We start from the raw sequence: 144,179 nt of genomic DNA, 5'->3' as shown, positions 1-144,179 counted from the left end.
ACTCTCGTTTACGAAACAGTTACTGTCGTTAATTAGCATGCAGTTTATTAATAGGCATCATTGCAGATATTTAAAAGGCGTGTTAGCATTAGGTCTTTCTCCTTTCGTAAAATTCAAATAAAAATAATTACAACATAAAAATATTTAATTGTATTTTTCAATTTAATAAAGAAATATCATTACAAAAGAATTTAATGAAAGTCGAGATAAAAGTATACTTATAACGAGATAATAATTAATTTTTTTGAATCGGTATAAAATGTCAGATAAACTGTACGTGAGATTATTATCAATAACTATAAAATAATTAATATAAATTATAATTGTTGATTATTTGGAAATGAGTATTTTATATCATATATGTTTTAACAGAGAAAAAAACTTCTAGCATAAATTTTAAAAATAGTTAAGTGATACAAAGTTTTATAAACAATTTCGTTTTTCATACATCAATTATAAAATACACAGATTCGATATCCATTTTAAACATTTCGTTGCGACTAGAAGTGTTATACTTAAACAATATAGCTGAGTTATATCTCTCTATCTTTATTAGACCAAAAAATATTATAAAAAGGTTGCAAAAATAAAAATATGAACATATTAATTTAATTTTTGTATTATATTTAAAATATTTAATGTTTCTCTTTACTAAGTATTAAATAGTCTAGTATTTATGAGAGTATATTAACGAACATTAATTCATTATTTATTTTCTAGTTTCTTACATATATTCTCGTTTGAAAGCAACCTTGTTGGAGGTATATTTAACACTAAATGGACTTTAACTCATATATGCATCATGCAATTTACTTTATTGTAGCCATAAATAATTTTTAATGAAGAGGGACCTAATAAAGTAAAGCAAATGGTGTGCTACAACTAGGATCACAGAAAATTGTTGAGCACCGGGGGTTACCACACACACATGTTTTCATATTAGTAAAATATTATCTGCTTTGGGCGCAAGTTCTCACGGTTTTGCTTTTGGATACCACTTAAAAGGCCTCTCTTTTGGCTTGAACTCAAAGAGGACAATATCTTACCAATGTGGAGACATGTGTGTGTGGTAACCCCTAGTACTCAACAAGTGGTATCAGAGTTGATAGTCTGATCAAGTGACCGGCTCAACGAGTATGATGGCTGGCAGGTAAATCCAAGTTTGGGATTCCTTGAATCGAAAGTCTTCCTAACGGTAGGTCCATGTGGAAGAGAGGCTTTCTGGTAATATGGAGGGTTAGGAAATGTGTCCCGCTGTCATGAGGTCATGATGGAGCAGCGATACAAGCACTCAGAGCGTGAGTGAGCTTTGTGGGCCACCATCGAATAATACTCGTAGTTTTCGCTGCAGGGGAGAGGTAAACCATAGCCCTTTGTTTGAGGGAAGGATTGTTGGGATGCAAGCAAAGTCCTACATCATTCAAATAAGAGGATAGACATGGGTTTATATACACACAATTGTCTCCATTGGTAGAGAGGCCTTTTGGGTGCTATCCAAAAGCAAAACCGTGAGGGTTTGGGTCCAAAGTAGACAATATCTTATCAATGTGGAAACATGTGTGTGTAGTAACCCCGGTGCTCAACAAAAATATATACAAGAAAACAAAAACAATCCACCATCATAAACATAAACAAGCATGACTAAATTAATTAAAACAAAGAAAATTTTCAAAGAACAAAGAAAAAGTTTATGATATAGAGAGGTTAATTCTTATCCGAAAGCAAAATCATCCACAAACACAAATGATCCTTTCCGGGAATTTGCACCAAATACAACTCGGTCAGTCAACTGGCCTATAAGAGTTTATTGTTTTATGGTACAAATTAAGGAAAAGAAAAGACCTAAACAAGTCTTTCCCAGTCAAATTTCATAGGTCTTTCTCATTATTATTATGAACAGTAGTTAATTTCCCTTTTTTACGTATTGAACTATAATTGGTAACATTGAAAATCATTTGTGTGAATTCAAAATTATACTTTCTAATAGTTTTACTTAATTACTATTTGTAATGTATTACTTGCAAATGATTTTTAATTTAAATAATGTAAGTGTAGTTTTATTTCACAATTCGTTATTAACATGTTTATACTTCCAAGTAATATCTCGTGAAGAATTACTTTTAAACAATATTGATTATGTAACCAACTAAATACATTATTAATTAAGTTTAAATCGAGGATTTTGTATAGATAGATAGATAGATAGATAGATAGATAGATAGATAGATAGATAGATAGATAGATAGATAGATAGATAGATAGATAGATAGATAGATAGATAGATAGATAGATAGATAGATAGATAGATAGATAGATAGATAGATAGATAGATAGATAGATAGATAGATAGATAGATAGATAGATAGATAGATAGATAGATAGATAGATAGATAGATAGATAGATAGATAGATAGATAGATAGATAGATAGATAGATAGATAGATAGATAGATAGATAGATAGATAGATAGATAGATAGATAGATAGATAGATAGATAGATAGATAGATAGATAGATAGATAGATAGATAGATAGATAGATAGATAGATAGATAGATAGATAGATAGATAGATAGATAGATAGATAGATAGATAGATAGATAGATAGATAGATAGATAGATAGATAGATAGATAGATAGATAGATAGATAGATAGATAGATAGATAGATAGATAGATAGATAGATAGATAGATAGATAGATAGATAGATAGATAGATAGATAGATAGATAGATAGATAGATAGATAGATAGATAGATAGATAGATAGATAGATAGATAGATAGATAGATAGATAGATAGATAGATAGATAGATAGATAGATAGATAGATAGATAGATAGATAGATAGATAGATAGATAGATAGATAGATAGATAGATAGATAGATAGATAGATAGATAGATAGATAGATAGATAGATAGATAGATAGATAGATAGATAGATAGATAGATAGATAGATAGATAGATAGATAGATAGATAGATAGATAGATAGATAGATAGATAGATAGATAGATAGATAGATAGATAGATAGATAGATAGATAGATAGATAGATAGATAGATAGATAGATAGATAGATAGATAGATAGATAGATAGATAGATAGATAGATAGATAGATAGATAGATAGATAGATAGATAGATAGATAGATAGATAGATAGATAGATAGATAGATAGATAGATAGATAGATAGATAGATAGATAGATAGATAGATAGATAGATAGATAGATAGATAGATAGATAGATAGATAGATAGATAGATAGATAGATAGATAGATAGATAGATAGATAGATAGATAGATAGATAGATAGATAGATAGATAGATAGATAGATAGATAGATAGATAGATAGATAGATAGATAGATAGATAGATAGATAGATAGATAGATAGATAGATAGATAGATAGATAGATAGATAGATAGATAGATAGATAGATAGATAGATAGATAGATAGATAGATAGATAGATAGATAGATAGATAGATAGATAGATAGATAGATAGATAGATAGATAGATAGATAGATAGATAGATAGATAGATAGATAGATAGATAGATAGATAGATAGATAGATAGATAGATAGATAGATAGATAGATAGATAGATAGATAGATAGATAGATAGATAGATAGATAGATAGATAGATAGATAGATAGATAGATAGATAGATAGATAGATAGATAGATAGATAGATAGATAGATAGATAGATAGATAGATAGATAGATAGATAGATAGATAGATAGATAGATAGATAGATAGATAGATAGATAGATAGATAGATAGATAGATAGATAGATAGATAGATAGATAGATAGATAGATAGATAGATAGATAGATAGATAGATAGATAGATAGATAGATAGATAGATAGATAGATAGATAGATAGATAGATAGATAGATAGACAGATAGATAGATAGACAAATAGAGAGAGAGAGAGAGAGATAGATAGACAGATAGATAGATAGACAAATAGAGAGAGAGAGAGAGAGAGAGAGAGAGGATGAATTCGTTTACTCTAGGAGTAAGTCTATCTAACCTTACTCCGTTTAATAACTCATAGATAGAGAGAGAGAGAGAGAGAGAGAGAGAGAGGATGAATCCGTTTACTCTAGGAGTAAGTCTATCTAACCTTACTCCGTTTAATAACTCATGTTTTACATCAAATTTCACCGATTCAACTGTTGAATTTAAATAGATAGATAGATAGATAGATAGATAGATAGAGAGAGAGAGAGAGAGAGAGGATGAATCCGTTTACTCTAGGAGTAAGTCTATCTAACCTTACTCCGTTTAATAACTCATGTTTTACATCAAATTTCACCGATTCAACTGTTGAATTTAAAGTTTTTAATGCATAGATCAAATATGCAAATTTTTAAAAAATTTGAAAATCATTTGATATTTCGTTTCATTAATTCAAATCAATGTATAAAATGATTTTATAATTATCTGTCAATTTGAATTAATGAAATGAAGTATCAAATAATTTTCAAATTTTCTAAAAATTTGCAGATTTGATCTATGCATTAAGAACTTTAAATTCAACGGTTGGATCGTTGAAATTTAATGTAAAACATGAATAATTGAACGGAATAAGTCTAGATAAACTTATTATTGGAGTAAATGGATCCTTTCTCATATATATATATATATATATATATACAGAAGTCCCGAAGTGGATCTAGGAGAAAAGGGGAAAAAAGGGGGAAAGAAGGAATATGCAGAACATGCAACAATGAACCAGATTTACTCGGCGGTAGTCCGCACAATACTGGATATCAAGGGCACACCTGACGAATCAGGCTTACAAATCCCAGGTTTTCACAATAAATTTTATGAAGATGAAATGCAAAATAAGTTTAATACAAAATTGTTGTATTGATTGAAGAGAAATTACAAAGGCAAGAGAGAAGAGAGAAGGAGGAGTTTCTCACTCTAGGCTCTCTTACATGGAGATATCTCTCGATTACAAGTTCTGCCTTCTAATGTGGGCAGGATACAAATTTATAGGAAAACTAAAGTTACTATTACAACAGTAAAATGAAGTCTTCCGCTACAGTGAACAGTGCACTTCCGCTTCCGCTACAGTGAACAGTTCCTTTCCGCAAAAGGAGCAGTGATTGTTGACTTTTGATTGACTTCTTCAGATTGGGTGGATGACCATGGTCATAGTCTGGGAGTAATATCGATAAGTGACGATGATGATATGTGGAGCAGGGAACTCCCAAGTTGTAACATGGACATGTCCTCCTCTTAACAAAATCTGCTCACAGAGCAACACCAATCTACGGAGGAAGTACCTCCTAAAAACAATATCTTCGAAGAGGAAGTCTGCTTTGAAGATATCAATCAAGCAATCGATAATTGGGAAATCCCTAAAATCCCTCAGGATGATCTTTACATCCCTGATGAAAACAAACATGTCCGCGGTTCTGATTATATCATCAAGACTGCCGAAAACAACATCCATTTGGACCCCCAAACTGGTGAAGAATTCCACCTCCTCACAAAGCAATCAATTACTGAGCATTCTAGGAAGTATAAATACCTCCATATAGGATGTGTCCAAGTAGCTGTCAAACCTCTCATCAGAGAAGGGCTTAATGCCTCAATCCTTATGTGTCTTAGAGTTATTAGGCACAATGACTTCCACGATTCTCTTATAGGAACCGTAGAAACAAGCTTAGGACATGGTCCTGTCTATTTCAATTGTTTCCCTAACAAAAATGTGAGTCTTTTAGACAGAAATGTTTTAGATTCGCTGTTTTTAAACATCAGACTGCATGGGTTGGACATGAAAGAAGGATCTATCCCTGCAGCCCTTCTTTACAGAATCCAATACAAAGTCATGAACACTTGTAATTCAAGGTTCTGCTTAAAACAACTAATCGGGAAACCACTTTGTTTGTCACAGACATGACAAAAGCCAACGTGGCCGTTCCCAAACTCATAAAATGGGATGAGGTTGAATTACCTACATCCTGCCAAATTGATAGAGCAACCCCAACTTTACCTAGACAAGCCCCAGAATTCCAAGAAATTAGGCAGTGTGAGGCTGGTAAGGTAGAAATCATCTTTGACCGGAGAAATTCTTTCTCTTCAAGATCAGAAGCTACTAGATCGGAGTACAATAGTGCTAGAAGGTCTTTTTCTGTAGCCTCTCGATCTTTTAAGGACTCTGCTCCTAGAATCATTATTCCTGAAACCAACCTTCAAGGATTAGACAATTCTTCGTCTGTTCCTAGAACAATCTACAGTAGGGATGAGGAAGAAACCTCATATGAAATCCATTCCCCTACTCAATCTGAAATGCAATATGGTCACTTATGAATAAGTACACCATAGAAAAACCTTCCCTTCAAAAGGAATTCTACTCTGATGTTTGGACAACTCAGAGAAAATGGTTTCTTAATAGTTTTAAGGGTGACCGTAGGTCAGAAATCATAGATTTGTTCTATACTTTTCTTAACAATGTCCAAACCCATGTGTGTTTCTTCGATTGGTTAAATGTCTACCTTCGTAGAAACAATATCTATCCTCCTTGGACTATTACCATCACAGAAGACCTTTCTGTTAATACACTTACTGTGTGGCACCGAAAGGATGGTAAGTTGGTTAAATCTGACCTTCCGCCTAACAGTAGTTATCACATCCCGAACTTAGAGGATAAGTATTTAGCTTCACCTTTTAAGTATAAATCGGATGAAACCGTAGGAGCTCAGGATATTAGAGCCCTTATGGAACAAAACAACTACACCAACAAGTATCTCCAAGTTTTAGGAGAAAATCTTGAAAGAAAATCCTCATCCTCTGGTACTAAGGATGATGAATCAGTTACCAAACCCTTGTTTAAACCTTTTAGTCTTTCTAGTCAGACTAAAAATAAATTTAGGGCCATCCATCTTAATTGGACTAAAACTTTAGAAGATTCTAAAGGAGTCAAGGATAACTCTATTGTTATTCCAGATACCCCTGGTTCATCACAAGTCGGATCTGTCAAGATAGGACCTGTTACTAGGAGTACCTCTCAAAGAGAACAATCTCTTAGGATTAACAAATTAGGAACCTCCTCTATAGGTTCTGACTCTGAAGACACTGAACCCAGTAATAAGTCCGCTCTTCAGGTTAATCCTGTTATTACTAAGGCTGTCAACTGGAAGCAGCCTTCTAAGCTTTATTATAATCGGGCCACAGCCCCTGACCTCCTTCTTGAGGAAAAGAATGATCAAAGTTTTCGGTCATTCAGTGCTACCAACATCTATGAGTGGAACATAGATGGTTTAACCGAGTATAATATCCTTAATACTCTTCAACATATGACAATGGTTTCTACAGCATATCAAACTGCTCTCGATAGTGCTGATGAAGCTATTGTTGAGATTTTAACGTCCAGATTTTCTTGGCAACTCAAAGGTTGGTGGGATAATTATGTTTCTAGAGAAGAGAAACATGAGATCCTTACAGCAGTCAAAACTGATGCTGAAGGTAATCTCATCACCACAGCTAAGGGTGAGTCGAACCCTGATGCTGTCAATACTCTTATCATGGCCATCATCAAACATTTTATCGGAGATCCTAGCATCTGAAAAGACCGATCTGGTGAACTCCTATCCAATCTTAAGTGTAGAACTTTGGGAGATTTTAGGTGGTATAAGGACACCTTCCTTACTAGAGTTTATACACGGGATGATAGTAATCAACCTTTCTGGAAAGAAAAATTCCTAGCTGGTCTTCCAAAGTCTTTAGGAGATAAGGTTAGAGAAAAAATCCGATCCCAGTTTAATGGTGACATCCCTTACAACCAGTTAAGTTATGGTAATCTCATAGCTTATGTCCAAAGAGTAGCCCTCAAAATCTATCAAGATGACAAAATCCAAAACCAACTGGCCAAAGAAAAGGCCCAGAACCGCAAGGATTTAGGAAATTTTTGCCAGCAATTTGGTCTTCCCTGCTCTAAGGATTCTACTAAGACCCACAAGCGCAGAAAACCTTCTCAGCCCTTGCTGGGTAAAACCCAAAAAACTAGACCAAAGATCTCTAGGACTAAGGTTCGGCATTCTAATCCCAGAACCGGTAGGCCTCCTGCTGTCAAAACCACCCCTCAGGGCTCCAATTTCCCAAATAATTTTAGGGAAACCAGGACTTGTTTTAAATGTGGCCGCAAAGGTCACTTAGCAAAGTTCTGTAGAATCTCCTCTAAAGTTAGAGAACTCAATCTTGATCCTACTATCCAGGATCATTTAAACAATCTCTTGATCAACTCATCTGATAACAGTGATGAAGATGTTCATAATCAAATGTCCTCTTCCGAAGATGATCAAGCCGATGACGACCTTTCCTCCACCAGTGATGAAGGCTCCGACTCTCCTCTCATCAATGTCATTCACAATGATGAGCAAAATCTTCTCCTCGATGTTTTAAAATCTATTCAAGATCCACATGAAAGGGATGAGTATCTTGAAAAACTCAAGCAGATCTTGCGCAAGCCTAACAATTCTCAACTTGATAATAGGTTTGTCAACAACAGGTTTGATCTCACTCAAACCCTCAAGCGCCTAGAAAAATCTGCAGCTAAGCCGGTTACTATTCAGGATCTGCAGATCGAAATCAGTTCCCTAAAAACTGAGGTCCGAGATCTCAAAAAGAAGCAACAGTTACATGAGACCTTTATATCTCAGATAACTGAAGCTTTTTCTGATGACATGGTTCAGCCGGAACATAACAATCACGAGGAGGACCATGATTCTGATCATGATTCCGCAGATACTCTCTTCAATGCTTTGATTAATCAATGTAGCATCCAGAAATTTTATATTGATGTTACTATTCTTATCGAAGATTTTGTCTTAAAAACAATTGCTCTGTTTGATACTGGAGCTGATTCCAATTGTATTTTGGAAGGACTTATCCCAACCAAATACTTTTATAAAACCTCCGAAAAGCTTAGGATGGCTAGTGGATCACGGCTTGAAATCCAGTATAAGCTTCCTTCGGCAATTATCAAAAATGATAATCTCCAAGTTGAGACCCCTTTTCTCTTGGTAAAAAACATTAAGAATGATGTAATTTTAGGAACACCATTTATTAAATCAATCTTTCCAATCAACATTTCTAGTGAAGGAATCTCTACCCAACACTTAGGAAAAACAATTACATTCAAATTCCTCAATCAGATTGATCAGAAACTTAACCAGATCAATTTTCTTAAAGAAGAAATCTCTTTCAAACATATTGAAAGCCAACTTTCTCAACCCTTCATCAAACAAAAGATCATGAGTCTCCATGATCGTTTTCAAAACAACGTATGTTCTGATCTTCCTAATGCCTTTTGGGACAGGAAAAAACATATGGTAAGTCTCCCTTATGAAAAGGATTTTTCTGATAGACAAATCCCGACCAAAGCTCGGCCAATCCAAATGAGTCATGAGCTTGTCAAACACTGTCAACAAGAGATCAAAGATCTTATCTCCAAAGGTTTAATCAAGAAAAGCAAGAGCCCTTGGTCTTGTGCAGCCTTTTATGTTAACAAGGCTTCTGAAATCGAGCGTGGTGCTCCCAGATTGGTTATCAATTATAAACCTCTCAATCAAGCTCTTCAATGGATTAGATATCCGATTCCCAATAAGAAAGATCTTCTTGCCCGATTACATTCAGCAAAGATCTTTTCTAAATTTGACATGAAATCTGGATTTTGGCAAATCCAAATCAATCCCGGTGACCGCTATAAGACAGCTTTCACTGTTCCGTTTGGGCAATACGAATGGAACGTAATGCCTTTTGGTCTTAAGAATGCTCCTTCAGAGTTTCAAAATATCATGAATGATATTTTCAATCCTTATTCAAATTTTTGCATTGTCTATATTGATGATGTTCTTATTTTTTCTACATCCATTGATCAACATTTCAAGCATCTTGAGATATTCTTCAATGTTATCAAACGAAACGGCCTTGCTGTTTCCAAAACTAAAATCTGCCTCTTCCAGACAAAAATCAAGTTCCTTGGTCATGAAATCTTTCAGGGAACTATCCGACCAATTTGTCGAGTCATAGAGTTTACTGATAAATTTCCAAATCAGATTCTTGAGAAAACCCAACTCCAGAGGTTTTTAGGGTGTTTAAATTATGTTTCTGATTTTTTCCCACAACTCAGTAACATCACCAAACCCCTTCATGAAAGACTCAAGAAATCTCCTCCGCCATGGACCGATGTCCATACCAATATTGTAAAACAAATCAGACAACAGGTTAAAGTTTTACCCTGCCTATACCTACCCAATCCCGATCTTCCAAAGTTTGTTGAAACAGATGCCTCTGACATTGGTTATGGGGGTGTTCTCAAACAACGCATGCATCACATTGAAAATTGCATTGCTTTTACATCTAAACATTGGAACAAGGCCCAACAGAATTACTCTACTATTAAAAAGGAAGTGTTGGCCATTGTTCTATGCATTTCAAAATTCCAATCTGATTTGTTAAATCAAAGATTTTTAGTCCGGGTTGATTGTAAATCAGCCAAAGATATTTTACAGAAAGATGTAAAAAATTTAGCATCAAAACAAATTTTTGCTAGATGGCAAGCTATTTTAAGTGTTTTTGATTTTGATGTTGAATTTATCAAAGGCACCTCAAACACTTTACCTGACTATCTTACCCGTGAATTCCTACAGGGCAAGACAGAATGAAATGACGCCAAAATTAAGGCTTCGATCATCCTCTTCCAGGGGAAGGGGAAGGGGAAAAGGATTAATTTTGGGCAAGCCAAACTGCCCAGAAAAATCAACATCCTCTGCAGAGGATATCCAATCAATCAAGGTCTCCTCCGAGACCTCTAAGAAAGGGTCATCTACCCAAGCTGAGTCATCTACTCAGCAGGCCATTGTAAAATCTGGGTCATCTACCCAGCAGACCAAGCCATCTGACTATGCCATGGCTTTACCAGCCCTTCAAGCCCTTCAAGATTGTGGGCTTACCAATCTCCCTTCCAAATCATGGAAACAAATATTTTCAGAAGAACCTAATGAACTCTTCTGGGACCAAAACCTGAAATCAATTATTTCAGAAATAGCCAAATCCAAAATCACCTTGCAACCAAAAGAGTTGGTTGAGCAGCCTCGGCCAATTACCCAAAAACAACCGTCTTCCTATCAACTGAAAGAAGGAAGATTTTATCCAACAATCCAAATGGAGCCCGAATTCTGGGATCCAAATCCAAATAAAATTTGTGAAATCATCTTTTCGCCAAGTTTTCTATTTAAACCCCTGAGTCTTAATAAGACCAGGACATTTTATGAATTTATTTTGGTGGATACTAAATTTGTTTCTGTAAAACACCATTTTCAAAAGGGGGATAACCAGTTTATCACCCATTCAACATTTCAAATTCTTAAAGTTCTAACTTTCAAAGATTTTGAAAACAAACCAAATCAAGTCAGGAAGTTTTCCCAGCCTTTTGATCCGATAGGATATAACTACTGGGATTACATTAATGCCTGGACTTATGTTTTCTGGTTACAAAACGAAAATCATAAGCATTCTTGGCTTATCTATTTTAAACAAAAAATCCGATATTTCTTCCCTCAGTGGTTTTCTGAATGGTGGGAATATTTTGGACCGATTCAAAGCATCCTTCCCCAGGACATCAAAGAAGGATACAATCAATTTAAATCAAGGTTTGAAGAAGGAAATAGTGCAATTCATCCTTCTCTTCACTTCTTTTCAAAATTTTCCCTGTCCTGGATTTTTGCCTGGCAACATCAATATAAGAAGAATTCAAAGCTTCTTCCTATCCTGGGGAAACAAGCCTCAGTCAAATGGTGGGATCAATTTGACGCATCCCGGGCAAATACTCAAGGAGTGGCTCTATGGTTTCAAAAGAACCCAAAGAGTCTTAAAGCTGCCGATCCAGAAACCTGCCAGTTTCTCAACCGGAAAGCTAAAATCGCTGCCGCACTTGCAGCCGCAACCAGTGATGAAGCTTTAACCACAAATCTTCATCAAATTCTTGATCTCCTACAGACAGACTCAGAAACCAGTTCGTCAAAAGGAAAAACTAAAAAGGAAGTCTCTTCACCATCTTCCTCATCCAGATCATATTTCCAGAATGAAGATGACTGCTTTGGTATCAATCTTAATGAAGCATCTGAAGAAGACTAGGTTACTTCAATCTTCAAGATTATCCAGAATTATTATGATAATTTTGTTAAGAGGAGGACATGTCCATGTTACAACTTGGGAGTTCCCTGCTCCACATATCATCATCGTCACTTATCGATATTACTCCCAGACTATGACCATGGTCATCCACCCAATCTGAAGAAGTCAATCAAAAGTCAACAATCACTGCTCCTTTTGCGGAAAGGAACTGTTCACTGTAGCGGAAGCGGAAGTGCACTGTTCACTGTAGCGGAAGACTTCATTTTACTGTTGTAATAGTAACTTTAGTTTTCCTATAAATTTGTATCCTGCCCACATTAGAAGGCAGAACTTGTAATCGAGAGATATCTCCATGTAAGAGAGCCTAGAGTGAGAAACTCCTCCTTCTCTCTTCTCTCTTGCCTTTGTAATTTCTCTTCAATCAATACAACAATTTTGTATTAAACTTATTTTGCATTTCATCTTCATAAAATTTATTGTGAAAACCTGGGATTTGTAAGCCTGATTCGTCAGGTGTGCCCTTGATATCCAGTATTGTGCGGACTACCGCCGAGTAAATCTGGTTCATTGTTGCATGTTCTGCATATTCCTTCTTTCCCCCTTTTTTCCCCTTTTCTCCTAGATCTACTTCGGGACTTCTATATATATATATATATATATATATATATATATATATATATATATATATATATATATATATATATATATATATATATATATATATATATATGATGAGAGATCTGTTTACTCTAAGAGCCTATTTACAAAATAATAAAGTTGAGATATTGTACAAGGACCGATGGATTCTATGCTAGAAAGGTCTTGGAGTCAACATACTGTCGATTCGTTTTACAAAATAATAAAGTTGAATGTTGTCGACCCCATTTATAAAATAATAAGTTGAGAAATTATTGGTTACAGAAAAGCAATCCATGAGACTAAGAAGTATTCAACTTGACCAAACTCCTCATTGCAATTATTATAAAGAGGAACATTCAACCATTACAAGATAACCTAGACTTTTGAGTATTTTTAATGACTAAATTTTCAATGGTAACAATTCTTTTACCTATAGATATACCTTCATGAAGTAAGTAATATGATAGAATATATCCGAACACCACCTCAAAGACCTTCCAACTTTGATATTAGAGTCTCTTTTTTTTTAGTAAGGTAAAAAGTAAGAATAAAAATGTAAAATTATTGAATATAAGAGAAGGGTAATTATGACTTATGAGCCATTTAAAAGGCCGAGTCAACACTAGTAACCGCACAGACGACGTCGTATCATAAAACCGAAAGAAGTTCATATACCTGACTTGCGGTGCTCGTGTAACGGATCGTTACTTGCGAATATTGAAGAATCTCCATCATCGCAAGAGCACAGAGGCTTTTTCTTGTTCATCACTGCAGAAACTAAATGTAACACCCTATTATTTTAATATTATTATTAGGTATTTTCGTAAATTTATTAAGCTTTAGGGGTATTTTTGTAAATATAATGGCATTGTTGCAATTTTATTAAAGTTTGAGGGGTAAATGGGTAACTTGGAACGGGCTGTTCCAAAATTGGAACGGGCCGTTCTAAGCAATAAAAAGATACTGAAATTTTAGGTTGAGAACGGGCCAAGAACGGGCCGTTCCAACAAGGAAAACGGGCCGTTCTGATTTGGAATGGACCGTTCTACAGGGAGAACAGGCCTAGAACGGACCGTTCTGCTGGGCTTTGGAACGGGCTGTTCTAGTTTTGGAACGGGCCGTTCCAGTTGAAAAATTTGCCCATGTTTGAAGGATCCAAAACGGGTCATTCTGAATTCAGTACGGGCCGTTCCGGGTGCGCCAGTTTGCCTATAAATAGGGACAGGAGGGTGAAAATTTTATAACAGAAGAAGAAAGTGAAATTTTAGAGAGAGAAAGAGGAAGAGGGAGAGAGAGAGAGAGAGAGAGAGAGAGAGAGAAAAAAAAGAAGAGGAGAGAGAGAAAGAGGAATCCATAAGAGGAGGTTCTGCTCTAGTTTCAGTTCTGGTTATTGTTTAAGGAGAGAGGTGGAGGTTCTGCCCGAGTTCCGATTACCGTTTAAGGAGAGAGGTGGAGGTTCTGCCCGAGTTCCGATTACTGTTTAAGGAAAGAGAATAGGAGGTTCTGCCCGAGTTTTGGTTACCGTTTAAGGAGAGAGAGAGGGGAGGTTCTGCCCGAGTTTCGGTTACTGTTTAACGAAAAAGGAGAGGAGGTTCTGCCCAAGTTACTATCTATCCAGGTACGGGGGAAAAGGGGATTATTTATATGTAGAGTACATAAGGGAATTGGGTAGAGGAAGAATTCTTTAAAATCATGATTAATTTTATAATTATTTATTTGGAGAATTATTAGTTCCATTAAATTATCTGTGTTGAGGTTTATAAATATGCCAAAGTGTAGGAATGATGATCTGGGAGGAAGAATAAATGGTAAAATGTGGTGAGCTAGATTTGGAATAAGTAGGGGTTTTATTGTTGGTTATTCTATTGATTATCATATTAATTTTATGAATGTTATTGCTATATTACTTGTTAAGGATGGATAATATTGATGTGAATTGCTTGATGGGTATGTAAACCCTACTTTGTTGAGCTTATCTGTTATGTATGTGATATGGAATTGCGTACGTGATATGAATTTGAATAATGAGATGAGATGTTGTGTGGATGTGATTATGATTGTGATTGTGATGCCTCACATCGATGACTTGGGATGGCACGGCCCCTGGGTAAGTGGTGCTACAGGGAGGGCGTGACCCTAGCATGGTGTGGGATGAGTAAGACAGTTAACACCACCACTTATGTCGCTTATGGCAGCCTTGGCATAGGGTTAATTGCAAGAGATTGTATTGATTGTAATGTGATTGTGGTTCCTCACACCAAAATAACTAGGGAGGGCACGACTCCTAGGCAAGTGATGCTACAGGGAGGGCGTGGCCCCTGGTTTGGTGTGAGTTGAGTGAGGCAATTAACTCGTATCACTTGTGTCAGATGTGGCGAGGTCTTGGCATAGTGTTAATTGTGAGATTGACATGAATCATGGATGTGGAAATGATGTGTAAATCGTATGATTGGTGTGGATTATGATGGATTGAGATATGTATGTGAAATGAGATATGTGGAAATGATGAATGATTGATATTTATATATAAATATGCATGTATATACTTTATTAAATAATGAATTATGATGAATTATATTGTGATGTGTTTGTATGTACTTTGCATATAGATATTTTCTTTTCTCACTGTATAAACTGTGGATATTTTAGGTGAAGAAGAAGAAGATCGGCGGCGAGTGGCATCTAGAATGCCAACAGTTAAATTCTGGGAATACTCTGATAGTGTGACATCAGGGCAGGGGATTTCTAGGATAGAATATTTATATGAATTTGGTATTGTAATGAATGTAATTTCTTTGAAAATCTGTAAACTCTTAAATTTTACCTTTTAAGTTTTATTCTTCAGTCATTTGAGAAATAACAGTTATAAAGTTTTACGTGAACCCTTTTACCAACTTTGATTAAGATTATTCTTCTTAATTTTATTATATTATTTCGATATATGTGTTGGGGTAGTAAGGGTGTCACATTTAGTGGTATCAGAGCAGGTCGATTCAATCGGTCGTGAGTTATGAGTCTGCTATGCATGTTTGGTAGATTGTTGAACTTATTGATATGTTAATATGACGATTGATTAAGTTTGTTGTTTTAGAGCATAATTGTTAACTTTTCTGGGAGGACAGAAAACTATGGCAGGAGGTAGAAACGATCGTGCAATCGCTGATGCTCTGCAAGCGATGGCTCAAGCTATGGGTAATTTGAACCAACGGCCAGAGATAGATTGGCTAGAGAGATTTCAGCGAAATAATCCGCCAAGTTTCCGTGGAGGCTATAACCCTGATAGAGCTTTCAATTGGATTTTTGAAGTTGAAAAGATATTCCAAGCTATGGGATGTCCTTTGACACAGAAGGTAACTTTGGCTGTCTTTATGCTTTCTGGAGAGGCTGGCATCTGGTGGCAAGGTGATTTGCAAAGAATGATGGCTGCAGGAACTCAAGTATACTGGGATAATTCCAAGCGGCTGTTCTTGGAGAAATATTTTCCCCGAGATGTGAGACATAAGAAACAGGTGGAATTCCTTGAATTGAAACAAGGAGAGAATTCAGTGGCTGAATACGTGACTAAATTTGAAGACTTGGTTAGATTCTGTCCTATGTATGATGGTGTAGACAATGAGGAGGACAAATGCGTAAAGTTTGTGAGCGGTCTTCGCCCTGAGATCAAACAAGTATTCAATTATCAAGGGATCACACACTACCATGAATTGGTAAACAAGTGCAGAGTATATGATGAGGACAACTGAGCTAGGGTAACTCATTATAAAAGTGGAGGACCGATGAGAAATAATAAGTTTGGTTCATCCAATAAGAATAAACCTTATACCAAGTTTATAGGGGACTCAAGTTCTAAGGTGAATAATCAAGGTTCTACGCAACAAAGAAGCCAAGTTCCAATGGTTAGCCAAACTTCTGGAAGAAGAAGTGTGAGTTTTGTTCCACACAACAACTGTTTCAAATGTGGGAAACCAGGTCATAGGGCAGCTGAGTGTCAGATGCAAAAGGTAATGACATGCTTCAAATGTAAAGCAGAGGGACACAAAGCTAGTGAATGTCCCTAGAATAGGAAAGGAACAACAGAAGTTGGAGGGAGCAAACCTAGAGCCACAGGAAGAGTATTTTCTTTGAGTGGTGCTGAAGCTACTCAATCCGAAGACTTAATTCAGGGTATGTGTTTCATTAATGGAACTCCTCTAACTGTTCTATATGATTCTGGTGCGACTCACTCTTTCATATCACATGCATGTGTGTCTAAGCTAAAATTACCCGTCTTTTCCTTGTCTTTTGAGTTAATTGTCGAAACACCCACTAGTGGTTCAGTAATCACTACTGATGTCTGTTCAAAGTGTCCTCTGACTATTGAAGGTAGAGATTTCATGGTTGACTTAATTTGTTTACCTCTAAGTCAACTAGATGTTATTCTAGGTATGGACTGGTTATCTTCCAATCATGTCCTTTTGAACTGTGCTAGTAAATCTATTGTTTTCGGTGAGCCTGTTGAAAAAGTGAGTAAGGATTATTTGACTGCCAACCAAGTTAAGGTATCTTTGCAAGAGGATGCCCAAGTGTACATGTTGTTAGCTTCTCTGGATTCTGAGAAAAATGTTTTGGTAAATGAACTGCCTGTTGTGTGTGACTTTTTGGATGTCTTTTCTGATGTGTCTAGCTTACCACCCAGAAGAGAAGAAAAATTTTCCATAGATTTAGTTCCAGGAACAGGACCTATTTCTATTGCACCTTACAGGATGTCACCCATAGAGTTAGTGGATATAAAGAAACAAATAGAAGACTTGTTAGAGAAGGGGTTTGTAAGGCCTAGTGTATCACCTTGGGGAGCACCCGTACTCTTAGTCACGAAGAAAGATGGTAGCATGAGATTGTGTGTAGATTATCGCAAATTGAACAAGGTAACCATTAAGAACAAATATCCGTTGCCTAGGATAGATGATCTTATGGATCAGTTGGTAGGTGCTTGTGTGTTTAGTAAAATCGATCTTAGATCAGGATACCATCAAATTAGAGTTAAGAGTGAAGATGTACCTAAGACAGCATTTAGGACTCGTTATGGACACTATGAGTATCTAGTAATGCCTTTTGGTGTGACAAATGCTCCTGTAATTTTTATGGATTACATGAACCGGATTCTTCATCCGTATTTGGATAAATTTGTAGTTGTCTTCATAGATGACATACTAGTTTATTCCAAGACTAAAGAGGAACATGAGGAACACTTAAGGGTAGTACTACAAACTCTCAGGGAGAAACAACTTTATGCTAAGTTATCTAAGTGTGATTTTTGGCTTGAGGAGGTGAGTTTCTTAGGACATGTAATTTCGAGTAAGGGTATAGCAGTGGATCCATCTAAGGTTGAGGCTGTGCTTAATTGGGAGACACCTAAGTCAGTTAGTGAAATTAGGAGTTTCCTTGGATTGGCTGGATACTATAGAAGATTCATAAAGGGATTCTCTAAGTTAGCATTACCCTTGACAAGTTTGACTAGAAAAGGAGTTATGTTTGTTTGGGATAGTAAATGTGAGGATAGTTTCCGAGCCCTTAAGGAAAAATTGACTAGTGCACCTGTTTTAGTATTGCCTGACCTTAGTAAGACTTTTGTGGTTTATTGTGACGCTTCTAAGATGGGTTTGGGCGGAGTATTAATGCAGGAAGGAATGGTCGTATCTTATGCATCCAGGCAATTGAAAGTACATGAGAGGAATTACCCCACCCATGATCTTGAATTAGCAGCTGTGGTATTCACACTTAAGATTTGGAGACATTATTTGTATGGTTCAAAATTTGAGGTGTTTAGTGATCATAAGAGTCTTAGGTATTTATTTGACCAAAAGGAATTAAATATGAGGCAATGGAGATGGTTGGAGTTCCTTAAGGACTATGATTTTGATCTTAGTTATCATCCTGGAAAAGCTAATGTGGTGGTTGATGCTTTGAGTAGGAAATCTTTACATTTGTCTTCTCTTATGATTAGGGAGATGGACCTTTTGGCGTAATTTAGAGACTTAAGTCTGACTTGTGAGGTGACCCATAATAGTGTGAGACTAGGTATGACTCGGGTGACTAGTGAGTTGTTGAGGGAAATTGGAGAAGCACAGTTAGTGGACTCATTTCTATTGGCTAGACATGATGTTATAGGGCAAGGGATTGGAGGAGAATTTACCTTGGGTATAGATGGAGTGATAAGATTTAAAGACCGAGTATGTGTGCCTAGTGACCCTACACTTAGATGATTGATCCTAGAGGAAGGTCATAGGAGTAAGCTTAGTTTTCACCCAGGAGCAACTAAGATGTATCATGACCTTAGGAAGATGTTCTGGTGGCCTAGGATGAAGAAAGATATAGCTGAATTTGTGAGTGCATGTTTAGTGTGTCAGAAGGCTAAAATAGAACATCAAAAACCTTCAGGACTACTTCAGCCTTTGAGTATACCTGAGTGGAAGTGGGATAGCATTTCTATGGATTTTGTAGTTGCTTTGCCTAGGACTAGGAAAGGGCATGATTCCATTTGGGTTATAGTTGATAAGTTGACCAAGAGTGCACATTTCTTACCAGTTAACATTAGGTATTCTCTGGAGAAATTGGCTAGATTGTATATTGATGAGATTGTGAGATTACATGGGATACCATCTAGCATAGTTTCAGACAGAGATCCTAGATTCACCTCTAGGTTTTGGGAGAGCCTACAACAAGCTTTGGGAACCCAACTTAGACTTAGTTCAGCTTGCCACCCTCAAACTGATGGTCAGACTGAGAGGACTATTCAGTCTTTGGAAGATTTGCTTAGGGCCTGTGTTTTGGACCAAGGGGGAAGTTGGGATAGTCTTTTACCTTTGATAGAGTTTACCTATAATAATAGTTACCACTCTAGCATAGGTATGGCACCCTATGAAGCCTTGTATGGTAGAAGATGTAGGACTCCTTTGTGTTGGTATGAGCCTGGGGACAGTGTCATCTTAGGACCTGAGATTGTGCAATAAACCACTGAAAAGGTCAGATTAATACAAGAGAGGATGAGGACAGCTCAGAGTAGACAGAAAAGTTATGCTAACAGGAGGAGAAAAGACTTAGAGTTTGAAGAAGGTGATCATGTGTTCTTGAAAGTCACTCCGTGGACTGGGGTTGGCAGGGCATTAAAATCCAGAAAACTTACTCCTCGATTTATTGGTCCTTTTCAAATTCTAAAAAGAGTCGGTAATGTTGCCTACCAAATTGTTTTGCCTCCTAATCTGTCAAATCTTCATGATGTTTTTCACATTTCTCAACTTCGAAAATACATCCATGATCCTTCGCATGTGATTGAATCGGATCATATTGAGGTTAAGGAGAATCTAACGATGGAAGCAACCCCTGTGAGAGTCGAGGATCGAATGGTAAAGCAACTTAGGGGTAAAGAAATTCCTTTAGTGAAAGTTATTTGGGGAGGAGCTACACCAGAAAGTGCTACTTGGGAACTAGAGGAAAATATGAAAGCGACATATCCATTTTTATTCACTTCAGGTAATTTCGAGGACGAAATTTTTAAAAGGAAGGGAGAATTGTAACACCCTATTATTTTAATATTATTATTAGGTATTTTCGTAAATTTATTAAGCTTTAGGGGTATTTTTGTAAATATTAATGGCATTTTTGCAATTTTATTAAAGTTTGAGGGATAAATGGGTAACTTGGAACGGGTTGTTCCAAAATTGGAACGGGCCGTTCCAAGCAATAAAAGGATAGTGAAATTTTAGGTTGAGAACGGGCCCAGAACGGGCCGTTCCAACAAGGAGAACGGGCCGTTCTGATTTGGAATGGGCCGTTCTAGAGGGAGAACAGGCCCAGAACGGGCCGTTCTGCTGGGCTTTGGAACGGGCTGTTCTAGTTTTGGAACGGGCCGTTCCAGTTGAAAAATTTGCCCATGTTTGAAGGATCCAGAACGGGCCGTTCCGGGTGCGCCAGTTTGCCTATAAATAGGGACAGGAGGGTGAAAATTTTATAACAGAAGAAGAAAGTGAAATTTTAGAGAGAGAAAGAGGAAGAGAGAAAGAGAGAGAGAGGGAGAGAGAGAGAGAGAGAGAAAGAGAATAGGAGAGAGAGAAAGAGGAATCCATAAGAGGAGGTTCTGCTCTAGTTTCAGTTCTGGTTATTGTTTAAGGAGAGAGGTGGAGGTTCTGCCCTAGTTCCGATTACCGTTTAAGGAGAGAGGTGGAGGTTCTGCCCGAGTTTCGATTACTGTTTAAGGAAAGAGAAGAGGAGGTTCTGCCCGAGTTCCGGTTACCGTTTAAGGAGAGAGAGGGGGAGGTTCTGCCCGAGTTTCGGTTACTGTTTAACGAAAGAGGAGAGGAGGTTCTGCCCAAGTTACTATCTATCCAGGTACGGGGGAAAAGGGGATTATTTATATGTAGAGTACATGAGGGAATTGGGTAGAGGAAGAATTCTTTAAAATCATGATTAATTTTATAATTATTTATTTGGAGAATTATTAGTTCCATTAAATTATTTGTGTTGAGGTTTATAAATATGCCAAAGTGTAGGAATGATGATCTGGGAGGAAAAATAAATGGTAAAATGTGGTGAGCTAGATTTGGAATAAGTAGGGGTTTTATTGTTGATTATTCTATTGATTATCATATTAATTTTATGAATGTTATTGCTATATTACTTGTTAAGGATGGATAATATTGATGTGAATTGCTTGATGGGTTTGTAAACCCTACTTTGTTGAGCTTATCTGTTATGTATGTGATATGGAATTGGTACGTGATATGAATTTGAATAATGAGATGAGATGTTGTGTGGATGTGATTATGATTGTGATTGTGATGCCTCACATCGATGACTTGGGATGGCACGGCCCCTGGGTAAGTGGTGCTACAGGGAGGGCGTGACCCTAGCATGGTGTGGGATGAGTCAGACAGTTAACACCACCACTTATGTCGCTTATGGCAGCCCTGGCATAGGGTTAATTGCAAGAGATTGTATTGATTGTAATGTGATTGTGGTTCCTCACACCAAAATAACTAGGGAGGGCACGACTCCTAGCTAAGTGATGCTACAGGGAGGGTGTGGCCCCTGGTTTGGTGTGAGTTGAGTGAGGCAATTAACTCGTATCACTTGTGTCAGATGTGGCGAGGTCTTGGCATAGTGTTAATTGTGAGATTGACATGAATCATGGATGTGGAAATGATGTGTAAATCATATGATTGGTGTGGATTATGATGGATTGAGATATGTATGTGAAATGAGATATGTGGAAATGATGAATGATTGATATTTATATATAAATATGCATGTATATACTTTATTAAATAATGAATTATGATGAATTATATTGTGATGTGTTTGTATGTACTTTGCATATAGATATTTTCTTTTCTCACTGTATAAACTGTGGATATTTTAGGTGAAGAAGATCCGGCGGCGAGTGACATCTAGAATGCCAACAGTTAAATTCTGGGAATGCTCTGATAGTGTGACATCGGGGCAGGGGATTTCTAGGATAGAATATTTATATGAATTTGGTATTGTAATGAATGTAATTTCTTTGAAAATCTGTAAACTCTTAAATTTTACCTTTTAAGTTTTATTCTTCAGTCATTTGAGAAATAACAGTTATAAAGTTTTACGTGAACCCTTTTACCAACTTTGATTAAGATTATTCTTCTTAATTTTATTATATTATTTCGATATATGTGTTGGGGTAGTAAGGGTGTCACACTAAAGAGGTCAATTAACTTTGTATTTTAATTTCTGTGAACACCAATCCTTCACATTTCTTATGCTTTGAGTTTGGGGTTTTCGCATCATTCTTTTCGTATTCTGTTGCATCCTCGCCGATTAGCCATAGCTTTCTAATATAAATGAAATCAGAGAACGAAACTTGATGCTTGTGAGTGTTTCTTGTCTGTGATTCTTTTGTTCTTTTATGTCACGTTTTGCGAAATTACAGTCGGTTGATTATGCGTGATTTAGCAAGTGTGTTATTATTTTTTTTATTTTTTTTATTTTCTCAAGGATTGGAATGATTTAGATGATGTATTAGGTCATTGTGTGTTCAATTTCGTGTCAGAATGAATTACGTTCTTTTTTATTTTTTATTTATATAAATGTTGGAGGAATTATCGCATGTGTTAAATTGTGTGGTAATACGTGCATCTCTTGTGTAATGCAGCTGAGCGTAGCAGATATGGAATGTGTGGTTCAGGGAATTATAGAGACTTAGGTGAGGTTCTGATTTCTTTGAAATGTTAATTGCTCTTTCTTTGAACTATATAGGAGATGTTATGGAATTAAATTGATTTGGCTTAGCGTTCGTGTTCGTGTTGGTCTCTTGCTGTTTGAAGTTTTAGGTGCTGCTCTTATAGTTCATTGTGCTCCATGTTAATGGCGATGCCATAATCTCCATTTTCCCTTTTGTTTTAAGAATGCTGGCCATGATTTCTCATGTGTTGCTTGCGTTTAGTATTTGAGTTCTACCCGTGAAAGGTAGCTTAACGTTCTAGTAATCCAAATGGCGTGGCACTAAGGCAAAATATTGCGTAGGCACCTGAATGAACCCCTTCCTCAAAATAAATACAAAGAAGAAAACTTAAGTCCATAGAAGAAATGAATTTAGAGCCTTTTTGGTTACATGCTCAGAAGTGTTTTTGAGAGCTTTTCTACTTAAAATAAGGAGTTTTTTTTACAATAAAGAATCTCTCAAAAGCACTTCTGACTTGTATCCAAACATGTTTTCAATCAAAAGAATAAGTTTCATATAATTTAAGTCACATTATCTGCATGGTTTGAGTAGTCCCCCACACCTTGGTTGTGTTTCCTTGAATGTGATAATCATTGTTGAAATGCAGAGTGGAATCATATTGAAATATATATAAAAAATTGTTTATTTTAATCCTAAATCTGTCTGTAGTGCCATACCAAAGGAACTATCAAAGCAAGTTGCTGGGGTGATTTTTATAGTTCCTTTGGTTGGCACCTTCTGTTGATCTTTCTTGGTGAAGCAACAGTTCCCTGGTCCCTCCTTTATCTTTCCACTTTTATTAGTGAGTTGTCACCTGTCACTAGTGTACCCTTAACTCACTTCTGGATGCTTTAAACATGTGGTAAAGGCTTAACTGCAAAATTCTGCTTGTATCTTTACTGTTATGCATTTTTTACTAAATAAAGATGCATGGAACTTCTTGTTACCTTGCACAAGTAGTTATAGTATTTCTATCATGTTTATCTGATAAAGGGTTGATCATTTATTAGCAAAAACTTATTTGAAGCTAACATCCAAGCTTGAGAAGCTAACATATAGAACCAATTATTCAATTATCTGAACATGTCAATGTGGTACGCAAATAATGACCTGTTCTAAGCTCCATAGAATCAATTCTATTATCACAAGATGGTATTTATTTGAACATTTGCATGCCATGAGCCAAAATATTTTGTTATTTCATGGAAGTATTCAAATATCACACTAATAATTGAGTATAATAAGTTTAATATATGAGAATATAGGCTTAGCATACATAAATAGTCAATTTTTCTCACAGTTTTCAAATACTAGGATTTAAAAGAAAATCAAAGAAATCATCCATATAGCTATATATATGTTGCTTTTTCTTGTGTCACCCTTTTCTTTTTCATGCTTTCTTTGGTTAACGGACGCGTTATGAATGTGTCCAATTTTCTTCAGTTGAACGACTTGGGACGGTCTTAGGTTTGAACCCGTTGCGTGATGACTACAGAATTGAGTTGAAGTAAATGTTTTTGCTTAGCTTAATCCAAATGTTAATTAATATCACAGTTTTAATACATAGTAGTTTTAACATCTAATGTAATAATCAATTAGTTAATTTCAATAAATCAATTAAATAATGTTTTAACGTAATATTAAAACATTTGAGTTAATTAATAATATATTTTCTTTTACAAAAATTCACCTAAATTATTAGCGAATTAATTTCTTCTTATAAATTTTTATTGATTATAAACAGTAAAAATATAATTATATTAAATTTTACATTTTTTATACGGTCTTCAATTAAATATTTTTTTTATAACTTTAATCAATCAATCAAATTAGTTGTATTAATCTCTTTTTCGCCACAACATTTTATATAAATTATTCATAAACTATTAAAAAATTAACTGTATTTTCAATAACAAATAGTAATTAATTATTAATATTTTTAATGTAAATAACACTTTTTTTTGCAAACTTATTTGTTTATAATTGTTAAAAAAAAGACTAATCAATTAAAACAAATTAAGTAATTAATCAATTTAATTTAAAATAATTAAATAAAATACTTATATATATATATATATAGAAAGGGAATAATTTACTGATTCTTTATATAGTTACGTACATCACTTAAAAACTTATATCGTACATTGAATTTAAACGATAAAATTATTAAATTAAAAAATATTATTAAATAAATCAAATCTAGAAATTTTACAAACTTTGAAAATTAAATGATATTTCTTTACGTAGATTTAAATTAAGATATAATACAATTTTATAAATAAATAAATATATATATATATATATATATATTAATTTGAATTTGTGTAACAAAGAATAAAATAATTTCCAAAATTTATAAAAATTTGTAAACTTGATTTATTTAATAATTGAATGTTTAAATTCAATATATATTGACTCAACAAATATTTACTATTGAAGTAGCATAAAATAACATTTTAAAAACGTATATTTGATTTTGATATCCAATTATTCCTTGTTGGATAACAATAGATTTTCCATTTAACGTGAAAAATATAAAAGATATTTGCATGTTAAGAGAGTGAAGTTTACCTTTCTAAGAGAGTATTCAAATGAGAATGGATGTGAGAAAGAATAGGAGTGAAGCATTTACAAAGTAGAAAATTATTCTAATTTATATACAAAGAGTAATTATAAATTTTAGTTACATAAAAAAATTATATTACATCCATAACACAAGTTAAAATACTAGTACATTATTAAATACAAGTATTTTTGTTAATATTTCAAAATACTATTATACAAAATTAAATATAAATACTTCAAGTTACTTCAATAATAATATTAGAAATAAAGATGAAAAAAAATGATAAATTGAAAAATATAAGTGATAATTGAGAAAATTAAGTATATAATAAAATGGAAGTGATTCATGAAAGTTAAGAAAAAAATATTCTTAAATTCTTGGCTTATCAAAAAAAATATATATATTCTTTGAGCTAGTTATTAAATCAAATTAAACTTGAAATTAAAATTAAGAAGTATATTTAAAAAGAATAAAAAGTTAAATGTTCAATAACTTAAGATAGGACATATTGTGGTAACTTTAAAAATGTTTTTATATAAAAGAATCCTACAAATAATAATAATAATAATAATAATAATAATAATAAAATCAGTGTTGCAACTATAGTAACAGCGCGGGACAATAAAAATATTAAAGAAAACAAAAAAAAAACAAAAAACGGGGCTGTTACCAATACATTTTTTTAATGAATTTTTTTAAAAAAAAAACTTAAAAAAGAAAAAACAATCTTTCTTAAACCAAATTTGGATTTGAAAATCAATTACATAAGATAATGCATAACACCCTACAATATCCATTAAAATATTGTTATTTCTTATTTAATAAGTAAATTATCTATAATTTTTAAAATATTTGTTTCATTTTATAATAATAATTATAAATTAACTATGAAAAACATTTAATTTATTTATCGAATAGGGAGTAAGGGTTTATAACCCTCTCGTCACACATTTTCAAGTGGCCTAGAGAAATTTAGTGTAAAAAAAAAAAAGAAGCAAGAAAGTGAAAATTAACACTATTAAAGTCCTTGGGACCACTACAAGAAATGCTACATATAGTGACATACAAAAAGTATTACTATAGGTATAATATATGTAGGTATATGTCTATTTAACATATAGTTACATACAAATTTAGTGTTGATTTTGAATGAGATTTAACAACATATTTTGTGCGTCACTATAATCTATATCCACACTTTTTAATAATATACCAACATATATTGTAGTTATTGTGTGGGTAAAAGTAATTTTTAGTGACATGTATAATGTCACTATAAAGTGTGTTTTATTATATGTCAATTTTCTTGTACTGAACATACACTTCTAGGTGTATCTAGTCCCTTGCATGCTTCCGCTTCCTCATATTTGTATTTTTTTATGTAAGGACTTATGTTTTGTTTACTTAAGAATTTGTAAGGTAATTTGGAATTACCCGTATAAGAATTTAAGAAATTTATTATTATTTTTTTAATAATGGGATGCATGCTTGTAGTAAGATTTAGCGACTAACTATTTGCTAGTAACAAACATTCATTGACTAAGTTCGCCGCTAAGTTTAATATAGCATGTTTTAGTCGCTAAATTTGGTCACGAATGTAGACTCATATATTCCGTTGCTAGATTCGGTGGTGGTGATGTTACTGTTCGATTTTCAAAATAAAATTTAATAGTGAATGAACTTATAATGATATGAAATTGCAAAAGGAAAAAACCCATAATTTTAAATAATATTTATTTGTTGGATTGATTATTAAATAATAAATCAAATTTTATATATCATTTCTCACTTTTCTTTGAATTTTATGTAATTTAAATTATTTGATAAGTGTATACATAGATATTCATTAACTTATGTTAAATTTATAATTTCTAATATTTTATTTTAAATTAGTAAATATTCATATAGATATATATTTTAAAGGATTGAAAAAGTGTTTTGGGAACATAATGGGAAGTGCACTTCATGCATTCAAACCCAACTCACTTATTTAACATTCCTGATCATAATAGTAGAAGAAATATACCCTTTACGTAGGTTAAATAGTTGCAAATTTGATGAGTAAAATCATCATTGAAGGACAATCTATTTTGAGGCCACCATATTTTGATGACATAAATTACACTGAGTGGAAGGAGCATATGCGAGTATTCATACAATCCGTCGACTTTAAACTTTAGTTTGTTATAAAAAATGGACCGAAAATTCCAATAAAGATAGTGAACAATGAAGAAGTGGAGAAAAGTGAAGATGAATACGATGAAGAAGACATGAAAAACTTGGAACTAGAAGCAAAAGCAAGAAATATTTTATATTGTGCCATAAATCAAGATACTTTCGAAAAAAATTTCCAAATACACAACATCCAAGCAAATGTGGGACGAGCTTGACAGGTTAAGTATTTTTGTAGTTTCAAAGTTTTAAAATTATATAATTGTTGAATGCTCAATCATGAACCTTTTTTTTATATTTTTAGTGCATGCATTCTTGATTTCCAAACTTAATTAGGTAATGCACATTGTAAAATTATGCAATATGTTAGATGACAGAGAACCAACTAGTCCAGATATAAATAGGTATAAACGTATTATATCCAAACCATGTTGGATGAGAGACTATGTCTAGTAATAAGGGTTTTGGTTTTATTTTCTATTTCATTTAGCTTTCAATAATCTCTAGTCCTACACGTTTAGGGATAGATTATAATAATTATTTTATATATATTGTAGTCTCTATCATTGAAAAGGACATGAATAAATTTCTTGAGTTTATTTTCTTAGTAATACTAGTGTAGCTATAATTCTCTTTCACTCATCTATCATTGCACAATATTTTTTTTATTTACTTTTGTCGCTATCCATCTTGTTTCATATGCTTCTATCATTTTTTTTATTTCCTTCAAGTGTTGTCATTATCATCTCTTGAAATCTATCCATATATTTGGTCTCTCTTGTTCAAATGAATTATAGTACAAACTTGATTTTTATTGACTACGTAAAAAATTTTATATTTTCAACTAACTAATTATTTTATTAAAATTAAGAAATTTAACATCATAATAAAATTGGTATATATATGCATAAAAATTGCTTAATTGTGTTTTTCTTTTACAAATTTCATTATTTTTTTAAAAATAGACAAAATTTGTACAGCATTGGAATCTTTGTTTTTGACAGGGAAATGACAATCGTCAGCAATCCAACTCCGCACCCACGGGACCAAGTGGTCGTGGCGTCAGCTCATTATAATGCTCCTAACCTCGATTTTCTCGCTGAAACAAGTACGCTACTCTTACTCTCCTTTAACCAAGCTTCACCAACAAAAAATGTTTTGTTGAAATAATCATTTTTAAGTGTTTAATTTAATCTAGTAGATACGAAGAAATAAAAACTATATGATTTTATAAAAAGAAGAGAAATAAAAAAGTAAAGTATATAGAGAAGAAAAGATGTTATAAGTGATGCCAAAGAAATGAAAAGAAAAATAATCATAAAATAGAAAATAGAACTTTTTTTTTTTTACTTACCACCGATTTTTTTCGGTTCATTGAGTAAAAGACTAATTTTTTTTTTCATGAAACTTTAATTTTCGCTAGTCCAACATGTTTCACCACACCCAACTACATAGATTGTCCCCATAAATGTGAGTTTATAATGTCTAACGATTTTTGACAACCTATCACGTCATGAAAATGAAATATAAATTTGTTTTATATTTTTAGTAATATTTCAAAAAAATTAACATATTTAATTAAGGTTTAGAAATTATTATAAATTAATTAATTAATTTATTTTAAAAAATATATTTTAATTATATTTAATTTTGTTGACTTAGTCATTCAAACTAAGTTTTATCTTATCCATTTGACTTAATCTAAGAATTAGTATTGTTTTATATTCTTGATCAGTAGACTTGGTTTAAGATAATTTTGACAAACATATTTTCTTTTCTTATATATACAATATTTCAAAAGAGTTTCTTGAATTCTTCACTTAATATTTTTTATAACAAAAAATTTGAGTTATTCTCATAGGACCTGGTGCATTATGTAGAGAAATTCTTAAGAAGGATGTTATCACACATCTCAAATTATTTTAATTCGTAATTATATAAGTTTCACATAAAAAAAGAAGATGTTTGTTTGTGATATAGATAAATTCGTAAGAACAAAGTTATCATACATCTCAAATTATTTTAATTTGTAATTGTAAAAGTTTCGGACAAAGAAGAATTGGTCGTAAAGACAGACAATAACTTACAATAAAAATAAAATTAACACGATTATATATATATTTATAATGAATGATGATTGAGAAAAAAGATTTTATTAAAAATAATTAAATTGTCGGATACAAATTAATCATTAAAAAAAGTTGATAAATAGTTGGTATATATAGATATGAATGATAAAAAGAATTATATGTTTATAATTTATAGGGGAAGCCATGGAGAAATTTGTGGAGCTGTGTGTGCCACTTCACAAGCATGCCCTAGAAGGCAACTGGGCAGCAGCAAAACGCATCCTAGACGAAGGGTTGGCCCACAGTGCTGCATGTTGCTGCTGGTGCAAACCACGTTGACTTCGTTGACCAATTGCTCCAAGTACTCGACAAGGAACACATGGAATTGCAAGACATCAAGGGCAACACAGCATTCTGCTTCGCCGCTGCGTCTGGGAACATGGACATTGCTCGCTTGTTGCTGCACAAGAACTCATTCTTGCCTCTCATCAGAGGCGGAAATGGACGCACCCCTCTTCACTTCGCTGCCATGCAAGGAAGATGCCACATGACCCGCTTTTTGTATGATCTCACCAAACCTGTCTTTCAGGATCAGGACTGCCAACTCTTGTTCTTCACTTCTATCCACACTGCCAACTATGGTACGTCATCAATGTTCCCACATGAGTGTCTATTTCGAAAAAAGTCTTGATCATGAAAATTTTGACTTTTTAAGTATCAAAATATTCCTAACATTTTTCAAAGAGATAAGTAATAGATAAGTAATAGTTTATTAGTGCTCATCCTAGCTTGATATGGGAAGTGGACAACCAAAACCAAAGTATAATTCACACAGCGGTTTCGCATCGCCATGCTAGCATATTCAATTTAGTGCATGAAATAGGGTCACATAAGGATATCATAGTAACATATATAGTGGAAGGAAGTAACACATTATTGCATTTGGCTGCAAAATTAGCCCCACAAGGCCAACTTGAATTAGTTTCTGGAGCAGCATTCCAAATGAGCCTTGAGTTAATATGGTTTGAGGTAATAATAATTAGTACATGAATCAAGACTTTAACAATCACCGAGACTTCTAATTTATGCTTTGAACTTCTAAATTGTAGTTGTTGGGATACGAGGTTCATTCACTACATTCATCTATACTTACTCAACTCGATATATATGTGACAGGAGGTGAAGAAGATAATGCCACCATCATTCATAAAATTGAGAAATTCTGAAAGCTTAACTGCTCAAGAATTGTTCACTAGGGAGCACGAAGAACTAAGAAAAAAGGCAGAGGATTGGATGAAACGCACTGCTGAATTTTGCATGCTTATTTCGACCGTTATTGCAACAGGAGTGTTCTCTACTGCAATCAACATACCAGGTGGCATCGATGATCAAACGAAAAAACCAAATTACTTAGACAAAACCTCGTTCCTAGCATTTACAATATCAGATGCAACTGCATTCATCTCATCTGCAGCTGCAATATTAATATTCTTTTCTATTCTTATATCACGTTATGCAGAGTATGACTTTTACAAGTCATTGCCCTTGAAGTTAATTTTCGGATTGATAACGCTATTCATCTCCATAACATGCATGATGGTAGCATTTGGCACCCAACAAGTTGAACGAATGGAGTTGGGTCCAAGCCTATTCAGTGATGCATCACATAACTATTATGAAGTAAATTTTCTGGTTGAAGCAATTAATCAATGTTTTAATTCCACACTATACTATGGTTAACGACCCCTGTTATATATATAGAACAAAATTTAAATACAGTAATATCAAATTTATTTGTTGGTAATGTTTTCCAATCAAAACTAAAATTTTACCTTAATAATATGCATTTACACATATTAATAAAGTGGAACTACAATTCTAATTAAAGATAATATCAAAGTATTTGTAGTTTATATCTAAATTTTGTTTTTACATAAATTACCTTAAAAGTTATGAATCAATATGATTATCCACAATTTTTAATAAACATAGCATAGTGAGAACATGAACCCTACATTATTTTTGTTATTGATTTTAATTTATTAAAAATCATAAATTTAAATAAATTTTATTATTAAATCAAGAATTATTCATTAAATGAGACATAAGATCCACCAAAAATTGTAATTTTTAAGAAATTTTAGTTAATAACTGAAAAAAAAAAAAGTCGCCAACATTTTTCAATTAATTCAACTAGTAGTGTGATTGTAAAGACTTACTAGAGTTCATGATCTTGCTTTGAAGATACCATTGACCTGGAGAACTTAAATCACAAGGCTTTCGAGCCAAGATATGCAAGCCTGTCTGATTATACTCATCCCGGGCCAATGCTAGCATTGACTGTTCTCGTAACATTTGCAAAGCAAGATCTGCAAAATTTTTTAAATGTTACAAGAAATATTTCATGCACCAACATATTAAAAAGTGTTATTATAAAAATATAAAATATGTAAGTACATATTTATTTAATATATAATTATACATAATTTTAAATGAATTTTAATAACATATTTTATATATTACCATAATTAATATTTATTTCAATAAAACAGAAGATGATTTGAAGTCTCTTCAAAGTGTTGGGCAGATGCAGATCATTGGCGAAGTTCTCCGGCCTCTTGACAATGAGCGCTTGATTGTTAAAGCAAGCAGCGGTACCAGGTATGTGGTTGGTTGCCGCAGTAAAGTGGATAAGGAAAAATTGACTTCTGGGACAAGGGTGGTTCTTGATATGACAACACTCACCATAATTAATGCCAGCTCTTCCTCGGAAAGTTGATCCAGTAGTTTACAATATGCTGCACGAAGATCCTGGTAATATCAGCTACTCAGCTGTTGGTGGTTTATCTGATCAGATCAGGGAATTGAGGGAATCAATTGAACTACCTCTGATGAATCTTGAGCTATTTCTTCGAGTTGGAATTAAACCTCCAAAGGGTGTTCTCCTTTATGGGCCTCCTGGTACTGGTAAAACATTGTTAGCTAGGGCAATTGCCAGTAATATAGATGCTAACTTCCTAAAGGTTGTTTCAAGTGCCATAATAGATAAGTACATAGGAGAGAGATGTTTGGTTATGCTCGTGATCACCAGCCCTGCATCATTTTTATGGATGCCATTGGTGGTCGTCGTTTCAGTGAGGGAACAAGTGCTGATCGTGAGATTCAGAGAACACTAATGGAGCTGCTTAATCAACTTGATGGATTTGATCCACTTGGGAAGGTTAAAATGATAATGGCAACAATCAAGGATGAAAATTCTCAAGATTCATGCAGCTGGGATCGCTAAGCATGGTGAAATAGACTACGAAGCTGTTGTGAAGCTTGCAGAGGGATTTAATGGGGCTGATCTTCGAAATGCCTGCACAGAAGAAGTCCGTGCAGAGCGTGATTACGTGATCCATGAAGATTTTATGAAGGCTGTTAGGAAACTGAATGAGGCAAAGAAACTTGAATCCAGTGCACACTATACCCTCTAGGCAGTGCTAGTGCATCTGAGAGTTGGAAATACCCTCGGGCAAGTTAGCGTCATGTTCCCTTTTTGGGCTATACGAATTCTAGATTTGGAAGGATAACTTTGTCAAACGCTAAAGGGATGTTCGATTGAATTATATTATTGTAAACACGCGACTCACGTATTTTATAATTTGGGGTAAGATCTAACTAGCTCAGCCAAAACCTCAAAGTTTCCAACTTCTGCGGCTATGAATATTACTTGAGATGGTTCACTTATCACTCTTTTCATTTGTATCTCTTCGCAATCAAGTTCAAGAAGGGTTTCCCAGAGACACCTCACAAGTTGGAGTGCCAAAGTTGGATTCTTACCTGTCACAAATAGTTTCACAATCTGGTTATATATATATGATGAAATAAGGACCATGAAATCAGTAATCTCATAGTAGCTATATTTCTAGAGTATGAAGAAATATACTTTCTTCTCCCCTTCTATGTTCTAATGAATAAAATGTGGTGTCCTCATTTATGATCTTGATGTACATATATTAGACGAAATTGTAAAAGATGAAAAATATTCTTAGTTTAACGTCAAAATGAATAAATGTTATGAGAAAATCATTACATGGTCCGAAATTATCTTTGTTATTAAGTATTGACAGTTTTCTAGTAACACAATTGAATTTTATTGGTTCATTTTCCTAAACTTGTGTTATAGACATAATAATTAGAAAATAAATAGTTGTTAATGTGTGTTCAAAGATGAAATATGCATTATAAGACATTATTATGTATAACTATCAAATATGTGAAAGGTTAATGTTATTATGTCAATTTACTATGTTAATTAAATGTCATGTAATGGTTGTTATTTTACTATAAACAAAGTGTCAATTCATGTAGTTTGAGTGACAAGAGCAAGACAATTTCCTCTATTTTTATATTTTTTTCTTTATTTTTATTTTTCTTACAGAAAATTCGATTATTTATCATGTGAATATTACTTGAAATCATAAACACATGGTGGTGACCCTCGTTAAAAGTACAAATAGATAGCACGTGATGCTGCCGAAGTTTTGAATAAGACTAATTATGGAGACTTATGTGAGTTTATGAGCTGATTTGGTCCTCGACAACTAAATGCAGAAGGCTTTCGGGCCAAAACATGCAAGCCCGTTTCCTTTTTCTCATTCCGAGCCACGGCTAACATCTGATTCTCTTGTAACATCTTTAAAGCTAAATCTGCAAAATTTCCACGTACCCTGAATTGATAAGCACAATAGTAGCTCCCTCTCTCTGGTGATTACTTTATAGTACTATGAAACATGATTATTGTTCTTGTTGCGGTTGGTAAACACTATAATCTAATTGGATTCAGTTACTCTATGATAAAGATATACAAACGTCCAAAAGTAAAGACATATCTATTGTTGTTTGACTTTATTCAATAAGTATCTCATAAATTTCAAAGTTGATATAACATCTATTTAGATAAATTTTTCAAAAACATTTAAAAGATAAGAAAATAGGAAGAAAAAATAAGTTAGTTTTTTTAGAAGTTCAAATAAACTAATACATAAGATAATATGTAAAATGCTCTTTCATATTAATTTTTCTAAAAACTTTTTTTTATAACTTATTCATAAATTAAATTAGTTTATGGAGAAGTTTATTTTATTTTATTTTTCTTTTCTATTTTCTTCTTTTATAAGTACTTTCTAAAAAAATTGTGTAAACATGTATATATTTTTTACTTTTCTCACTTGATGCATTTGTTCAATAGGCAAGTATAAGTCTTAGATAGTGAATTTAGGTTTAGTTTAATTCTATAAACTAACTTGTAAGGTGAAAATTACTCTCTATTTATATACATTATTATAATTACCTTATTAGTTGATGTGAAATTTCAAATACATCATTTCATGTCAATGACTGGATCTCTTGAATATAAAATTTACAGGATTAAAAATCTATGATAAGGTCTCAACAACAATCAAATTGTTATAATAGACTATGATATTTTCTCAAAATAGTAAATTAGAGTTTAATTCAATTTTATAAAATCAACTTATAAAGGAGATTACGTCCAATAGTAAGGATCAATATACATACCATAAATGCCAGTGGTGATAGAAAAGAAGAACAATAAATTCCAATCTTCATCATCAAACTTGTGGTGGTGGTTTTGGACAGTGTGAGGGTAGAGGTAGCGTGCCATTTCACTTTTTCCTTGCAATGCAGCCATGTGAAGTGGGGTGAGTCCTTCCCCACCCCTCATAGTTGGCAACCTCTTATTTTTTCTTAACATAGTCTCTGCAATTCTTACATTACCAACTGCAGCAGCAAAACAGAAAACAGTGTTACCTTTGTGGTCTTGAAGTTCTCAAGTCAAGTTCCAAGTCTCTTTCGCTCAGTAGTTTCAGCAACTCCTCTATCCCACTAGTGATTGTACCGAGTTTGGTTCAATTATTTGTATTTGTAGTTTTCTGAAAAATATTAATATACTAATATTATAATTAATATTTTTTAAGAATGTTAAGTTAACTTTTCTAAATTATATATTAACTTCTCAATTCTCATTTATAAAATAGAACGATTATCTAGTATATGTGAGTATTTTTAGGAGGGCTTTTTTTTGGATAAATTGTTTTTTTAGAGATTTTTTTAACTTTATATTTAATTCAAAAAAAATTTATCATTATTATTTATAAATTTAATTTCAATTTTTTTAAAAAATATATTATTAATAAATAAAAATAATTTTATGCTATAATATAAATTATTTAATATCAATTTAAAAAATAATTTATATATTTAAAAATAATTACTTATTCAAAATTTAAATTTAGTTTATATATTCAAACATAATACTTATTTATATACATAATTTTATTTTAAACTTTTGTTATATATAATAAATATTTCGTTGGTACATTACACATGTTAAATTACTAATTTTAATATAATAGAAGAGTGGGCATACAATATTACTAATATATATCTCTAAGGGATAAAATGTAATTTTTTATAATGTAATAATTGCATCCTTCAAGGGAAAAAAATGTAATTTACTAAAAGGATTAAGTTGTACTACCTTTGTCTTTGACAAGACCCTTTCAACTAATTTACACCCTTCAAAAAAATTAATTATTTTAATTAAAAATATTAAATTTTCCAATAGTTTAAACAATGAGGGGTATATTAAATTAGAATTTCAATAAATTTTAAAATATTTTTTATAATAAAAAATTTGTAATATTCAATTAAGATTTTTTTATATAAAGAAGTAACGTGGTATTCAATCAAAACAATCATATCTTTTTAAGAGTGTATAAAAATCTAGTGGTATTTAATTAATATTTTTTTTTACTTGAAATAATTTATTGGTATTTAAAAACATAAAGATTTCAATGAATTATATTAAATAATAAATTTTGTGTGACTTTTTAGTATAATTTACATGTAATTTATTCATTCAATAATATTATCAAAATTAAAGATTTTGCTTGACTTTTTTTTCTTCCATTTTCTCTTTTGTTTCTTTTTTTTCTTTTTTTTTTCTTCCATTTAAATATTCTCTATGCCTTTTTTTTCTTCTCATCTCTCTCTCTCATTTTCTTTTCTTCTCTACCTCATCTTTCCCTCCTCTTTCTATTCATCTATCTCATTTTTCTTCTTTTTTCTTCTTTTTCTTCTTCTTTATATTTTTTCTACTATTTTTTATCTTTCAAAATTTATGTATAATTTATTAATATTTATTTTTAATATTAAATATTTAAAATGATTTTAAATTAATAAATATTATCTTTTGTTAACATTTTTAAATTATTAACATTTAACAATTTATTTTTAATAAAATTTGATATTAAAATATCAAAATTCTATACATATATTAAAAAGTATATATATTAAGTATTTAAAATTTAAGAAATTTAAAATAATTTATCCAATCAAAACAATTAAAACTTTGAGTGTCTCAACTTTTAAATTTTTTCATCCAAACACAACTTAAAAGAAGTTTTAGGTTATTTATAAAATTAATATATAAAATATACCTTCAAAAGAGATAACAATAAAATCTTGAATGTGTATGATATAAGACACCTAAACCCTAAACCATTTAAGTTATATGCAATACCAACTTAAATATAATTCAACTAATATGTTTTGTGTATACATATAACTTGAAAATAATTATTTATTTTTAATAATTTTACTTGTAAGAAAAAAATATTGAACTAAATAGTTGTAATACCTTTTTTTGGCTTAATTTTTAATGATCTAGCCTAACCTGAATAACTTAGAATTTTCGAACTTCATCGGCCTGATCTTATTGATGCCTAAAAATAAAGAATCTAACTTAGATTAACTTAGCAGACCAATGAGATAGTACGTCATGTCAATCAATTTTGATACATTTACCTATTATTGAACACCATAAATTTAAACATATTATTCAAATTCAAAAGCATGAATGAGAAAATATCAATTTATGGAGGACTATAGGCAGAGAAATGTTGCTTAGAAAGACATAAAACTATAATTAATTATTTATTAGAAGATTGAAAAGTTATATTGATTTTATTTTTATTTATTCAAACCTAATCATTTCAACACCAAAAAAAAAACCTAATCACTTATGTTAATTTTTATTATTTTTTAAAGTTCATATTGTACTTTGAAATCCCATAGAATATTTTAAAATCTTATAAATTCTTATGATATAAATTCATTAAAATTTACAAAATCTCAATTATAAAAGTCTCTTTAGAAAAAAAAAAACTTTAAAATTACATTCTTACAAAGTCTTTTAAAATTTCTAAATTTTTTCAATTCTAAAATAATTTTATGAAATTCCAATCTATTAGACCTTCTATTATTATTCTTCTAAGAAAGGATAAACAAAAAAAATAAAGAGCGTCTTATATATAAAATGAAAGTATTATTGTCACATGAGAGAAGATGATATTGTATAAATAAATTAATAAATTATTCATAACAAAAAAACTAACATAATTTATTCACATAAATAAGTTTGTTTCACCATATAAGTTATTTATTGAAAATCAAAATTAAAAGTTATATGTTTAAAATATTAATTTTACAATTTTTTTATATAATTTATTATAAATAATCAGAAATTATAATTATAATTAATTATTGAGATTTTGTAAAACCAACTTTTTTTATGAGGAGCTAGGCAACATACAAGGAATTTTTTACTAAAATAATATTTTAAAAAAAAATTTTACAAAAAAAGCATCTGTACCACTTTATTTACCCAAACAGAACCTTTTACTATTCATGTTCAGAATTCGGTTCCTGGGAAACCGAATTCTGAACTTTAATTTTTTTTTAGCTCAGAATTCGGTTCCCGGTGAACCGAATTATGAGAAGTGTTTAAAATTTTTTTTCTTTTCTGTTTGTAGTTCGGGTTGTGGGTAAATTTTGCAACCGGAGCGGCCCGTTCTCCAAGCAGAACGGACTGTTCTGCTTGCACGAATAATCTGTTATTTTTGAAACTGGAACGTTCAAGCAGAACGACCCGTTTTGATGCATTCATCATGTGTGTATTTTTGGAACCGGAACGACTGGTTCTGAACGGAGAATGGGCCGTTCTCCTTGCAGCACGGGCCGTTCTGCAAGGAGCACGACCCGTTCTCCATTCAGAACGGGCCTTTCCGATTCTAATTTTACACCATTCTCAGATCCAAAAACGAAAAATAAAATAATTAAAATTTAATAGCTCAGAATTCGATTTCTCGATAACCGAATTTTGAATATAAACAATAAAAAATTCTATTTAGGTAAATAAAGTGGTATAGATATTTTTTTGGTAAATTTTTTTAAAAAAATATTATTTTAGTAAAAAATTCACATACAGGAATGTAACGTTAGTTTGATTTAAAAAGAAAAGAAAAGAAAGGAATCGGTTGGCAGGTACCGCATCACGGATCATACGCCGGTCCTGTAGGTGTCAGCCACCTACCTCACTTTTTCTCACTTACCTTACCTGTCTTTGCGCTCTTCTTTAACTATTCTATTCTGCTTCTACTTCAATAAAACCCTATCTCCCTCACTCACTCACTCACTCGCTCATACCCACTCTTCCATTCTCAACGTTCTTCTCTTCCTACACCAACCACAATTCTCTCTTCACTCATGGGTAAGCACATACTCTTCTTCTTCTTCTTTTCATTTTCAACTCCACTCCCTTTCTCCATCTGATTTTTTTTTCCTTTGTTTTCCAACGATTTCCACGGATCAGGCAAGGTCAAGATCGGAATCAACGGTGAGCCATCTCCAACCTTCCATCTCCCTTCTGTGGTACCAGATCATTTTTTTTCTTCTACTTTTCCATTTTCGCTGTTTTTAATTTAAATTTAAATGGAACAGGATTCGGAAGAATTGGGCGTTTGGTTGCCAGGGTTGCTCTTCAGAGAGACGATGTCGAACTCGTTGCTGTTAACGATCCTTTCATTACCACCGATTACATGGTAAGTGGTTACCTCGTATCTCGTACTTCCATTTCCAACGTTGTTCGGTTTTGATCTATGTAATTCACCAAAACACACTTGCTATGCCATCTGTTTCGCTACGGTGTTGGTTATTATTATTTTTTAAATCTTAGATCTGATTGTGTTTGGTTGCACAGACATACATGTTTAAATACGACAGTGTTCACGGACACTGGAAGCATCACGAAGTTTCCGTCAAGGACTCTAAGACCCTTCTCTTTGGTGACAAGCCAGTCACTGTTTTTGGCCACAGGTTTCGTTATACTCTCTCCTTTTATGATATTTCTGCTATGCATGTAAATGTCGAGTGGTGTTTTCGTTGTGAACAAGCAATGTTCTTTGATCCTCAGGAACCCTGAAGAGATCCCATGGGCCGAGACTGGAGCTGAAATCATTGTTGAGTCCACCGGAGTTTTCACCGATAAGGACAAGGCTGCCGCACATTTGAAGGTTTCTATTTCTATCATTACCCGTTACCTATATTATCTGTTTACGTTACCTATATTATCTGTTTACGTGCGTTATTGTTTGGTATAATGTATGTTTCACGGATTGTATTGTACCTAATTGTTGCCCATTGTGATTTATCATTTTTTATTATGCCTCGTGGTTGTTCCTGTAATATTTAGTGTAGGGTAGAATGTTAATGATGTTAATTTGTCTGTCTTTTTGTTAATTCAGGGTGGTGCAAAGAAGGTTATCATTTCTGCCCCCAGCAAGGATGCTCCCATGTTTGTTGTTGGTGTTAACGAACATGAGTACAAGCCAGAGCTTGATATCATTTCCAATGCTAGCTGCACAACCAACTGCCTTGCTCCACTTGCCAAGGTTTGCAATTTGCCAGATTATTTTGCTCAATGGTTGTTTTTTTTTTTTTTGTGTTGTTTTGGAGTTTGGACTATTGTGTAATCCTAATTGTTTCTTATTAATCTTGTAGGTCATCAATGACAGGTTTGGCATTGTTGAGGGTTTGATGACCACTGTTCATTCCATCACTGGTGAGCCTTTTTGCTCCTTAGTTGGTTGCCTATTTTATCAAACATACTACTTGCTGCTAAGTTAGGTTTATGTTTTTGTTTTGCAAACCAGCTACCCAGAAGACTGTTGATGGGCCATCAGCCAAAGACTGGAGAGGTGGAAGGGCTGCTTCGTTTAACATCATTCCTAGCAGCACTGGAGCTGCCAAGGTGAATATTTGATACGATATGTCCAGTGTTTCTGGCTCATGAACTCAAAATTGATATTGTTTACAGGCAACACTTTTTTGGTTTTACTTTATTCTTACTTTTTTTGTTCTGTGTGAAGGCTGTTGGGAAAGTCCTCCCATCTTTGAATGGAAAATTGACTGGAATGGCATTCCGTGTTCCTACTGTCGATGTCTCTGTTGTTGACCTCACAGTGAGGTTGGAGAAGCCAGCTTCATATGAAGATATTAAAAATGCTATCAAGTAAGGGAAAAATATTTGTATTATTGGATCGTATGTGAATTAAAAGTATTTATTTGAAAGTGCCTCCATTTTGGAATTGGTCCTTCTGCATTAGAGTCTTATATAATGCTGTCTTTCTTAGGGAGGAGTCAGAGGGCAAGTTGAAGGGAATTCTTGGTTACACCGAAGATGATGTGGTCTCCACCGACTTTGTGGGTGATAGCAGGTATAAATTATGTTGACAGTTGAGAAGTTATTTAACACACATGGTAGATGGCAGTGATGATGCCCTTTTTCAGTTGTCAACATTTACTTGAATTGATTCTCGAATAATCTATTACATTTTTTTCTACATTATTCTTCCAGATCAAGCATTTTTGATGCAAAGGCTGGAATTGCATTGAGTAAGAATTTTGTGAAGCTTGTGTCGTGGTACGACAATGAGTGGGGATACAGGTAATCCACCTTAAACCGTTTCTTGTGTATATGATAGTGGTAGTGTGTCACTTAACAATTTGCAATAAGTTGTTAACTTGGCTAAATCTAATACCTGCTGTGTTCCGTGGTTCTGCAGCTCCCGCGTGATTGACCTGCTTGTTCACGTTGCCAAGAAGTCTGCATAAATAGTACCTTATTATGTTTAGTGTCTTGCTCGTGAAAAAAATGAGTCTGAATAAATCTGTTTTCCCGAACCAGTGCACTGTTAGGAGCATTAAGCTGCTCTTCTCTCTTTTCTAGCTTTTTGGCGTGGCATCTTTTGTGGAGGGGATGGAGTTTTTGTACTTTTATATACTTGCTGATGTTGTACTCGGCTTTATTGATTCTAATATTAGACACTTGCCCTCCTTTATTCAACCATGTGTCATAGTTCTCGAGTGTTTGAACCCCTCCTACTCCTTTAAATTATTAATTCTTGGTTTATATATTTTTCTCCTCTCCTTTAAATAATTAATTTTGGATTATATATTTTCTGATCATATTTTATAATATATCTGAACTTAGGTTTAAATTTAACTATTTTTGGTTTAGTACAGAATGTTTGGATTGGGGTAACTTTGTTTAAAATTTATCTTTTGGGTGAACTTGACCACTTTATATACCAAAACTTAATGAGAAATTAAATTACATTGGTGTTTTTTTTCTATGATTAACTTTTTGAAATATGAAAGAATTTTGTTGATTTAATTGATGAATTATGGTTTTTATATTATTATCTTGAAAGCTTACGTTATAAATTTTATCAATAAACAATATATATATATATATATATATATATATATATATATATTAGTATATTTTGAAAAATGTCAATTTTGTGATCCATATAAATAGAGTATTATAAAGAATAAAAGGAATTTTCAGTGCAATGATATTGACGAATATGTTTGAATCCATATGATTGATTAATGGAGAAGTTACTTTTGTTTCGGAAAGTGATGATTTGCTCTCTAAATTTGTTTCTAAACACAACACGAAGTCTTGCATAAGAGGCAAGAGCATCCAGAATAGGGCACAGAATGTGCTGAAAAGTTTGCTCACTCTGGATATCGCAGGGTCAGAGCAGTCAGATTCACAAATAATTTCTTTCAATCCCTGCTCTGCTGCTCCCAACGACTCATGAAGCCTTCCTCTATATTCCTTTATATTGTGTGATAATTAAGGTAAATTTTCGGTATAACTGTAAACCAAATTAACAAAAATTGTGTAGCCTTCCTCTATATTCCTTTATATTGTGTGATAATTAAGGTAAATTTTCGGTATAACTGTAAACCAAATTAACAAAAATTGTGTGATAATTAAATTAGTTAGTGTTTAGCAAAAAAAATATTTAGCTAACATCATTTGATATGTTAATTTTTATTGAAAAATATATATATATATTTTTTTATATCATCTTATAATACTAAGTATAAAATAAAGTCATTAAAATTAGAATGTTAATTAAAATAAAAATATTTTAAAGACTATAACATTAAATATAATAAAATTATTTATAATTCGTTTATAGTTGGGTCTATCATTTATTAGATTTTTATTTTAGTTTATATTTAAACAAGGAAAGAGTAATTGAAATTTATTAAATCATATAATAAATTATTTATACAAATAAATACTGTATTAGAATATATAAACTATATTTAAAATTTGTATAAAGATATATTTTTAATAATATAAATTGCATTTTAGATTTTTTAACTAATTCATTTTTAGATTTAAGATAAATAATTTATATTATGACAAAAAAATTTATTTTAAATTATTTATAATTTATTTAAAAATATTAATTTAATTTATAAATAAAAATGATAATAAAAAATTGAATTAATTAAGAAGTTAAAAGAACTTATACAAATAAGAATAACTCTTAAAAATGTTATTGCAAGTATCATTTAATTAAAAGTTTTTTTTTAATAGAAGTTTAATTAAAATTAATAAATGATACAATAATTATCAACATTGATTAACATAAATGATAACTTTTAATCAAAATGTTCAGGATGACCTAGGTATAAAATAAGTTATGTTAGAATAGGGATATTCACCTTGTGTACATAGTTCTCTGTAGAATTTAATCACTACTAGATATTTCCTATCAATACCATAATTGAAAAATAATAAATGATATAATAATTAGTAAATGTAACACAGTTTGATTTTTTTTTAAATGATATTCTCTCTCGAGCAGGATAAAAATTTCCTCATTTCCTCAGTTTTCTAAACATTTTTTCCCATTATCCATTTATAGTGCTTCAAATATACGTTGAGAAGTCCGTACATAAAATCATTGTACAACCATAAGCTCACAAAACATAAGATTTATTTATATTTGTTTTATATTAAGAATCAATTTCTTATACCATACACATATTTTAATAAAAAAAATAATTCTAGTCAATTTTAAACCAAACACGTAGTTAATACTTTACCAAAAAAACATAACATATAGCTAATAACAACTAGATTTATGAAGACTTTTTTAAGGAAGAAACTTTGAATCGAGTTTGAGATACGCAAATAATGAAACGACAGAAGTATATGGTCAAACATTCATGCCAGGCATGTCCTATTATCCTTTTTTTTCTTTTTTCTTTTTTCTATTTCGTTGTTTTATTCTATGAAATATAATGCTACCCTCCAACCAATGCCACATGTTTGGAACCCCAAAAAGAAAGTAAAAGGCAAGCTAGTGGTTTGAAAATTGAAAGCCACATGAATGCGAACGTTGGGCACCACTTCAAACTTCAAATACGTGATGAATGATGTGCCCACTGAATCTGAATCTGATCCTCTTCGCTCCTTTGTCCTTAGAAAGTATAAACGATGGGAAAGAGTTACATTTTCTAGTATTCACTCTATTTTTGACATCTAGTATTTTTAGATAAACTATGATAATGACATTTTAATATTTAGTAGAACTGGATTGGATTAATTTTAGAATACAATAATAGTAATTTTGAGATATAAAAAACCTATGACCACGTTTAGTTTTTAGTAAATTACACTCACAATTTTATTTTTTTAATTAAGTTCAATACTCCTTCATTATTTGATTTTTGATTTTGTCTCCTTTAATGAATTTTCATTAAATAACACTAAAAGTTTAAAGTTGAGGAACAAAAATATTCTTATGACTTAAAATCATGTAATGGTGATTCCAAAAATAGAGAAATATAAAAAGGTTGTGGCAAGTATAAAAACAAAATCAATGATAATTGCAAGGGAAAATTTGTGGGTTGGTTGTTGAAGTAGTTTGAGAAGTCTTGTCTTGTACCTTTTTTCTTGTAACAAGCTATTGTGTTTTAAGTATATTTTTTGAGGGTGCTTTACATTTTAACAATTTAGGAGAGATGCTTAAATTAATTTCTCAAATGAAAACATCCATTCATTATGAATAATCAAAGTTAATGGTTTGAGTGGAGAAGATGAAGACATTTTTTAGAAAAAAAAAATCATTAAAAGTCATGTGTATATCACATAATTCACATTTGTTAGTTAATTGGACCTTGCTTGGGAGTTAGGGAGGAAATTGTAACATTTGTTCAACTTTTAAAGAGTCTCATTGTAAATCCAAAAAATATAGGGGTATTAGACATAGTTTCAAGAAAAAAAAATATAGGAGTGCAACTGTAATTTACTCTTTAGTTTTTATTCTTCTCCATGCCCCTTCTCATGGGTAAACAATACTCATTACATTGTGGACCTCCCCTAGTTATTGTCGAGTCACCCTATCTTTGACACGACTACACAATTAGGAGTTCGCCTCTTTAGCAACAACTACAACGCCTAACTTTTAAATGAGTCGAGATCAATTTTTACAAGTTTAACATTAACAACTCGTTTAGATACAAGAAGTCAAGATCAATTAGGAGTTACCTTTCATTTGTCCCACATAATTGGACTAATTGAATCTTGACCATCTTTTATTTTAGAAAATTTGTATTATTTTTTGCCAATCACACGTAAGTTTCTGCAATGAAGATGTTTGGTGATTCATGTTTTGGCTTTTTTTTTAAAGCAAAAAGTATTTTGGTTTAGTTTTAGGTAGTACTAGGGAGGTTTATGAAGTTTCCCTTGAGAGTACATCAAACCTATTTATTAAAAAGAGATAGTTATCAAATGGTTCATGCCTAAAACTAGTTTGATCTTCATGGTGTTGTTCCAAGCATCATTGGTGAAGTTGACTAAGATGAATAAGCTTTTGATGAGTAATGGAAAGTCTTGTATACCAAAGCTAGCATCAACCAAGTTGGTAAGATCGATCTAAGGATAAATCTACTAAAGTTCAAACTTTATGCCTATGACAAAAAACTATTTCTCATTTGTTTGTATAAAACAAAAGGTCACATATGTTGCAAGCCAACATATGACTCTCTGATTCAAAGTAAAAATGTTTATCTCAAAGTTTGCTTTAAGACTCAGTCACTCTTAGGTTAATCTTGCAAGTTCGATTTGGACAAGAGTTATTACTTCAAGATGTGCATGAGTTGTTGTCATTTGAAAAAGATTGTGAATAAGTTCAAGTGCATGTTACTATTGATTGATCCATGAATTTGTGAAGAAGGACTATAATTACTAGAGGATCGAAGATGCGCATGGATTGAATTCTAAATCATTTGTAACTTGTAGTATTACTCGTTTGATTATATTAAGGTTGTTATATATATATATATATATATATATATATATATATATATATATATTAAAACACAAGCAAAGAAATTAAATAAAGTGGATGCACGAATCTTATACATGGTAAAAAAGACAATTTTAACTATAGATAATAAAAAGTGAAATACAAATCCTATACATAATAAAGAAGATGGTATGAACTTTTCCAAAATTTAAGTTTGTGATGAATTGTTTAAAGACATATAACAGTTTTTTTTCTTCAATGATCTAATTTTTATTTCGTTTCGAATTTGTTTTCATCACTTGAGATCATATGGTTATCTTTGTTTCCAATTTCTTTTCCCAGACATGCATATCCAAGCAACATTATTTCCAATTAAAAAAAAACAGTATTGTTTCCAAAGCAAAACTATAATTGGGTGGTTGCTAGGAAGAGTTTTATTGAGGTTCCACAATGGGCACAAAGCAACCTAGTTAACAAAAAAGAGAGTTTCATCATTGATTTTATTATACGAGTAACCTTAATTGTTTCGTCATTGGAGCATTTTATGAGTAACCTCACCTCTAAATGTGTAACTATATACATTTTATTATAATATTATCCTTTATCTTTTGTCATTGTCTTTCTCACAATTTAATATTTTAGGAATATATTTCTCTTGCTCGATTGATTAAATTTGTATTTTTATTAGATTTCAGAACATGAGATATATAGTTATTGCATTTAGTTCAATAACCAAAACTAATACACAACAACATACTTATAATTTTATTCCGTCACATTTGTTAACGGTTAACTTTCCTAAATTTCAATATATAAGATATATAGTTGTTATATCTAATAATCAAAATTAATACACAAAATAATTATAATTATTTTTATTGACTATATTCTATAAAAAACTTTACCAACCATACTTAAAGTCAAATAATCATTTATTAATTAAATACCTTAAAGGACATTCACTTTTAAATCGCTTGATTTGTTAAAAACATACTCTATTTGTTTTCTACTATAACTTACAAATAAAATAATAATAATTTTATGCATATTAAAGAAATTAATTATTTACATTAAATTTTATTAATTCTATAACATCATTCCTAAATTATCTTTAATATAAATGTCAAAAGAAGTAGTGTAATTGAAAAATTATACATTAAAGGATCGATATTTTAGGAAGGATATCATTAAATGAAACAAAAGTAATTAATTTTTTTTATTTTTTATTTTTCTATAATAGAAATAGAAGAGTATACAATAATGATACTAAGTAGAAAAGAAAATTAAAATGTTGGATTAAGATTTCAAGTAGATTAATTTCAAACCATATCAATCTAAATCCTCAATCAATATTTTAATTAATAATTTTTTTTTACAAAAATCAACTCTATATATAAAACACAAGCTCTTATATTATGTAAGAATATTTTTAAAAATTTTGTTTTTACAAAAGAGTTTTTAGAAATTCATTTAACTTGATATCTAATTCAATTTTTTTATCATAATTATTTATTAATTAAATTTAAATATTTTTAAAATAAACTATCATTAACCTCAAGCGTGTGGTTCAGCGGTAGGGGTTGATCCACGCTTAAGCAAGGTCATGGGTTCGAATTCTGCCTTGTGTATGCAGCCCCGTTAAATATTGGGGCCAGCTATCCCACCCTTTGAGGTGCCTGGATACTCTAGGGACGAACCAAAAAATAAAAAAAAAATAAACTATCATTAAATATTTTTTATAATATAAACTATTTATTATAAATCTAAAATATAATTTACATATTTAAAATATCTATTTATTCAAAATTTAAATGTAATTTATACATTCAAACATAACAATTTTATATTTTAATTATATATAATAAATATTTATAATTTACACTTATTAAAATATTAGTATTTAGTTAAATGGTAATGTAGGAAGAAAGACAAAAGTACACCACTTACAATTATTTTGTCAACTCTAGGGGATCCAAATCATAAATATTTCCACCTACTGACTTGTATGCATTTAAAAAATAAGGTGTTTGTAAAATGTAAAAAATATTAAAGATGACCTTACTTTCATTCAGAAAAAGGAAAAAAAACTAAAAAAGAAAAACGTAGAAAAAGAAATTAATAATTAAAAAAAAAAAAAAAGGAATATTCGCATATCTGTTGGCGTGAAGCAGAAACCACAAGAAATGGTATAGGTTGGGTCCATGGCACAGCATCACGAGTCATAAGGCGGTCCCTTAGGTGTCACGCACTTCACACATATATAATTATAATAATTGCTCTCTTTTATACCTCCATAAAACCCTATCTCACACTTCAATTCTCAACTTCTTCTACCCACTCTAACACCAACCGCTCTATTCTCCGCAGTCATGGGTATGCAAATTCACTCTCACAATTTCTCTTCTTCTTCTTTTCATTTTCAACTCTTCTCCGTTTCTCCCGATCTCACTTTTTTCTTCTTCTTTCCTTTTTGTTTGGGAACGGATTCCATGGATCAGGCAAGGTCAAGATCGGAATCAACGGTGAGTCATTTCCATCCCTCGATCTACCTTCTCTTGCTTCAGATCACTTCAACTCTTTTTCTACTTCGAATTTTAATTTCATTTCAATTTAAATGCAACAGGATTCGGAAGAATTGGCCGTTTGGTGGCCAGGGTTGCTCTTCAGAGAGACGATGTGGAACTCGTTGCCGTTAACGATCCCTTCATTACCACCGATTACATGGTACATGCTTATCTCCTACTTCCGCTTTCATCCTTGTGTTTCGATCTCTATAACTGACCAAAATAGACATGCTATGCTATGCTATCTGTTTCGTTACGCTTCAGAATTCGGATCGTTACGATTTGTTGTTGTTATTGTCTTCTTTTTTTTTTTTTTTTTTTGAGTTTTAAATCTTAGATCTGATTGTGTTTGGTTGCACAGACGTACATGTTTAAATACGACAGTGTTCACGGACACTGGAAGCATCACGAAGTTTCCGTCAAGGACTCCAAGACCCTTCTCTTTGGTGACAAGCCAGTCACTGTTTTTGGTCACAGGTATTGTTTTACTCTCTTTTTTTATGATATTTCTGCTATGCATGTAAATGTCCAGTGGTGTTTTCGTTGTGAACAAGCAATGTTCTTTGATCCTCAGGAACCCTGAAGAGATCCCGTGGGCCGAGACTGGAGCTGAAATCATTGTTGAGTCCACCGGAGTTTTCACCGATAAGGACAAGGCCGCTGCACATTTGAAGGTTTTTATTTGTAGCACTACCATTTACCTATATTAACCATTTCCATGTGTTATTATGTGCTATGATCTGTGTTTCATGCTGATTGCTGCCTATTTTTCAAATATTGTTTTTTATTATTATTTTTAGGTCGTGTGTGCGTGAGCTAGTAATATTCAGTGTAGGGTAGAATGCCAATGATGTTGTTTTGTCCGTCTTTGTATTAATCCAGGGTGGTGCGAAGAAGGTTATTATCTCTGCTCCCAGCAAGGATGCTCCCATGTTTGTTGTTGGTGTTAACGAACATGAGTACAAGCCAGAGCTTGATATTATTTCCAATGCTAGCTGCACAACTAACTGCCTTGCTCCACTCGCCAAGGTTTGGTCAATAGATTTTTTGTGTTGGTTTGGACTATTATATATATAATCCTAACTGTTTCTTGTTAATTTGGCAGGTTATTAATGACAGGTTTGGCATTGTTGAGGGTTTGATGACCACTGTTCATTCCATCACTGGTGAGCCTAATCAGTCTATTGATATTTGGTTACCTGTTATGAATCTTATCTTACATACTACTTGCTGCTAAGTTAGATTTATGTTTTTGTTTTGAACACCAGCTACTCAGAAGACTGTCGATGGGCCATCAGCCAAAGACTGGAGAGGTGGAAGGGCTGCTTCATTTAACATCATTCCTAGCAGCACCGGAGCTGCCAAGGTGAACATTTGATACTCTATATGTGGGGTGCATTTGGCTCTTTACCATAAATTGATATTATATTGTTTACAGATAACTTTTTGATTATACTTATTTTTTCTTTCCTGTGTGAAGGCTGTTGGGAAAGTCCTCCCATCTTTGAATGGAAAATTGACTGGAATGGCATTCCGTGTTCCTACTGTCGATGTCTCTGTTGTTGACCTCACAGTGAGGTTGGAGAAGCCAGCTTCATATGAAGATATTAAAAATGCTATCAAGTAAGGGAAAAATATTTGTATTATTGGATCGTATGTGAATTAAAAATATTTATTTGAAAGTGCCTCCATTTTGGAATTGGTCCTTCTGCATTAGAGTCTTATATAATGTTGTCTTTCTTAGGGAGGAGTCAGAGGGCAAGTTGAAGGGAATTCTTGGTTACACTGAAGATGATGTGGTCTCCACCGACTTTGTGGGTGATAGCAGGTATAAATTATGTTGGCAGTTGGAAAGTTATATTTATCACACATGATGGCCGGCAGTGGGGATGCCTTTTTTCATTTGACAATATTTGCCTTTTTCTGTAATGAACTATTGACCTTTTTCTTTATCATTGTGCCAGATCAAGCATTTTTGATGCAAAGGCTGGAATTGCATTGAGTAAGAATTTTGTGAAGCTTGTGTCGTGGTACGACAATGAGTGGGGATACAGGTAATCCACCTTAAACCTTTTCAAATACATATGATGATGGGTTAGTGCGTCGCTTAACAGATTTGGTATGTGTTTTTAATTTGGCCAAAAATCTAATACATGCTGTGTTCCGTGGTTCTGCAGCTCCCGCGTGATTGACCTGCTTGTTCACGTTGCCAAGAAGTCTGCATAAATTGTAACTTATGTTTATGTCTAGCTGCGATTTAGTGTCTTGCTCGTGCAAAAATGAGAATTCTGAATAAATCGGTTTCTGGTACCAGTGGTGTTACCCTGTTGGGAGCATTAGCTCTTTTTGGACTTTTGGTGTTTTCCTCTTTTGTGGAGGAGATGGAGTTTTTGGATTTTCATAAACTTATTGGATGTACGTGGCTTATATACTTTGATCGTTATAATAGTTATTTGGCCGTCCTCCATTTTCAATCGGTTGTTCTTGTTTGCTTTTGAATCATGCATCCGTAGTTAAAATTATCATTTTTGGCTTTTAGTTCATATTGGTTTTATTGGCGCACCGAACATTCATGCGGTCATTGTTATGTCAATTTTTCAAGTAACGAAGCAAGCGGTGGCTGATCGAAGCTTATGGGTACACGGTACGCCGACCCCAAACCCTTAATTTACTCTGAATCTGTTGCCTTTTTCTATCCGGATTCAGATCAAGTTTATCAATGTCCTGCCCCCTAATTCTGTCCTGCCAATCAAATTTTGACACGTCATTTAAATAGTCTAGATCATGTTTAATTAAGTTTGACTGTATGAAGTAATGACGTTTCTTTACCTTCTTCCCCTTTCACGTTCACGTTCGCGTCGACCGGTAACTTGCTTCTGAAATCTCCCTTCACCTCGAATGGCAGGGACGATATATATATATATATATATATATATATATATATATATATATATATATATATATATGAGGAGGATTCAAATGATATTAATATAACTTTAACTAAGTGTTACACCGATTAATAACTTTATATTAATTTTGAATTTTTGTAAATAAAGTTTATATTTCTTAGTTATATATATAAAATTTTATAATAATTTAAGATGATTTGATATTTTATTTTTATAAAATAAAATTAAAGTAATATATTTATTTTAAAATATATTAAAATATGAATATTTTAATTATTCTTGAGTTGCTTGATTTTAACAAAATTTGAAATATATAATCTAAAAGATATAAACTTTCAATTTAACTGTTAGATTTTCAAAATTTACATTTAATATAAAGTTATTAAGCGGTGTAATACTTAGTGAAAGTTATATCGGTGTCGTTTGAACTCTCTTATATATATATTATATGTGACTTATTTCACGAGTAAGTTTATTTAAACTTATTTTGTAAATTTAACATTTTTAATGCATAGATTAAATTGTAAATTTATAAAAAATTTGAAAATTATTTTTATTAATTTAAATTAATATTTTTAATTTTTTAAAAAATTTGCATATTTGATCTGTGCATTAAAAGTTTTAAATTCAATGGTTAGATAGTTAAGATTTGTTATAGAGTGTAAGTTATTGAACAAAGTAAAAACATGTTATTCGAAATAAAGTATCAAATAATTTTTAAATTTTTTATAAAACTTTGTAAATTTAATTTGTGCATTAAGAACTTTAAATTCAATGGTTAGATCGCTGAAATTTGATATATAGCAAGAGTTATTGAACGGAATAAGTCTAGATAAATTTACTTTAAAATAAATGAATCGTTCTTTTCTCTCTCTATATTAAAGAAATTTATTTATTCTAGAAATAAATTTATTTAGATTTAATTTAAGTTCTATATTAAATTTCAACAATCCAATCATTGAAATTAAAATTCTTAATGTATAGTTTAAATTTATAAATTTTTAAAATATTTGTAAACTTATTTATACATTAAGATAAATTGTTAAAATTTAATATAAAATATAAATAATAGATTTACTCTTAAAATAAATAAACCATTCTTATATATACTTTCATGTCTTCACATAATTAATGTATTCCTTTTCCCTCCTTAGCTCTTGCACCTTTAGCACCATCTTCCCCTCCTTTTCCATTGCCTTTCACACCACCTTCCCTCTTCCATTTGTCACTCAACGTATTCAAACTTACATACTAATTTGTCTCCCAATCCTACTTACCCTTCTTCGCATTTTGAATACCCCACCATGACCTTCTTTAATCTTTCCATTAAAACTCCTATACTACAACTTAACTCATTCTTCTTCAATCCTTCCATTAAAACTCCTAAACTACAACTTAACTCATTCCATGTTCTAATCCATTGGATTGGCTTGATCAATATTTTAGTCTTTACTGGCTTACCCAAAAAGAGAGGCCTTAAGTAAGGATGGAAAAATAGGCTCTGTCCATGGGCTGACCCATTGGCCCACAAAAATAAGTGGATTGGCTTGTACATCTTAGTTTATTTAGCTTGTCCTACCTAGCCTATTAGGCTATAATCGGTTGGTCCGCCTAATTTTTTATAATTACTTATTTTTAATGTTAAGTTAAATAAGTTACACAAAATTTATTATGTGAGTAATTTGTAATTTGTTATGAAACAAAAACTTTACGTATTTGATTTATTTTATATGTAATTTAAGATTTTTTGTGCAGTAAAGTTGTTGAAAAAATTATTATTCTTATTATTCTTATTATTATAAAAATTATTATTCTTATTATTATTATTATATATCTATTTTATTATGTTACGGATTTGAGATTTGTTGTGTAGCAAATCAAACTAAATTTGTTATAATTTGATATTTATTTTATTATTTAAGTACTAGATTATTGAGAAAAAAATATGTTGGAAGAAGTGCCCATAATAAATATACAATTTAAAAAAACAAATGTAGTGGGAAGGTCCACTAGTCCACCAACCTACCCTTAAGCAAGATGAGTCAAGATATCTAACTCATTTTTACTTGGTGGACCAATTCAATTCAGCCCATTTTTGGAGGCCAATAACGAGATTGATCAAAGCAAGCTAGGTTGACTCGTTTTGTCACCCCTAGCCTTAAGTTGGTTTACATAGATGTTCTACAATCATTAACTTTCTGATTGGTTCTCGTTCACTCAAGCTTTTGGAATTGCGTTTTGGATCTTCATTTTACGAAAATAACCAGGTTGAGTTGATTAAAATTAAAAAATTAGCTTTGTTGTTGATTACCAAATTGCTTTTGAACATCCATGTTATTGCACTTGTGGTTTACTAGTTGATGTTATTGCTAATTATTTTTTCTTAGGTTTAAAACAAGAAATACAAAATGAGTTAGTAGTTTTTCGACCATTCACTATTAGTCATGCTATTGGGTTGGGAAAACTGGAATCCAAGCTCAAGGACTCATGACCAAGATCCTATCATCCTCATTTTATTTTTGCACCAACACTTCCTCCATGTTCGTGCATACTAAAACTACACCTTATCCTCCAACTCTAGTTTGTCTATAAAGAAGCTTACCAAAGCTCAACTACAAAAATGTTATGCCCCCAGCTTGTGGTATAATTGTGATGAGAAATTTTATTGGGTTATCGTTGCTCCACTCCTAGATTTTTCCTTTTTTTTTATGAAAACATTCTTGATGCCCTCAATTGTTGCAACACGTTCTTTATACCCACCCAACCAAGAGGAAGCCATCCACATTCATTTATCTCCATAAGCACTCACTAAGTCTCCTTCAACTACTACCCACCCTTTATGACTCTTCTATTATGGTTTTGGTAGATACTGGCAGCTTATACAACATTATTCAGCTAAGGATTACTTCTCACCTTAAACTTCCCACCACTCCTACAACTCCATTTTCAACCATGGAGGGCAATGGTGAAAAATGTTTTTGCATGATAAAGTGCCCTTCAACTCCATTACAATACCAACATTATACTCTTATAGTACCCTTGTTTATAATTCTTATTGAAGGGATTGATTTGATTTTGAGAATTGTTTGGCTAAGCTCTCTAGGCCCACTTCAAGTCGATGTTGTTACTCTTAAAGTATCCTTTCAACACCACCATGATACTACTACCATTACAAGGTGATACAAAACAATCCCCATCTTTGACTTCTTTTTCCCAAATTTCTCAAATGTTACACAATGATACCATTGTTATTTTTCACCTCATTGAGTTTCATATGGATGACAAATCTTATCCTATTGACCACAACAATAATCCCTTTATTCCATAAATTTTAAATTCTTATCCATCCGTTTTTTTATCAACCTCATGGCTTACCACCACCACGCGACCATGACCACAATATTATTTTGCAACCTAACACACCCCAGTGAACATCAAACCTTACAAATACCCTCTACTTTCAAAAAGACACTATTAGTTGATCATTAAATAATTAAATAATTATTTAAAGTAATTAATTTGATTTAAAAATGTGTTACCTCTTTCAATAAATCCTTAATGTTTTCAATGATAATAATGAGCATGTACTTCATTACATAATAGCCACATTCACAAATATCCAATTGACATGGACACTATAATTTAGTGAATATAAAATATAAAAAAATCATAGTTAGATTATATTTTAATTCAACTATGAGTATTATTAGGTTGACAATTGACTTACTCTTTGGTCCTATATCGAAGCTTATTATGAGCTACTCGATGAAGCCCTGCAAGATCAAGCCAAAGACCTACGAAAATGAAATTGAAATAATCACTACATAAACTATCATGCACATGTGTGCATTTGAAAGAATCAAGCCCAACATCATAGATCATGTCCTCTAGTCAATCATCCATTTCTAAATTGACTTGTGGTTTTTTTTTTTTTGTGTTTTACGCACTTGTACGTGAGACATGTCTAACAATTCTTCATGTCATGTCCACATTGTATAACTTTTGACAAACCCATCATACAAAACATGTTCTCGTATAATGTTTACTCGTTGCCTTTACAAATTGAAACAATTCACATAAGGACAATAGAACCTTTCATTACTTCTATAACATTCCTTTGTGCAAACTGAAGAAACTCTTTCACTCCATTCTCATATTCAACAATTGTACGTAAATAATTCATCTAACTCCGATCTATTAGTGTGTTCGTCTGACATTTATCATATACAAGGTGTGACCCTACCCCAATTAGAAAGATAAATCTTTATAAATACACAAGATGAAAGTAGTTTTTAAGTTCACTACAACCAAGTATGCACACAGAGAACAACAAGAAATACAGTCAATCAAAATCTTATTAAATTTAAAATTATCAATAATTAAAGTATTTATTTAATTATTGCAAACTTTATTGAAATTAATTTTATAATTTAAATTTTTAACATTATTTAACAATTTAATTATTTTAAAATTGCCTAACAATTTGTGCATTTTAATTATTTTATTACATCTAGCATTCACTAAGTAATATTTTTCTATTTTTCTAATTTTTTTGAAAATAAATTTACTAAGTATAATAGAGCCTAAACAAGAGGTTGCTTTGGAACCCTTGGATCAATTAAACTAAATAAGCATCCAAACCTCAAACTTACATTAAACTAGCAAACTAAACTAACACCAAAGTACTGTAATATGCACCCAAGCCCGCCCACAAATAAGAAAATAAACTAGCACCCAAACCTCCTTATCAAACTTACAAACACTTGGCATACAACACAAAAAAAATCACACAGAAGAAAACTCAAACAAAGCAACATCACTAACAACACCAATTAGACCAACAATATCAAACAACCCCAAACATACATGAAATGCACGTAAAAGAGAATAGAACCAGAATGATGAACCTAGGAGTGTGAGAACAAATGAACAGTTGCGTGAACAAGAATGAAAAGGAGAAGTATGAGAACAAATGGAGAGTTTTACCAAAAATCAGCTCAATAGTGTATCAAAACTTGTCGTCAAAGTTGTCTCTGTCGCCTAAACGAAGAAGAAGATGAAATAGTGGAATGCAAATTGAATTTGCGCTCTTAGTATACATAATAAGAAATTTTATGGTAAGTGATGGTTTATCCGTCATAGAATATTTCTTTTTATGACGGGTAAGTCAATATCTCTCATAGAAAGGTTGACTAACACATTTTATGACAGACATTGACTTACCTGTTATAAAAAAAAATTTATGATGGATAAGTCAATACTCGTCATAAAATATTTTGACAAATTTATAAGTATGTCATTGCATCACTTTCTATATTGTGTAGATAACACTCGACATAAAAGTACGTTAAGAAATCATCTTTTTGTACTATTGTGTAAATCATTAAAAACAATTATATTTATATTTTTATACTATTAAATACATAAAATTTTAAATTATTTTATATATTATCGAATAATTTTAACTAAAAACAACTTGGTGGAATTTGATCCTTTTGTTCATCCATATTGATGCTCTTAGTAGGAAAATATCTACAATAACCAAAAAACTTTTAATTAAATGTATAATATACTTTAGAGTATTACAAATATTTATTGTAAAATATTATATATATATATATATATATATATATATCAAACAAAGTATTTATTTATACTAAAAATAAAATAGAATGATTATTTCTATGTAATTGAGAAGAGTAAGAGTTTACTTACTTTAGAAATATTATTTTTAAAAATTTATTTATTTATACCCAAAAACCATGATTATTTCTAATGTACAAGAGTAAGAGTAAGAATTTACTTACTATAGGAATAATTTTTGTAATATTTACCTTATTTAATATCCTTTAATAAATATTAAATTTTACCAATTCAATTGTCAAATTGTAAATTTCATTAAATATATTAAATTTAAAATTTTATTAAATAATTTCATTTTAATACATAATATATTTTTAAATTTAAATAAAATTAAATTTATTTATAAAATTTATTTTATTTTAGATTTATAATTAGTTAAACTAGTATTAAAAAAACTTCCAAAATAAATAAATCCTTTTTTTTATATGTAGAGAGAGAAGTATTTTGAGTTGCATAATTTTTATCTTCTAAATTATATTCTTAGCCTTTTAGAATATTCGATTTAAAATTTTGGTCTTAATTATTAAATATGTCATTTTAATTTATAATTTTATAAAATTTATAATTTATTAAATTGTTAAATACATCTACCAACTTTTTAAATTTTAATGTTAATCATAACTAGATATTAAATAAATAATATTATAAATATTTTTTTAATAATATTTAAGTTATATTATAAATCTTAATCCTTATTCTTAACTTAATAATAATGATAAAAATAGCTTAAAAATAACGATTAAAAGTACAATTATAATATTTATTTTTACTCAAGTAATATTTTACATTTATCATGTAAAATATTAAAGTAAGGTTTTATATTTGATTAAAAACATTAAAAAACTACTGCACTTAATTTTTATTTATTTATTTATTCAAAAGTGTAAATACATTATATATAAAATATCACTTTAATTATTACGTAAAGTAATAAACTTATTATAGATAATAATATAATATATGTTTAAACGATAATGTAACTTTTTTAGATATCAGTATATTGTAATTAGTTTTTTTTATAATATAGTAATAAATTATATCGACAATAATTTTTTTTAGACAGTAATCTAATCATGGATCGTTGTTAAGATTAATAAATAAATAAAAACACTACAGAAATACATAATTTTTGTAATGTATAGTGTAGAATAGAACCATGTGAATACCAATAATGCGCCAATACCAAATATAATTGAGCAGTTACGAACATTCAAAATCCGTGGCTTCTCTGACCTCTCCGCCAATCTTCTTCACTACACTGAGTGAGGTCACGTTTTCTTCACCACCAAACCAATGAATCAAATTCGAATCCAAATTTGAACCTCCAAACCCTAGAATTCGCCATTTCAATTTCTTCGATGGCCACTGCGGCATTCAAATCCACCACCAAGAGAACCCCCGTCGGAGCTTCCTCCGCCGAGGACTCCGCCGCCTCCCTCCACCACCGCCGCTCGCGGAGCCTCAGCCGTCCCTCCCGCCCCTCCTTCCCCTCTCGCGGCGACGACGACCACCACCGCACTCCGAGAGGCCGCTTCGTCAACACCGTCCGCGGCTCCGTCTTCCCTGAGATCAGCCTCGATGATCTCGCCATCGAGTTCTTCGAGTCCGCCAATCGTGGCCGCTTAGGCTTCGGAACCTCCGAGTCCGAGGCCAGCGCCGGCGCCGGTGCCGCCGCGTCGCAGCGGCGAGGGAGGTCCGTTTCGAGGAAGAGCTCCGGCGTCGGCGATGACAGAAGGAGCAGTGTTGGCGGCGGCGGGGGAAGGTCGGTCTCCGATGCGAATTCGAGAAGGAGGAGATCGGTTTCGGTGGTTCGGTACCAAGTCAGCGATTCTGAGGTATTCCGATTAACGTCTTAGTTTGCTCTAGTTTGAATTTGATTTCAATATTTCGTTAGAAACTGAAGGTAATTAATAATTATCCGTTGAATACCTCTCTCCTTAGTAAGCCATTTACGTAGAGGATTTTAAGCTCTTAAGTGATTCTGTGTTGGTAATGTTAAAGTTCGGTGTGCGTTTTGAATCGTTTAGTTAGTTAGTTGTCAGGATAATTTTTTTCATAATATATTTGTTTTTCGTGGCTTAAATTTTAAGTTATTTGGGAAGTAAAGAGGAGAAGAGAATGAAAGGACTGAAAAATTAGCAATTTTCAAGTACATTTATTATGTTAGGACTCACCTCATTCCTAGCGTAATTTCCCCTCTTATTTAATTCCCAAACAAGGCGCTGATGATTACTTCTTTGTGCTGATGAAGTTTATGCATTCGTTTTATAATTTGTCATTAAGCTTTTTGGAAAGTGCGAAAGCCTTTTTTTGTTTTTTTTCGACAGTTGAAAAATGGATCTAGCTTCTTTCTGTTGTTGAATAATGGGAGGGGATCCTTTTACAGGAGAAAGACAATTTACTTTGAATGTAACTAGTGGACCATATAACCGATTATGGTAGGCCCTAGCATGACAAAATAATGCACTTTTGCTTTCCATGTAATTGCCATGTTCTTTAATCACAAAATCTTTGTGGCTAAGCCTGACATCTTTTTTTATGTATCAAGGAGATATATAACTCTTTCCTACCGGGTTGGCCCTTATAATGATAAAGTGGTATCTCTAACTACGACTCTATGTCCAAATCAAGGATCAAATCCTAGTCCTTGATTAAGAAGCATAAATGCCGCACCACTTAAGCTAACAGCTTTCGGTACTGAGTCTGTCATCTAATCTAATGGATTTGTCAACTTATGTTTTTAAATGTTTTACTTAAATATTTTATTTGATAATATTATTGTTCTGCTTTTTTTTTTTTTCATTTAAGTTTAATCCTTTAATAAATTCTGCACAAACTATGAGACTCAAGTTGTACCAAGTTTCTTTCGGTAATACTTGATTTTGGAATCAAATACCAACCAGGCTGCTTTGCTTGCAATTTAAAATTAAATTACCATCCCCTCCTCAATAGGGTGGTTGATCTCCAACTAAATTTGTTATGGTTCTCTTAAACTTGTTCGTTCCATTAAAATATATTATGTATTTATGCATGTCTTGCATGATACAGAGTGACCTGGATCATTCTCAGAATTCTAGAAGTCGTTCAAATCTGAAAAATACTGGTGTTGGGAATAAGCTAATGCACAAGCCGGTTGCTTCAGATCAAAGGCCAGTGCTGAGAAAGTCCCTAAGCCAGAAGGATTTGAGGTCATATGATGGCTACTCTGTAAGTGTGATAATTATCTGGATTATACTCGTTTGTCTCTTTTTTTGTGAAAGTCTGTAGCAGTAATTTTCCATTGAAATTATCCATAAATTGAAACTGGCATGCCATGTTTATGAGAGTGGAAGGGTAGCGTTGTCTATTGGTTGGATGTTACAAATAAAGACAGAGGGAGTTGACAGGTCTTTTGTAAAGTCAAAGCATAACTCTCACAAAAAATTAAGAACAGAAGATAACGGTTAAAAATTAGCTTACACTAGGGGTTGCTTGATATGAGAAAAACATTTTTTGCAATTAGTTTTACAGGAAACAGTAGAAACAGCTCCAAAGTTTGACAATCTTGTGAATTTTGTCCCCAAAGTTATTTTTGTGAATTTTGCATCCAAATTCATAAAATATTGCAAATTTTGCCCCCACGTAGAAAACTGTTTCATTTAAGACAAATTTGTGTAAGTTTATTCTTTCAACCTCCACAGCTTTCTTTGGGGCAAAATTTTGAGGAAAACAAATTGGGAGTAGAACTCACAAGATTGCGAAACTTAGGACAAAATGTGCAATTAAGCCAACAAAAATAGAACTAGAAAACAATAAGGTTTGTCACTTTTTCCTGTACAAGCTTTTGAGGACAGGAAGTAAAGTGAAAATGAGGTAGCATTTTTGTAATTTAAAGTCAAAATAGAAAATGAAAACAGAAAATAGCTTCTTAAACTAAACATCCATTTTCCTATCCATTCATTGCCAACCCCAAGAGGTACCTGATTTTGAGGGTATGGAAATTTTCTCATGACCATGCACAGAGAGGGATGGCCTCCCACTCCCTACCCATTCTATTACACCCTTGATAAAATCCAAACAATGGAATGAGTTTCTTTTGCAAATGGTCCAAATGTAGGCTTAGGAAACTTAGTAATATATTTTCTGTCTTGTTAATTTTATTCTTAAAATTTGTCATCACACATTTATATTTTAGAGAAATTTGAGATTGTTTCTGTCACTTTTCAGAGTCATTCTTCAGTTCTCACTGATGATGAAGGAGCAAGTGCTCGCTCTAATAAAAGTGGAATTGATAAACTACGAGCAGTTTATGCACAGAAGGTTGAAGAATTACAGTTGTGCAAGGAGCACTGCCTCAGTTTGATGAATTTTGCTTCTAATATTTTTCATGTTTTAAAAAATGTTCAGGTGTCACTTACTGACAAGGATAAAGGATTGCACAAAGCTAAGCAGAAAGAATTAAGGCATATGGAAACTGCGCAGGTATGTGAAATGTGAACTAGCTTTATATGTAAATCTGCTTGTTTGTATGTTCTCTGTCATGCTTAAGTGCTGTAATTGCATCATCTGCCTTGTTTGCTGAAAATTTTCCTACTTTTTTTTTTTTTTTTTTTTAATGAAATTCCCACTTTTAGGCTGTGGTGAAACCAAGGAACTCCACTTCATCTTCCAGTGATTGCGTGCTAGCAAACAGTTCTGATGTTATTAAGGTTGTTTCTTCAATCAGAAGGAACTATGAAACTGAACTGGAACAGGTAAAAAACGTTAAAATAAAAAAATTTAAAAAAAATTCTTTCATACTATTATTACCGATGGCAATTTTTTTATGAAATGGTATGAAAGTCTGAGTTAGTATTTGCTGACTTTATAATAATGTTCTAATGCACCTCATTTCTAATTTTTTGTTTTTAGGATTTTTTTTTTGTGGGGGGGGGGGGGGGGTGTGTAAAAGTTGCAGACTAGCCTAAGGAAGCCATTGGTTTTAATTTTCTAATTATACTTTTCGTTGGGAAATTCAACTATATGTGGGAGTCATTTACAAGAAAAGTTAAATTATTTCTAACCCTCTTCTTCAAGCAGGTTATGTTGACTCTTTGTTTAAACTCTGACAATGAATGAAAAAAATAATTTCCTTGCAGTTTTAACTATGCTATTGAAACTCCCACTTCTGTGAACTCTACAAACCAAACATCTTTGCTTTCTTGCTGATGGATGCCACAGTTCATTTATGAAATACTTATTTTTTTTATATGGATTTACCAAGTTGAAATATTAGATTCCTTTGCCTTTTGGCACTACATGGGGCCAGAGGTCCAACAAACAGAAGCAACTACATCAGGACACTCTGGAGTAGTATCCCTCATTGCGTCACTTGGGTAGTTAGGTTATGTTTAGATATCTATTGATGGGTGTAATGAAATGAAATGAAACATAATGGAGTCAAGTGGAATAAAGTTATCATTAATGGAAAAAAAAAAAGTTGTTCCACTTTCATACCATACTTCCCCTCCTCAATTAAAGAGGATGTAAACGAGAGATATTGGATGGATTCCATATCCATTTAACTAGTGTCATTCAATTCCATCTTATTTTAAGCCATCCAACGAATGAACCTAGTATTTCCATCACTTTCTGTCAATCCAAACATTGTAACATTCCATGAATGTCAAAAGGAAGATTAGGCCATTCTCATTGCATAACTCTTTGGATAACTGAAATATTCTGTTTGCTGGTAGAACTTATTTGAATCATGATTTTTTTTCTTTATGAAAATTACAGTCAGAGAAGCGAAAACAAGACTTATTAGCTGAAATGGTGTATGAGGAGCAGCGAGGCAGGGAACTTTCTAAGATCGTTAATGAATTGATTCCTGCTAAGGAGGGCAATCCTGTAAAAAATCTGCCAAGAGCCAGGAAGGTGCTTGTCACTATTGTTTTTCTATTTCTGATAATGATATCCTTCTAATATAAATTAAACAGTACTAGTCTTTCTTTGTGAATGATGAATTGTTTGTTTGGTTTTTTAAGCAGTGTTTTTCATTTACTTTATTTTATTTTATTGTCCAGAGAAGTAATGACAGAAGTCGAATGTCTATGTGCTTGACTGAGGAGGCTGAGAGATATATTGAGGATTTTATTTCAAATGTTGAAGATACGGATATTTCATCACTTGATGGTGAAAGGAGTGATGCAAGCTCAACCATTGGAGGACTAATAAAACCAGAAACATTTAGTAGTCCTCCAGTGCCTAGATCTCTTCCTGGTTTGACAGATGGGGTTACATTGCCATGGTTGCAATGGGAGACAAGTAATGATTCTTCTCCTCTGACAAACCTGAATAAGGCACATATGACAACCACTCCAAAAACTGCAAGTTCTACTCAGGTTATCACTATTCTGTCAAATTATTTTCAAATAAAATGCGTTTGAGATCAAATAATTTATTTGTGAAGTACCATGACCAAATAAATAATAATAGGAGAAAAATGTTTAGTCCATATACTTTCTGTCAAATGTGGTTAAGGTCATATTGATGAATTTGGTTCTCAAGATTTAAAAAAAAATGTGGATTTAGTCTCTCCTCTCAAAGAATTCATCATGTTTTTTAAAGTTTGATGACAAAATTTATTAATATAAAAGTACAATGACTTTGACCACATTTGACCAATAGGGACTAAAATCACATTTGTAACATAATAATATAATTGTGTCTTGACATTTGACTTTAATGTATTTGACAAGCTCACTTTCATTTACTTCTAAGAGCATAAGTCTTGGAAAATTGGTATGATTCATTTAATCATCGTCATTTTCTGTGGACATTTGTCCACATACATTGCATAATCAGGAGTTTTTGAATAGCAAGATTAAATTCCAGGGATAGTACACAGACATTATACTAATTTGTCATTGATATGGAAAATTCCCGCACTCTGCCAACAATTGTTGACCCATATTTTCTGATATGTAGTTCTTATTTTCTCCTTTTTTGACTTGGATTATTGAAATTCATTCATGTTATAGGAAATCATCAGTGTACAAGATCAAAGTAACAGTTCTATCAGCAGTCGTGGAAGCTGGAGCCCTGATTACCTTCAGGAGTATGTTGGGAAGGATGTATACAGTAAATTTGGAGAAGGTTATGGTTACCCGTTATCAGCTAAATCCAAAGGATTGAGGTATGATATGGATGATTACCTCAAAGTTAAAAGCAATGAAGATTTGTTAATTGAGAGTTGGAAGCAACGGCGGAGAATTAATTCAGGCAGTCTCCTATTGTGTAGCCTAAGATTATATTAGACATGATCTGTTTTTGAAGAATGGCCATTCCTCCTTCTACCCTGGTATGAATTCTATGTATATATTATTGCAATTCATCTAATTATGTTTCCATATATAAGGTTTTTATTTATTTTTATTTTTAAATAAACGATAACATTGCATAATGTGCAGAAGCCTTCTTTTTTGGGATTAAAGTATGTTGCATAATTTATTTATGGTTAAATTATTCACTTGGTTTTTACAGTCATTCTCTTTTTAAGTTCTAGTCTCTATACGACTATATGAGAAAGTTGTATATTTAATCCTTACACATGCATAAAGATATAAGTTTTGATCTTCAACGTTGACACCAGAAATTTTTTTATTGCGGTATAAAACTGCTACAAAATCTTTCTGACTGTGATAAAACACCATAAAAAATTGTCTGGGGACTAAAACTTAAAACAGACAAGTATAGCTACTAAATGAATAGTTTAAACTTTATTTATTTATTCCTAAAATAGTCTATACCAAGGTTGTCAAACTCGAGAGTCTACACAAACTCGTGGAGCTCTGGTAGACTCGACTCGTAGACTCGTAAGAGTCTACCTAATATTAAAATATATTAAAAAACATGAACGCACACAATATGATATCACTATTTCAACATTCTAAGTCTAAAATAAGTCAAATAACAACAATAAAATGTCATAGTAGTAACCGAGTAAGAGACTGCATTGCTTGAAGACTTTGAGCCACCACCGGTTTCAGACATCTTGCAATTATAGGAGTAACCGAGTAAGAGACTAAGTATATGAAAATTGTGAATAACACCAACAAGATGCAGCAGAGAAGTAACACTCACGAGTCACGACGCTGGAAGAGTGGAAGCTGCAATGACGGAAAGCGATTTTGGCGGCGGCAGAGATGCGGCGGAGATGCGGCAGAGATGCGGCGGAGGGAGACTCGCGTCCGTCCCAGCAAGATGCGGCGCCGTTCGTAGCGGCGGAGAGGAGCCCTCGTAGTGGCTGAGACGCTCGCGGTTCGTAGAGGGGCGATTAGAGTTTAGCTGCGGAGGGAGACTCGCGTCCGTCCCAGCAAGATGCGTTCCGTTCGTAGCTGCGGCAGAGATGGCTGTTTAGGGTTTAGCTGCGGAGGGAGACTCAGAAACGTGCAAATGGTGGAGCAGCTCGCGCGCGCAGGGAAGAAACATTTTTTCACTTACTGACCTAGGCAAAACGACGTCGTTTTTGGGCCATTTAGGGGTCAAAAAAAAAAAGCCACCAGACTCGTGGACTCGGGCTAGACTCGCGATTCTGACCGAGTCTACCCGAGTCTACCCGAGTCTACCCGAGTCTACCCGAGTCTACCCAAAAACGATTCTACAAGCGAGTTAACCCGTTTTGCTCCCCTAGACTCGTAAACTCGTCCGATTCTACGAGTTGACTCGCGAGTTTGACAACCATGGTCTATACTATGTAGATAATGCTATTTCCGCAGCATACTGCATGAGTCTTTATACCAATGTTTAGTAGAAGAAAATTTAAATTAAATATCCGGATATGCCTATTTGTGAGCTTTGACTGTGTAAATTACATTGCTCGTTAAAACTTAACTTCAAACTGGTCTATTCTTTACTTATTAGAAACACATTTATAGATTAACTATTCACACTTTTAAACATAATAGTAATTCGAAAGAGTTTATGCAAAACTAGTTTTGTTTAGGGAGGACAAAATATTGGCTTCAGTCGTGCTTGTGTCGGTCTTTTGTTGTAAGTAATGTTACATAGAAGAATGTTAGCAACACATAATTAAAAAAAAAGTTATTGGTTGAAATTTATTAGAAACTATAATACTGTGCGGGTCTACCTTTTAATTAATGAGTTCTAAACATGATTTTGCAGTTAATGATAAATTTTAATTAATAAAAGTGTTGTAAAGAAAAATATTAGAGTTTGTTGCTAGTGTTGTTGGTTATTATTTGATGCTTGACATATCATTCCCTTGAACATGACAACTTTCCCTTCTCTAAATTTTGATTCACAAAAAAAGTTAAACTTTAGATAGTGATAAGAGCCACACCACAAAAGCTGGCTATTGTAGTTAGAGAGCCTAAGGCCTTATAAATCCTACACAAGAATCCACACTTCTTAAGTAGGACTCGAATCTCGTATCTTGCAGTTGGATTCTAACATTCCACCAGGCTCTCCACCTCCTGCACCCGTGCAGACTGCTGGCATCACCACCTGTACCGCTCATTTGCGGCTAGGAGACATGGTGGAAGGGTTTGATAGCCAAGGCATTATTAAACTCCACACTAGAATCCCATGCTTCTAATGTGGGGACTTAAGTCCCATACAAACAGATCCAAACATCCCACCACGCTCTGCAACTCCAGTACCCATGTGGGCTAACTGAGCATGCACGAGCCCCTTTGACTAGTCCCGGTAGAACACTGCAATACTCATGTCACTACCTGCGTCGTTGATTTGCAGCTGGGAGGCTGTGATACCAATTGATAAGAATTTTGGGAGAATCACATCACAAAAGTTAGCTATTGTAGTCAGAGTCCAAGGCCTTATAAACTTCACACTAGAATTCCATACTTCAAATGTTCAAGTCTGATACCTTGCACTTGGATCCTAACATATAGTTTTGACGCCACTTTTTTTATTATTATTATTTTTATTTTTTTTATCAGTGTTTTGACTTTTGAGTATCCTTTTTAAAACTTGACACGTCATATTAATACTTGAAATCACTAATTCTAGTTCGCCAAATCTTTTTAATTCCTGATAGTACTAAAAAAAATAATTTCTAACTTTGTCAGTGAATCTGATCTCAAAATTATGAAATGAAATAATTTTTTTATTTGTTTAGTTAATCTGCCGGTAAGTTGTTGGTCCCCAATTAATATTGTTCTTTTTCTCTGTATTTTGTTGCAGTTACTCAAGGTTTGAGTTCAAGCTTTCTGGAGCGCAATGTCAGAAATCAAAGTTACGCAAGGCGAACGACCCAGAACAAAAGAAAAATTAAATTTGCTTAAGACAAGACAAACGACCCAGAGGAACACAAGGCTAGAAATGGAAGTTACATTTTGTTGCAATTTTATTTCCCATCTAGACTGGAGGGTAAGAATTTCAGCTGAGGCCATGGAAATTTCCCATTATCATTCCCTATTTCACCTCCATTTTTAACCGCAAACAAACGGAGTGTTGAAAAAAGTTAGATGTATATTTAATCCTTGGAAAAGCTTTCTAATGCAAAGCACTATATAGTATATATTGTAGATTTAGGTGTTTGGAACCAATTTGTGATCATCACAACTCCTTTCGAAAGTGTTTAGTTATATGTTTAGTTGATTGGCTTATTCCCTCTTCATCGTTTATTTACGAAAGTGTTTCCACCCTGAAAGAAGGGTGAAGATGCATTGGAGTTACGGGTGTTGGTTGGTTTGGGTTATCCAATCTAATAATAATTCAATATGTAACACCACCCCCAAGATTTTCACTAATAATTAATAATATTTTGTATAATAATTAAGTGGATTATTTTAATTGAGGGTTTTTAATTAAATGAAAAAACTATATTTTTAATTATTATTTGTTTATTTAAATATTTTATAGGAAAGAGAAAGATAATGGTGGTTATTATACTAATTAATGGTTAAATGTGGGTGTGAAAGTTTTGAAGGGGTTGTGTCACTTTTTTATATTTTATGCTTCTCACCTTTTCTTCGTATGTTTTTGTATTCGGATGAATTTAGAGAATTAGAGATTGTTAAAGATTACTTTAGAGATTCGCATCCTATATCTAAGATTTCAAGTTAAAGGGGTGAGTGAATAATCTTATTTTTAAGTCTAGGATATATGTTGGGTAATAAGATTGATTTTGAATCTCTTTATTTGTAGTATATGTTGTATGATAAAATAATCTTAATCTTTGATCTTAACTTGTGTTTTGTATTCTATGTGATTTTTTGGTATTTTAATTGATATTGTTCATCGATATGTACGTTAATTGTACGTAATTTACTAAACTAGTGAATCTTGAATTGTTTATGGATTCTTCTAGGAACCTTAAAAAAAATGTATTGAGTTAATAAGAGGAGATTATGATGTTTATGTATCAATGAGTAATTGTTGGCTTATAAATGTGTATTTCAACCTTTGAAATATTTTTTTCTGATTGAAATTATGAATGGGATGAATTGCATGTGTTGTATGAATTTTGCACTTCTTCAAAATTGAAGTTTCTAGGGTGGTATTGGGCACACTTTTGGCCATTAGGCGTGAGAGTGGTTGAGAGCACAATTTACTCTCTTTGCCACTCACATCAAGCGTGACCAACCGAGCATGAAAACTCAAGGGGATCCATGTGATGATCTCGCCAAGCATGAGCTTGGTTACGATAGGCGTGGACTTTCTAGATAGCAACGTGTGCTCTTTGTGTGAATCATGTCGAGTGTGGGGTACTATTGTCTATGCCACCTCGCAGCCTTGTTTATTCCTTATCTTATGAAATAATCGTCAATGATGAGTAATGCATGTGTTGGTTACTTTATTCAAGGAATGCTATATGTGATGCATATGTATTTGTGAGATATGCATGATTAAATGTTGCGAACTAATATTGGTAAATGACAAATCGATGTGTGTGGATCTTGTAAGGATTGTGCAACAAAAAGTCTAAACCAAGGCTTAGCATCATGTGAGCAATTGGTATTCATGAATGAATGTACATTGTTGGATGTGTAATTATGATAACATGATATTGCATCAAGTATTGTTTGACATGCATCATATGCATAAATGTTTTTGATGAGTATGATATGAAATATGTTGTTAGAAAAGGTCCCTTTGTGTAAAAACATTGAGATTCATGACCTTGGAAACAACTGAGTTTGAGAGCTTTAGTTCTACTTATTTATGTGCATGAGGTGAATCTTGCGTAACACCATTGTCCCGACGAGTTTTGGTATATCTCCTCCTAATGTAGAGTGTAATGAGAGTATGACACAACATATTCTCCTAAGCTACTCTGTGTGCCTTTAGACAAGATAAATTGATGTGATTTTACAGGTGTCACATGCATATACATATTGAAGTTCGTGTCAATTGCATTATATGTATTGATGTGTAATTATGTGTTTTGGGTTTTATACTCTGATAGGATGTGATATGAGGACATAGTTAAGATTTGAGTTTTTGCTATTTAATTATTTTTAGGACATAATGTTAGACTTCATTTGATGTTATTTATCTTCATTAGACATTCATGTTGGAGTAGCATTTGTTCTAGTTGTTATGTGATATTCTTCTTTATTCTTCTTGATGAATTATTTTTATTCAGTTAACTTCTCTTTTATGAATTATGTTCTCGAATTTCAATTTATATGCTTATGGTAACATGTGGAGTAGAGGATGTTACATAATATGTTAGGTTGAGTTGAATTTTTATATATTTTTTAAAATTTAAACTGAACCAATATGATCATTAACAAGTTAGATTAACTTGATTCAATCATATTTGACTATTTTAAATTATTTTTAATTTTTTTATAAATGAATTTTTTCTTTTTAATAGTAAATCAATTTTTACATGTACAAACTCTACTTATATAATACAAGAGATTTCTATTAAACACATTCAAGAATATAAGATTAGTACTTTTTAATTTAATATATATATATACTAGTAGGATTAGATTAGGTTTGAAAATCAAATTTTATTATCTAATTTAACCATATTTGAGTTTCATGATTGAATTAAAATTGATCTAAAATATCAAAATATATATATAGACTCTTTTTTTTATCTTTTTATATTTGAATTAACTTGATCCTCTTAAAATAATGAGGAATTTTATAACATGATTTTAGATTAATTTTTTACCAACTCAATACTTAAAATTAATATTATATTCATTTATATAAAAATAACGAAATTCAATTGATGTTCCTATCCAAAAGGTTCTAAACATAATAAAATTCGTGTAAAAAATAAATCTCATAAATAATTAAAAAATATAAAATTAAATAAAACATTATTAAGTTTTTTTAAACAAGGTTTTTAAATATAAGAATTCCTTCTTGCAAAGTAAATAAGTCTTATATTTTTTTTATACCATGCCATCGAGAAATGTCTACTGATTTCGCTTAAAATTAGACAATCCTCTAATAATATAGTAAAAAAAAATTAAATATAAAAATTACTCTGCAAGAAGTTATGACCTAACTAACATGTTGTTTTTGCCCACTTGTAAGGGGTAAAAAAAAAACAAAAATTTTATCCGCTGAATCTGAAGAAAACAAAGTTGCGTTGCGTTGCAAAGCAGGGTGCGTCATACTCATTCCAACACCCAGCCATGCAACTCCTGCAAACCTCTTATCTCTTCACTTTCCCTAAACCCCTAAACCCTACCCTCCCCCTTCTCCACCACCGTCCTCCGCCACTCCTCCACCGTCCCCTCCTCCTCCATCCCCGCGCCAAATCCACCACCTCCGACGAGTTCCCCGTCGACGATGCCTTCCTCGAGAGCTTCGGGCCCAAAGACAAAGAAACCGAGGACGAGGCCCGCCGCCGCAACTGGATCGAGCGCGGGTGGGCCCCGTGGGAGGAAATCCTCACTCCGGAGGCCGATTTCGCGCGCAAGAGCCTCAACGAAGGCGAAGAGGTTCCGCTTCGCTCTCCCGAAGCCATCGAAGCCTTCAAAATGCTGAACCCTAACTACCGCAAGAAGAAGCGCGAGGAGATGGGGCTCACGGAGGAGGAGTACTCCGCCAAGCAGTTCGAGATCAAGGGCGAGATTCCCGAGCCGCTCGTCACCTCTTGGTCGGGGCCGCTCGTGGTCCGCCTCGTGCCGCCGCGCGACTGGCCGCCGCGTGGGTGGCGCGTGGACCGGAAGGAGCTGGCGTTCATCCGCGAGGCGCACAGGATGCAGGCGAGGAGGGTGCGGTTGGAGGAGGTGGAGAGTGGAGTGAGGACTGAGACTGATGACGTGTGTTTGGATAGGTATAAGGTGTTTCTGAAGCAGTATAAGGAGTGGGTGGAGGCTAATAAGGATAGATTGGAGGAAGAGTCTTATAAGGTTTCGATTTCGCATCATAACTATTATGCTACTACTACTTTACCTTAGCCATGATTGAATAAACATCTTTGGGAAACACTTTTAGGATAAAAAAAATAGGAAGAAGAAATAACATTAAGTTTTTTTATAAGTTAAAACTAGTTTATGTTCTAGTTTAAGATAAGTTTTTGGAGAAGCCGAAATAAGAGAGTTTTTATTCACTGACTTATGCATAAATTTATTTGATCCTGTAGAGAGGCCTATTTCATTTTTCTTTTTTTTATTTAATTTTGTTAGAAGTGTTTACGAAGAAATTTATCCGACTAGAGTTGTAGTTTCATTGGATTTAGAATATGTATTCTTATATATTTATTTGACTTTTTATTTTTTTAATTACAAAAACGTTGGATTTGACTCCTCTAAATTGAGAGTGGAGTGCACTTCAAAAGGTACATTGTAATAATAATCGTTATTTCGAAAGTTAATGTTGGAATTGTAATTAACTTTGGAGTTTGTTATTTATGTATTTAATTCTCAGAAGATAAAGGGCAAGAGTAATCATTAATTAGAAAATTATAGTTGAAATTGTAATTATCTTTAGAGTTTATTATATATTTATTTGATTTGATTTTATCACAATTTTCAATCAATTTTTCTTCTTTTTTCTTATCCTGCACAATATATATATATATATATATATATATATATATATATATATGTGTGTGTGTGTGTGTGTGTGTGTGTGTATGTGTGTGTGTGTGTGTGTATATGTATATGTATATATTGAGTCTAAGAAGTGCACTTCCTCAATTTAGAGAGGCTAAATCCAAGAAGCTTACCTGATTGTTTTGAGGAAATGTTTTTTGTAATTAAAAATAAAAATAGAAAATGTTTTCTCCTAATAATAAATTCTCAAGTTTTTGTTGTTTTGAATGTGGTTTATGTTGATATTAATGCGGTTGTGACAGCAAGACCAAGATTATTACCCTGGTAGAAGGAAAAGAGGGAAGGACTACAAGGAGGGCATGGTAGGGGATGATTTTGCTACTGTTCTTTCCTTTTAGTGTGTTTGAGGCTTAAGAGAATGTAGTCTTAGTGCTTACTTTTGTTTTTAATTTTTTATGCAGTATGAGCTTCCATTCTATTACCCTGGCCAAGTAAGTTAGCTGTTGAGCTCTTATTATTTTCAAGCATGCTGTTGTGATGTCTAAAAATTACAAGTTAGAAACTTTACTTTTGATCTATCCTGGGATATCTACAGTATTAGCATTGTGTTTTCGATTTTTTTCTTTTGGCTCAATGATGTCCCTATTTGTATAATTGTGTTTTTAATTCAATAAATAAAAATAATTCTATTTTTTGTCTGACTTGGTTTCATCTCGGTGGTTACATTTAGTTCAAACTTCAACCACTTTTTCTGTAATCACTGAGATTCAAGTTGGAATCTCATTCGATGCTTTTGGATGGAGATTCAAGTTTTTGTAAGTACCTGAAAGAAAAATCAATTTATAGTTTTTAATCACTTGGGACATTTTTTTATGCAGATTTGTGTAGGGAAGGTGACAACGTTGCATCTCTATCAAGGAGCATTTGTTGACATTGGCGGGGTACATGATGGGTAGCTATCAATACTTGTTTTAGTCTTTTTAGTGTTCTTCAAATCTTTCCAGTGTAGTTTTAATTTCCTTACTGTTTGGATTGGTGCAATACTACTCAGATAATAACAAGTTACTTCCACTATCATAATCTTGCTAATTGAGTAGCTACACTATTACAATGAGGTTATTTAATGAATACATAATTAATCTCGCAGGTGACAAAAATAAACTACTAGATGTATTTTTCTAAAATGGGGAAAAGCGACTTCATAAGCATTTGTAGCACTGAAATGCTCTATTGACATAGTTAGGTAGCCCAGGGATAGGAACAAATATTAAAAGACACGGTGACTAGTTAAATCTTTGTGTTTTGGATTCATTCTGTTGGTAGCAAAAAATGATGTATAGTTTAAATATGAGAGAGAAGTATTCTTGTCGCAGCTGGTTATTGAAGACATGTCAACAGTATTGTGTTTATGGTGTTAAATAATTCCTATTTAGTAAATCTTCAAAATCTATGTTTTTTCTTTATATTCAGCCATGAATTAGTACATATTTTATTCCATTTCCTGTAGCTTTATATTACCGATGCATTCATTGTTATCATCAGGAACATTGGGGCTTTGCTTTTGTTGCATTTTTATCTTCTTCAGTGTTACTATTGATGTTTATATTTTTTATGGAGTGTTCTTCTGGAAGATTCATCTACCTGTATTACCAGCGGACTCATTGTTATCATCAGAAACTTTGAGGCTTTACTTTTGTAGCATTTTTATCTTGTTCAGTTTTACTATTTGATGTTTTTATTTTTATGGAGTGTTCTTTGGGGAGATTCATCTACTGTGTTGTGTTCTAGGTGGGTTCCTATAAAGAACAATGATTGGTATTGGATTCGCCATCACATAAAAGTGGGTATGCACGTCATTGTTGAAATTACGGTAAGTTTTTCAGTCACTAGTTGAGAATTTCCCACAAGTTGTCACATTATGTCTACTTGATATTATGATGCAAACACGAATTGATATATTGAAGAAGAGTAATATTAAATCGCACAGAATATACAAAATACAGCTTAACTTGCTGTCCATAGTCATAGACTCCTACAGGTAAGAGTTTTCTGTCCAAATTACTAGAAAACAATATACAAACATCCCCCTATTCCCCTATTACACGCATTTAATAATAAGTAACGCCTTCTAGTTTTCTGCCCTAAACTGTCAACATGACAATTACTAATCAACTTATTCAATACTACCTTTGATTGTAATAAGGAACAAATAATTAATTAAGACCAGTGGAAATAGTTACATTAGATAATTTTAATTAATAATGTTATAAATATAAGTTTTGTTCCAGAAATATCCATGGAATTAAATTATTTAAGTGGTGTTTATATTTAATTACATTACTCTGATTCAAGGGTAGTTTTTTCACCAATGAGTGACTTAAGTTGTTAATGAGCCAATGAATACATTCACTTGCATCTGAAATGAGTAAGTATCTCATTAATAGACTTCACAATAAATTAAGGGTATAAAAGAAAATTAGCAATTAATACTTTTGAAAACAATTTTTTTTATTTTTTATTATTATAGTTATGACCATAAAAGTGCACCTATTTGTTTATTATATAAAGGACCATAGATAGTAATATATTACTAATAATGACAATTATTATGCCTATTCCTGCCAATAACTTTCCTTTTATTACTTTCTAAAATAAAGATGGAGCTTTTAGCTTATACTAACTCACCAAATATAAGTCTCTGTCAATTCATTGGTAGGAAGCTTGTCAACACTGCATTTTTTTTGTTCATATTGTTTTACTGATGTTCTGAAATAGAAACTTTAGCTGAACGTATTATGCAAGGTAAAATTTCTCTCAAGTGCATTTGCTGTCTCTTTAGGGGAGGGTACATAAAATGGAATTCCAGGTTGGTGGCCTCTACAGCTGGGGTAACCCAACCTACCCATCAGAGGCATTGTCCCAAGTTTTTAGATGTGGCAGTTATAGTTGAATTTACAGTTCACGATCACTGACTCTATCCCAGAGGGAAGTGAGGATATGCTTAACCCTACCAAGGATCCTATATCAAGCCTATCCACCATGTGGCTGATTTAAGGACCAAACCTGGGCACCCTGCCTCCCCCATGAATTTGGTGTAGGTTGTGGACCATTAACCACAACCCTCAGTGGTTGCTGGCTCTTTTGTTTTATTTTTTTATTTTCTATTTTTGGTTCTAAGCTAGGGCAACTCTCTTGCTTCAGAGTTTGCATTAATACACCATTGGTTTAATCATGCCACTGGCCATATGTTACTGAACTTTTTTCTTGTGCATCCATATGTCAGTTTTCTACGTCTGTTCATAGACAATAAAAATAGGATGGACAAGGCTATATGACTTGTTCTGTATCCATAAATTCCTTCCTGACCAAAATTGACATCAAATGGGTTTTAATCACTATAGTGTTGGTTTCCATTATTTCTGAGTTTAGACATAGACGGATTTATTTCACCATCTGTTCACTTATTTGCATTTACTTTTTTTCGCAGGCAAAGCGAGATCCTTATCGCTTCCGTTTTCCTATTGAACTTCGTTTTCTTGAGCCAAATATAGATCATCTGATGTATGATTATGTGTTTTTGACATTCTACTTTCATTAACTCATTCTCAGTACATAGTTTAATCTTTATTATTTTGATCTCATTCAAGTAGTAAATTTAATATTTGCTTCATTTTCATACTTCAGCTTTAACAGATTTGACTTCCCACCAATATTTCGTCGTGATGAAGATACTAATGATGATGAATTACGGGTTTGCAACTTTCCCTTTGTTATGACATACCACCCAATCTTTCTGCATAAGAAAGATATTATGCATTCATTTGAAGCTCTTCCACAATAACTTTGTGGTGATCTTTTTCATGCTTTCTTTCTGGAAAAGCATTCAAATGTGTCTTTTTTCGCTATGGATTTGTCGATATCTAATATAGTTTTATTTAGTTCAAAGTATTTTCATGAGGTTTGGTTCTGGCAAAGTATCTTTTTCCATAATGCTGTATTACAATCATGCAGACTTGCTGCTAATGCTCGGATGATATACTATTTACAAAGCATGGATTCTGTATAACAATTGATTTTAACACAATAGATTAGGGAAGATTGACGAGTTGGACTTTAGTCTTCTTAAACATCTGTATTACATTGATACTGTTGTAGAGTAGGTAACAAAAGTTTAACATTTGTATTTGCAGCGTGACTGTGGACGGCCTCCTGTTCCTAGAAAAGATCCAGAAGACAAACCAGAGGAAGAACCTCTATTATCAAATCATCCATATGTTGAAAAGGTATAAGTAGTTGCAAGGATCATCTGTGGTGGGATTTTTAGCTCCTGCTTTGCATGCTTCTGTTTAACTTCAAATTCAAATTCAAATTTTTATCCCATTCAAAAATATCTGGCTCAATACATATCATGGTAGGCCAGGTCATGACAACCTTTTTTTTTTTTTTTGGAATTCATTTGCCTATAAGCACACAGTGGTTCCGAATCCCATGTGTGTATGGGTTTGTTTTTAGTTCATAACCTGGTTACACCCTCGTTTTTAATTTGTTCGATACAAGATTCTATTCATACCTGCAAAAACGTGAAGCCAAAAAAATCTCTACCTGTTTCATATCCACCCATAGCTTTGCCGAAGTACCTGAAGGGATGGATGTTCAAGTTGGATCTTCTTCATAAGCAATGTTCATTAACATGATAAAATTACTACATTCTAATAAAGTAGATATATGTGCTTCAGTTACATTATTACATGAAAGCACTGAATACAAGATATAATCTGAACTCTGAAGGCCAAGGCACTTACTAACCAAGTTGAAGTTTAGGGAGAGAAAAAAATGAGTTACATTCTTCACTAATGTATATTTACATGTGTGAGGTCTGAATACAAAAGGACAAAAAACAAAGAAAATACAGCATATGACATCTATCACAGAAACTGGATACAAAATAAAGCAGCTTTATAAAAGCTGTGCAACAGTCAATAAAATATCTAATTTAACAATTTGCATTGTATGTTGTCACAATTCTGTTATCATAGCCATGTTTTAAATTCTTTTTTATTGGATGATTTTTATTTTCTATCACCAACTGCCTTTATTTTTCAGTTGTGGCAAATTAATGTAGCTGAGCAAATGATTTTGGATGATATGGCGATTAATCCTGATAAATATAAAGGCAAAACGCTGTCAGACTTGGCTGATGAAGAAGATTTTGATGAACAAAATGCTGTTCAGTATACAAAAGTTCCTTATAAGAATACATTAGTACCACAAACTACTCTGGTGAGTACTATTGTGAAATTGCATTCATATGGTTGCTTACCTATTTTGTTTACCTTTTTTTTTTTAACATTTTGGCAGAAAACAAGTGTCAAAGAGCTTGACTTGGAGGCTGCACTTGCTGAGCGTGAGGTCAGCTTTCCTTTTTTGCTATTAGCTTTTCTCTGTTATTGATGGTAATGCATATTACACAGCTGGTTAAAGGGGGCCCACCTTGTAGAAGGATGCAATTTTGTTGAACATAATGAAAGTGACCCCAAAAAAGTTCACTTATACCCACATTTACATACTGTGATTCATCAAAATTTCCTACTTCCCATATGGATTTGCACCTTCTTGCAAGTCTAAGTGCTCTCTGCTCTCATATTGTCTATTGATCAAAATGTGAACTTTTAAGGATTCTATAAATCTATTGTTAATCAGACGGGTTTGTTTTTCATTTTAGCCTTTTGATCATAGCTTAATCTGTGAAAAATAATTTTACCGAATGGATAATCATAATTTTTGCTATTAATATTTTCACAAATTGTACAAAAGTTCCTTTACCTGTTATTCGATATCTTCATTGAATTTTCTTTTTGAAATCTGAGATGTTACCTTTTCGGCATACAGCTCCATGTTAAACTAAGGAAGGAAGCAATGGACAGAGGTGAGAAATACAAAATTACTCACCTGAGGCGCAATATTGAGATGGACGAGTATGACTACATGCATTGGCGTAGATCATTTGAGGAAAGAGAAGCATTGATTAGAGACATCAGTTGGTACTAATATGTTAATACTCATCGACCTAATTCCCTGTTATGATGTATTGATTTTTACCTATTATTTCTCCCCTTGCAGTCGCAAAGTTCTTGGTCTGCCATTGGAAGAGCCAGGAAGGTATATGGATGCTAGTTATTTTGGTAATGATGAATATGATCCCACAAGTCCTCTGTATCGTTATGACTACTGGGGAGAACCCAATAATTCAGAAAAGAGCGTTCTAGAGCGGATGACAGATATCCATAACAAAAAAATTGTCGGTAAGGGCAATGTTTGGTATGAAATGTCTTACGAAGATTGCATCAAGCAACAGATGGAAAGAGAAGCCCGGTCTGAAGAACAAGACCAAATTAACAGTGAAGATGATGAAGATGACAAAGATGACGATGACGATGATGATTTTGACTTCAGTATTCTGAACAGTCTCGGTAGTAATTTCTCAGATCAACCTCATGTTAATGGGACCGAGTCTTCTACAATATCAGGTGAGGGCATGTTTGAGGATTGATGCTATAATGCATCATTGTCAAGCTAGAGTAAAATGTACAGTTAGGCTGAGAAATGTGCATAAATTTTGGCAGTGTACAATGTAATCACCACGGCAATATAATTTATTTGTGATGTTTACGGAAATTGTTATGCATGCACTTTTCTGAAATTTGCTAAAGAAAAGAGCCAACCAAGGTCAAGTTATCATTTGCGTAATTGACCGCAATAGCTGAGGTAGCCCCAGTTCAAGATATGTAATAAAAAACTACGTGATATATTTGCTCCTTTGATCTTTGTTAATTCCAAAAACTGTTCAAAAAAGTTCGGGGATCAGTGAGGTATAAGTGTTGCACAAAGAATCAGTATAATAATATTTTGGTTCGTCAGGTTGGAAATTTGATCATTTTAGTTCCTGAAAGATAAACCACATAATTCTGGTTTTAAATCCCCGATCTATCATTCTGGTTTATAGTTAATAATCACTGGTTAACTCTGATTGAAACAGTTGTATAGCGTACTAAATATCACATTAAATGCACATTGCGTGAAAATTGTGTATCATTGTGGTTCATGAAAGATCATTTTCCTTTTCGGAAAACCAGACCAGCCACCATCCCTTGCCTTACCAAAAATTTCGAGTTGAAATCACCCCTCGCTACATCTGTCTCAACCCCAACAGCCAAACTTCCGCACACAAACCCCAACACATCACAGGCAAGAAAACTAATCCTACAAACTTGGAGAAGTATGATCTGTTGCATTATTTAGATATGCAATAAACGTGGAGGAAGGTCAGGTTTAAGGCATGGCTAGCAGTGCTGGGATGTACGACGAACCAATATAATAATATATTTTGGTTCCTATAAACTTCCTGGTATAGAGATGGAGGTGGTTCCCAAGACTTGCTTTGGATCGTGGCTTTGATACGGTGGCTAATAGTTACAATGATTGTGGTATGTTGCCTGCACAACAAATGGCTGATCAGACTCCCAAAGATACTGATCACCAAACTCAATCTCATGAAACACCAACCTAAACCTTCAATTCCATCTCTTCCATAACCACTTCAACCCCACCAGATTAGCATATAACCTCAGATCTACGCCAACCGAACAGACAGCAATCCTTATCCTTGATGCCCCAAATCATTGCAACCCAGCTACAAAAAACACCAGATCCCAAATCTCAAGGATTGAAGATTCATGAACCTCAAATGTCTTTTCAAAACAATTGAATTTAAAATCAGATATGACTAGCTCGGTATCTTTCAGGACTTAAATGACCATTTACTAGCATTTTAATCATTCGCAACTCAAGAAAACCAAGACAAAATTATCCACCTGCCTAACTTCTAGCACTGGTAAGGAAATTAATAAGAGGAATCTTCACACCACTAGACTCAATTAAAAGACACTTCAAGGAAAAAATAAATAGAAAGAATTGATTTTACCTTGGCTCTAAAATATTTTACATTGTCAGAGAATCTAACTACTTGAGGTCAGACATAGAACTCCTTACAAATGAGTTCCTTTTTACAAGCAAAATTGGACATATCCTGACCGATACAAACTTTCCATCCAGCCCTTCAATAAACGGGGGCTGCGAGCTTGCTATCCACATTTTCAGAAATAATTGCCCAAATTAAAACCAAAAATTAATCAGAAAAGCAAAAACAAATTCAATCTTCACTCATTTGCTATAAATTTTTGCTATCCCATCTTCAAACTTAGGTGTGGACCAGAATCAGACCATACAAATAATGATTATACTCTGCAACCCATAGCCACAAAAAAAGTAGGATCCCCAGTCCAGCAACTGCTCCCAAGAATCACCATTTATAATTTGCTCAAAATAATGGAAATCAAGGGGAACAAATCAATCAATTTCTCCTTCTTCCACATCATTTGATGGTCCTACAGCCGGTGACAGATCATCCTCCTCCTCATCATCATCGTCGGCCTTCATGTACAATCCTAGTTGTTCTAAGGGATTTCCCTGTAGCTTGATCCTGCCCAATCCATTTTCAGGTTCATCCGCGTTTGTCTCCTCTTTGAAACTTGGCATTCGTTCATCATGTACAGAACTCAGCATCTCTAGATCTTCCAAAAATTGACTGCTCTCATTGATTTCAACAGTTTTCTCCATCTGCAAGCAGAACTATTTAGTTCAAACATACAAGGAAGCTGAACTTGCAGCTTACTGTGTTTTCCTTTTGATATCACCTTTTGTAAAGCCTGACGGGCTGCTTCTCTTTCCAGTTCCCTTTTCCTTTTGGCTTCGGCTGCAGCTTCTGCTTCAGCTTTCTTCCGAGCTTCTTCTGCAGCTTTGGCCTCTGCCTGCAACCGAGCTTTCTCTAAAGCACCATAAATAAAATTATAAATATTAGTTGAATCTTGAAAACCTGGAGCAGTATTTTATGAAAGGACATTTGACCTTGGAGAACAAATATTACAGGATTTAAAATAACAAACACACCTTCTCTCTGCCGCCTTTCAAGATCTTCTCGCTCTATCCTAAGTTTTTCAGGATCTCGCTTTTCATCCTGAGATCAAGACAGGGTTAAAACAATAGGTTTTAAATTAAAACTCGCAATGATGTTGTCAAAGCTTTCGTGAAAGACAATGTGATAGTAAATTGGTAATTTCAACATTTGATATTTTTCATATGCCTATGTTTGACCCAATAGACTTGTTCTATTAATGAAGGGAATTAAAATTGCAACACATTACCCCCTTAACAAACCTTTTCAAGGGCCTTCTCTTGAGCTTTAAGTATGGTGTCAGCAAAACGGCTCCTTAATAAAGCTGCACGGTAGAGCTTTTCAGGAGAGACTTGCCTCTTAGATGCAGCACTCTCCCCTAAAATGTTACAGCATGAACAGTGAGATTATACCCCAAAAGAAACAGCAGACAGATTTCTCCACTGTTTTAAGCTTACCCTCTTGATGGCTTTCTGGCTCAGTAGCAACAGGCTTAGTCTGGGAACTCTGCTCAACCTGGCCTCCCACATTTGTTGAATCTATATAGAAAGAGGCAACAGTGGCTGAGGCATCCTCATCAAAAGTAATGCCAACAAACCATAATATGCACATGATTACTGCCATCAACTTTGGTACTCACCCTTTCCAGTTTCTGAATTACCAGGATCCCCTTTGTTTTGATCTGAAGTCAAGCCAGATCCTAAATTTTCCTGCAATTCATAGTTTTTTAAAACAAAGATACTGATCAAACCAGAAGAAGATTACATTTTATTAAAATAACTCAACATCTGATACCATATGTATCCCAATTACCTTGGTTGCACTGAGAGGTTCTGATGCTTTAGGCATCATATCCAACTCATTACCAGGTGAACTTCCAGAGTCTGAATCTGTTGTCATAATTGCACCAGTCAGAGAAGAATAAAAATCCAACATAAGGAATTCGTTTATAAGTGATTATTATTGCCAGAATCATGAGCCAAATAAGCAGAGTTGTCAGTGTCTACTGAATTTATAAGCCAACAGCGACAGAAAAGCATATCCTGAAGAGTGAAAACAGTCAAAAGTATACACTAACACGAACCACTGGATGAAGAGCCAGAATCACTACTAGAGCTGCTTGAGCTACTGCATTTTCTGTTTCTATTGGTTCCATCTTTTTCAATCTCTAATGGAGGATAATTTGAAATAGGAGGATCATTCCCACCAACAGTGTCCAAATCCTCCACAACCTGTTCATTGCCTGCATTTGCAGTGAGAAATAAAGGACAAAACTTAGTGACAATTATTTATAAAATAAGGATACAAAACACCTTACCAACACAAGAAACAGAATATACCTTTGCATGGCTGAATTGATGAATTGCTGAATCCTGATTCATTCACAAGCTGCATAAAAATCAAGAAAGCAGAAAATTGTCAGTCAAAAATGGTACACACCACAGATGATTCATAGACATGCATATAATAACTATAGTTTAGTACACAATAATGCATACATAAGCAGACTCTTTAACACATTGCACAGAATACTTTTTATGAATGTCAAATTTCATTAATTCAATTGTTAGATTGAAAGTTATCATAAAGCAGATCTACATCATTTAATTTACAAACTTGTTGATCAACCTTTTAATATAAATCTCAACATTTATATCGAATTTGATATGAAGGAGCATCACATAAATTTGACAATTGGATTAGTTACACACACAAAGACGGAGAGAGAGAGAGAGAGAGACCTCCATTTCACACTGTCCAGCTTTTGCCTGGGATCTTTGCTTGTCCAGTATATAATCATCAAGATGCTTCCGCAGTTTGAATAAAGTATCATCACTGAGAGCATCGATATCAATCTCAATTTCTTCATCATTGGTTTGCCCTGCATTATAAGTTTGCTCTCTCAAGAAATCAACAATGGTGTCAGGGAGCTCTCCAATCAATGACTCCAACTCTATACTCAATTTATGCTTCTCCTCGGCAGACATGATTCTTTTAACAGGCTCTGGCTTGACATTAGTATCATTTGGCGTTACTTTCTTCTTTTTTGTGGGAGGAACTCGGTCAGAAATTTCTGTTTCCACACGAGTAGGTCTAGAAGGCTCAGATGGGACACAATCAATAACAGGAATTTTCTTCTCTATGGCCTTCCATCTCGTTTCAAAAAATTTACTAAGGGTATCTGCCATGATGTGTACATCATTGCCTGGTGGATTATATGTCATTGCATTTGAGAAAGTCAGCCGCACATCAGCAGCAAAATCCATGGGATTTGAATAGTCACCAGAAGTTATTCTCCTCTTCACAGTACCCAAATCCATTGGATGCTTGATGACAGTGAAATAATCCGGAATGTTCAATTTAACAACATCAACTGGAGTGTTAAAAACCCAACCAAATTGATGGGACATCAATCGGTTAAGCAATGTCTCACACGGTTTCATAAATGTAGCATTCGAAGTAGTCACTGGTGCAGCAGCAGGTTTCGCATTTTCAAAACGCCCAGACATACTCTTCTTTGTCTTGGGACCACTATGCCCCGGTAAGGGCCTTTTCTTACTATGCAGCTGCATCGATCCTTCCGTTGTCATATGCTGGCTATCCAACTTAGGCCTCTTCTGTCCAGCACTGCAGCTCCTTATGTCACTGGAAGGAGACAATCCAACAACATTAGAGCTCATACCATCGTATTTCTTCTGAAGCTCCCTCACTTGTTCAAGCTCCCAAGCCAACCTCAGTTTCAGATCCTTCCTCTCAAAGCCCGACATCTTGGACAAGGAGAAAAGTTGAAACGGTACATCAAAACTACCATAACCGCCAGCATTGGAACCAACACATTTCCTCTTGGGTGCACAAGAATCAGCGGAAGCCGTCCTCTCTAAATCAACCCTACCCAAGCTACCCAACCCTTCTGATTCACCCATAGTCTCTACAGCATGCCGAAAATCGGGAACAAAGCCAGTAGCATAACCCTTGGAGTATTTCCTAGACTTGCCCATGACCTGCGAATGAGAGTACTTTCTGGATTCCTTTTGTCCAGCAAACTCTATAGGTACAGTTGGTGCCATAAGATAAAAGTCCAACAACTGCACATATCAACTCCGAGAAGAGATTTCACTCCCACACAGCAATCTCTGAAAAAGCCCCAATCCCCAGAAGCACAAATCAAGTCTTATCCTCCAAATCTTAAAGCAAAATATCATAAAACCCAGTGACGGGTGTACTTGTCTCATACCCTAACCGAGACAAAAATGAGGGGCTGTTTCCGGTTTCACGGTGAAAGAGCAATCATGATGAATATTGGACGAATGAAGCGAGATTCCTCAAAATCCTATCCCGCAGTCCGGAGTGAGCAATGCAGGCACATTATTTATAATCGAGGAGAGAAAGAAAAAACGAAAGAAATGCGGAAAAGGAAATGAAAAAATGGAAGCATAAACCCTAGATCTCGAGGGAGGAAAAGGAAAATGTGCGAAACCCTAAGGAATTGAGAACCTGGATTTAGAGCGAGAACTGAGGTGAGAGGTGGCGAATGCAATGTGCGTGAAACCCTAACAGCGATAGCTTTCCATTGCAATTGCACACGCTTTCTCTTATTTATGTTTCAATCAATTGCGCCAAAGCCAAAGCCTCAGATCGATCCCTCCTCTCTCTTCTTAAACTCTCATTCCCTTTTCACATCCAACGCCTCTCACTCCACCGCCTCAATCTTAATCGCACGGTCACTCTGACTCATGCTCAATCTTAAATATCGTCAACGTCATAATTTTGTTAATCATTATTTTAAAAATATTACTTGTGGAATAAAAGATAAAATTAAGTCTTTGGATTCAATGGTTACGAAATCTATACACGAGGTTAATATGCTGCGCTCTCGTCTATTTAATACTAATGAATAAAAATAATTTTTCTTTATTAATTTAAGTTACATATTATAATTTTTATTTATGTATTAAATAATATATTTAATATTTCTAAATTAAAAAATATGTATTATTAGTATTAATAATATTGTTGATAAAATAATATAAATAATGTTATTAATATATTTGTAATTTAACTAAAAAATCATAAATATAGATTAATAAATATTGATGTATTTTTATCAAAATTTAAATACATTAAAAGAAATTTATTTAGCAATATAAATTTTAAGTACTAAAATATACATTAGAAGCTCAGAGCAACTCCAATGGGAATTGCTTATCCCATGAAGCACTGAAGCCCCGACAACCATTCCTTACCAGATTTCAAGCAGATCTTATTGAACATATTTTGGAACGTTTCAAAAATAATAATGATAAAAAATAATTTTGTATAATGTTTATGTATTTACTATTGTTTTATTTTATTTTTAATATCTACTTATTGTATATTTTTCTCGTAATTTATTTCTTTTCATTGTAGTACAATTATCCTTTTTTATAAAAATTTAAATTTGATTCATAAATGATTAGAAAAAATTTCTAAAAGTTGAATTTTTAAAGTTTTTTATCATTAGAGTAAATTTGTATTTGAGTTGCTTAATGCTGACATGACACACTAGAGACCACTTTTTTCATTTTTCAATTCATGAATCAACTCAAATAAGTTACTTCTATTGGAGATGCCATCAATACTGATATCATATGCTTATAATTAGCCATCTTTAATATGCTTATATTTATTAAATTATTCATTTATTGGTATATTATTAATATTAATATTATTAATTAGTCAATTATATTATAATACTAATAACGTTGTAGTTTTTTATTTATTTATTAATAACAAATACTATACGTGAAGTTATGGTTTCTATTCAATGTATACATATTATGACTTTCATTTATATTTCAAATAATTTTTTTTTAGAATAGTGATTAAGTATTGTTGTTTAAGGTAAGTTTCGAGATTTAAATATAATATTTGATATTTTTATTATTATTTTTCTTAATTTTATGTCATATTATCACTTTATATCACTAACACGTCAATTTTTGTGTCATTTATCACAGTTTTATATCTTTTATCATATAATTCATCAACGTATATCAACAAAAGTTATTTAATTTTTAATAGAAGAAAATAAAGTTATACAATTTAAAACACTTAACAATTAAAATTACTCATTAAAATTTGGGAAATTAAAGTCACACCGTTTTAATATTTGAAAAATAAAAACACATTTTACTTATAATCATATTAGATAAAAACACATTTAAAGCCTAAATTTTAGTTAATAGTAAAACTTTAAAAAGTGTATAATGTATTATTATCATATTTATCATATTAATTAATATAATCATATATTTGTTAAGTTTAAAGTATCTTAAAAAATCACTAGGGTTAGCCTAGTGGTCGGGTAGAAGTTGGGGTAGTTAAAAGCACGAGGATCTAGGTTTAATCCTCACTGCAATCATCTTTATAATCTTTCTTATCTTTACAAAAAAAAAATATCTTAGAAAGAAATATACGATAGTTATTAATATACCAACTCTAATGCGGTATTAATTAAAAAGTTAATTTAAAACAATTCTATAATTTTATGAATTATTCTTATATAATAATTTATTATAATAAATAATTATTTTTCAAACTTTATTTCTAATAATAATTTTTTATTTAGCCAAATTATATTATTATCATCATAATAACATCAAATTTATTGTTTATTTTACTTTGAGCACGAAATCACAATTAAAAATATCACTTTATTTTTAATATGGGTCGTGAGAGCGTTATAACTTTTAATTATATATTAAAAAATTATTATTTATTATTTTGAAATATGTTAATTATAGAAAAAAATATATAATATTTAATGTTATAAATGTATAAGAGTTTTAACAGATAAAATAAAATACCCTTAGTACCAAGGACAATCAACGTGCATATATCCTTACAAGCCCAAGTAATGTTTTACCCTTCGCATCAAGGTCCACCAATATGCATGTATCCTTGGTACTTTCAAATTAGGCTTTCTAATTCTCACACACCTTTTTTGTTTTTTTTAAGTTCACATCCCAACTTCTTTTGACAAGTTTAAGGGATGTGACATCACACGAACAAATTTACATTGTAAGAGCAAGTTTTCATTTTGTAATTAATATAATATGCCCGAGGAACATTTTTCTTTTCTTTTTTGGACGATTCTAACATAAAGCAGTAAAAAAATATGTCTTATGAATGAGGCACTAAAATGATCGAGAATAAGAGGGTTTTAACTGAAAAAATATTAAAAAAATTACAAAAATATGAGAGTCATGGTATGTTGTCGTCGCTGTGCGCGTGTAGGGATGACAACGGGGCGGGTCAGGTATGGGTTTTATGATACCCGTTCTCGCGAGTTAAACTCATCCCCGTTCCCGTACTCGTACCCGTCGGATATATGATTTTCATCCACATCCCCGTCTCCGCGGGTATCGGGTATACTCGTACCCGTACTCGTACCCGTTAATTTTATTTATTTTTTATTTATAAAAAAAATGATATTTTTAAATTATTTTTTATTATATTAATTATGATTAAGTTATTTCTCTATCTCACATTATAATAAATAATCACACTTAAAAAATATTAAAATTATTTAATATAATTAAATTAAAAGTGGGTATTAAATTAAAAATGGAAACGGGGACGGGTACGGAGCGGGTAAGTACATACATGTACCCGTACCCATACCCGATTTAATATATCGGGTTTTACCCGTACCCGTACTCGTACCCGGTCAAACCGGGTATTCCTCCGTCAAAGTCGGGATGAGTTCGGGTATTACCGACAGATACAGGTATATTTGTCATCCCTACGCGCATGTAGTCACGGCGACGATGCTGTTGCACGTTCAGTCGCGGTGACGACACCGCTGCGTGTGCGGCCATAGTGACAAGGCACCGTCGCTGTCCGCCAAAGAGAAATCTTCGAAACCTTCACCGTTCGAGGGATCGATCGCGTCGCCATGGAACAAATATTGTTCTCTCCAACTAGCCATAACAAAATCAGATTACGAGCAGAAGAAATAAATTAGAAACTCTAAGTTCCGTTACTGCACGTGCGGCCACAGTAACGTACGATAGTTCGACAAGATGAGTTGAAAAAACTAATTACCGATTATGTGGGTTACCTTACAGATTAAAAAAACAATCTCGTATGTTGATTTTTTATTAATATATTTAATGGCTAAAACTCAATGAGGACACACCCTTTACTTCTAATTATTACAAAACAATCAAATTTTGTTGTGTACATGCACCTCGGAAAATGGAAATGGAAAGAACATGAAGGAGAGGGAGAAGAGAAGGGAGTAAACAGATCTAGAGAGGGAGTACGAGATTGAGAAGGGGTAATATATTCTTTTTAATAAAATAATATACAGGTGTGAACTTCATAAAAATGTGCAAATAACATATACCTTGAAAATTTTGGGTACCATTAAAAAACACCCAGACGAATTCAGAAGGTAGTTGAATATTGTTAAAAATAGCCAAGGCCCAGAAATAAAAAAAATATGTGTCTTGTCATGTAATCTCACGAACTTTCTACCAGTAGGAATGGACTATACACTGTACAATAGAGTAAACCTTTTAGTGGATCATCACAATGGCATTTAAGTAAAGAAAATGATATTTGTATAATAATTTATACTATATTATTTTTTTTTTTATCACATTACTTTATATATTTATTACTAATAGTGAGAGATAAAAAAAATTATATTGTACATATTATTATATGAACTGTTGAATTTGTCGCTACTCTTTATTAACACTATATTTAATAAGAGGAAAGTTAGAAAAATAGAAGAAATTTTTTTATGTAAAAGTGAAGAATCATATAGTGTTTGATTAAGAAATTGTAATAATTAAAGTGAGATCACCAAAATAAACTACCCTTCTAATGTGAGGGGAATTGTATGAAAATTACATGTCACAATGAGGGAGCTTCAAGTTTTGAAAGATAAGTTATGTTTTTTCCATTTTTTTCAACTGTGCAGCAGTAAACCTGGATGTGGTTTATGTCTTTTCTTTTTAGTTTTCACTCTGTTTTAATTTTTTTTTTCCTTCTATAGTTTTAAAATTATACCTTTTGTCATTTTTTTCAGATTTTATTTTTATTTTATGTTGAAATTTTTAGTTTATTATTTTTAGTTGTATTTGGAACTGTTTTATTATTTTTCCATGCACTTAATTTATATAAAAAAAATGTGAAACAACATAATAAAGATAAAGAGTGTAATATAATTTATAATATTAAATTAATTTTTTATTCAATCTAGTATAAGCTAATTAAAAAAATAATATTTCTTTCACTTTTTTTTTCCTACTTTTCTCTTTCCAGACATTTTCAACTTCTGCTCTATTATCTACTTGATTACATTCTCTTCCTTCCTCTTCTCTTTTTTCCTTTTTCCTTATTTTTCATCTATTTCTTTCCACTTCATAAAAACATTGGCTAAATAAATTATCACTGCCAATTCAGAATACACTAAACGACTGACAGTTTTATTACCAATAGAGCTTGTAGTCTAGCTTGTACCAAAATTGAACTCACATAAATTGCATATAAGTCTGAATAGTTAAATTTGAAAACTGCAAAATCATATTTTAATAACTTATGTTTACTTTTAGGATTTAATTTAGTTTAATTATTTTTAAAAAATTTAATTTCATCTTTTAATTTTTAAAAAATATTTAATATAGTTCTTCCATTCAAATTGATACGAATGATGTAAATAAAATTAAAAGAAAGCACAACATTGAATATTTTTTTTAGAATTAGAGAAGTAAATTGAACATTTTAAAAATAATGTGAGACCAAATTAAATTATTTAAAAATAGTAGAATTAAATTGAATCTTAAAAATAAATAATAAAAAAATAGTATAATTTAGCCATTTGAAAATAGAAGGCTTGAATTGACAAATCATATTAAGAACCATAATGTTCACCAAGAAGCTTTTAAGAAGAATTTGGATCCTCTTTATTTCTGGTTGTCCATTTTTTTTCTTCATTATTATAATTTTGGGTGTATAAATGACAAATAATTTTCATGGCGAACATTAATGTCTTTAATACACTCCAAACTATATAAATAAAAGAAAAACACAAAGATTAAACATTTTCCCCAAGAATCTTTACAATAAGAAGATATGTTTGAAATATATATACTAATGAATTGGTTATTTAATTGATTAAACCCTAAATCCTAAACTTTAATATGTTTTTAGTCTTTTAAAATTAGATAAATATGTGTTTTATGTCCTCAAATTTAAAATTAATTTTTTTAATTTCTGTAATTTTAAAAATCTTATTTTAGTCCTTATACTTAAAATTTGTCAAATATTATTGTATAAAATCTACTTATTGATGTTTCTGTTAGTAAAAATATCACATTAAATTCCACTAATATTGCATAATTCTCTCAATATATTACTTCCAGATATGTTATTGGTGATCTATAAAACTACAATAAGATTTTTAAAAATTATAGAAACTAAAAATAACAATTTTAAATTTGAGAGATAAAAAATAAATTTATCCTTGCGAGACTAAAAATATATTTAAGCTTTTTGTTATATGCAATTAAAATTGAAAATAAATTATATAAATAATACTATATTTAAATATATAATTATACTTAAAATAAGTATACATAAACATTTTTAATTATATAAACTATATTTTAGATTTATGATAAATAATTTGTATTGTAGTATTTTTTATTTTTATTAAATTATTTTAAATATTAATATTTAATTTATAAATAATTATAATAAATAAAACTAAATTAGATAAGAAGTTAAAAAAATTCAATAGATTTGCTTGCTGAAGAAAAATTCTAAAACCACTATCATACAAAATAAAAGTCATTTTTTATTGTATTGAAATTGATTTTCATAATAGTGAGTAGTAACTTCTTTGCAAGAAGATTCTTTGTTGTTAAGATCGGTATTACATGCTTACCAACTTTTTTCCTGAAGGAAATAATAGGAGACACCTTTGGCCTTACTCAGACTATATATATAGAGAGAGAGAGATAGCTTTCCTCTATCCAGTGGTTCCTAGGCAGCTGACGAGGGAAAACTCACATAACACAAAATATTAGTAAGCTATCAAAGATGACAGGTATTGCTTTTGCTAGAGAACAATACAAAATTTTCCAAATAAACTACCCTGGCTTAATTACATCTCTTTTTGCTTTTTTCTTTGTGCAACCTAACATTTCCCATTTTTACATTTAATAAGCAAACCCTTTCTTACATCTACTTATTAGGTACGGTTTCTAATATTATACACTTTAATTAAATATTATCATTGATTTGACTAAAATTCATTTATAATCCAACTCGAATCATGAATTTTAGTAGTGTCATGTTCATTCAACAAAATACTGTTTTGTGATATTTGTTACTACAAAGGTCGATCACAAGAAAGAATTAAAATTAGTTATAGTTTCTGATGAATGATCGATGTTATTGTTTCATTGGAGTTAAATTTTTATCTAAATAATATATGTAAATACATATTAATAATATTTACATTAAATAAATGGATAATACTAAAATAAAACTTAAACTCAGTTCCTTAAAGAAAAGCATATTATAAAATTAGCGAGTATAATAAGGTAGTGTTACTACTTACTATAGTGCAATAGTTTGAAGATAAGAATTGGAGTTGGCAGCAAAAACGAAAGGAGCAGTAGTGAAACAGCTAGAACAAGTGATGTATTCTTGTATGTTGGAGTTCGGGGAAAGGATAGTAGTGTTTCCCATAGGAGCAAAAACGAGAAAGAAAAAGGCGATGCAGATAATTAAGGGAAAAAAAAAAGTATGCATGGTGAATTGAGATGCAGCGACGTGGTGCAATCAGCAACTTCCGAGGCATATTGGAATGTCAAGTAAATATATAAAGCATATCTTTCTTTCAATCTTTCTACCATCCATGACCCTGACCCCAGCCAACCAAATACACTCCTGCAACACTCTTACAGGTTCTCCTCCCAACCCCAACCCTTCTCCACCATCTGTCCCACCCATCACATCCTCATACAATCACTTCTATTAAATAACAACAAATAACGCATCCATCAAAATTTTTATAACATCTACTAATACTAATATACTTTATCCTCCATTTCCTTCTTCACTTCCACATAAGATCTCATGTATAAGATTCACGCAGAGTAATTAACTCACCTTCTCACGTTCAAATTAAGATCAGGCGATCACCAAAACCACATGCACTAAGTTACAAGTTTCAATCAAGAAAAGCTAAACTACCTTAGCCCTAGGATATATGATATATGATATATGATGTACATATATATACATATATGATATGATATATTCACAGTTTATATGGTCTAAATCGAGGGAAGGAAACGACATCGTTTATGTGATTTATTAGAGAGCTAAGCCTAAGCTCAAGGTAAGAGCAGCTTTAACGTCTAATCTCCAAGCGAAGCCACCAGAGTCCATTCTCCACGCATCACATGGCACGGTTCTCTCTTTCCCACACGCGTACTGCACCCGCACCCTACACGTGAACCCTCCGTACGGATATGCTACGCTCGCCTTCATCGCAAGCCATACTCCTCCACCGCCGACCGTCTCCCGGTACGCACCATTCGTCCACGTCACGCTCCCGTAACCGTCCGATATAAACCCCGGACACGTGTCCTCCTCCAGCTTCGCTCTCCGTTCCTCGTCGCTCTTCCCTAACCCTAACCCTAACTCCTCCTCCTCCTGCTGCTGCCACGTGTCCGTCACGCACTCCACCGTCACCACTGTCCCGTACCAGCAACGATCCGGCTTCTCCCAAGCGCGGTTCTCGAAGTTAAGCCACACCGGGAGGCTTTTCCTCTTTGCCTCCTCGGTGGTTTTCTTCGGATCTGGAGTCTCCGGGAGGAGCGGGAGAGTCACCGCCGGCACCGGCGCCGGAGGAGGAGGCGCGTTTCTCCGGCGGCGGATTCCTCGGCTGGTGCGCTGCTTGGCTTGCTTTGGTTTGGATCTGGAGAAGGCGTGGACGTCGGCGGTGGCGGCGGCGGGGAGAGGCTTGGGAGCGATGGGACGGTAGCGTAGCATTATGGTGTGAACCTTGGACATGTGGTGAGCGCGCTTGGCGATGCAGCAACCTCCATTGGTTTCCATTGCTGTGGTGTGTGGTTTGGAGAGAGTGGTGAATATGAAGGTGGTGTTTTATAGGAACTGTGGGTGGGAGAGACGTGAGGCACGTGCGAGGGGAGGGAGACGTGGCGCTTGGCACGTGGGGGAGAGTGCATGGACCAGGTGTGCCAATCACGGTGCGGAAAGTGACTGTTGTGTTTCCATAATTGGAAACGGGCGATATGTGCCAAGTGGACGGTTCCATTACGACACCCTTTCTACTTTCAATTTTCACTTACGTCACATTAGACTTCTCCTACCACTATTAAGGTTTGTTTGGATTAAAGGATGGATTTAGAAGAGTGAAAAAAGAAAGATTTAAAGAAAAAGAGACTGAAAAGTGAGTTTGTTTGGATTAAAAAAAGATAGTGAAAAATTTGTAAGAATTTGTGTAGAAATTAATTGATATGATAAATAAAAATTAAAAATTTAATATATTAATATGTAATTTACACTTTTATCTTTAGATTAAAAATGACTAGAATATTATTTATTATAAATAATAATAATTACAATAAAATTATATTAATAGGTATAATTTATTAAAAAAATAATAAATAATGATAATAATAATAAATATTAGAAAAATAATAAGAATCATAATAAATAATAATGATAGTAATTATAATAAATAATATTAATATTAATAATAATGATAATAATAATAATAAATAATAATAACAAAATATATTACGATAGTTATATTTTCTAACATTATTTTAACCCATAACAACTAATTTGGAATGACCCGTTCTCAATTAGGGTTTTTAAGCCAATTTAGTAGTTTGGAACGGCCCGTTCCAGTTAGGAAACGGTCCGTTCTAGGATACTAAATTACTCTTGTTTTAATAATTTGGAACGGTCCGTTCCAATTTTGAAACGGCTCGTTCTAGGCTTGCCTGGAAGCAAAAATATGCGACCATAATCGATTATGTGCCATGCATAATCGATTATGTGCCTTCATTCTTCATCTCTTTTCAGCCTTTAGGGCAGGAGTATTATCGGGTTTTCTCATTTCTTATGTGACTTTTATCTCTTTTCTTTACAACTTCGCGAGGACGTTCTCCCACTTTTCTTCGCTTTTCTTTCTGTGCAAATCAGCGAAAACAAACGTTAACTTTCTTCACCTTTCGTTCGTCGTGAACAGTAAATCCCCTTAAACAAACAGGGGCTCAGTGTTTCTTCACTTAGTGTCTTTCTATTAAAAGTTTATTTCAATTCATTTTTACTTTACTTTTACTTTTGAATTTCATATATTTAGAAAGTGAAAACAAAAGAAGATAAAAAAAAAAAAAAGAGAAAAAGTAATTTTTGGTAAATTCATGAAAGATAAAACAAAGACTTGACAAGGAATCAACTCCTAAAGCCATAAATACGAAACTAGGAGGATTCCTCCATTTCACCATATCAACCAAGTTCTGAGCACCCAACAAGCAAGATTGTGCGCCACTGAGTTACATTATCGGAGAATCCAAGAAATCTCCACAACCTAATTCCAAGTAAAATAAGGTTATGAGTAAAATAAAATAAAATATATAAATAAAAAATAAAATAATTATTGCAAGAGATATTTTTTTTAATAATGGAATAAATATTTAATTTTAATTATTGAATTTAAGTAATATTGAGTTATGTTTCTTTAAACAAGATTTTATATTCGAGTTTTATTTATGAAAAAATATAGTCAAGAAAAAAGATCTTATTAATGCTCAATTAAGTTCTTTGATGAATATTAATCACCAACGAAATTGGTAAATATTTTGTATTAATAATATAATTTTAAAAAAATTCAAACTTTCATATTTTAATTGATTTTTCTTTTGTTGGCTCCAATCATAAGGCCTTCGGTTTCAGTTCCAGCCATATGAAGGCCACTAGATGGTATGAAGAGAGTTGATAGACTATTAAATTGATTCAATCTTGTCTTATTAACTATTAAATTTTTATATAGCAGCTACTATATTCGTTTATAGGCCAAGATTTCAATGGCCATTAGATAAGTGTATTTAAAATCATGGATTTAAGATGCAAATGATTTGACCTAAAATTGAGAGTATACACAACTCTCCAACCATAAATTAAAAAGATAATGAAACTCTGTTTTACGAAAAAGAAAGGAAAAGAAAGAAAAAGAGTAGAAAGTGAGATGTTTCTTAGATTATTTGGTATGAGAGAAAATGAAAAAAAATAAATAGAAAGAAGAGTGTTTAATAAAAAAAATTGTTTATAAATACCCCTAATAAAAAAATTGTTCATAAAAGTATCAATAATTTTGTATTTTTATTTATTAAAAACATGCTTTCTTAGTTTTCTATCCAAATTAAGAAGAATTTAAAATTAGTGGGACCCACCTATTTTTATTTTTAACTTTTTGGCTTCTATCCTCATAAACAACCAAAGATGGAAGTTGCAATTTTTTTTTCTCTTTTTATTCTGTTCCGTTCTCTTTAATAAGAAAAATATAATTGACATATAACTCAATCTATCAAAGTGGAACTGAATTTGGTCTTTTTACATATTTTAACTTTTCTACATAAACAATTATGTGTTCTATCTCATTTAACATATAACGCCTTGTGAGAAAAAAAAAACACTTAATTGGTGATCGATTCTGAATAAAGTCACATAAGTGTTTTTTATAACAAAAAATAATAGGAGGGGATAAACAAAAGATTCAAACATTAATTTCAAGATATATAGTTTTTTTATACACTATATAAACAATTTTTAATAACAAAAAGCAAAAAAAAAAAAAAAACTGATATATTTATAAAGATGAAAAATATTTAATATAGTAAAACCACTCTCCTACACATACGATCCTTCTTAGTGTAAGTAGATGTATATTGGTATTGATATTATATTTAAAATAAATTATATATTAAGTACAGAGAGATTAATTAATTTGTTTAATAACATTAAATTGATTTATAATACATTTTATTATTAGTGGTGGCTGTGGTAGTTTGAATCGGATAGTGTTTTGTTTACATTAATTTTTCAATGTATCTCTTCCTTTCATTTACCTGATTTCTTTTCCATTTATTGTTTATAGAATAAAGTCAACAAACAACAGAACAACTCGAACAAAATCATTTTATGGTGCGATCAAGATTATTTGTGAATGTTGATGGCAATGGGTGATTCTTGAAAACGACGTTTATAGTGCTTAATTCTGTGTGGAAAGTTGAAGTTTTTTTTTTTTTTTTTTTCTTTCAGCTTTTGCAATAGAGTATTCCACCTGATATTCAACTAGCCAATGCTAAATAGCTCCATGAGGGAACTGGCAATGTTGTTTTATAAATAATGCTGCCTCACTTCGTTTTCATGAAAGATTAAAAATAAGGTACATGCATCCTAGGTTACTACTACATATTCTAGTATAATATACACACTAGTACTATTGCGTGAAATGACAGAAATGAACATGTTACATTCACACATTTACGTGTATTGGAGTTGTTAAACGATTAATCACACTACTCAAATTTAAAGCATTATTTCTCACCTGATATGTTGAAAAGAAATTAGATATGAATAGTTTAATCTTGTTTAACGATTTTGATTTATGTGACCAGTAAGTGTATGATTTTTTCTTATTGAAAATGAGGAACAAATGTGCACCATAGTAAATGAACTCTTTTCTATTTAGATATGTGAACCACAGGAACAAATGGCTCCATATGCATCATTGAACTCCAACTTCAAAGTCTAAGGACTATGATCTCTATTCATAATATCCTATGAAATATGAATTTTTATCTCAACAAAAAGTGTTAAAGTAGAATTATCAAAATAGATTAGTTTGGTTTGTTTGACTTATCTTATCGCAACTCACATTTTAAATGGATTAATTAAATTAATTAACTTATTAAAATTTTTAGTTCGACCTAATTTATCATGGATTAAACAGGTTGACCGACCTAATTTTTTTTAAAAAACTTTAATTTAAAATAAACCTCAATATGAAATAACCTTCAATCTAAAATAAAAAAATTGACTAAGTAACATATATATAACCTTAAATTTAATTAAAAAAGTATACAATTTTAAATAATTAAAACAAAAAGGATAAAAAAAAAACTTGTCATTAGAGAGATTGTTCACCAATATTAAATTTCATTGAAAACTTAAGTAGATAAATTTACAGTAATTTCATTTAATTTAATATTAACTTTATTTTTATCTAAAAAAAGTAATACCTTACTAAAATAATAGAAATATAGCAACAAATGGTTAAGTAGATCATTAGAGGATTGAATTGATGAAAGGTATAAGTGAAAGATTCACTAGGATAAGCTGGGTTGAAAATAGACTGAATTGAATTTTATGAATCATTATGAATATATTATTTTTTTTGGCGGGACTAGACCTAGACCTGTTTTCAAGAAAATGGATCCTTTTCATTTATTTTTTCTCCATTTCTTTCATTTTCTAGAATTTTACAAAAAATAGTAAAATAAAATTTATAAAATTGATGCATACTTTAGAAAATATGATATTTATATTTTTAAAACTTTAAAATAAAAGAAATGAACAGGAAAAAAATGAAGAAAAAAAAAACTTTCCTCCATTCATGGTGGGTTGAGTTGGCCTACGGGTTGCCAGGGGAATTAACTAATTAGGGTATCCTTGGTTGTTGAGAGGTGCTAGAGGGAATTAACTAATTAGGGTATCCTTGGTTGTTGGGTCATACACCCTTTCTCACATTAGTTTCCAAACGTGATTAGAGAGGTAAAGTGGGTACGTGTCATTATTTGAAGAACAAATGTGGCGTCAAAAGAGTCCCATGATTATGAGTTGTAGTGTGTTGGAGTGCCCCTATTGGCTTGGTGTGTTGTGTCGTACGACAAGGAATCCTGTCCCAAATATTTTTTGGTTGCTTTCCATTTTGAACTTTGTATCACACCCACATGGGAGGGAAGTGGAGATTGGTCACCACTTTTGGAATGACTTCAATAATTCTTTATCGGAAGGTATGCTTTGCTTGGTCCAAAAAAGTAAGGACAATGTTATACTTCATTATTAAAAAATACAAGTGGAATAGAAAGAGTTTACTTTATTGTATTATATGTACGAAAATTAATTAATGTTCATAATTTTAGTGGCTATAACTATTCAGTGCAAAAATTTATTTAAGATACCATAAATATATAAAAAACATTATTTTGCTTACTTTTTTTCAGCAATTTAAAATATTTAATAAATATCAAACATTCTATAATCAACACATTCAAGATAACTTTTAGCAGAGGTAATATTAAAACATTATTAATCATATTTCTTAGTCAATTTAATCTAATCAATAAAATAAAAGACTTAAAGTATATCAAAATAATGATTGTTTTAAATTAAAGTTATAAATAATAACTTTATAAAATAATAATTAAAAATTATTTAATATTGTTCAAGTTTGGTAAATATTAGGGATTACTAATACTCCATTTGGTGGAGATGAAGAAATTGATGGAAACGGGAGAGAATAAATGATAAATGATTTGATAAAAATAAGTAAAAATAAAGTGAAATTTATAATTATTTAGTATAGTGAAATTAGATGAGGAATATAAGAAAATTTGTATCTTATATAGTTAAAATTTTATGTAAAAATAAATAATTTAAACAATTAGCATTTTATCTCTTTCTCACTTTTCACGTATATTATTTTATTTTTTTAATATAATTTAGTAGTATAATTAGTTATGCTAGTTGGTGTAATATATTATACTACATTGTATTAGACTCCTTCGTACTAGCTACATAATTAATTATTCATCAACTTTAATCGATTACAATGAACTCCCCATACGCAAATGACATGCCACATAATGCATTAGATCCTATATCATAGTTGATTATGGTGGGGAAGCACAACACTAATAACCCAATTGCTTTGTCGCAAGAAAAAGAGTCTCACAATGAGGTTATTTTTGTAATTCAAAATTAAAGTGTACAATTTCATTATAGATCATTGTTGTTTAGAGGATAGGAAATCTCGTGTGAGACCCACATCCAAATCATCCTAATTTTCAACAAATTGACTCTCCTAAAAACTTTTTTTTTTTGTAAATCTCTACTAATCCCTCCTTTCCTCTAAAATTAATCTTAATCACCTCCACAAATTACACTATAACGATCCTTTAAAGGGAATAAGACCTTTGAAATACCTTAGTAATCTCTCTTAACTTCTTTGTGAATTTTGGAGGAAGGGTGGTAACCTTCTCCCTATTATCTTAATTGTTACCCAACGCAATGTGTGAGGGTGTGGCATTTCCACACAATGTGGCTATCCATTTCTACAGGGTAGCATGGATGCCTCCTTTGATATGTTAAATGTTAAATAGTAGTGCACACACTCACATAAAGGTGTCTATTTGTTTTGCTAGGTATCAGGAGTTGTCTAATGTTAGATGTTATCTAGTAGAATTCTAGAATCTTCACACTACAAGTTTGTGTTTTGCAAGAACAATGTCAAACTCTCTAACCCATGATTGGTTGGGGCAACAACTTATCCCTTGAACTACAAATTGTGATAAGGAGTTATAGACTATGTCTAGTCGAGTGTTATAAGTAGTGGGATGAAAGTGTGCAAGGTGCTTCTAAGTTGATCTTTTAACAAAATTGTCCACCCTTTTAAGCATTGAGTCGGTGGAACATAAGTGCTTATAACCTGGCCTTTCATTTGGATGGTCAACTGACCCTCAAGTGTTAAGTTAAGGAGTATGGGTTTTTATGAGTTGGCTTCTTGACTAGATGATCCACAACTCCTCAAGTGTTGAGCTTGAACAACATAGGCATTTCTAAATCAACATGTTGACCAAATGGTCCACAACCCCTCATCGAGCATGGAGATTAAGGAGCATGGATGATTATAAGTTAGCCACTAACCAAATGGTCCACAACCTTCTATGTTGACTTCTTGACCAAACATTTCATAATCCCTAAACACTGAGCTTGAGGAGCATGGGTGCTTCTACCTTGGCCTTCCAGTCGATGATCAACAACTCCTTGAGCATTGAGTTCAAGGAGTGTGATCTCTTATGAGTTAACTTCTCAATCAGACACCCAAATACATTCCATTAAATATTAATTTTTTTAAAAAAATAACAAGCATAAAATTTTCTTATTTTAAACACAACTTAAATATAAATAATAAATAAATTTATATTATTTTTAATTAAAATTTGAATTTATCTTAAAAATTTGTCTTTCTTAATGTCAATTTAATTAACATATTATTGATTTTTTAATATAATTAAAAATAATATTAAGAATACCTTCATATTGTTTCTAATATTTGCCTTTTACATGGTTTGCATAACACCCTTCCAATTAATGATGTTTGACTATGGAGTAACATAGCTTCAAGTGGAGCTTGCATGAGATGTTCACATGGATGAAATCTATACTACATGTTGTACGTGATTGTCCTTATTTGAGAGAAATTTGGATGTGGATAAGGAATAATCCATCATCTTTTTTCTCTATTACGAGTTTTCTATTACGGCTCAAAAACTTGGTTAATCATCCAAATGCAATGAGGTTGGCAGTTGGGACATGGTGGATTTGGCTTTTTTAGAACCATATGGTATTTAAGACAGATCGATCATGGACTGTGAACTATGTTGTGAGACAGATAACATTTGATATATCACATAATGCACTATATTTGAGGTCTAAGTCTCTTTAGCGGTAACGTGACAAATGGAACCCAGTAGATTATCCCTTTGTCAAGTTGAATATTGATGAAAGTTAGCTAGAGAATTCTTGAGTGATGGGGATTGGTGAAGTGGTGAGGGATGTTGTTGGTAGATGGAAAAGGGGATTTGTGAACTCGTTCGAAGGAGGAGACCCCTTACGTGCATAACTTCTTGCTTTAAAGGCGGGGTTTGCATTTATGTTAGCAAGAAGCATTTAAATTTCTTCTTCGTGATTCGGATTGTGTAACTGTCATTTCTACCATTCGTGAGTACCCATAGTATGATTGTTCACGACATAAGCATGCTGATATTATTGTCAATATTAAAGAGTTCTTGACTTATGATTGGAAATTGTACTTGTTGGAGAAAAAGATACACACTAGAAGGGAGGGTTGAATAGTGAATATCGAAAACTTATACTTTTTGAAATGCAGTAAAGTAGTATAAGTTTTGACAGACGAAGTATTGAAAAGTAATAGACGAAGGAGCATGAATCTTTTATACTGGTTTGTTTCAAACACAAAGACTACGTCTAGTTCTCAATCTAATCAGATTAAGTTCCACTATCTTTTTCAAGATACAAGTATTCTTTCAACAAGTCAATTTTGGCTCAACCTAAGTAGTCTTTAACTTGTCTCTTCAAGCAACTACCTAAATATTCTTTCAACTAGTCTTTCTAGGCTTAATTAACAAGTATTCTTTTCAACCAATCATCTCCAGACTCAATCACAAAGTATTCTTTTAAACAAGCATCTTCAGGCTCAACCCTTACAAATAAACGTGAGAAGAGTTACAAGGATAGTTTTGTCTCTTCTAGACACGATGCTATGAAAATTAAGCACAAATAAATTATACAAGACAGAGTTTTTCTACAAAGTATGCACTTCATTTCTTCTTTCTTTTTCTTACTATCACTTTCTTATTCTATATCTTTTTCTTCTACCCTTCTAGTCTCTGGTTGTTCTTGATTGAGAATCCCCTATATAGTAGCTTGAAAGAAAATGACCGTTGAGAAAACTTCTCATTATGCTTTGTCTATCTTCTCTTCAATATCAGAAAGAGAGAGAGAGAGAGAGAAAGTAAAATAGCCATTGTTGCAAGCATTTAATGTTTTGCATGAAGATGTTCATCTCCTATATGATCTTGGCGGCTACTTATCATCATTTCATTTAGGTGAGGCAGAAAGTAGTGGCTGAATCAAAATAGTGCAGCGTGTTTAGAGTTCCTATCTATTTTTCCATAATTTATGGGAACTTTCTCTTTCTTTTTGACACAAGGATTTGACTTTCCATTTTTGGCAATTTTTTTATGCCTTTGAGAAAGTTTTCTCATTCAATCTGTTAAGGAATAAAGTATTCAATGCTCTTAAAAGATAATCTGAATTCATAACGAGAAATAAATGTAACTTTAATACAAATTGAGTGCTTTGTCTAATCTATTTTGTTTTACATATGAAATATGATGTTTGCTTCATTTGAAAAAGTTTTCCTAAAAATTTCATTTGTTATCATTAAAACCTATAACCTATCGAGGGATTTAAGATTATCTTTTGATTTTATAATATTGCAAAAGTATTCCTAGAGAGAACAATGTTATTGCTCATAGGTTAGTTGGACGAGGAGCCAAATTTAGTTTGGTGTTTGTTAAATGGAGGAATCCTTCAAATTTCATTATGCATTAAGTTGGTTTAGATTTCATGTAATTTTTTGTTTGTTTCTATTCATCAATATACCAAAAAAAAAAAAAAAGAATGTCAATTATTTAAGAGTGGAAAAATGGGTCACAGCTCGTTGACTCGTAAAAAATTGGTGAGCTAGACCAAATATCCTAGCTCGCCTAGCTAACCCCGCCTATGCCTCCATGCCAAATATCTATGATTAAGTCACATCAGATTTATTATGTGTGTAATCTATGATTTTTTGTGCATCAAATCCATTATGCATTTGATTTATTTTATTGTATTAATTTGATATTTGTTGTGCAACAAATTTATTAAAAGAGTTATGAATATTATTATAATTACATATCTATTTTATTATGCAAAAAATTTGAGATTTGTTTTGCAACAAATTAAATCAAATAGTTGTAATTTGATATTTATTTTATTATTTAGGTACATTGATTTAGCGTTTTGTTGGGAAGGCGGGTTTCGGAAGGTGAGTTGTGAATGTGACTGCCTGGGCGCTGTTACACTGTTTCAAGATCGGCCAACAGATAGGGATTACCTGCATAAGCATTATGATGTTATTCGTCGTATTAAGCGCATGCTAGCTAGGGAATGGGTCGTTTACGTCAGTCATATCCCTCGAGAGATAAATTCAGTAGCTCATACGCTTGCTAATTGGGGTGTACGGAACATAGGTTCCAATGTATTTTGGAGGAGTCCTCCAGACTTTATCCTGTTACCATTAGGGAGAGACTCGGTGTCTTGAGTTTGTTTGCTGTTTTAGTTTTCATTCTTTACCAAAAAAAGATATTGAGAAAAAAAATATGTTGAGAGAGTAACTCAAAATAAATATATAAACTTTTTTTTATACATTTTTTTTGGTGAATTGGCCCACTAACTCGCCCTTAGACGGGACGAGCCAAGGCGTCTAACCCATTTTTGGAGGACCAATGAGGAATCGGTCATAAACTAGTCAAGTTGGTTTGTTTTGTCATCTCTACAATGATTATTCTTGTTAAATTTATGTTATGATAACGTGGCTTGAGTTATTCACGTTCCTTGTTAGAAACTCATTATATCTTTATATATGCTTTAGATTATATCCACTTAAAGTTTATGAATTAGTCATTTCAAACATAAGGTGTTAGGCATATATGGTGGGAAGGGGTAGCAATTAGCAAAGGGATGAATCTGATAATTTTTTAGACATATCATAATAGATTAGATGAAATCAATTCACTAATTCATATGGATTAATTAAAAATTCAATCTATTCAATTCATTTAAAGAAAAAAATCATTCAATTATTGATGATGAATAAATTGATTTTTTACCACCTTTAAACAAACTTATGAAATTTTTTTTACTATAATTTAAGAAACTCAATTATTATTTTTTAATCAAGAACTTTCTAAAGTTTCTTAAATGAAACTTAATGTTTCTATTCTTTTATATTTTATATACATTGTATAACGTTATATATAACTTGACAGTCTACAAATTGGGTGATGAGATTTTAAAACAGTTATATACACTAGAGGTGTAAGTGAATATGGGTAATTTGCGAACTTAAGCTAACTTGAATCAATCCCATAAGTTTGGAACAATTTTTTTTTAATGTTTGAATCAAATCAAATCTAATTTAATCAAAACTCGACACTTTACGAATAAAATAACGAATTCTATGTTTTTTGACCTGTGGCCTAATTTGACCTAATAATAACAATATCAATAACAATACCAAGTTAGTGTGATCATTTGCTTAGAAAAATACTTTGTCACTCTTTCTCAATAAGAGGTACTATATTTTTTGTTCAATAAAAGTAGGGATGACAAAAATACCCGCACTCGCGGGTATCTACGGATAAAATCCGCTACGGATAATAAATGGATAGGCTAATTAGGTACCTGTGGATAATAGAGACGATAATTTTTTACCCGTTTATAAACGGGGCGGGAGCGGGTATGATGATATCCATACCCGCGGGTACCCATTTAATAATATTTCTTAAATATCCTAATTATCCTTGTACTACATAACCCTAAAACTACACTCTCTCATCTTATTTTCTTACAAAAGTGAGGTTGATGAAGTTACCAACATGTGTTAAGCATGTTATAGAATTATGTTGGATGTAATTTGATTAATTTTCTAGCTTTGATTGGACCAATAAAATTTATGTATTTTAAGTTGTTTACTTTCGTTTGGAATTATGAGATTGAATTATTGTAGCTTTGTGATGAGACTTTATCTTACTTGTGAGATTGATGTATTTTAAGTTATTAATTATCTTACATTATTATTATTATTTTAACAAAATTAACGTTAAATACAAGTTTAAAATTAACATTGAATTTGATTTTTAATATTTCAATGACATTAAATATAAACTTAAAATTATTTGTAATATAATTTTTTTAATTTTTTAAAAAATTTATAAACATCCATGGATATCCGTGGGTATTCAAGAAATTCATGGATACCCGCTTAATGGATACCCGCACGGATATGGGGTGGGTATGGGGCCAATTTTCATCTAGCGGGACGGGGGCGGATTTACTATTACCCGCCCCCATGGGGCCCCATTGCTATCCCTAAATAAAAGGTACTATATTTTTTTGTTTTCGGATTGGTAGCATTGTATCAATACAATATATTTATTTTAAATTTTATTTTGTATTAATATTAATTATTTCAAATGATAAGAATGAAGTAAATTGACAAATTTATTTTATAATTTAATTTATATCATTATTTATTTTATTGATTGTTATTTGTAACAAAATATTGAATGATTTACATCTATCATGAAATATTTAATTTTTCATAAATAAATAAATAAATTTAATTACGTTAACTCAATTAACCTGCTTATAATCAGATTGGGTTAAATTTTAAGAAAATACACAAATCTATCCAACTAATCCATTAAATTTTGATCGAATCAAGTAACAAATTCATCCAAACCTAACCCAATATAACCTACTTAGATCCCTAATACGCACCTTTGAAACTAGCAATGCAAAAGACAAGCACAGTCAAAAAAATTTGCTAAGCGTTAAGTCAAAAATTCAAAATCAACTGGCTGTGATCATTAAAAATAGCTAAGCACGGTGTAAAAAAATGCAATACTCCTATGATTAAAAAAATTGCAACACAATGCAAAAAGAAAAAAAACACGTGAAACTATTATATAATTTATATTAATATCAAATTAATATATAAAAAAGATATTCTTTTAATAACTATTTTTTTGTCTTCATATGTGTTGAACCATTATACTCATCAGTTATTGAGAAAAAAGGAATAAAATAATTAAAGACTACCATTCACTTTTAATAATCATCTTTTATTATATTTCTAAAATAAATATTAAGAGGCACTTCATAAACAGATGGGTCCTATCCACTTTTTCCCTTAAAGTGCAAGGTGCAACATTGTGTTTTGAGTTGCCATTATTGTATACATCATGGGGGAAACTCTTGTTAGAGATGTTCTTACATCGTTGTGGAAAAAAATTTTTCCATTTCGTTTTCTCTATATTTGTTTTATTATTAAGCTTTTGAAAAATTAAATTAAATTTAGATGTTATTTTATGGAAAATAACTTTTATTTTCTCAAAAACTTGATAATGAAAGAAATGGAAAGAAACAAAATAGAGTGAATCTTATTGTTTTTCTTTTTTCGTAAAACTCAAAAGGGAAATCATTCACTTTACTTTAAAAAAAAATATTTATTTATTGTTCTTACAAACCTTTTGAGGATTTTGTCTAACAACATTGAGGATGATCCACAAGTAGTGATCGAATTAAGGGTACCAGTAAGACTAAAGAGAAGAACACACTTGATTTACCATTTGGTGTGTACTTATATAGGGACTGTGAGAAGATTAATCTTATTATAATATGACTTAAACAACTTTACGAGGGTTTGTGTGATTATGGTGTTTTGTTGATTGAATTTCTTAGCGTGCGTTTGGATACGCGTTGTCTTAGGGTAATGCACGTATTTTCTTTCAAAAACGCGATTCTTCCTCTGGATGCATGTTTGGGATTTTTCTTCTTCACATGATTCCACGGATGAAAATCAATTTTGGCTGAAGCTGGTGAAGATTGTTTCTACGTCTTGAGAAAATTGATTTTGGTAAGTGGATATTTGATTTTCCACATTTGTCCTCATGAAACTTCAATGTTCCCTTTCTCCTCACCTAATTCATAAATGTTCTGATTCTTCTCATCAATTTTATTCTCATCGATTTAGGGTTTTTTCCTCCTTACGTGTGTACATGTTGCACCTATTTTGAACCAGAAATTTTATTGGACATTTATTTCTACTTCAATGCTAACCAACAACCTCTCCAAGTTGTAACTTTATTTAAGTTGCATTTTGATGGATTGTGCGTTCATGCTTTATGGATCTGTTGGTGTGGCTGGTATAGAACTCTATTTTTGCTGGCACATGAGCTTCCTAAAGAGGTTCAAGTTCATCTTTATTATTTAGGGTTCAAATTTTATCTTCATATAACCATTTTCTTTTCTCTTTACATGCAGTATCTGGATGAGAACAAGTCCTTGATTCTGAAGATTGTTGAAAGCCAGAATACTGGCAAGCTGAGCGAGTGTGCCGAGTAAGAATTGGTTTAAATAGTAGTATCAATTGAAAATTTTGTTTCTCATTTCTTTACATGCATGTCCCCCCATCATATGTACGGTGAAGTTTAAGCATTTCCTCGGGCGGATTAGGATTTGAAGTTGTACTATTTCAACTCTATTATATGATATAATAATAACAATGTGTGAGAAGAATGATATGGCTGATTTAGTGTCATATAGTAACTTTAAGGTATTGAAACTTGGAAAATTTACTTGCATCAATCCCTTCAAGTATAGGTAAAAATGAATTATTTTATATTTTGTTGAATTAAGAATGATATTTTTATTTTGTTGAATTAAAGCATGATATTATTTTATATTTTTGTGTGTAGGTAAAAATGAATGAGCAGTTTCTAGAATTGGAATCAAACAATGATGAAGATGATTAATTTATGGAAGAAGCATCATATGTGGGTGTGCTTATTGGTGAATATGCAATAAAGCATCTATGTAAAGAGCCACGTAGAACAAGTGAACAAACAGGTCATGCATGGGTGCACGAAATATTGCAAGGTCATCCTATTTGTTGTTATGAGATGTTTCGTATGAAAAAAACATATTTTCTACAATCTTTGCTCTAAATTAGTTGACCATGGTTTAAGGGCCTCTAAGCGCATGCGATTTGAAGAAATGGTTGCAATTTTTTTAAACATGGTTGGTCATGGGATAGGAAATAGGATGCTTCAAGAGAGGTTTCAACACTCTAGAGAGACTATTAGTAGACATATCCATAAGGTATTAAATGCTTGCCTTAAGTTATGTGTAGAATATATTAGGCCACAAGATCCTCTATTTCATGATAGTCAAGCCAAAATAGAAAATGATACACTGGCCATTTTTTAAGAATGCAATAGGGGCAATTGATGGAACTCATGTTCCATGTGTGGTTACTCCTAGTGACCAAGCAAGATTTATTGGGAGAAAGGATACTCCAACACAAAATATAATGACAGTTTGTGATTGGAACATGTGTTTTACTTTTGTACTAGCTGGATGGGAAGGTATTGCGCATGATGCTCGAATCTTCGATCATGCTCTCACAACTGCCAACTTGAATTTTCCACATCCTCCTCAAGGTATTATTCATTTATATCAATACAATTGAATTCCAATTTCAATTAAATTATATATATATTTTTTTACTTTTTTAATAGGTAAATATTATTTGGTAAATGCTGGTTATTCAACACCAGTGGGATATCTTGGTCCCTATAGATGCGAACATTATCATCTACCGGATTTTAGACGTAAGAATGGGTTTGAAAATAATAATGAAGTTTTCAATTATTACCACTCAAGTTTAAGGTGTACAATTGAGAGAACCTTTGGGGTATGGAAGAATAGATTTGCAATCTTGTGACACATGCCTAAGTATAAACTGGAAACCCAAGTGCAAATTGTATGTGCAACAATGGCTATACACAATTTTATTAGAAGGAATGCAGAAAGTGATGTTGATTTTAGCCGTTATGAAAATGAGAACATAACCCTTAAATCAGATGATAATTATCTTGGTACAGTTAACTTAGAGCAAAATCAAGTTCTAAATGTTATTTCTTCATCTAAAATGGATCAAGTTCGAGATTCAATACAAGATGAAATTATACAATTGAAGAACAAACATTAGTATTGATGTTATAAGTTAATATTTTATTGCATTAAAAAGTATTTTCCTTTTATCCTATGTTGTAATGTTGCTATTTTATATATTGTTAATTTACTTTAAATTTTTTACTTGTTTTTATAGACATCCATTTATATAATAAGGTAATATATTAATTATTATTTTTAACATGTTATAAAATTAATAATATACATGTCAATATACAACTAAAAAATAATACATTACAATACAAAAAATCAACAATTAGCTAAGGTCCATTTTGGTAATTATACACTTAAAATTAATTTTAATAACTATTTTCTAAACATCATTTAATATGAAAATCAATTTTTTAATAAATTATTCAAATAAAAATCACGTTACTTTAAAATCACGTTAATCTCAAATCAATTCTCCAAATACAAATCGAAACACGTAATTATTCAACCAAGTTCATTGATCGTTATGTTTAAGATTACATCCATTAATGTGTGGCGTGATTAAGAGATTGTCAAGTCTAATAATTATAACCAATCAAGGCTTGTTAACAACACAATCCCATAAGCTACAAGTTTTTAGGCACAAGATAGCTCTAGATTACAAACTAAGGCTACGATGGTCTATTTCTATAGGTGGTCTATGGTGGACCCAAAGTTTTTTATCATTAGATCAATCTAATATCCACAATTATACCATACACTCTCCACACTAGATTATATCTTCTCAACTCCTTCCATAGCCACCTTACACAACTAACCACCACCCGACCACCGTGACAATGACAACCGACACAACATCCTTCCGCATTTCCTCAGCTTGTTTAATCTTCCACCATGACAAACCATCCACCACACAATGCCACTGAAATCACCTCCAACTGCGACGCCATTTTCCCTTTTCTGCTTTCGTTGCTCTTCCTCATGTCTTCTCCTTTTTTGTGCTTGTTTTATTATTTGCATGGGTTGAATAATTTTATGGCTGCTACGGACTACAATAGGATTGTTAAAGGGAGAAGAGTTGCACGAAATGCAAATCTAATGCATAGGTACAGGTGAATGTGGATTTGGGCTTCTCCGTGCGTCACTTGTTGGAGAACATAATCATTTGTTGAGAATAGCAACAACGATGAAGAGTAAGAGGCAATTATGATTGAGCCACTCATGATCGTCGATCGTAATTGTTAAGATGTCAAAGTATGTCATCACAATTGTGGTGGCTATAGGAGGCATTGTGACAACTGTTAGAAAAAGTAAATTTAATAGAGCACAGTAAAATAAATATTTAGATTTATCAATAGAACCAATATCAACAACACAATGAATATTATAAAATTAAAACAGAACAATCAATAACAACTAATTAAACACAAAGAGCAAATTAGAATGTTAAATAAAAGGTTTAGAGTAGCCTGGGTTGAAGCACGCAGAATGCTATCCTTAGAGAGAAAACGCCCCCACTGCACTGGTAATTTTGAGCCTTATAGTGCGCTCCTCTCCCAAGATACGTCAACCCGTTAGACCGTTCGAGTGCAGCGAAAGATCCTCGAACCAAAGAACACCGCTCCAAAATTATAATTTTGTAGTAGAGGAAATATTGAGGGAGAGAAAATATAAACTTACTGTAGGTGTATTTTCCTTCGTATTAATAAGTTTATATATGCACAATTAGATGCCTTTTCCAAAAGATGAATACGTGCATTTGCAACCTTTTCGGTACGTGGTAACAGTAAACAAAAAACATGGATATGTACTAACCACTTTTAAAAGCAAAACAAGACGTGGTCAAGAAGGAAAAAAAAAACGTACATATCCGTTTTTTGTTTTGGAACGTTAAAATAAAAATGAATTAATTAGATTAAATATTTAATTAAATTTTAAATTATAAAATAATTTCTCAACAATCCCCCACTAATTTAAAATTTAAATATAGAAAACAAATTGATATATATATATATATATATATATACATATATATATATAAACTTAAATATTTTAATGGAGCATGATATATTATCTTTTCAGTACAAGGAACCTTCCGGGTTTGAGCCTTATACCTAGTGCATATGAACTTCCATTTGAGAAAATATGGAGACATGATTGTCTTGAGCCATATCCCTTTAACCAAACTTTAGAACATAACACGTATAATAAAGGTGTTCATTTGAGTTTTAATCAGTGGAGCGCATTACGGCCTTGCGCATGTATCTTGTTTCGTGAGTGTCATTTAGAGATTGTCCACATCTCACAGTGGCGGCCCCACCACCACACTCACTAGGTGAACCCTTCCAAGGGTGGTCTGTGACACCCACCCCTACAACAATTGTCATTGGGTCCATTAAGAGGTATTTTAATTTTAACACAATAAATATAAATATTTGAATACCTCAACCTTATTACTGTCACAGTTTACTTTAGAGTACACCTCGCCATAGGAATGGAACATGCAATAATTTTGCAATTTATAATGGTGTACTTAGTTAACAAACAATTTCGTTATTACCCATTGAACTCCATTTATGGGATCGCCATTTATGTGGAGACGGGTGTCCATTGTTGCAACTAGTTGATGGACTTTAGTCTCATTCCCCTCGACGATTCAAGTACTTGTTGACGCGTCAACCCTTTTGTGAGCGGATCCGCAAGATTATTTTCAGACCTGATAAAATCAACAGAAATAACACCATGAGTTATCAAATTTCTAATAGATTTGTGTCTTATTCTCAAGTGCCTTCTTTTTTCATTAAAGTTTTTGCTAGTAACTTTAGCAATGGCAACTTGACTATCACAATGCATTGAGATTGAAGGTATAGGTTTATTTAATAATGGCAAGTCATATAATAAATTTTTAAGAAATTCAGCCTCACTACTAGCAGTATCTAAGGCAATTATTTCAGCTTCCATAGTAGAACGAGAAATAATAGTCTGTTTTGCAGATTTCCAAGCTACTGCACCTCCAGCTAAAGTAAAGACATAACCACTAGTAGATTTAGTTTCATCAGAATCAGAAATCCAATTTGCATCACAAAAACCTTCAATCACAGCAGGATAACATGCATAGTGAATACCATAATTAACAGTTCCTTTGAGATATCTAAATAACTTTTCTAGAGCAAGCCAATGTGAATGATCAGGATTATGAGTATATCTTCCTAACCTACCAACAACATATGCAATGTCCAGTCTTGAGAAATTAGACAAATGCAACAAGGAACCAATAATTTGAGAATATTTAAGAGGAGAGACACTTTCACCAATATTTTTCTTCAATTTAATGCTAGGATCAAATGGGGTAGAAACTGGTTTCACATCAAAATAATTAAACTTTTTTAATATTTTTTCAATATAATGTGATTGTGTCAAAACAATACCATCATGATTCTTAATCAACTTAATACCTAAAATAACATCAACAGGACCAAGATCCTTCATATCAAAATTACTAGACAAGAAGGACTTCACATCATTTATAACATGTAGATTACTACCAAAGATTAAAATATTATCCACATAGAGACATAAAATAACACATGAATTATCATCAAATTGTTTCACATAAACACATTTATCACTATTATTAAACTGAAATCCATATGAAGAAACAACTTGATCAAATTTATCATGCCATTGTTTAGGAGCCTGTTTTAAACCATACAAGGATTTAACAAGCTTGCAAACTTTATTTTCCATTCCAGGTTCTATAAAACCTTCAGGTTGATTCATGTAAATTTCTTCTTCCAAGTCACCATTTAAGAAGGCAGTTTTTACATCCATTTGATGAATTTCCAAATTATAAACACATGCAAGTGCAATTAAAACTCTAATAGTAGTAACTTTAGAAACAGGAGAGTATGTATCAAAGAAATCTACACCTTCTACTTGTTTATAACCAATAACAACAAGTCTTGCCTTAAACTTATCTATGGAGCCATCTGTTCTCAATTTTTTCTGAAAAACCCATTTACAACCTATACTCTTGCAACCAGGAGGAAGGTTAGTCAAAAACCAAGTTTTATTGATTTTAAGAGAATCTATTTCATCATTAATAGCTTCTTTCCAAAAAGGTGCATCAACAGATCTCATAGCTTCACTATAAGTTTTAGGATCATCTTCAAGTAAGAAAGAATAAAATTCAGGACCAAAATCTTTAGCTTTTCTAATTCTTTTACTAATTCTAGGTTCAAAATCCTTGTTAACAGTACTACTAGAAGGTAAAACAAAGCTAGAAGTATCATAAACAGGTTTAGACAATTTATTCTTCAAAGGAAAAATATTTTCAAAGAAAACAGCATCTCTAGATTCCATAATTATATTATTAGAAATTTCAGAAACTTCAGAATTAATAACTAAAAATCTATAAGTAGTACTATGTAAAGAATATCCTAGAAAAACACAATCAATCGTCTTGGGACCAATTTTTCTTTTCTTATTAATAGGAATATTCACCTTTGCAAGACACCCCCACACTTTGAGATATTTCAAATTTGGTTTTCTATTTTTCCAAAGTTCATAAGGGGTTTTATCAGAATTTTTATAAGGAATTCTATTCAAAATGTGACATGCAGTAAACAAAGCTTCCCCCCACAAATTATCAGGCAAACCAGAACTTATAAGCATAGCGTTTATCATGTCTAATAAAGTACGATTTTTTCTTTCAGCAATGTCATTAGATTGAGGAGCATAGGGAGGAGTAACTTCATGAATTATGCCATGTGTTTCAAAAAATTCACCCATTTCATTAGAAGAATATTCCCCTCCTCTATCAGAACGAAGAATTTTAATACTCTTTTCTAATTGATTTTCAACTTCTGCTTTATAAACCTTGAATTTTTCAAATAACTCACTTTTATGAATAATCAAGTATACATAGCAATATTTAGAGAAGTCATCAATGAAGGTAATAAAATATTTCTTTCCACCACGAGTGATAACACCATTACTATCACATATATCACTATGAATAAGTTCAAGAACACAAGTTTCCTTTTGGACAGAATTTTGAAAAGATTTTCTAGGTTGTTTGGCTTGAACGCAAACTTTACATTTTTGTTTCAATTCATTAAACGATTTAGGAATAAGATCAAGTGTCATCATTCTTTTAATAGAATTCAAGTTAACATGTCCAAGTCTACCATGCCAAATATCACAACATTCAACATTTGAAATAGAAGATGAAGAAATGCTAGAATTTTTATTAATAAAAGAAGACATGATACTAAGTTTAAATAAACCATCACAAATATATCCTTTCCCAACAAAAGAACCATGTCGAGAAATTACAACTTTATTGGATTCAAAAACAACTTTAAAACCTTGTTGAACTAACAAAGCAGCACTAATCAAATTTTTCCTAATTTCAGAAACATGAAAAATTTCATCTAAAACAAGACAATTTCCAGAAGATAATTTTAATTCTACTCGGCCTAGACCAATGACGCGTGCTAGGCTCCCATTCCCCATGCTTACAGTACGTGTGCCACATTCCTGATATGAAGAAAATAATTTTTTATCAGCACACACATGAACATTAGCTCTAGAGTCAATCCACCAATCATTTGAGTTATAAATAAAATTTAACTCTGGGCTAGTGACATGATACCTGTTAGATGGGGAATCCGAGCTAGCATTAGCGGTAATGACATTAGCTTGAGGCTGAGATGAAGATTTGGGATCAGATGTAATGTCTTTTGGTTGACGACGACGATGAAAACAATCTTTAGCAAAGTGATTGTTTCTTCCACAAACAAAGCAAAAGGACTCATTCCCTTGAATTTTACTCTTTGGTTTGTAGTTGTTATTAAAAGCTTTGTTTTTATTTTTAGAGAAATGAGAGCTTTGACCAAATTTATTATTATTGGAAAAACCAGATTTTTTGAAAAATTTTTATTAGCGTTTTCTACTAAATGAGCTTTAGCCTGAAAAGGGGTTTTATTAGAAACCTTTTGTGAAATACGATGTTTATCTTCAATTCGCAAGGTAACCAATAAATCAGATAAAGTGAAGTTATCGGGTTTATGTTTAAGGCTTCTCGCAAATTCAGACCAAGAAGGAGGCAATTTAGAAATTAACAAACTAACAAGCATTATGTCAGGCAAAGTAATTTCTTTCATTTTCATATCATAAATAATATTTTCAAATTCATGAACTTGGTCAGAGAAAGGTTTTCCATCTTCCATTTGAAAATAAATCATTCTTTCACAAGAGTATTTTCTTAAACCCTTTTCAGCAGAACCATACTTTAGTTCAAGTGCGTCCCATAACTCTAAAGCAGTTTTTGTATGACAAAATATTTTATAGATATTATCAGACAGAGCACTCTAAATACGACCATGACACAAAATATCTTTATCACTAGAAGAACCAGCTTCAACCAAGGCACGTTCAGAAGAATTTTCAGATTTTTCATTTAAAATAACAGAAAATAAATTCAACTCTGTAAGCCAAAATTTCATCTGTTGTTGCCAACATAAAAAATTTTCACCAGTAAATTTTTCTGGCTTACTACTCAAAGAATTTAAAATATCCATTGCAGACATGTTGATATTGAACAAAAGAAAAGAAGTTTTCTCTCTAAGATTGTTAGAAAAAGTAAATTTAATAGAGCACAGTAAAATAAATATTTAGATTTATCAATAGAACCAATATCAACAACACAATGAATATTATAAAATTAAAACAGAGCAATCAATAACAACTAATTAAACACAAAGAGCAAATTAGAATGTTAAATAAAAGGTTTAGAGTAGCCTGGGTTGAAGCACGCAGAGCGCTATCCTTAGAGAGAAAACACCCCCACTGCACTGGTAATTTTGAGCCTTATAGTGCGCTCCTCTCCCAAGATACGTCAACCCGTTAGACCGTTCGAGTGCAGCGAAAGATCTCCGAACCAAAGAACACCGCTCCAAAATTATAATTTTGTAGTAGAGGAAATATTGAGGGAGAGAAAATATAAACTTACTGTAGGTGTATTTTCCTTCGTATTAATAAGTTTATATATGCACAATTAGATGCCTTTTCCAAAAGATGAATACGTGCATTTGCAACCTTTTCGGTACGTGGTAACAGTAAACAAAAAACGTGGATATGTACTAACCACTTTTAAAAGCAAAACAAGACGTGGTCAAGAAGGAAAAAAAAAAACGTACATATCCATTTTTTGTTTTGGAACGTTAAAATAAAAAGGAATTAATTAGATTAAATATTTAATTAAATTTTAAATTATAAAATAATTTCTCAACAACAACATCACACCAAGTCCTTGAATGTTGTGACGCTCACGATGGATGTGGGCACTCGCCATTGTCATGGTGGTAGTCAGCTGAGGGAGGTCATGGTAACTGGAGGAGTTGAGAAGATAGAATCTAATGCAGAAAGTGCATGGTATAATTGTGAGGATTAAATTAATCCAATGATAAAAAAACTTGGTCCACCATAAACCACCCATCCCAATAGTCCACTATAACCTTAGTCTATATTACATTAGTATAACTTAAATAACCTATTACATGATTAATAGCTTTATATAGAATGACTTGATTTTTATTGATCAATTTATTGAATTATAACTTCATTACTTTAATTGTTTATGTCAAATTTTGTAAAAAAATGAACAAAAAAAAAAGTAATCAAGTAATTCACAGGGAATGATAGTTATTAGTAAGTTATGTTAGTTGGAGAGATTTGAACCCACTCACTCCTTATCACTTCAGCCTTATGTCTCTCTCCAAATCCCACACCACCTAGACCACCTTATAACTTTGTCCCTCCTTCCCTCTCTCCCACACACACATATAGATACATGATTGTCAATATTGAGTGTTAACTCGTAAAAACTACCGACTTTACAAGTTTAGGCAACTTAACCTGTTCAAACTTGTATACAAACTTGATTTTAATAAAATCGAGTGAACTCAAGCAAAATCGTCCAAAATTGTGATTTTCCTGCAATTTTGCAGGTCTACAAGGCTCACTAATAAAACCCCCAAAATAACATTAAGAGTAGCGTTCCACTTTAGGATTTATTTTCTTCTTATGTTTCAAATAGATCTTTGAACCCCAAAACTCATTTCTCTCAACTGTGCACTAGGATTTTGTCAACATTGCTTGTCACTCGTTCTCCATGTCGTGGTGTCTCTATGGTAGCTCATTGACGTCGTTGGCTCATCATCGCATTCTCTAATCAATGGTTTTGTAGTTGGCTCACTAGGTTCTCATGGTAAAGGTTCTCTTGGCTAAATCACATGATGGAGACCTTAGACTTGGAAATGATATCATTAGAAAATTAGGCATGAAGATTTGGAGATATTAATCTTTTCTTAGTTTTTTTTTGCTGTCATTTTAAAAACTTGTGCCTTATGTGAAATTATGCATGATTTCCTACAAAACTGTTATTTCATTATTATAATTTACTATTTTACTTTAATATGAAGTTGAAATATCAAATTATTATATTATTTATAAGTATTTTAACATATTTTTTTTATATATATTAAGTAAACTCTTACAAATTTATTAAGTTTATGACTTAACAAATTTACGTAGACTCAATTTTGACAACCTTATATGTGTCTATATATATTATGTCAATCTTAATGCATGTAAATTAGCATCAAATAATTTTTTATTAGTATAAAATTTTGAAAATATGATCTATGTAAGAAATTTTAAATTCAGCATTGGAGCAGATACTACTTTATAAATCAAAAAGAAAATTAAATAATTTTTAAATAAGTCTTTTAAACTCAACCTTCTATTTTAACTTAAGATTTGTTATCATTCTCATTATCATTAAAAAAAAAAAAAGTAGTCTCATGTGATACATCTACATTAATTGTATATATTTATATATTGGTGTACAACAGTCACACTAAGATTAAAACATAAAATCTCGGGCATAATAATTAAACATGTGAAAGAAATTAATTTTAAAAAAATTTCCTTTTTATCATACGGTCAGCGATAATTAAAAAAAAAATTCTAATATAAAGTCAACACTAATAAGTAATTATTTCTCTAAAATAAACTAAATTAAACGTGCATATCTTCCTCTATGAGGAATTTGTGTCATTTATGTCCACGACCATCTTACCATCGAGATGAGCGAATTCCTGGTAAAAATAAGCCTTGAAGTGCTCGTGTGAATAACTTAACATCAACAGCACAATTTTCTCGTATCCTCTATATGTCCACGACCATCTTACCATCGAGATGGGTGACTTCCTGGTAAAAGGCCTTGAAATGCTCATATGAATACTTCACATCATCAACAGCACAAATTTCTCGTATGCTATGCATTGACAACTGCGGAGCACCTACATCAACAGTGCGAATACCTACGCCACTAGCAAGAATAGGACCAATGGTTGAACCACAAGACACGTCGTTGCGCACCACAAAGTCCTACATACATCAACATACCTCGTTATACTTATAATCCAAGCTTTAGTGTTATTTCTGATGATAATTTAAAACAGGTAATAACTTCGCTCATTGAAATACTACAGATACGAAAGTAGAGAAGTCTTTTCTCTATGATTGTATCTTGCCCTGCAAAAGCAATCTGTTCCAATTCCAATCAGAGAGATGAAGAGAAGAGACAGGTAAAATTGTTCACTAAACTGACCTGAACTGGAAGGTTATGTTTTGATGCTATTTCCCTGAATATGAAGGATGTGACAACATTGGTTGCATAGCGTTGGTTTGCGTTGGTTTTAATGACGAGTCCTCCATGTAGTTTGGGTTGATGGTTTGTTTCATGCTTCTCCTGTAAGAAATTAGGTCTTGATTAGGAGCAACAATTTGAATTGTTGGCAAAAGTAAATCAAGGCAAATAAGAAGACGTACCATGTAATTTGGGTGTAGTGCATGTGCCATATCAGCAGATACAAGGAAGCTTCTTTGCACCGCTTTCTCCAGAAGCTAAAACAAATCACCATAAGGAAAACTAATTAAATATTGAAATCAGAGTGTGGTTTTCCCACTTTCCACCGTTGAAATATCTAGAATGCTAAATTGTGGAATGTTGCTGTAAATTACGAGGGCTGCCCAACCACAGCCCCTACCTAGATTTAGCTCACTAAATAGTAGTAGAGTCATCCATGTAGATATATTTCGAAGGCACCAAAGAAGGGTAAAAAGATTTTTAAAAAAATTACGTTGGAACTTGTGCTGAAGGAATTGGTAACCCTAGTCACAGCATTTAGCATAACAGGAGAACCAGCTCCTTGTGCAGAGTTTGATCCAACTTCCTCATGGTCAAACAAAGCCACCATTCTAACTCCCGTCTCTTCCTCAAGACTGCTGTCAGAGGATGTAGCATCTATTAATGCCTGAAATAGGAAACCAAGATGTCAGCATAGGATAATCAACAACTACCACATTATTTAAAAAATTTACACATCATGCATACAGATTACAGACTTTCTAATTTTCTGGTAGATAGTCACATAATCTTAATTCTTGGATAAAGTCCCAAAATGCTGAAGTCTGGTGAAAAAAAAAAAAGAGAGAGAGAACAGACACATACACCCAGTGGCAATTGTATTTGTGAAAGTGTGATCACTGTGATGTCATCCAACCACAGTTAGGTTGACAAGGGAAGAGATGCTATTTGATTTTAAGTTGATTGGAATTTTCCATAGGACCAAGGGCAAGACATAAAGAGTTTCTGAGAGATAAAGGGTTTTCTAAGTCAGTTATGGACTGAGTTATCAAGGAAATCAGGGACCAAACTCAAGTCCTGTTCAACCTGCAATAGTCAACAAGTGCTAGAGACCTATTTGGAATGTTGGATGGGATCAAAGCCTAAGCAGTGGCCTCAATGACTTAACTGGGATGAATATTGGTACCGTACAACACCAATTACATTTACAATAGCATAATCAAAGTAACCCTTTAATGATTGACATTCCTTTCTTAGAAACTTGCGTTTGACATTTTTTTGTATTTAGGTGTATGTTTTGTTTAACACACCTATGATCTTTTGTTGATAATTATGAATGTCACTAATTTTGAGCAATTTTCATCATTTTTTAGAACTTATATGTATACAGTTTACATTATATAAACTATATAAAAAATTTCAAAATAGCAGCTATCCTGTTATAAACCATCTCGCTATAGCATTTTCGGGGCTGGCTACTATGTGCCGCTATCCAGGGTTTAAAATGTTGGATGTTATAAACATATACAATAATGATATTCAGAATTGTTTTTCTATTCCTTGGACTATAGAATAACTTGTCCAAAATGCCCCAATTTATAAGCAATATCTAGAGTGGTAAGCTTCAAAATTAAGGTTATGTTTTCATATCTATATTCTGTACTATACACATGCAATTGAAACTTGACTTGAAAAAAATAATATCTATAGAAGTTAAACCTTCAGCGAGCAAAATGACATGCAGAGGTTATCAAGACGTCCTGAAAAAATGAATTCCTTTGCAGCTCCAGCAACAGTACTTGGTTGCGTATCGCAAGCTTGCAATTCAAAATCACAAATGTCATCTGGTTCACACCCAAGCTTACTTGCAATCAACTGGTGAAAAGAAGACAATCACCAACAATTAGACTCGTAATCATCATGAATACATCCCAAGACCCGAAATAAAAAAGTTACTAGTTACATCTCTTTGTGACAGGTGTCAACAACACAATCCCAGAAAGGAAATGCAACTGAAATGAAAATACCAAGGATGCATTATGAGTTTCAAAGTCTGTTATTAACCTGTAGAAGAAGAGAGTGGTGTTTCGTATTGCTGGCGCCTGTTTTATCAGCTGCTTTCTTTCCATCAGTCTGATTTGCACTTTCAACCGTACCATTTTCAGCGGACACTTTATTGAGCTCACCCTGCAACAGAAACGTAAATGAATGTGTAAAAGCTAGATGAAAATAATTAAAAATGAACACCATGAATCCGAACAAGCACTGTTTGTGAAGGCTCTACTTATTTCTTTTAATTAACTACATGAGTCTCAATGTATAACTGTCCAAAATCGATTGCATCAAATATTTTAAAACACAATATTAACTAACTTACCACCGCTGCCTACTACCACTGTTTCCTTTAAGATAATAATAATTAATTATGACAAAAATGATATGGTAATAAATTTAACATTATTTTTTTTTGTATTGTTCTTTATTTACCAAACAATGTACAGAACAAATAGTTGCCCAGTAACTTGAACAATTGTCCTGTGTTGTTCTCCTTGTCTTATACTTTAATATGTATCAAACACACCCTATGTGACTATGTTTCTAACCATGTGCAATCACTAAAAGAATAACTCAGGTCACCTAGAATTAAAAACAAATCAAGGACTTGATACAATAAACCAGGCCATCTCAATAACAATTATGTCCATAGAATAATCCGTAAAATGCCAAAAAGCACAAAGTAACAAGCTTCCTGCGACTACCTTCAGCGCTGTTGCCAAAATGGGAAGAAGATGAGTCTCATTGTTAAATTTGAATCCATCGGTACTAACAGTCCTGTACACAATGAACCAAAGGAAGAACATGATAAGCTGAAAACAGTGACCAAGCAAACAAAGAACAGAGGCAATGCATCTCAACAACAGCACAGAACTTGTCCAGGTGAATTGCCAAAGTCGGGATCCGCATTATCGGTTCCTCAATTCGAACAAGGCGGTGCAAGTACGAATTCCCTTCCCGCACAATGACTCTCCCCGCCACAGTCAAGTCCCGATCGAACCATGTGTGCCACAAACCACCTCCATAGGTTTGGACACCAACCTCCAAAATTCCGGCCTTAACCACCTGGACAAACAAAACACCTCACTAATTAAACACGTATAATGAGTTTTTTTTTTTTTTTTTTTTTTTTGGTTCATGGACATAGTGCAAAAAGTGTCTCGAAGCTAACAATTAAAGACTAATCTACACTTGCAGGATTCAACTTCCATTAGCAAACATTATTTTAACACAATTGAACCTGCATGCGGCAAATGGATGGATCACATAATTTTTTTATAGATCATAATAGATCAAATAAAAATAATTTATTAATCCATTTAGATCTATTAAAAATTCATGAAAAAATTCAATCAATTTAAAGTTAAAAAACATATCTAATCCATCAATTAACAACTTTTTCATGAATGGATGATATCCAATCCATCCATTAAAGTAATGTTTAAAAAATAAATAAAATTTTTTTAAAATATTTTACTTTTAGGTCCAGATAGTCTGTTAAAATCTCAATCCAATAAACATAAATACTTAATTCAATGGATAGATTAAATGGACTCATTTACAACCACCAGAGCAAAAGTTTTTTTTTTTTTTGTACAATGAGTTAATGACGTTCAAATTCAAAATCCAATACACGAATTATTAATCTATTGACTCAGGTTCAGTCAGCTAGAGCTAGTTACCTTGGAGACAGGCTTGAGTTTGAGGCAAGGACTATCGGTGTGAGCGCCGATTATGTAGAATCCGTTTCCAGCGACGTACCTAAGAAGTTGTAAAAACGACGCATAATTATTCACTATTCCACGTTTGTATGAAAAGATAGGGAAACTGAGCGAACCTTTTGCCGACGGCGAAGGCGACGATGGTGGAGTGGTTTCTGGTGAAGAAGTACTTGTTGCCAGGTTGCAGTTCCCAGAGCTCCTTCTCCGAGAGTTGGTGGAAACCCGCGCTTTGCAAACGCTTCTTGGCCTCGTCTGAAAAGAAACAGGTGTGAGTGAGGATTCGCGATTGGGTGAGGGGAGAGAGAGGAGAGAGACGGTTGTGGAATTGGTTTTACCGACGGCGTGGAAAGCCGTGGGAGAAGCGTTGAGGAAGTCGATGAGATCGGAAACGACGGCGTGAGTCTCTTGCTTCGCCATTGTTGATTCAGATCCTACTTCACTCTCAGTTATTCTCTTCTCTATCGCTGTTGCGTTTACGAAGCGAAGACCTAAGCAACGGATATATATATGCAGTGGCGATTACTTTCACTGTAGCACGGATGAGCAAGAGATACGTCTTTTCTCAAACCCCTTTTTTTTATTTATTTATTATTATTATTATTATTATATCTTTTATTTAAATTTCAATCCAGATAATCAAGACTCAAAATATTCGATTAAATCTTACACAAACTATTGATATTAATATTACATATAACTAAATCTAATATATATATAAGAAATATAATAAGTTTATACAATTAGAATCTCTATATTATCTTATGTATTAAAGTTTTTTAAGTTACACTTGTTCTTTAATTTTTTTTAATTTTTAATTTTTTAATTTAAAAAATAAAAATTATTTGAAATTTTAATTGAAATTATAATAAAAAAGAGATATTTTATTTTTTAACTGAATTTATAAATAAATAAAATTTAAATTAAATTAAATTATATATAATTTTTATAAAAAATAGAAAAGATTACAAAGATAGTCACAATGAAAATTGAATCTAGGTTTTCATACTTCTAATTATCTCAATCCCTCTCCACTCATTTTCAAAATTATTCATTGTTTAAAATTTAAAAAACTATCAACTTTTAATCATTATTACAGTAAGATCGAGACTTATAAAAGTTACTAATTTCTTCTTAAATCTTATTTATATTTTACTCATTTATTAATTTTAAAACTCATATATGTTGACCTAAATCTTCATCTTCTACTTATCTTCATATTAGATCTTTCATTAATAATTTATAGTACTTTTAATAATTTCAAATGCATGTTAGAGAGTTCTTGACTCTTAATTGCCAGGTGTACATGTGTTGATAAAATATTCTTAGAGAGAATAATGTTGCTATTCATGAGTTGGCTAGATGAAGATCTAGATTTAGTCTAATATTTATTAAATGGAAGAATCCTCTAAATTTTATCTTATATGAAATTAATTTAAATTTCCTGTAGTTCTCTTTATTTGTTTCTATTCATCAATATACAAAAAAAAATTGCATGCTGATTTTTTCTTATAAAATTGAAAGTAGTTAATTTTTAAACCACCCATTTTAAATGTTTTACTTCATTATTCTTTTATTGGTTTAAATATGTTATAACATATATAAAATTGTTCATCTTAAAAGCTAAAAACATTTTAAAAAATAGATATTAAAAATAAATTTTTAATTTATCAAATTTAACTAAAAATTAAAAATTAAATACTTTAATTATGTGATTTACAAAAAAAAATCACTAAAAGAATTATGAAAAAATAATTCTATTATAAAATAATAAAGCCACTACACCAACCCTACACCCAAACCAATAAACCCAAAAATCCAAAACCCTAGATATAATTAATGAGATTAAAATTTCACAACTTAAATTTTGAAATATTATCTAAAAATAAACCCTAACAATTATAATTCTATTATCACATTATCTAAAAATTTAAAATATATCAATTACAAAAAATAATAATAAAATAATGATGAGATTTATAAATCATTTTTACTAAAAGATAATTCTATTAAAAAATATTTTTCTAATTTATCAAACTATTAAAAAAATTTAATTTTTTAAATAGGTCAGATATAAAAAAATTACAAGAATAATTACAAAATTTTGGAAATCTTTTTAACTAAAATATAATTTTATTATAAGAAAATAAAATGACTAAATCCTCAAATCATAAATATAAATCCTAAAACTCTAAACCTCAATCCTAAATATAAACCTATTTTTTTAATTTATAAAATTATATAAAAAATCAAAAATTTTAAACATACTAGTTACAAAAAAAAAATATTAGAATAATTACAAGATTTTTAAATCCTCGTTGCTAAAAGATAATTTTATTATAAAATATTTTTTAATTAATCAAGTTATCTAAAAAAATTAAATCAAATTTGTTTAATATGATTCCTTAAAAAAGTCACTAGAATAATTAAGAGATTTATAAATTCTTTTCACTATAAGATAATTATACTATAAAATAATAGTCATTAAACTAACTCTAAGCCCAAAACAATAAATTCAAAATCCTAAAATTATAAATATAAAACCCTTTTATTAATTTATCACATTATTTAACATTTTGATATGTTTTATAGTTTAATATTTAAAATAATTAATTGAAGAATACAGTATTATTTGTGTTAGCATGATTTTAATTATTTTATGAATGATGTTCTACAACTCATTCTATCTGCATAAAGTCCAGTACTTATATTTTGTGATATTATTTATTATTCAATTAAATATTTTTGACCAGAGGTATAATGATCGATTTTTGTGACATTACAATAATTTATAAATATGAAATTCATTTGTACCTTATATAAGATATAAAATTTTGCATTATATATTTGTTCATTTGTATACATTTTTATCTTATTATTTTATTCTCTTTATGGTAGAGGTATTAAAACAATGTTTATTTCACAAATAATCAAGAAAAGAAAACATGTGTATATATATACACAAGTTACTTACTAGTTATAAAATAAATAAATAAATATATATATATAACTAAATTAGGATATATATGATAATATATATTTTTAATTGAACTATATTATTATAAATATGTAAAATATTATTATTCAAAAAAAGACTTTTATTATTAATGTACAACTATTCAAAAAAATAATATTATTTAAAAAAAATATCTAATTAAGATGAGACAATCTGGAAACATAAGACGAATTGTAAGGAAGTGTATTATCCACATTGGCTTATAAAAGGTTCACATGCTTATAATTTATCTTCCACACCATATTATTACCTTTTGAGTGTTTTTTTCCATCGACGATGGTACACTATTGTCAGAGCACTATCAACCACCATGTTGTCACCTTGAACTCCTTCTCTTGATCGACAGTTGAATCATTGTTACTGTTTCGATAAGGTCCATCCAAAACTTTGTGATCTAGCATTGATTATGCCTGTCAAAATTAACCCCTAGCTAGTTCGAGGTGACCCACACCTCCAGATCTTCGTCCTTCACCTCTTCCATATTGTCATCCGATACCTTTCATAGTCTCTAAGGGGTGGTGCTTCTTAAAACGGTAGTGGGTGGATGGGTCTTTCATGACAAGACTATGCAATGGAGGATGATGAGTTCACGTGTTTGCATGAAACGCATGAAGGTTCTCACCAGCTATTGCTCACAATGTTTTTCATAACGAATCTGGTAGATGGGACCTATGGCAGCAGGAAATTTGGTGGACTTTGTGACAGCGATCGATAATGACAGTAAAGGGGTTTTGAACCAGTGGGTTGACATGAGAAAAATAAGGAATATGGTGTGGGAGTGGAGAGAATGCAACATATCGATTGGTGAGTTGATATGAGAAAAATAAATAATATTGTGCCATGGGTGCACCATAACAGTGTGAGTATAAGTTTCGATCTTCAATGACTCAGTCACTTGCAATTGAGTGGGTCTAATATTAAGATAATTAGTATTTTTGTATATAAAATTTATGAAAACAAAGATTTATCTTCTAAAATTAAAATTTATAACAAATAAATATTTTTAAGTATAAAAATAAGGAGGGACTAAATTATATTAACATAACTCTGCAAGAGTTGAAGTTATTCTTTCTTGTTCTTTCTATATATTATGATTTAATGGAATAAATATGATTCAGTTTCTACAAATTTTCTACCTAATTTTAGTCTTCACTAAATAGATAATTAGTCTTTCTTGTTAAATGTTGTCCTTAACCAAGTTACATCACATTATTGGATTATTGTAAATTGATGTTCATATTAGATTATTGCAAATTTATGTTCATAGTTAATTTATTTTTATATTTATAATATAGATATGTTAAGATAAATAACATTAAATTAATGTTTTTTTTTTGTTTTCTTCTTATTTAGTCTATTACTATGCGTGACGAAGAATTTATTGCATTATATTTTATTTTTCTAATTCCTAACTTTTGTGTATTTTATTATTGTAATGATATGACATTTTATTATACTTATTACAATTTAATTACTACGGAATAAACAATTTGCTCATGATTATCATGTATCAGTTATATAAGCAATCACAAAAGTTATCCCAATATAGGATAGAAAATAAATAACTAAAATTAAAATCTTTATGACTGTATACATATCTTGTACAAATATGTATACAACTATATCAAATACATAAATATATGCAAAAAAAGCCCTACTCACCAATCGATCATCTATACGCAACCTGGTTACATTAAAGTAACATCAAGAAAATGTACCACTGCTAGCACGACTCACTACCAAAACAACCAAGCAAATATCGTTCATTTGACCTACTCCTATGTTAAGTATAATCGTCACAATTCGAACCACAAGAAAAAAATGAAGTAAGCTTGTGAAAAGAATCAATATAATTGAAACTAAACAACTTGCAACATCACAACGTACATTCATTAAGAAAGCAATGCACAACTCATTTCATTCACAACACATACAACTTCCAGTTCATAACATCATAACAATTTTCAACCCAACACCATGTCATCATAAAACAACTTTAAACAATTCATATGTTGTCACACGTATCAACTATGGAGATCTCCTATAATATAGGTGAACAATTTAAGTGATTAAACCCTACCAAACCACAATGTGTAACCTATCTCAACTAGGTCAACTAACAACACAATTTGATTTTTTAGATTTTGACACTTAATCTAGAAAGTGTAATATTATTGTCAAGATAAAACAATTTGGATGTAAGTCTCCCACAATATCAACTGACAACACTAAGTCACCCATAAGATTAACCCACCAGCTACCTTTTAAGTATTACATCTCTCCAATACTTTATTAGAGACTAAGTCCTCAACCTTATATAAAAAGAACTAAATTAATCCAAATATAAAAGATAAATGATTAAAATAAACATCTTAATAGATAAGAAAAACTAAAATAAATATAATAAATAAAATAAAAGACAAAAAAATATTTTTAACCAGTATAATTTTATGACCAATTTACTATTTTATTTATTTAGGGACTAATTTGACAATCCATAATAAATTTAAAGACTAAATTAATCGTGAATATTCAATTTTAAGTGCCATTTTGCCACTTTAATAAATTTAGGAATTAACTTATCGAAACATATTTTTATTAATTGATTTTTAATGATAATTATCTTAAATTTAATTAATATATATTATTTATTTAATCTATCAAATTGAAAAGAAAAAGAATGTGGACAAGTTGAACCTGTTTATACACATTCTATTTGATTCGATTAAAAGGCTCACATTTTATTCAGGTTTATAATATAAAGCTCAAACCTTATATTTCAGTTTGTGATTTGAATTAGTCCAACAAATCCGACCATTTTACCATTCTTATGCCAAATAATAAATACATTAACAAACTAGCAATAGAATCGCTGTAGAGAAAATATTGCACAAGTAAGTGCTGCTTTCCATGGTGTTCTTGATCACAATTTGGATGAACCACTAGATAAAGCATAGTCAACTAATTCTCTTCTCAAAATTTTGCCAGCAGGAGATTTTGGGATAGAGTTGATGAAAGAAACACGTCGTATCTTCTTGTATGGTGAAACCTGCAACAGCAAGCACATTTGAGCAACATGGCAAGAGGAAAAGCAAAAACTATGACCTGTTCCTAGGAACATCTAGGTTTTATAAGATTTCAGAAGCACACCTGGTTTGCCACAAACTTCATGACCTGATCGGCAGTGATGTTGCTTCCAGGTTTTCTTACTATAAAGGCCATCGGAATCTGTCCTGCGTCTGCATCAGGATAACTGTCCCCAAAACAAGACCAAGTCATGTCTGTTAAGGCTAGTGAATTGCAGCAACACATTTTTCTTTTGGATTGGATTTGGCTTCTTTAAATTGAGCGTAGATAAAGTAAATAATCTTAATAGCTGATGAGAAAATCAACATACTTTACCATATTTTTAATTAGTTATATATGTGCACATAATATGGACCAATGATATTCTCATCAACTAGTGAGATTACTTACTTTACCACTATAGAGAACCAGATATTTCTTTGGCTCCTCTAAAATGAGGAATTCAATGTGATTTTATGTGACTTTCCCATGGGAACTAGAATTGGGGAAAAGCTAGCAAATGCAAATCACTGCCATTGAAGACAACTGATCTGCTTCATAATACACACAAAATTAAAGCACGAGAAATTATGCGGACACACTTATTCTAATTTGAAATTTATTAAAAATAATCAATTTTTGATAGATCTCACACTCTATTTAATGAATTTCTCTCGTAATTTTATAAATTTCAATGAATTTTAATTAATAATAAAGAGTGTTAAAAGAAATATGTTAGAAAGTATATAGTTAACATTCCTCTTATAGCACTGGATACGTACGGAATCACTGCAGCATCAGAAATTTCAGGATTGGTGAGAAGTATATGTTCCAATTCAGCAGGAGGAACCTGGATTTGGTTTTAAAAAATGGTAAGAAAAATGTGCAAGCAGTAAAGTAATATATAAAAAAGGGTGTTGGTGGAAAGAACATCTCACCTGATAAGCTTTGTATTTGATCAATTCCTTGAGTCTATCTACAATGTAGAGGAAACCCTCAGAGTCAAAATAACAAAGATCTCCAGTCTTCAGCCATCCTTCTGAATCCAATGTTTCGGCACTGGCCTTCTCATCTCCCACATAACCTGCACCAGCACCATAATCATAACACCATTCATCAAACATGTTACACAATCAAGACCATAAAGTGTTAATTAGATTTCTCTAGCGATATGAAATGTGTTTGGTCAAAAACTCGATCCATTTTCATCTTGTATGCTTAAACCTGAGATCGGGGTTTTATGCACTTTTTTAATCAATGGTTTTGGTGCCCTTATTAATTGCCTAAAATATTATAAATGAAGAAGCCTTCCGACACACCTTTCAAATTATATATGATTTTTTTAAAGTAGTAAAGTGTTGCTAAATGCAAGCACATTACTAGAAAGTCAACTAAGCCTCTTGGCAAGTAGTTGTAACTTATAAGGCATCTTCTAGAATACTGGAAGTCGATTTGATGTTCCTACGATCAACTTTTGTCAATATTAAAATAATATTTAGTCAATAAATATCACACGGCAAGCACAAATTAAATCTTCGTTGTCAACTTTGAGAGATTGCACGGATTGTGTCCATGGACAAAAAAAATCATTACTAGAAAGTTGTTAGTTCAAAGTACTGGACCCAGTTCTTTTGAGTAAGGTTTCGGGTTCAAGTTTGTAGATGAAAAAAAGTTGAAAAAAGAAACTTCACTATAAGTGATCAATCGAATTCCTTTGCAAAAGTTAGTAATCAATAAGTGGATGGATAGTGGATACTTTGTTCAACAACATTGTGAACAAAAAAAAGAAGGAAATAGGTATGACCTTTCATGATGTGTGGACCTCGTATCCACAACTCCCCTTGTTTACCAGGAGGTAATGGCTCTCCAGTTGCAGGGTCCACTATCTTGGCCTCCATATTTTCTGTTAGTCGACCCACAGAAGCATGCCTTTTAGACTCATCAGGTCCCAACGTTCTAGCTACCGCTCCTCCACTTTCAGTCAAACCATAGCCCTGAGATTAAAATAACAACAACAATGACAGATTAATAAAAATAATTCAGAGTCCAAACTCATTTGTGACATCATATGGGAAATAGCACATGATATTGAATCAATACTTCTTTTCAATTAGACAAATGATTATCTTTTTTGTGACATTTTAACATGAGCTGGGACAAATATGTAATTCCCATGACATAATCATGGCGAATATATTTTAGGCTTTTACATTTTTTAGATTATGAGCGGTTTTGGTTCTCAAGTTTGTTTTAGTCAATTAAGTATTTTTATTTTTTAAAATTAAGCAAAATTAGTTCTCCTATCTTTTTTATTCTAGTTAAAACCCTTAAATTCTAATTGCCTATTATTTTTTTAAAAATTAAATTGGTTAAAAACTCTCCCTCTTCAAAATTCTTCAAATTTTACCACATAATATTTTAAAGAAGATATTATGTGGTAAAATTTGAAGAATTTTGAAGAGGGAGAGTTTTTAACCAATTTAATTTTTAAAAAAATAATAGGCAATTAGAATTTAAGGGTTTTAACTAGAATAAAAAAGATAGGAGAACTAATTTCAAAATCAAAATAAAAATGTTTAGTCAAAACTACTCTTGCCTCACAATTATAAATTATTTATTATAAATTTAAAATATATATATATATTTACAAAAAATATATATATATATATATAAATTTTAAATATAATTTATATATTTAAATATATTATTTATTTGTACATATAATTTATTAGAAATTTAAGTTATATATAATAAATATTTAGTTCACTAGGTTACTAGTTTTATATAAAATGTTTAATATTTTAAAGAAGATATTATGTGGTAAAATTTGAAGAATTTTGAAGAGGGAGAGTTTTTAACCAATTTAATTTTTAAAAAAATAATAGGCAATTAGAATTTAAGGGTTTTAACTAGAATAAAAAAGATACGAGATATGTTCGAGGAAGCCTATCACTTGGTCTTTTCTATTCAAAATCGGATGACTACCGATTGGTGGGTTACTCGGATAGTGATTGGTGTGGAGATGTTGATGATCGGAAGAGTACTTCGGGTTATGTATTCCTACTCGGGAATACGGCTTTTACTTGGCTGTCAAAGAAGCAGCCCATTGTAACTCTGTCGACCTGCGAGGTCGAGTACGTGGCAGCCTCTTGGAGCGTATGTCATGCAGTTTGACTTTCAAATTTACTGAGGCATATGGGAGTGATCCGAGATGAAGGGGTTGTGATCCGAGTTGATAACAAGTCGGCAATCGAGTTGGCAAAGAACCCGGTTAATCACGGAAGGAGCAAGCACATCGACGTCCGATTTCATTTCATCTGAGAACAAATCAGAGAAGGAAAGGTCGAGTTGGAGCATGTCGGAAGCCGAGTTCAAGCTGCAGACATATTTACGAAGCCACTGCCAACTACACTGCTAGAGAATTGTAAAAGGCTGATTGGAATGAGAGATGGGCAAAGTATTTAAGTTTAAGGGGGAGATTTGTTATGAAACTTAAATTATGAGTTTTTGTTTTGCTTGGTATTCCTATAATAATATTAATGGTGTTAATTATGAGTGGCATTTAAAGATGCAAATGTTGTTTTTTCTTTCTGTTATAAATAAGTGTAATATTTCATTTGCAATATGAATGAGAATACAGAGAGTTTATTTGCTCCCAATTTATGCCTCTTGTTCTTAACACTTATCTCACTCACCCGCGTGAACATGATACCATTAAATTCAACTAAAACTCAAAAAGTACGATATAAGATTATGTTAAGATCAGCTGAATTTAGTGCGTGTTTGCTTCAGCTTTTAGACGTGAAAATTCACATTTGTGGGAAGTAAAAAATTAAAACTTCCACGTAAATTTGTTTGTAAACGTGGAGAGAGAAAGAAAAATTACGTTTATAAATCGAAACCAAACACGCACTTAACTTGGCAATATGATATATTAATTTTAATATTAACATATAATTAAACTGTAAAATAAAAACTACAATTTTAACTAAAATATATTTTAAATATATTTTAAAATAAACATAATCTTATATTATATTAGATAAAATGTTTTTTATTAATTTTTTTACAACTGTTATTTATTAAGTTATTAAGAAATTAGCTTATGAACATAAATTATTTAAAATAATTTAAATAAATAACATTGGATGAGGTCGAAACAACTTTGAGAGATAATCCGAATCCATTTTTTCAAATATACGTACAATCTATAATTAAGAATGAAAATAAGTCAAGTTTAAGAGTCTAAGGTATAATCAGATTAAAATTTGATATTTGATCTGATCTAACCTATTTAATAAAAAAGTTAAGATTATATTTTTAAATAACTAATTTATTTTAAAAAGTTGGATTTGAGGTTATACAAAAAGTTTTATAGATTTAATTCATCAATCTATTTATCTATGATATAATAGTAATATTTTTTAAATTTATACTACACTGAAATATTTTATACGAAATTATGATATTGGAAATAAAAATCTTAATAGTTACATTTTCATCTATATTTTTTTTTCATTTTTATGATTAATTATTTAAAATACTTTTAAATGTGATATAGGAAATATTTATTTTTAACTCTAAATTTTAATAATAATAAAGTAAATTATTTTTTATCATGCAAATTAATAAATACTTATCATACAAATTAAATAAAGACTTGTACATGTATTTAAAAATATAATTATTAATTTATTTACAATTAAATTTATTAATTTATTTAATATTACTAATGCAAAATAAACTTTTAAATACATTAATTACAAAATAGGTTAATAAATCGTGTCAAACTTTAAATAGTCAAATCATCTTTATAAAAAAAAATTTATAATAGATAATAAATTAGATTTTTAGATTTAATTTTAGGAAATAAGTCTACCCTGTATATTTAAAATTTGGTCCATTTCCTTATTGATGATAAAGAAAAAAAGTATGAAAAAGTGGAAAAATAAATAAATAAAAATAAAGTAAAAATAATAATAATTTGGTAGAAAAAAGGAGTTGAAGTTAATTTTTTAAATAATTTTATTTAAAATAATAAAAAGAAGTATTTTTATTATTATATTTATTATTAGTAACATAAATAAATATATAATATTTAGAAATGATTGAATTTAAAATAATAAATAAAAACAATTCCAAATATTACTATATTTATGTATTATTTTAAAATAAATATAGTTTTTATAATTAATGTTATTTAATAATATCAAATAAAATTATTATTATTATTATAAAATCATTATTTTCTCGACTCTAAAGATAATGATAAATAAATTTGTACTTGTAAGTAATGTTTGAATATATCATGAGTAGAAAATAAATATTGTAAATGAATATTTACGAGTAATGAATAAAAGTATTTTCTATACATGTTAATAAAGTGTACAAATATCATAATATTTGTATTCGTAGATACTTGCTTATATTTTTATATTACTATATATTAAATTTGTTTAAATTTATAGAAATAAAGTATTTTAATAATTAAAATTCATCTTTAAATTATGAAAAATATTAATTAATAAAATTATGTATAATATTTGAATAATTTAAATTTAAAAATAAAAATTATTATTAAAATATTTTTGAAATTTCTTTATTTATTTATAATAATTATCAATACTCACTCAAATATGTAAACGACTCAAATATGTAAACTCATACCAAACAAATATTTATCGTAACAAGAAGGAGTGAGAACTATTTTCATCCTATTTTGGGCTTTTTGACAATAGTGAGGTTGTTTTAGAAACATATTACGTAAATGGGGTTGTTTTGTAACTAATTACACCTTTGGGGCTGTTTACAATGGTCTCGCTATGGGCCATAACGACACCCATGACACGTGGCCTTTTTTTTTGTTTAGGTTTGGCTGGAATGAGTCACACCGGTGTCGCTATAAGCTGAGCCAGCACACTTCATTGACTAACAAAAACAATGTAGCTCATAGCAACACTGCCTAAGAAAAAAAACAAAAATAATGAAAATAATAGAAATGTAAAATAAAAATAATAAACTGAAATATTTATTATATATTTATAAAAATAAAATTAAGTTATTTAAAAATATAATTTTAAATTAAATTATATGAATTTCTTAAGAGAGACGCTATGGGCCATAGCGACTTGGTGTCGCTATGGGCCATAGCGCCAACCATTTTGTATAATTTTTTTTTTGCAAATAATCACGTTTTATTTTAAAATTTTCGTTTTTATATTTTTAAATAAAAGCACACAAATTAAATAATTTAAAAAATAGTAGGCCAAAAATACATAATTAAAAAAAAATTAAAACTGGTGTCGCTATGGGCAGCGACACCATTCTTGTTTTACTTTTATTTTTTATAAATATTTTATATAAATTTAAAACTGTTTAATATAAATTGTATTTTATATATTTATGGTTCAGGTAATTTTATTTCTTTTTATTTTTTAAGTATATTAATAATTTTCTTATATGTTAATTTAAAAATACTAGGCCAAAAATACGTAACTAAAAAAAATGAAAAAAAATTAAAACTGGTGTCATTATGGGCAGCGACACCATTTTTGTATATTATTTATTTTTTAAATATTAACATTTCATTTTAAAACTTAATTTTTATATTTTTAATTAAATAAGTACAGAAATAAACAAATTTAATTAAATTTATATTTTCAGTATTTTGTTTAATATAATTAAAAATATATATTCAGTAATTTGTTAATAAATTTAATTAAAAATAATTAATTATGTAGTTTAGAGAAAATTTATTGTTTAAGTGTATTAATAATTTTTTTATATGTAAATTTATAAAAAAAAACTGGGTCAAAAAGAAGTGAAGGGAAAAAATGTAGAAAAACACAAAAAAAATGAATTACAAAATAAATTAAAAAAAAACTGGTAGAATAAATCTGGAGAAAAAAATGATCCAATAACAAAAAAAAAAAACAAAAATTTTGAAAAAAAAAACTAAGGTAGAAAAAAATGAAAAACTAAAAGAAAAAAAAAAGTTGATGTCGCTATGGCCATAGCGACTTTTTGTCGCTATAACCCATAGCAACTTTAGGTAGAAAAAAAAACAAAAATTTTGAAAGAAAAAAAAAGGCTGGTGTCGCTATGGGCCATAGCGACATTGTGTTGCTATATCCCATAGCGACACCAGCCTTTTTTTTTCTTCAAAATTTTCGTTTTTTTTGGGTTATTGGGTCTTTTTTTCTCTCCAGATTTATTGTACTAGTTTTTTTTTCTAAAAATTATTTTGTAATTCATTTTTTTTGTATTTTTTATTATTTCCATTTATATAAATAAATTATGTTCCTAGAAATTTTTTTTTTTCATTTTTTATTATACACTATACACAATTCTTAAATAAAATATATCTGTTAAAAATTATTATATACTCAACATTCCAGTAAATTATTTTACAAAAATTTATTTATTTCTAGTAAATTATTTTATACATTTTTTTTTCTTTTTTATCTATTTAAATATTTATAAAAGTGGCGCTATGGCCTATAACGACATTGTGTCTCTATAGGTCATAGCGCCACTATTTTTTACGTTTTTTTTTTAAATTATTAACTTATTTCTTTTGTTTAAGTTTTAATTTATATTATGAATGTAATATAAAATTATATTTTTTTATTTATCTTCTTTGTAATTTCTTTATTTTTATATATATTTATTTTAAAATTTATGTATTTTAATATTTAAATAAGTGGCGCTATGGCCTATAGCGACATTGTGTCGCCACTTTTACAAATTCATATTTTTTAAAACTATTTACTTATATTTTTTCTAAATATTTTATTTTATATTAAAAATGAGGCGCTGTAGGCTATAGCGACTTCATTGAAGTCGTTTTTTTATCGTCATGGGCTGTAGCGACACTGTAAATATGACTTTCATGGCTTTCCTGAACTTAAAAAATTTCACGTGTCATTGGTGTCGCTATGGCCCATAGCGACACCGTTAAAAAGTGCCCCAAAGGTGTACATTGTTTAAAAACAGTCCCATTTACGTAAATAATTTGGGGAAGTGCCCCAATTTGGTCAATCAGCCCCTATTTTGACTCATTCTGATCCTACATGCCTCTTTCCCTTGAATGAGTGGACAGGTTTCTAATCTGACAACTCTCTTTTACCCATAAAATTCCAAACTTTTAACTTTCTTGTACTTGTTTTTTTTTGTTTTTTTGTTTTTTTGTTTTTTTTTTTTCTGAAATATTCACCGTCGATAGCAGAGACTAATCTCCTCGCTATGTTGGAGGCATCTCAAAGAATAGGATAGTTATCCCCAAAATTTAACGCGACTACATACGCAAGGCAAGATTTGGACAATACTACCTAATTGTTAAATTCAACCATGGCAAAAAGTCACTTTAGACAATGGACAAAATCTCTTAATCTTATTTAATGAATTTCATATTTAAATAACTTTAATCAATAAAATTATAAAATATTTATTAATACCATTTATTGTTTACGTATGTATAAATTAATTATAAAAATATATTAATTTTTAAAACATTTTTTATTTTAATACACAGGATAAATAAAATTCTTTAGTGGTGTATGATACATATAGGTAATGACCAATGCAGCAATATATTTTTTTAAAAAATCTGAGACATAATATTGATCAAAATATCCTAATAAAAATTAAAATAAAAATGTTTAGTCAAAACTACTCTTGCCTCACAATTATAAATTATTTATTATAAATTTAAAATATAGTTTATATATTTACAAAAAATATATATATATATATATATAAATTTTAAATATAATTTATATATTTAAATATATTATTTATTTGTACATATAATTTATTAGAAATTTAAGTTATATATAATAAATATTTAGTTCACTAGGTTACTAGTTTTATATAAAATGTTTAATATTTTAAAGAAGATATTATGTGGTAAAATTTGAAGAATTTTGAAGAGGGAGAGTTTTTAACCAATTTAATTTTTAAAAAAATAATAGGCAATTAGAATTTAAGGGTTTTAACTAGAATAAAAAAGATAGGAGAACTAATTTATACATTTATAAATATATATTTGTAAATGTATAAATTGTATTTTAAATTTATAATAAATAATTTATAATTGTGAGACAAGAGTATTTTTAACAAAATGTTTTTATTTAAATTTTTATTAGGATATTTTGATCAATATTATGTCTCAGATTTAAAAAAAAAATATTATTGCAAGTATAATCAAATATAATTTAATATTTCTTAACTTACAACATTATTATGTATGTGCAAGTATAATCAAATATAATTTAATACCTCTTAACTTCATGGTTGTATGTAAGATTTATTCACGAAGACATGATTAACCTAATATTATTATGTTCGATATCTGTTTGTATTAAAATAATATTTAATTACTAAAAATCATGTTTCACGAAAATAAATTAATTTTTAATTATTAGTTTAGAACATTGCATGTACTAGGTTCATAAAAAAATATATAATCAAATATTGTAACTATTAATTTTTTTATCAAGATGATACTTGGTACGTGAAATGTTTTTACATTCTTGAGAATCTTAAACCGAAAATCTTATTTTTTAAAAATGAGATTCTTAAGAATGTAGTTTGCCAAGAACAATTTTTATCCTACTTTTTCACAAAAACATTATCATAGAGGAGTGAAAATCTAAGTTTCCTGAGTTAGAAAAAAAACTTAATACATATAAAAAGACCATAATATCTTTTTTAAAAATAGAAAATTTCTCTCTTTCTCTCTCTCTCTTTCCTTCTATTTCTCTATCTGTCTCTATCTCTCTTACTCTCCTTCTCCCTCTCTCTCTCACTCTCACTCTCCTTCTCTTCCTCTCCCTCTCCATCTCTCTCTGTGCCTCTCTTTCTTTCTCCCTTTCTCCTTCTATTTTCCTTTCTCCCTAAATTATAATATAATTAAATATAAAAATCTTTAATTTATGAAAATTTTATATAAATATTCTCATGAATATTTATGAAAAATTAAACATATTTTAATTTTTTTTCAGAAATCATAATTATAATAAATATGATTTCCAAGAATTATAATGGCAGGATTTGTAAATTTTGGGAAGTCAAATCGTTTGACGCCCATAAATGCATTACACGAAAGTCGAAGTAAAAAAACAGATGATGAGAAATCGCAACATCACTCAAATACTGTTAAAAATTGTTCTTAACGTGCGTACATGACCAAGACTAAGAGTGTGTTTGTTTTATTGTTGAAATATCTCAAACCGACGTTGAACGGGAAAGATCCAAATTGTGCTTTGTATTTTGGTGTTTTGAAATGCGTGTTTTTATGTTTTTGTTAAAAAAACAATTTTTCAAACACGCTTTAAAACTAGTGAATATCTCTGTCAAAGGGGGATCCAAACATGTGGTGAGTATCTACAAAACTTAAAAAAATAAATTATGGTAATACATTTTTGGCATCCAAAAATGTAATTTTCTATTGTTTAATTTGAGAATCCCATTTTCAAACTATTAAAACTTACTATAATTTAATTTTAATTAATAAAAAAATACAGCGATAAGAGATTCGTAAAAAGGTATATAAAAAGCCCCCTTTGAGTCCCGGTAAATTATGAGATACTTGAAATCTGGATTTGGCATGCTAAAATTGATTCACTAAATAGAGCTCAGAAAATAAATTTCCATGGGACCCACTAGCATTAAAAATAATAATAAAGACCGACAGCCCGTGACAAGTGATAATCACAAAACATAAAAAATAATGGGACCCACATCAAAAGTTAAATCTCTCAAAATAAAACTTAATCACCTATTTTTTAACACTATCATAATATAATTAAAAAATATAATTAATTATTAATATAAAAAAATTATACTGACAATATATAAGTAATTAATTCTTTAAAAAATAATTAAATAATTATTTTATAGAAATTTAAAAAGAAATAAAATAATTTTTTCTATGTATTAAAATTAAAAATGTTCTAAAATTAATATATTTGTATAATTAATTTGTACATACGTAAACAATAATCTGTATTAATAAATATTTTTATAATTTTATTGATTAAAGTTATTTAAATATGAAATTCATTAAATAAGATTAAGAATGTTTGATTTAGTCCATTGTCTAAAGTGACTTTTTGCCATGGTTGAATTTAATAATTAGGTAATATTGTTTAATAATAAAAGTTAAGTAAAGAAGAAGAAAAAGCAAGTACAAGAAAGTTAAAAGTTTGGAATTTTATGGGTAAAAGAGAGTTGTCAAATTAAAAACCTGCCACTCATTCAAGAGAAAGAGGCACGTAGGATGAGAATGAGTCAAAATAAGTATGGATAGGATGAAAATAGTTCAAACTCCTTCTTGTTAGGATAAATATTTGTTTGGTATCAGTTTACATATTTGAGCCATTTACATATTTGAGTGAGTTGGGTGATGATTGATTAGGGTAGTTAAAAATATGATGACTTAAATTTAATTTTTATTGTAATTATATTTATAATATTTTCTATTTTTAAAAATATGTAAAAATAATAATATTATTATATTATAGATAAATAAATTGATAAATTAGATTTTTAAGACTATTTGTGCAACCTCAAGTCCAATCTTTTTAAATAAATTAGTTATTTAAAAATCTAATCTTAAATTTTTTTATTAAATACATTAGATTATGTCAAATTTTAAACAAATTATACTATAAACTCTTATTTAAAATTTGATTTATTCTCGTTCCTAATTATATATTATATATTTGAAAAAATGGGTTCAGAATATCTTTCAAAGTTGTTTCCATGTCATCCAATGTTATTTATTTAAATTATTTTAAATAATTTTATGTTCATAAGCTAACTTCTTAACTGAATAAATAACAGTTGTAAAAAACCTTAATAAAAAACATTTTATCTAATATAATATAAGATTATGTTTATTTTAAAATATACTATAAAATATATTTTAATTAAAATTATATAATTTTTACTTTACAATTTAATTATGTATTAACATTAAAATTAATATATTATATTACATACCCAAGTTAAATTAACCTGATCTTAAACTAATCTTATATCGTACTTTTTGAGTTTTAGTTGAAGTAAATGGTATGAAGTTGACGAGGTGAGTGAGGTAAGAATGCGAACAAATCCTTGATAAAAAGAAAAAGAAAAAGAAAAAAAAAATATATATATATATATATAGGGGTTATAATTATACCAGTGTAACTTTTTTTAAGTATTACATCACTTAATAACTTTATATTAAATGTGAATTTTATAAATTTAACCATTAGATTTAAAGTTCATATCACTTTATCTGTATATCAATTTTTTGTTAAAACTGAACAACAACTTGAAGGTAATTAAAGTGTTCATATTTTAGTGTATTTTGAAATGAATATATTAGTTAATTTTATTTTATAAAAATGAAGTATCAAATCATCTTAGATTAATATAAAATTTTGTATATGCAATCTAAGAGATATGAACTTTCAATCTAACAGTTGAATTTACAAAATTCATAATTAATATAAAATTATTGAGCGGTATAATATTTAGTCAAAAGTTACATAGGTATAATTATAACTATACTCGTTTATATATATAGGTTAAAACCCTTATTTGGTCCCTTATAATATTTTTTGTTTTAATTTAGCCCCACTTTAATTTTTGGTTTCAATTTGGTCCCCAATAATTTAAATCATTGCAATTTGGGACTTCCGTCCAAATGATTTAAACGAAGTTAACTGGATGTCACGTGGATGTCACGTAGATGCACATGTGGATGCCAAATTTCATGAATATACGTGAAACCAGAACGGTCCGTTCTGCTTGCACATGTTATGTGTTAAATTTGCAACTGGAACGGGCCGTTCCAAATGCAAATTTAACACAACATAAGTGCATCAGAACGGGCCATTCTGAAACCAGAACGGGTCGTTCTGCTTTTAGAACGGGTCGTTCTGAATCCAGACGGCCCGTTTCCAGAACGCTAACTTCATGCTTTTTATTGTAATTTTTTTTCATTATATATAATATATTAATAAAAATACAATAAATTAATATTATTTATGAATAAAACTACAAAAAAAATCAAATAAATAAAACTTTCAAAAATCCTTCTTTGTTTAGTTCAAAATCTTGACCAAAATGTCGTATTGTGATTCAAAAATTGAAAATAAAAATTCATAACATATCATAAATTCAAAGACAGAAACATGGTTCAGAAACTAAAAACAAAAAATTCATAACATAACATATACTAAAAAAGTTCAAAGAAATTACTCAGAATGCACATGAAATAACATATACTAAAAAGGTTCAAAAATTCATTCTTGACTGTATAGTGTCAATTTAGTAGTAAGTGGTTCACTCCAGTTTGACTAACAATAAAATAAAACCTGTTACCATTGTCCTTAGTGATACATTGCATCGTCCTTAATGATACACTGTATAGCCTAAATGTTTAGCAATTGAAGTTATCAATTCTCATTGACAATATTATCAAATCTAGCGTTTGAAATGCTTTGTACCTTGAGTTTTTTTTCGTGAACCAGAACGGCCTATTCTGGTTTTAGAACGGGTTGTTCTGATTCCAGATATTCAAGAAATTTGGAATCCATCTACGTGGCATCCACGTAACCATTAGTTAACTTCGTTTAAATCATTTGGACGGAAGTCCCAAATTGCAATAATTTAAATTATTGAAGACCAAATTAAAACAAAAAATTAAAGTAAGACTAAATTAAAATAAAAAATATTATAAGAGACCAAATAAGAGTTTCAACCTTTATAATTATAAATATATATATAGAGGTTGTTCTTACCTGCGAAATTTCGACATTGGGGAATTTGGTTGCGAAGGCCTCGGTGACCTCCTTGCCAAGCGGCGCGCCGCCGCATCCCAAAAATTTGAGCGAGCCGAGATCGTACTTCTTGACGAGCTCTGATTTGGCCAGTGCCACGATGAGCGGCGGCGACACTGGCATGCTGGTGATTCTATACTTCTCCACGGCCTTCAGCATTCCTTCGAAATCGAATCTCTGCATAAACACTAGCGTGTCCCCCGTGGCCACGGCCCTGACCAACATGAAGAACCCGAACACGTGGAACAGCGGCAGCGTGAACAGAGAGACCCGCTGCAACTCCTCTTCTGCCACCGCCACCGTCACCGCTCTTAGGTGGTTAAACCCCGCAATCACCGCGATGAAGTTCCGGTGCGTCAACTCCACGCCTTTCACGCGCCCCGTCGTGCCGGAGGAAAACAAAATCGCCGCCGTGTCGAACTGACTCAGCTCCACTTTATTAGGCGCCTCCACGTTACTGTCAAAAATATATTTAATTGGAGAAAAAAATTATTTTATTTATCTATATCAAAAATAATATATTATTTATTTTTAATTTTTTAATTTTTTCTAATTTAATATTAGAATATTAATATTTGCATTGAGAAAGTTTGCTTAACATGATATAGATAATCATATAGTTTAGGATGTAATAGAGATATATTTGAATTCTCGATCGATGTATAAAAACATTAGATAATAGAGATTAACCATTAATTTTTAAGTAAGTAATAATTTGGTTTTAAAAATATATTAAAATTTATTAACAGAATTGGGATATTTTTGTTATTATATAATAAGTACGTACAATAATTTTTATAACATTTAAAAATTATTTATGTCGCTTACACCGGTGATTATTTTGACCTTTGTAAAATTTATCAATAAAATTGAGACTTTTCGTACTTATATAATAATAAATAAGTACAATAATTTTTCAACAATTATTTATGTCGCTTACACCGGTGATTATTTTGAACTTTATATTAAAAAAACAGAATTTATTTTTGATGTAATAATAAAGGATAAAAAAAAAAGTGTAAATAAAAAATTGTTATTGATTTTACCGGTTGTGGAGCATGGAATCGAAGAGGGGCGAGTCCATGAGGAGGGTGCCGAATCGGAGGGAGGGAATGTTGGGTGTGATGGCTGACGTGGCAAAGGCGATAACGGGTTTGGCGAGTCGCACCAGGTGAGTCAACTCGGAGGGGGAACTGAGGGGGTTAGCCGGCGCGACGATTACGCCGATAGATAAGAGGGCAAAGTAGAGTACAGGCACGTGCAGCGAGGATGGGGTGAGGATTAGCGCCACGTGGCCTTTCGACAGAGGAGTCAGCGATTGTAGTGAGGAGGCCAGGGATTTTACTTGCCGGAGGAACAGCGAGTACGTCAGGTTGCGGCCGCTGGCGGCGTCCACGAAGGCGGAGGTTCCGGTGGCGACGGTGGCGGCGGGGAGGAGCGAGAGGGTGTACTCGGTGAGGGATAGCGGCTGAGACAGCGGCGGGAGAGGGACGTTTGGACGGAGGCTGTAAAACGTTCTGGAATTGGAACAGAAACCGCTGTTTGGATCGATTGTGGCGTTTGTATGCGACGGTGTTTGGGTTTGGGTGGCCATTATTATGAGTG

The 144,179-nt window shown here is 31.5% G+C and overlaps 10 protein-coding genes and 1 pseudogene across 13 annotated transcripts in view; 7 read left to right on the top strand and 4 right to left on the bottom strand.

Annotated features, from left to right (window-relative positions):
* Positions 1–30,213: 30,213 nt before the first annotated feature.
* On the top strand, positions 30,214–32,056 carry LOC109810209 (uncharacterized). The gene is made up of 3 exons (XM_020373621.2): positions 30,214–30,475; positions 30,637–30,863; positions 31,011–32,056. Exons 1-3 carry the CDS (start codon positions 30,214–30,216, stop codon positions 31,572–31,574), a joined length of 1,053 nt encoding a protein of 350 aa, XP_020229210.2. The 3' UTR covers positions 31,575–32,056.
* A 317-nt stretch (positions 32,057–32,373) lies between these two features.
* On the top strand, positions 32,374–33,477 carry LOC145958512 (26S proteasome regulatory subunit 10B homolog A pseudogene; annotated as a pseudogene).
* A 5,830-nt stretch (positions 33,478–39,307) lies between these two features.
* On the top strand, positions 39,308–42,084 carry LOC109796068 (glyceraldehyde-3-phosphate dehydrogenase, cytosolic). The gene is made up of 12 exons (XM_020355693.3): positions 39,308–39,450; positions 39,553–39,576; positions 39,681–39,781; positions 39,940–40,055; positions 40,153–40,252; positions 40,484–40,630; positions 40,740–40,800; positions 40,892–40,989; positions 41,108–41,250; positions 41,372–41,455; positions 41,596–41,685; positions 41,804–42,084. The coding sequence occupies exons 1-12, from the start codon at positions 39,447–39,449 to the stop codon at positions 41,850–41,852; spliced, it is 1,017 nt and encodes a 338-aa protein (XP_020211282.1). The 5' UTR covers positions 39,308–39,446; the 3' UTR covers positions 41,853–42,084.
* Positions 42,085–48,599: 6,515 nt separating this feature from the next.
* LOC109796067 (glyceraldehyde-3-phosphate dehydrogenase, cytosolic) lies at positions 48,600–51,401 on the top strand. Its single transcript, XM_020355692.3, has 12 exons — positions 48,600–48,736; positions 48,862–48,885; positions 48,987–49,087; positions 49,289–49,404; positions 49,502–49,601; positions 49,810–49,956; positions 50,033–50,093; positions 50,196–50,293; positions 50,408–50,550; positions 50,672–50,755; positions 50,892–50,981; positions 51,105–51,401. Exons 1-12 carry the CDS (start codon positions 48,733–48,735, stop codon positions 51,151–51,153), a joined length of 1,017 nt encoding a protein of 338 aa, XP_020211281.2. The 5' UTR covers positions 48,600–48,732; the 3' UTR covers positions 51,154–51,401.
* A 7,245-nt stretch (positions 51,402–58,646) lies between these two features.
* LOC109797306 (uncharacterized) lies at positions 58,647–68,089 on the top strand. 2 transcript variants are annotated; one of them, XM_020357302.3, is made up of 9 exons: positions 58,649–59,314; positions 60,528–60,686; positions 61,686–61,778; positions 61,866–61,940; positions 62,093–62,212; positions 63,237–63,374; positions 63,524–63,841; positions 64,481–64,800; positions 67,665–68,089. In XM_020357302.3, exons 1-8 carry the CDS (start codon positions 58,838–58,840, stop codon positions 64,754–64,756), a joined length of 1,656 nt encoding a protein of 551 aa, XP_020212891.1. In that variant the 5' UTR covers positions 58,649–58,837; the 3' UTR covers positions 64,757–64,800; positions 67,665–68,089. The 2 variants fall into 2 exon arrangements, with proteins under 2 accessions (XP_020212892.1, XP_020212891.1); XM_020357303.3 differs by lacking the exon at positions 62,093–62,212 and having other exon boundaries at positions 58,647–59,314.
* A 2,947-nt stretch (positions 68,090–71,036) lies between these two features.
* Positions 71,037–79,129, top strand: PDE312 (Nucleic acid-binding, OB-fold-like protein). Its single transcript, XM_029270814.2, has 12 exons — positions 71,037–71,809; positions 72,757–72,816; positions 72,916–72,945; positions 73,333–73,406; positions 74,243–74,324; positions 75,942–76,015; positions 76,139–76,205; positions 76,645–76,737; positions 77,558–77,734; positions 77,813–77,863; positions 78,344–78,495; positions 78,575–79,129. Exons 1-12 carry the CDS (start codon positions 71,087–71,089, stop codon positions 79,002–79,004), a joined length of 2,013 nt encoding a protein of 670 aa, XP_029126647.2. The 5' UTR covers positions 71,037–71,086; the 3' UTR covers positions 79,005–79,129.
* Positions 79,130–80,405: 1,276 nt separating this feature from the next.
* On the bottom strand, positions 80,406–85,178 carry LOC109796215 (transcription factor GTE10). Of its 3 annotated transcripts, XM_029270818.2 has the most exons (12): positions 84,960–85,171; positions 84,700–84,795; positions 83,207–84,598; positions 82,805–82,853; positions 82,543–82,707; positions 82,278–82,354; positions 82,105–82,174; positions 81,923–82,003; positions 81,728–81,843; positions 81,461–81,527; positions 81,208–81,338; positions 80,406–81,130 (listed from the first exon to the last, which is right to left on the bottom strand). In XM_029270818.2, the coding sequence occupies exons 3-12, from the start codon at positions 84,530–84,532 to the stop codon at positions 80,861–80,863; spliced, it is 2,352 nt and encodes a 783-aa protein (XP_029126651.1). In that variant the 5' UTR covers positions 84,533–84,598; positions 84,700–84,795; positions 84,960–85,171; the 3' UTR covers positions 80,406–80,860. The 3 variants fall into 3 exon arrangements, 2 of the variants coding, with proteins under 2 accessions (XP_029126651.1, XP_020211485.1); XM_020355896.2 differs by having other exon boundaries at positions 82,549–82,707; positions 83,207–85,170; XR_014434483.1 differs by lacking the exon at positions 80,406–81,130 and having other exon boundaries at positions 81,204–81,338; positions 81,715–81,843; positions 83,207–85,178.
* A 7,156-nt stretch (positions 85,179–92,334) lies between these two features.
* Positions 92,335–93,623, bottom strand: LOC109795676 (uncharacterized). Its single transcript, XM_020355166.3, has one exon. It carries the CDS (start codon positions 93,588–93,590, stop codon positions 92,844–92,846), a length of 747 nt encoding a protein of 248 aa, XP_020210755.2. The 5' UTR covers positions 93,591–93,623; the 3' UTR covers positions 92,335–92,843.
* Positions 93,624–106,251: 12,628 nt separating this feature from the next.
* On the top strand, positions 106,252–109,459 carry LOC145958511 (uncharacterized). Its single transcript, XM_083076007.1, has 5 exons — positions 106,252–107,115; positions 107,523–107,599; positions 107,957–108,465; positions 108,614–108,700; positions 108,779–109,459. The coding sequence occupies exons 3-5, from the start codon at positions 108,240–108,242 to the stop codon at positions 108,982–108,984; spliced, it is 519 nt and encodes a 172-aa protein (XP_082932133.1). The 5' UTR covers positions 106,252–107,115; positions 107,523–107,599; positions 107,957–108,239; the 3' UTR covers positions 108,985–109,459.
* An 8,682-nt stretch (positions 109,460–118,141) lies between these two features.
* On the bottom strand, positions 118,142–123,157 carry LOC109794673 (Zn-dependent exopeptidases superfamily protein). The gene is made up of 11 exons (XM_083076585.1): positions 122,996–123,157; positions 122,777–122,912; positions 122,622–122,700; positions 121,814–122,004; positions 121,644–121,716; positions 120,949–121,071; positions 120,604–120,759; positions 119,378–119,551; positions 119,067–119,141; positions 118,846–118,986; positions 118,142–118,622 (listed from the first exon to the last, which is right to left on the bottom strand). Exons 1-11 carry the CDS (start codon positions 123,075–123,077, stop codon positions 118,401–118,403), a joined length of 1,452 nt encoding a protein of 483 aa, XP_082932711.1. The 5' UTR covers positions 123,078–123,157; the 3' UTR covers positions 118,142–118,400.
* A 5,226-nt stretch (positions 123,158–128,383) lies between these two features.
* LOC109796029 (4-coumarate--CoA ligase-like 9) overlaps positions 128,384–144,179 on the bottom strand; it is a 15,858-nt gene continuing 62 nt past the window's right edge. The window contains exons 1-7 of the mRNA XM_083076582.1: positions 143,621–144,179; positions 142,536–143,031; positions 130,544–130,733; positions 129,678–129,823; positions 129,522–129,589; positions 128,824–128,926; positions 128,384–128,722 (exon numbers count right to left, since the gene is read on the bottom strand). The exon at positions 143,621–144,179 is cut by the window's right edge and continues 62 nt beyond it. Of these exons, the coding sequence (XP_082932708.1) occupies positions 128,597–128,722; positions 128,824–128,926; positions 129,522–129,589; positions 129,678–129,823; positions 130,544–130,733; positions 142,536–143,031; positions 143,621–144,168 (1,677 nt within the window). The 5' untranslated portion in view covers positions 144,169–144,179 and the 3' untranslated portion in view covers positions 128,384–128,596. The remainder of the gene's footprint in view (positions 128,723–128,823; positions 128,927–129,521; positions 129,590–129,677; positions 129,824–130,543; positions 130,734–142,535; positions 143,032–143,620) is intronic.

The sequence above is a fragment of the Cajanus cajan genome, chromosome 6, assembly GCF_000230855.2.
Source record: "Cajanus cajan strain Asha chromosome 6, NIPB_CcT2T_4, whole genome shotgun sequence".
NCBI lineage: Eukaryota > Viridiplantae > Streptophyta > Magnoliopsida > Fabales > Fabaceae > Cajanus > Cajanus cajan.
This window is presented reverse-complemented; position numbering and strand designations above follow the sequence as displayed.

Bases quoted from the DNA above. Each gene is read 5' to 3' on its own strand.
- LOC109810209 (XM_020373621.2), top strand. From the start codon at position 30,214: ATGGAATTGCAAGACATCAAGGGCAACACAGCATTCTGCTTCGCCGCT. The intron at 30,476-30,636 runs GTACGTCATCAA...TGATATGGGAAG, and splicing joins TATCCACACTGCCAACTATG to TGGACAACCAAAACCAAAGT. The intron at 30,864-31,010 runs GTAATAATAATT...TATATGTGACAG, and splicing joins TTGAGTTAATATGGTTTGAG to GAGGTGAAGAAGATAATGCC.
- LOC109796068 (XM_020355693.3), top strand. The intron at 39,782-39,939 runs GTAAGTGGTTAC...TTGGTTGCACAG, and splicing joins TCATTACCACCGATTACATG to ACATACATGTTTAAATACGA. The intron at 40,990-41,107 runs GTGAATATTTGA...TTCTGTGTGAAG, and splicing joins GCAGCACTGGAGCTGCCAAG to GCTGTTGGGAAAGTCCTCCC.
- LOC109796067 (XM_020355692.3), top strand. The intron at 49,405-49,501 runs GTATTGTTTTAC...TTTGATCCTCAG, and splicing joins GTCACTGTTTTTGGTCACAG to GAACCCTGAAGAGATCCCGT. The intron at 50,094-50,195 runs GTGAGCCTAATC...TTTGAACACCAG, and splicing joins CACTGTTCATTCCATCACTG to CTACTCAGAAGACTGTCGAT.
- LOC109797306 (XM_020357302.3), top strand. From the start codon at position 58,838: ATGGCCACTGCGGCATTCAAATCCACCACCAAGAGAACCCCCGTCGGA. The intron at 62,213-63,236 runs GTAAAAAACGTT...TGAAAATTACAG, and splicing joins ATGAAACTGAACTGGAACAG to TCAGAGAAGCGAAAACAAGA. The intron at 63,842-64,480 runs GTTATCACTATT...TTCATGTTATAG, and splicing joins AAACTGCAAGTTCTACTCAG to GAAATCATCAGTGTACAAGA.
- PDE312 (XM_029270814.2), top strand. From the start codon at position 71,087: ATGCAACTCCTGCAAACCTCTTATCTCTTCACTTTCCCTAAACCCCTA. The intron at 72,946-73,332 runs GTAAGTTAGCTG...TTTTTTATGCAG, and splicing joins CATTCTATTACCCTGGCCAA to ATTTGTGTAGGGAAGGTGAC. The intron at 76,738-77,557 runs GTATAAGTAGTT...TTTATTTTTCAG, and splicing joins ATCATCCATATGTTGAAAAG to TTGTGGCAAATTAATGTAGC.
- LOC109796215 (XM_029270818.2), bottom strand. From the start codon at position 84,532: ATGGCACCAACTGTACCTATAGAGTTTGCTGGACAAAAGGAATCCAGA. The intron at 82,708-82,804 runs GTATATTCTGTT...CTGCAAATGCAG, and splicing joins ATCAATTCAGCCATGCAAAG to GCAATGAACAGGTTGTGGAG. The intron at 81,339-81,460 runs GTGTGTTTGTTA...ATGGTGCTTTAG, and splicing joins TGAAAGGCGGCAGAGAGAAG to AGAAAGCTCGGTTGCAGGCA.
- LOC109795676 (XM_020355166.3), bottom strand. From the start codon at position 93,590: ATGGAAACCAATGGAGGTTGCTGCATCGCCAAGCGCGCTCACCACATG.
- LOC145958511 (XM_083076007.1), top strand. From the start codon at position 108,240: ATGCGATTTGAAGAAATGGTTGCAATTTTTTTAAACATGGTTGGTCAT. The intron at 108,466-108,613 runs AAGAATGCAATA...CTTTTGTACTAG, and splicing joins TGATACACTGGCCATTTTTT to CTGGATGGGAAGGTATTGCG. The intron at 108,701-108,778 runs GTATTATTCATT...CTTTTTTAATAG, and splicing joins TTTTCCACATCCTCCTCAAG to GTAAATATTATTTGGTAAAT.
- LOC109794673 (XM_083076585.1), bottom strand. From the start codon at position 123,077: ATGGCGAAGCAAGAGACTCACGCCGTCGTTTCCGATCTCATCGACTTC. The intron at 122,913-122,995 runs GTAAAACCAATT...GTTTCTTTTCAG, and splicing joins CACGGCTTTCCACGCCGTCG to ACGAGGCCAAGAAGCGTTTG. The intron at 121,072-121,643 runs GTAGTCGCAGGA...TTTCTGTTGCAG, and splicing joins TTTTGGCAACAGCGCTGAAG to GGTGAGCTCAATAAAGTGTC.